Source organism: Saimiri boliviensis, chromosome 11, assembly GCF_048565385.1.
Source record: "Saimiri boliviensis isolate mSaiBol1 chromosome 11, mSaiBol1.pri, whole genome shotgun sequence".
NCBI lineage: Eukaryota > Metazoa > Chordata > Mammalia > Primates > Cebidae > Saimiri > Saimiri boliviensis.
Genome location: NC_133459.1, coordinates 45,318,571 through 45,458,611, shown reverse-complemented (window position 1 = coordinate 45,458,611; position 140,041 = coordinate 45,318,571). Strand labels below are relative to the sequence as shown.

Sequence of the window (140,041 nt, the reverse complement as noted above, 5' to 3'; positions counted from 1 at the left end):
ATATCTATGTATAATTTTAGGCAGTTCACTGACCAGCCCTTACTCCAAGCCAATTCGTGGACCAACTTAATGACACCCTACATACAATCCAAAGCCTTCACCAAGCGTTTTCTAACACAACATATCATTAGGGCAGGGGCACTATGGTGTATGGTGGGAAGATCAGTACCTTTGGTGCCAGGCAACTGATGATACCAGTAGATTCGATGTGAGGCAGATGTAGATTTGGGAACTGCCTCTGCAACTAAGAAAGGTATGGCATATACCTTGGAACCTGTCTCTCCATCCGTAAGAGGAGGATCGTGATAATCCATTTGGCAGTGTTCTTGTGAATTATTAAAAATAATGTACAGAGGCAACCACGTGAGAGCTCCATACATCATAGATAATAAAGAATACAATTCAGCCCATAGTGCAGTGTGGCTCTCAGGGCTCGTGGTGACTCGTTTTGCCTGTGACATAGCCACTATAAATCACCATACTCATGTGCCCTAAGAAGTTACCACTCTTGTGGCAGCTGTGCTTCACATCCCATAGAACAGCAGGGCCTTGGGGGTACGTAGGCCAAGGCACTTTGTTTTAAATACTGAACAGAGGGATATTGAGTCCACTCACAAGTACTGATTGAGTATGTCTCCCGGCAACCAACCTCCAATGCCAATTCATATTGGTGAGACTCAGCGACCAACTTGGTTTGCAAAGTGACCCCTTCACACAGGAAGGACATTGTCCTCCTAACAGCAGATGAGACCAGAGGGAGCCTTGGAGTTTTTGTTTCTGTTTTTTTAATCTTTCATAGCATGACATTCAGATGGGTCCTGACCTCTGTCAATACTGCCTCCCTGAGCTTAGTTCCATTTCATACTCTGCACCTGATATCTGCAGCTCTCACCTTCAGTGAAAGGAGGCTACAATTCTGAAGCAAAAGGCCTGGCATTGAAGCTGAGGTCTTCATGGGCCAGATTAGGGAGGGAAAGGAAGCGAACATTCCTTTCAGAACAGGTGGCCGAAGGATAGGAGACAGAGTAGTTCACCATGGGGGGTAGGTTGCACAGGGGTGGGGCAAAGGGCACCTCCTGAAAGATGGGAAGTGGGAATGGGGAGCTGGCCTGAGGCTGCTGTGGAGCTAGCTGCAGCGCAGGTTGCAGGGGAGTGGGAGCTTCCACTTTGGGGTTGCTGTCTTGGTCAGCATAGCTCCTGCCTTCAGGGATGTCCAATTCCCACAGAGCATCTGGATTCTGGACCTCAGTTTCAGTCTTGGTGACAGCAGGGGGAGGGCCCGTGTTGATGGCTACATTCATGCCATAACGCCGTCGCTTGTTAATCCAGTACAACAATGGGCTATAGGTGAATGTGGCAGCTCTCATCACCTTCACCCACTGCTGGGCATGCTCTTTCCGCCTCAAGTTCTTCCTCCAGTGCAGAAAGATAATGCAGCCTCCAGTTATCACCGAACACAGCCCCAGGAATCCAAAGTACAATGAGACCCACACTAAGACAGCAAGAAAGAAAGAGTCAGGCTGGCTGATAGCTGTAGCTTGGGGTCTGAGCTGTTTCTCCTTCCTCTTTCACTTAACCCTTTCATCAATCACTTCATCCACTTAACTACACTAACCATTCCTTCCCTCCCTCATTGACTTGCCTCATCATTCTCTTATTCAGTCAAAGCTGGATTTCCAGGGAACTTAAGCACCACCTTTAACTCTTTACAGATCAGAAAAGCTAGGTCTTAGAGGAGGCATGAGCTGCCCAGGCTCAGTCAAGCCTCTGGTTCCTAACCCAGCACCCATCCAATCCATCAGACTGAGAAGTTTTACTATGGGCAAGTCCATCAAGAAGTAAAAGTTCACCAGCACTTTGGGAGGCCCAGGTGGGCAGATCACCTGAGATCAGGAGTTCAAGACCAGCCTGGCCAACATGGCGAAACCCTGTCTTTACTCAAAATATAAAAATTAGCCAGGTGTGGTGGTGCATGCCTGTAGTCCCAGCTACTTGGGAGGCTGAGGCAGGAGAATCACTTGAATCCGGGAGGTGGAGGTTGCAATGAGCCTAGATCATGCTACTGTACCACAGCCTGGGCGACAGAGTGAAACTCTGCTTAAAAAAAAGTAAAAGTTCACCAGTTGACAGAGATACCAATGTCCCATTCCATTCCATTAAGTTGTGATGGTCCTGGGCTATTGATAATATCGTCTCTCGTTCATCAGATCTAGAGTAGACTATCTCCTAACTGCTTCTATCCAGGCAAAGGGCCTTCCCTAAGTGTTTATACCCAAGTCCTAGGGCACAAGTGCAGTGACAGGGACTGAAGGAGCACTTACTGCCAGGGAAGTGCAGGTCCTCCTGTTGGGAATCCATACAGTTGAGCTTTGGTACCTGGCTGGTGGCTCTGGGGAGAGGGAGCTCACCCACCCAATCAGAGTCTCCAGAATGCCCAGGCCCTTTATTCTCTAAAGGAAAGGTCACTGGGTTCTGAACATTGGGCATTCTAGGGGCAGTGCTTGTGAAGTGGTCCTGAGTTAATGGAAGGAGGGGACTTCAGTGGAATTTTTTTGGGTGGAGTGTCTCTGTTACTTCTATCAGAGACTGAATTGTCTGACCCTACCCCTTACGGTGAACCCACAGAGGAGACCTCAGGAAAGGGTCATTATCCCTCAGGGACTTACTGATGTTACTGGTCTTTAGGGAACAGTGGATGGGATACCTGTCTCCAGTGAGGAATTTAACAGGGAACACACAGCATTGGGCAGCCCTGCCCTCAAAAAGTCTCTAACCAAGTGGCAGGAGAAAACCTGCAGAAGGGAACCAAGTGGTCAATACCTCCTTCCTGGGCTCCAACAATCTCTCTTTTATTTAGTTACCTTCCTTCAAGTGCTAACAAGTGTGTCCGAAGCACCAGACCCTGTGGGGCTCCCTACCATCTGGCCTGCATCTCCTTACAGCTTTACTTCCCTCCCCATCCTCCACACACCTTTCCCATCTGCCCAGTACAGTGTCCTGAACAGACCCTGCTCATTCACATCTCTGGAGATATGATCATGCTGCTCCTTCACCCAGGAGTGCCCCTGCCCACTTTTCCACCACTGAACACCTGTTCATTTTTCAAGACTCAGCTCAACCCCCCTACTCTGTGACAAACTGCCCAGAATCACATCATCTCCAGTCTGAAGGAACTTGAGAGCTGTCTAGTTCAACTCCCACCATCTGGTCACACCATCAGGATCATGCTAGAGTCCTAGGGGTAGAACTTTCCCTACACAGCAACTAATCCCCCCGGACTGAGTGAGTTCCTGACTCAAGTGAGGGTCTCCTGAGGCAGCTTGCTACATTTATGGGCAGCTCAGTTAGAAAACTCTTTCTTAATTAAGCTTAAGTCAGCCTTTCCAGTAGGTTGTACCACTGCTCATAGCTCAGCTTCTTGGCACCATTTTAATGGCTCCCTTCTTTATCATCCTCCAGTGTGTGACTTAGGGAACTATTTAACACAGAATTCTCTCCAGGGTCCGCTTACCCTTGCTCTCCTTCTGTATCACCAGCCCCTGCTTTTCTGTCTCCTTTGTCGGTTTCTCCCTTTTTCCCTGATCTCTAAATGTAGGCATGTCGTAGGGCTCAGTTCTTAGTGCTCTATCTACGTTCCTTCCCTCGGTTATCTCATCCAGACTCCTAGCTTTAAATATCACTAGACACTGACAGTGTGCAACTGTATCTCTGTAGCCTAGAATGCTCCTCAGAACTTTAGACTCATAACCAAATACCTGGTTGACATCTCTCCTTGCCAGTCTGCTAAATTATCCCCAACTGGCATGTCCAAAACCAGACTCTGATCATCATCCTCCAAAGTCTACTCTACCTACAGCCTTCCTCCTCTTCATAGGGAGCATCTCTGTCCTTTGAGTTGTTCAAGCCAAAAACTTGCAAGTTATCCTTGACTCCTTTCATTCTATCACACCCACACTGACTCCATCAGCAAAATCTTTAGGCTTTTATTTCAAAATAAAACCAAAATCTGGCCACTTTTTTTTTTTTAATCACTATCACTTTAGTCCAAGTACCACCATTTCTCACTTGGATTACTGTTCTCCCTGTAGGGTGACCAACATCCTGGTTTGCCCAGGACTGAGGGGGTTCTTAGGACATGGGGCTTCCAATGCTAGAACCAAGAAAATCCTAGGCAAGCTAGGACAAATTAGTCACCCTTGGAAAAGCTTCCATCCTTGCCTCCACATACCCTAAATTCCACCAGTAGCCAAAAAGTAGATCATGTTACTCCTCTGCTTAAAACATACAGTGACTTCCGATCTCACTTAGCTTCAAAATCATAGTCCTTAACCAAGGCCTGAGCAATCTAACTCACCCTCCCTATACCTTCTTGGTTTCATTTCTACCACTGTGCCCTCACTCATTCAGACTCAATAACCTCCTCCTCAGGGCCTTTGCACCTGCTGTTCCCCCTGCCTGGAAGGCACTTCCCCCCAGCATTCCCTCATTACCTTCAGATCTCTGCTCAAGTGTCCCCCTATCTCTATCTCTCTCACCCTGCTGTTTTTCTGCATCATCTAATGTTATATATTTATTTATTTATGGTCTGTTTCTCTCCATTAGAATGTAAGCTCAATGAATTAATATAAACAAGGATCTAAGAACTTCAGATTATGATTAGAGAATGAAATAGAGCAATGGGATAGACTCTAAAGAGGCAGCGGTGGGGGGGGTGTGATTGGTCATTTAGGTCCCTTTGAGGTGCTGACATGTGAACTGAGCCCTTAGATCATGAGGAGGCAGTCACCTGCAGATCCGCAGAGAAAACAGCAAGTATGAGGCGCGTGGGCTGGCATACTGAAGGACTTGTTAATCTTCCATTACACTGTTCTTCACACAGGGCAGGGCACAGGGCTGATCTCCATGAGCATAGGTTGGATTGAGCAGAGTTGAAGGCTCTGCCCCTGTCCCAGGAGGGGTTTCAATCAGACAAAAAGGACCTGATGATGAGTACTGTCCCAGAGAGCCCACTCCAGGACTGGCCCTGTTCTGTGAGCAGGTGGGACACAGAGATGTTGATGTCACTGTCTCTGACCCCAGGAGCTCACACCTGTTCAGAGGGTAAAGAAGATTGTGGCATTTGGGTTGAGAGAATGGAAGGAGAGAGCATTCTGGGGGGTCAAAAAGGGCCTGAATAAGGACTCTTCAAGTTCAAGGAGTAATCGTGGTGTTTCTTTGGGAGAGAATAGATCAGTTTGGCTGGAGTTCAAGGTGGATGTCAGGAAGCAGAGGGAAAGGAGGCTTGGGAGTCAGCTGCCATCTTGAAAAGAGCTCAGCTCTCGGGTAGAACTTGAACAAGTCACATAATGACTCCCGGCCTCAGTTTCCTCATCTGTTAAATGAGGATAATACCTGCCACACAGTGTGTGAAGCCAATCAGTGTCCTGCACATAGCAACCTCAGTATACTAAGAGGGGCGTGCTGCTGTGATTATAGTTGATGAAAGGACCTTCGATGCCGAAGGACAGACTACTACAGCGACTGCCAGGTACATTTAAAACGGAGCAAGCACCGCGAGGACCTGGAGATCTGCTGGCTTCAGAGAGCGGACTTGGCGCGCAGAGGCTGCTGGTCCCAGAGGGAGGAAGGGCGTAAATTTGGGCAGCCTCCCAGGAGGAGGCGGGCCGTAGCAGACAGGACGGCGAGAGCGCGCGGTGCCTGGGCCAGAGCGGCGCGCCCCCTCCTCTGCGCCGCGCCCGGAACCTTGGGCGCGCGGAACCTCAGTGCCCGAGCGCGGGAGCGGCGCACTCGGAGAGGGATGGAGCGGACGCGCGGGCCGCGGGCAGAGGCCGACGCGCCTGAGGAGGAGGCGGGGGCTGCCATGGCTGCTGTGGTGGTGGCGGCTGCGGGTGGCGCGGGGCCGGCGGTCCTGCAGGTGGCTGGCCTCTACCGGGGCTTGTGCGCGGTGCGCAGCCGCGCCCTGGGCCTGGGGCTCGTGTCACCCGCGCAGCTGCGCGTGTTCTCGGTGCGCCGCGGCTCCGGCCCGCCCGAGGGGGGCGCCGACGGCAGCGGAGTAGGGGCCGAGGCTGAGCTCCAGGCCAACCCCTTCTACGACCGCTACCGCGACAAGATCCAGCAGCTGCGCAGGTGCGGGCCCCAGCTGGCTGGCGGCGGGCAAGGAGGCGGGAGGAGGGGCGGCCCGGGCTGCTGATCCTTAGGACTTGAGGTGGGCACTAATACCGTCCCGGCTCTTCAGATAATGTAGCCAGGCTCCGTGAGGCTAGGTCACTTGGCCAAGATCACACAGTTGGTTGGTGTCAGAGCTGGGAATCTCTACAAAGCCCTGGCTCGTTCCACGTTTGTCTGTGCTCTGGTTCTCCAAACGCTAAAGTGGACTCTTAGGACAGTCGTGAGGCAGGCAGCTCAGAAAGACCTGTCCTCGTTATAGAAATGGGAAAACGACTTCTAGAGAAGCGACTTGACTTGCTCAAGGTTACATATTGAGACAGCTGAGGCCTGGCCCAGAGCTGGAGCTATCGGGCCGGTGGTAGCTCGGGCCCTTGACTGCAAGGAAAGGCGATTGGGGATACGAGGAGGGCATCAAAGGCTAATAGTGTCACAGTCGGATCACCCATTGAATCCTCTCAATAAGATAAGGAGACTGAGGACCAGCGAGAGAAAGAGACGTGCCAAAGGTCACACAGCTGTTTGGGATTTGTCTGACTCTGAGTCCGAGGTTCCTAGCACCACCCCTTAGCTTCCACAGGGAAGGATCTGGAGCTTAGAGGGGCTTCAGGTGCATGTGAGGGACTATAGGAGAGTCAAGAGTTCAAGTGGGAAGAGCTAAGGGAGATAGATCAGAGGTGAAAATTAAAGGGGCTTGGGAGAGAATTTAGCAGGGCAAGAAGGCAGTTGTTGTATTAAAGGAAACCAAAGATTTAGTACTGTAAATTCTTTGAGTTCTGTCTCATCTCTACTTCCGCTGCCTTAATTTACTCCATCATCTTCACCTGGGCTCTTACTGTTATCCTCTAACTAGTGTTCCCTGCTTTCATTCTTGGACCCCTTTATCCCAGTTCATCTCACTGCTACTACAGTGATCTTTCTCACCTTTTGAAATAGTGATGCAGTAAATGAATGAGTATCTTTGCTCTCCTTCCAAAAGCATTGAGATATTCTCAGGTATTTGTCATCTTAAGTTTCCTTGACATGCATTCCCCTCCAGGCTTCTCACATTGATCTGTATTTGATCTCTTTTACACACAAGCATCTCTGAAGAGTTGTCTACTCATACTTTGAATATTTTATCAGCATCTATTCATTCTTACCCACTCATGAACAAATGAATGACTGGTTTTGCTCTCCTTCCCTACTGGATCATTCCCATCAACATTTACACATACTGTTATCCCCCCACTGACCTCTAAATAACATCTAAACTCCTTAATGTTCCACACAAGTTCCTCACACCCTAGCCCCTGCCAGTCTCTCTCTAGCTTTATCTATTACCAAACTTCCTTTGAGCACCATAGCACCAAAAAAAAAAAAAAAAAAAAGAGGGGAGTGGATGTTCCAGGTAAGGGGAGCAGCAGCATAAACAAAAGTACAGAGGCATGAAACCACGTTAATCATTTGGGTACATTTGAGCAAATTTTCATTGTAATACCTGTAGCACTTTCATGTGCTTACTTTTATGACTCTCTCCCACTAGGTAACTCCTAGAGGTCGGGAGTCTGACTTATGTATTTCTATATCCTCAGATCCCAGCAAAAGCTTCACTGCCCAGGCTGCACCTTGCTCTCTCTATCCCTTTACCATGGTAGGCCCAGTTGCAGCTGTGGCCACTAGCAGGGTTGACCCTGGTCATGGTACAGTCCCCAGGGCTGCTTGCAGCTCTCGCCAGGCAGGTGCCATGCCCCACTGAGCAGAAACCCCTGGTATGGCTCTTCACTGAGGAGGAGCTGGCCCACTATGGAGAAAAGGAAAATAGCACATCTACTTGACAGTGAAGGGAATGGTGTTTTATGTCATCTCCAGAAAGGAATTTTATGGAAGAAAAGGCCCCCTATAGTGCCTTGACCAGGAAAGTCCGTGAGAGGGATAGCCAAGATGTCCCTGGGTCCTATAGACCTCACCCATGACACTCTGGGTCTCATGGCCAAGGGGATAGAATCCCTGGACGATATCTTCATCAAGGTGTGCAAAGCCAAGTATCCCATGGTCAGCTAACACAGCCTGAAGAATTCTTAATAGGGACAGCACCCCAACCTGGACATCACACCTGAAAACCAACCCCATTTTGACAGAAAGAATGTGTTCTGATGTTTCATTTCCAAGAGCAGCTGCTTTGGTGGATCAGAGAGACAATCAGATGCTAAATTTTCTACAAAATAGGCTGCCTAAAGCCTCTGAATCATCAGGATCTGAGTAAAACAGATGTTTAACCTGGTTGAGGGGACATATTTTTAAGAACTAGATGTATTCAAGTAAAAGCTTGACACCTAGTAAGGAGGCTGTAGGATTCTTGCCTGAAGAGGTGATCCAGCAAGAAGACCTCAAAATTCTAAGTACCCTGAATGTAAGTACCTGAGGGACTAAGCCCTGTGTAAACCTGAGGAACAGCCTGCAAAAGAAAATGTTACACAGGCCCCTTGAGGATTAACAACAGTTGAATAACTGGATTTCTTTTTCCAGTTTCTTTATTTCTAGGCCTGTGCCCAGTTCTTACTAACTGAATGCAAATTCTTCAGCCTCTCTGAACACCAGTATCTTTTCTCTGTGGAGGTAGAAAGTGATGCTTTAGAATCCAAAAAGGCCCAGGTGGTTTACCCATTGGTTTACCTTTGATCAGGTCTGACCCAGCTGCTTTTGAGTCCCGCCTGGAGAAACGCAGTGAATTTCTGAAGCAGCCAGTGGGGCATTCCAGGCAAGGTGATTTTATCAAATGTGTGGAACAGAAGGTAAGACCTGCCCCTGTTTCTGGTGTTTGCTTACTAGCACTCCTTCAACTTCCTTATCTTTACCCTTATCCTTAATGTGGGTTTATTGATGAGTCAGCTGGATGAACTGAACATAATCTCTCCCAACTCCATTTCCATCCATAAATGTTTATCCTGCTCTTTCTGGGCAAGGTACTGTGGTCATGGTGGAGATGTAGAAGTATGAGAGAGGTACTTCCTGCTCCCAAGAGGAGCAGTCTAGTGGCCAAGATAAGGCACGCATGGTAGTGGGCTAGAGATGTCAGAAAATTTCCCACAGGAGATGGAACCGGACCTAGGCTAGGAACATTGCGGGGGATTTAAATTAAGTAGAGAGGAGGGAGTGGGACTTTGATGTAGGGCAGGGGTGACCAAATTTTTTCGATAAAGGACTAGATGGTAAATATTTTAGCCATTGTGGGCCATATGGTCTTCTTTATGACTACTCGTCTCTGCCATTATAGTGCAAAAGCATGCCTAGAGAGTAAGTAAATGAATGGATATGGTTCTGTTCCACCACCCCTGCCAACCCACCCCCATCCATTCCCATGTTGAGGAATTAACTTAAAAAGAGGAAGAGCTTTGAAAGTAAATGGGGTTTCAGGAGACAGTGAGGTACTGTGCCCAGTTAAAATGGAAAGGGAAGTGTTAAGGGTAAAGAATAGGTTTGGCATTAAACTCTTTGGGCTTAAGGAGTAGAGGCAGGATATCTTAGCTGCTAAAAGAATGGGCTCTGGGGCCAGATGCCGAGGACTGAATCCTAGCTCTTCCACTTACTAACTGGGTGACTCTGAGCAAGTTGTTACTTCTCCATGACTCATTTTGCTTATCTGTAAAACAGGAATAATAACAGTACTTACTTCACAGAGTTGTTCTGAAGAAATAATACCATTTAAAACTCTTTAGCCCAGTCCCTAGCATAATAAGTACTTAATATATATTAGCCATTATTATCCTTAAATAGGAATCAAAGCTGAGGAAAAGCATGTTGAAAACTATCTGGGAAAAGTATTCTAGTGCCGTGTTTTTAAATTAATAAGAATGGACTGCATGTTTTAAAAGTAAGCATTATTTTATAAAAAAAAATTTCAGTTAATTATATACATACATGTGTACTGAATTGCAATGTAAAATATATTTCTTACTGTGAGTCATGGTGAAAACATTTGAAAAACACTGCATTAGAATAATCGTTTTCTCATTTTAACATCACTAAAATTGCTTATAATTGATGTGACAGGAAAATACTGTGCTATTTAATTGGCATCATTTTCTGATGCATGAAATAATGGTGCGTCTTAAGATATGATGTCTTAGGTTTGATAAAATGCAATAAGCTTATACTTAGAGCTTAAATTTTTTATTCTATAAGTGAAAATGGATACAAAGAATAGATTGGAGCAACACTGTGTAAAAACCAATACATGAGGCTTCAAGATTGAAAGGTGAAAGCAGCTGTGCAAGTGGAGATTTTGTTTTTGTTGTTGTTCTCATGGTACACCTGAGAGTGAGTGTTCTGAAAATGAAATTCCTGTCGGGCATGGTGTCTCATGCCTGTAATTCCAGCATGTCAGGAGGCCGAAGCAGGCAGGTCACTTGATACCAGAAGTTCAAGACTTGGCTGGCCAATATAGCAAAACACCATCTCTACTAAAAATATAAAAAATTAGCCAGGCGTGGTGGTGCATGCCTGTAGACCCAGCTGCTTGGGAGGCTGAGGTGAGAGAACCCCTTGAACCTGGGAGGCTGAGGTGAGAGAATCCCTTGAACCTGGGAGGCAGAGGTTGGCAGTGAGCCAACATTGTGCCACTACACTCCAGCCTGGACAACAGAGCAGGATCCTGTCTCAAAAAAAGAAAGAAAGAAAATGTAATTATCTCTTTTTAGATGGTTTACATATGAAGGAACAGCTACGCTACAATGCTGTCAATGTATAGGAGCATGACCAAAAAGACTAAAATATGTTCAACAGGCTTTTTTCTAATTTGTGGGTACAATTTCTAAGAGCATTATTTATGACAAGTGTGGATTAATTAAAGCACAGAGTGACTAAAGGCAAAGTTTTATGCAGAAAATGTTTTTCTGCTCCAGAATCCCAGGTGTAGAATGTACTTCTGAGAAGTATAGCCTTGAACTTAAAGATTGAGTGGAAGACTCAGAACAACCCATCTCTCTGATCAGAAACAACTCCAAACAGGATTTACTGGCTATGACCTTTATCAGAGATCATGGCTAAGAGACAAAATAATCACTTTCAGTTGTTGTGGGCCTTTTTTGAAGGGAGTCTAATTTGGTGGAGGAAACATTAAGATTGGACACTCAAAAAGACTCTAGTCTGCTGAAGATGCCTGCCATCAAAGTGTTGTCAGAGATAAGCAGTATCCTTGGATAACACATCTTTCCATTTCTTATCTCTTCTATGGCTTAGTGTGGAATAGGCAGGACAGAGCACAGTAATCCAAAACAGGCCTAACTTTGGAAAGAAATCCCTCATATCCATAGTGGCAGGTGGAGAGTGGACTCTTGTACTAGTACATGATAGTTTACTGATAGAGAAATTTTCTCTCTGCATCTCAGAATCTTAGAGGAAAGTCGTTGTCTTATAAAGAAAAATTTTTATTTTTATTTATTTATTTTAAGATGGAGTCTCACTCTGTCACTCAGGCTGGAGTGCAGTTCAAGCAATTAATTCTCCTGCCTCAGCCTCCTGAGTAAAAAAGTTTGAAAAACACTGCATTAGATTATAGGTACCCACCACTACGCCCAGCTAATTTTTTGTATTTTTAGTAGAAATGGGGTTTCATTATGTTAGCCAGGCTGCTTTCGAACTCCTGACCTTGTGATTCACCTGCCTTGGTCTCCCAAAGTGCTGGGATTACAAGCATGAGCCACCATACCTGGCCAACAATAACTTTTAGAACAGTGTTAAATTTTTAGAACAATTATTATAAAAAGTGGTGAGAAGTGAGGTCTCACATGCAAAATTATTTAATGAGATTGAGTACCTCACCTACCTTGGTGACCTTTTTTCCTATGAGTAAAGTGTAGATTAATATCTTGTCTCATCACGTATTTCAGACAGATGCCTTGGGGAAACAGTCTGTGAGCAGAGGATTCACTAAGGACAAGGTAGGTTTTTAATTAAATATAGGAAAAAAGTTTGAAGTCATATGGGACATCTATAACAAGAGGCTGCAAATTTGAACATAAGTACTGTGGTTCAGTAATTTTGTGTAAGGTGGTTTTCCAGCTGTAGAAGTGAGAAATATTTCTATGAACTTTGTGTCCTTGACCATGACCCCTATAGCATTAGCAGTTTAATTAAAAATAACAACCAAACTTTCTCTTACTAGCTGCAAAGTGTTGCAGGACTCTTCGGTAAGGGTGAAGTATTTGGAAAGTACATGGCGACCTAATAGATACTCCTCGGGAAAAGAACTATGAAAACCTATCTGGGCTTGGGGGCTCACTTTCTCTGAGGATGTGGGTTTTCTTATACTTGTTTTCTACTTATTGGAAATCTGTTTTACTGTCCTGGCATGTTTGCCACAGGCTTAGAGATAGAGTTAAGCTGTTTTGATTTTTAATTGTAAGTGTTCATTGCTTTTTATTTTCTCTTTCAAGACTCTCAGTTCAATCTTTAACATTGAGATGGTAAAAGAGAAAACTGCAGAAGAAATAAAACAGGTAATGAATGAAAAATGGGTTGGCATGCTCTATGAAAATGTGAATTCTGTGAACCAAATCTGAGAGTACATTTTCTGACACCTCTTTCTAGCCATAATGAAAGGTAATAATAACAGGCAAAAGTGATGAGTTACTTGAAGAACAATGTCATAAGAAAATTTGTCATCTTTGTCACTCTCATATGTCCAATCAACTGGTATTTCTCCTTTCTTTTTCATTCCTGTAATCCACACCTCCTGTAACCCTCATCAGTATCTATACCTGGATTACTGCATTCCCTTTCCAAATAGGTTTCCCTGCTCCTATTTTTTTTTTCACTCCACCCATAATATTCTCATCAACTGAGTCCTCTGAAACTTTTCCTTTCATTATGGAGAAGTATAGTGTGTGGGTTTAAAAATACAGACTCTAGAATCAAGCTGCCAGTTTTAAGTCCTAGCTCTGCCACTTACTAGCTATAGGACTTGGACAAGTTAATCAACTCATCTGGGCCTTAGTTTCCCTATTTAAAGTAGACCAAATAGTAATACTTACCTCATAGAGTTATTTGGATAATTAAATGAGTTAACATTTATAAAGCACTTAGAACAGTCCCTGTCACAGTTCGAAAGTGTTATATTTATGTTTTTAAATAAATGAAAAATACTGTGTTAGGAACCTGGTCACAAGCGTTCAGTGACTTCCTATATTCATTTTCTTGGCATTCATAATTCTCCATTATCACAGGACCTTCTGCAGGAAGTTTCCTGAACATGTTCCTTCAAAGCATTTATGAGCTATCCTGCCTGTTTGGTCATTTATATTTTTATACCTGTGATTCTTTTCTCTCTAATTCTCTAATAGTTAGAGAAGAATTCTCTTCTAATAAGCTTTTTTATTTTTTATTTTTTGGCATTCTTTATAGTTCCATGAATTATATATTAGGTAGACTGAAAGGATCAAAATAATAATAAAAGCAGCATACTCTATATCAGGTACAATGCCTAATACTTCATATGCATTATTTCATTAAATTCTCTTTTAACTATCCCATGAAGTGGGTGCCATTATTCCCAGTTTACAGTTGAGGAAACTGACTTAAAGAGATTATGTAATTTAGTCAGTACATAGAGCTGGGACTCAAACCCATGTCTCTTTGATGCTGCATCATATTTCCACAACTGGAAGTTGTGCCAGTTGCCATGGGTGCCAGCATCCAAAGAAAGCTATATTATTTATTTTAGCACACATTTAATACATACTAATTAAATGTCAGACTCTGTGCCAGATACAGAGATAAATGAGAGAATCCTCATCCTCAGGAGTTTTAGCCTCCACAAAACAGATAAGATCAACACAGCGTTATAATTTCTGTTAATAGAGGCATATGCAAAGTCCCAGGGAGAACTCAGCCTGTGCCTTTGGGAAGAAGTACCTAAGGAACATGGAAACCAAACATGTCATTTAGGGGAAAGAGAAGCCAGGCCCAGGAGGCCTGATCATATGATAAATATCATTGAGACCTATAGTTTTAGGTACAAATTTGTTTGTTGAAATGAGTAGCTAAATTCAACTATATTAGGAAATAAATATCAGTCTCATGAATTTCAGTTTTGATTCACAAACTATATGCTAATATCATAAATAAAAATAGTCAGAATATGCTGCCCTTAAAATGAGAAAACAGTGTTTTGACATGCAAAAAAAAAGAAAAGATAAAGACCTTATGCCACATTGAGAGTAGTTTCCATAGGTCCTAGGAGTTAATAGTCCTTTTTTGCTCTGTGTTGGTTAGATGGATCACACTTTGATTAGTATCTTCAGTTGGGGCCTCATATTTTAACAGGAGTGTTGACAAAGCAGACCAACTCTAAAGGAGGGTGACCCATTCTTCAACACTAGCTCACTCAAGTGTCACCTTAGTTATGATACCCTCTCCTACTTCTATGCCTTTGTTAGTGTTGTCATTCTCTGCTTTGAATGTGTCTCTTATCTCCTTCTCCTGCCCTACCTGTTATCTTCCCAGCCTCCTTATTTCCCTACTAACTCGTGATCATTCTTCAGGATACAGTTCAAGTGTCCTTTCCTCTGGCACTCTTCCCTACCCTGGGTGAAGTGCCTCTTTTGTATTACATGTTCCTTATTAGGTCACAATCATCTACCATTCAACCAGTATTTCTGAGTACTTTTTAGGTTGCAAGGCATTGGTTACAATACAGCAGATACCTGCCTACAGGGGCCTTGCAAACTAGTGAGGGAAATAGATCCATATGCAAATGATCTTATTATGAAGTAGCATATCCTAGGCATCTTAAGAGAGATATATAAGTGCAGGTGGGAGAAAATAAATAAAATAGAAAAACAATTCATAGGAAAACTGACTAAAACGATCAAGGGAGACTATATGGAAGAAGCATATAGGTCCAGCTTCAGAGGACAGGAAGAATTTAGGGGTTCAGAATTAGGGAGAGAAAGCCTTTCTAGTTAGAGCCAATAACATGTGAAGAGGCATGGGAAGGCAAAAACAAATAATGGTAGTAAAAAATAGGAACATGGAGCATCCATATGTTATTAATATAATGGTAAATGATAAAAATTGCCTATATGCTACATCTGTATATACTATAAAAGAAAAAATATTCTTAAGACATACTAGAAAGAAATAACTCAAAATAGTAGTGATTTTTGTTAGGGTGGTGAGACTATGGGGATTTTTTTTCTTTTTCCCTATTTTCTAATTTTTTTTTTTTTTTTTTTTTTTTTTTTTTGGGGGGGGGAGGCCGTTTAATGAGCCGGGACAGTACAAAAGAGCAGCCTTCCCTCCACGGGAGAGGCAGGAGCACCTGGGCCGGGATTGCTGGGAAGGGAGCAGCTTCTCAGTTGGTTGGGGGAGGGGGAGGTATGTTCCCTGGGCCTTCGGAGGGGAGTGGGGGCCTCAGCATTGGGGGCATGGGAGTTGGGGGGTGTACCCCAGGATTTGAGGGGTGAACTCCAGGAGGCTGAGGGTGGACCCCAGGAGCTGACGGATGGACTCCGGGAGGTTGGGGGTGGACCCCTGGGGCCTGAGGGTGCATCCCTGGGGCTGGTGGGTGCACCCCTGGGGCCTGAGGGTGAACAGCCGGGGCTGCTGGGTGCACCCCTGGGGCCTGGGGGTGAACTCCTGCTGATTGGGGAGGGTGGACCCCCGGGGCTGGTGGGTGGACTCCAGGGGCTGGTGGGTGAACCCCAGGTGCTGGTGGGTGAACCCCAGGGGCTGGAGGGTGGACTCCAGGGGCTGGGGGGTGGACCCCAGAGGTTGGTGGGTGGACCACAGGGGCTGGGGGATGGACGCCAGGAGCTGGGGGGTGGACCCCAGGAGCTGGAGGATGGACCCCAGATGTGGGGGGGTGCACCACTGGGGCCGGGGGGTGGACCCCTGGAGCTGGCGGGGGTAGCTGGGGTGGTCCTGGGGGCCCTGAGGGCGCAGGCCCCGTGGGGGGCATGGGTGGCAGGGGCAGGCCTCCTGGTGGGGGTGGTGGCAAAGACTCAGGCAGCGGTGGCCGAGGGGGCAGACCATTCATCAGCGGGGGTGGAGGCCGCTTCACCCCAGGGGGTCCAGCAGGGAGGCTGGGTGGAGCCGGGGGCTTCTCCATTTTAAAGTGGAACTGGAGAAAGAACTGCTTGGTCTCCCGGTTCCAGTGGGTCCAGAACTTGCCCTCTGCCTTATCGATCTCTCTGCTTGGCACCTTGAAGGCGATGGTCTCGTAGGGCTCGGCGGCCATCAGCAGGTACTGCCAGCGCCGGTCCGGGGGCTCGATCCGCTGCTCGTAGGCAGACATGAAGCGGTGGCGCGGCATGATGCCCTCAGCGATCTCAGGGTAGTCGATCTGGAAGAGGAGGCTCTGCTGGCCCATCTCCGAGTCCCTCTGCTTGGTCACTTTGTAGCCCGGACGGCCGATCTTCACAAACTTCTTCACCTCCACCTTGACCTTCTCGGGCGCGGGCTGTGCGGGGGCCTCCTTGGCTTCCTTGGCCGCTCGCCGAGCCAGGTTGGTCTGGTGCTTCTTCCCCTGGGTATGTGCCAGGTAGCTCCCCTCGTTGTTGTGAAGTGTCAGGCAGAGCTTGCATTCATAGGAGCCCAAGTGGTTTTTCATGAAATATGGGTCCTTGTTGATGTCGATGGTCTCCAGGGCCAGCTGCCGGAGGCGTTCCCTGCGGTCACGGTTGCTCTCGGAGGAGGAGGCCACGCCCCCGCTCCCGGTCTTGCCCCCAGGGCGATGCTGGAAGTCCATGGTGTTGGCCTCCGGGCTTCAGCAGACTGGGAGACACCAGAGCCCAAGGCCGCGCTATCACCACCACCTTGATCCGCCACCGCCGCGATCCTATTTTCTAATTTTTAAATTTTATTATATAATTTTTTATTCCCTACCTTTTGGTATTGCATCATAAAGGTCAACTATACCTTCCTTGTTCCTTAATGCCAAGCAGAGGTAGGACTTGTGATTGGTATATACCATAGTCAGATCCAACAGACCTTATCTCTTCCACATGTAGAAGACTTTCTGGAAGCAAGATTTTAAGAGCTGCCTATAAGATGCCAATAATAGTTAGTATGGTTTGGCTGTGTCGCCACCCAAATCTCATCTTGAATTGTAGTTGCCATAATCTCCACATGTCATGGGAGGGACCCAGTGGGAGTTAATTGAATCATAGGGCCAGTTACCTCCATGCTATTCTCGTGAGATCTCATGAGTCCTGATAGTTTATAGGGTGCTTTTTTCCCTTTTGTTCATTCTTCTTCCTGCCACCATGTGAGGAAGGATGCATTTGCTTCCCCTTCCACCGTGATTGTAAGTTTCTTGAGGCCTCCCCAGCCCTGTGGGACTGTAAGTCAATTAAACTTCTTTCCTTTATAAGTTACCCAGTCTCAGGTGTATCTTTATTAGCAGTATGAGAATGGCCTAATACAATATCTAACAAAAGCTAACATTATTTGTAGTGTTTATTCTGTGACAAGTGCTGAGCTAAGCACAGACCTACAATATTTCAGCTAGTCATGACAATTCTGTGAGGTTATTATTGCTATTTTATTGATGTTATTTAGGGAGTTTTCAGTAATTTGCCCAAGGTACCATAGCTAGTAAATAATTGGAGCTGAGATTCGCATCCAGGTCTGCCTGACTCTGAACCCTGAACTCTAGTTCTGACTCTCTGGGAAGGCTCACAGTTGGCTGTGGAGGGTGGGTTTGGGGAGGAAAGAAAAATGTGAAAAAAAAAAAAAAAAAAAAGAACTTGTCTATCACACATAAGGCACTTATTGAGAGGAATGATTTTTAAAGTCACAGAATCAGTTTCTCTGTCAGGAATTTGTTACTAGGAGTTATAGTTTCATCATCTAGAAGAGTAGATTGTATTAAATCTTTTTTGTAATCATGTGCTAGTAATGAAAGCATTATGTTGAGTTTTTCCTCTCTGTTATCAAATAGCGTATTACTCTGAGCAATGAAAGCTATCACCATTTCTTGGCACATGTTGAAAAGATTACCCACATGTCACAGACCCCCTCTCTTTTTTGTACAGATTTGGCAGCAGTATTTTGCAGCAAAAGATACAGTCTACGCAGTTATTCCTGTAAGTAGTTTGGAGGGGAAAATGAAAGTGTTACAACTTGAAAGTCAGTTCTCTAACCTTAGCAGGCAGTTGCCTTTACTTTTCCTATGTTTATTGCCTCTTGAGAAGCTGCATTTTACAGCGCTGAGAGTTTTTATTATGCCCCGAGCACCAGAGATTGGAAGCTCCATATGGTATATTTATGGTTCTTGTTTTCCTTCATTCTACTTTAGAAATGTCTCTGAGTCAAGCCTCTGACAAGGGAACGTGGTAGAAGTTCATGTTGCTGAGTAATTTCCAAATGTCTTTTTTTTTTTTTTTTTTTTTGAGACAGAGTTTTATTTTGTCGCCAGGCGCCAGGCTGGAGTGCAGTGGCGCAATCTAGGCTCACTGCAATCTCTGCCTCCTGGGTTCAAGCAATTCTCCTGCCTCAGCCTCCCGAGTAGCTGGGACTACAGGTATGCGCCACCACAGGCAGCTAATTTTTGTATTTTTTAGCAGAGACAGGGGTCTCACCATGTTGGCCAGGATGGTCTCGATCTCTCGACCTCGTGATCCGCCTGCCTCAGCCTCCCAAAGTGCTGGGATTACAGGCTTGAGCCACCGTGCCCAGCCTTTTTTTTTCTTATTGATATTTTCCAGCCAAGCTGTTGAAATTTAAGACAGGGCCTCTAGCATAGCATTTTTCCCTTCTTGTCTGTAAGTGACCTATACCTGAGCTGACTTGGAGCTTCTTCCTACTGTTTCTCTGGCAATTCTCCTTAGTAAGAGGCATTTTCTTGGTCTTTCCGTTCTTGAAATTGCTCATAGAGATGATCAGGCCAGGCACGGTGGCTCACACCTGTAATCCTAGCACTTTGGGAGGCCAATGCGGGTAGATCACGAGGTCAAGAGATCGAGACCAGCCGGGCGCAGTGGCTCAAGCCTGTAATCCCAGCACTTTGGGAGGCCAAGGCAGGTGGATCACGAGGTCGAGAGATCGAGACCATCCTGGTCAACATGGTGAAACCCCGTCTCTACTAAAAGTGCAAAAAATTAGCTGGGCATGATGGCACGTGCCTGTAATCCCAGCTACTCAGGAGGCTGAGGCAGGAGAATTGCCTGACCCCAGGAGGCGGAGGTTGCGGTGAGCCGAGATCGCGCCATTGCACTCCAGCCTGGGTAACAAGGGCGAAACTCCGTCTCAAAAAAAAAAAAAAGAGATCGAGACAATCCTGGTCAACATGGTAAAACTCCATCTGTATTAAAAATACAAAAAAAAGGCCAGGCGCGGTGGCTCAAGCCTGTAATCCCAGCACTTTGGGAGGCCGAGGCGGGTGGATCATGAGGGCGAGAGATCGAGACCATACTGGTCAACATGGTGAAACCCTGTCTCTACTAAAAATACAAAAAAATTAGCTGGGCATGGTGGCACGTGCCTGTAATCCCAGCTACTCAGGAGGCTGAGGCAGGAGAATTGCTTGAACCCAGGAGGCAGAGGTTGCAGTGAGCCGAGAGCGAGCCATTGCACTCCAGCCTCCAGCCTGGGTAACAAGAGCAAAACTCCGTCTCAAAAAAAAAAAAAAAATACAAAAAAAAAATTAGCAGGGCATGGTGGCGCACGCCTGTAGTCCCAGCTACTCGGGAGGCTGAGGCAGGAGAATTGCTTGAATCCAGGAGGTGGAGGTTTCGGTGAGCCGAGATCGCGCCATTGCACTCCAGCCTGAGTAACGAGCAAAACTCCGTCTCAAAAAAAAAAAAGAGATGATCACCATCTACTGCTTGACCATTAAGGTCTGTGACAGAGAAGGGATGCTGCTGGCTTCTCCGGTTTAATGTTGTTTTGCTGGCCTCTGCTATAATAAAACATTTGAAGTACTAGATTATCAGCTAGTTATTTAATTGTTTTTCTCTGAAGTGGGGGTGGGGGCTTAGTTTCTATCAAGCACACAAATATATACTGAGATTACATGAGTAAGTGTAAGCTTAAGGAGGAAAACATATAGACAGAAGGAATTTGTTATAAAGCCAGACCTTTTGGTGGTTATGACGGTATCACTCTTTTTTTTTTTAATCTCTCATACATATATATACCCTTATCCTTCATGAATTCAACAGCCAGAAAAAGAGTCTGCACTTTTCATGATATTTTAGATCTCTGATACTCACTCACTGTTTGAACAGGCCTTCTCAGCTCTCCCTCAAACTGACTTAGTGACTTGATATCTCTGACACTTGTCAGAGTTTCCTGGGGCATTTGGAGCATTGGTGTACCAAGTCTTTACACATAATTCTGAAAATAAACAGCAAAACAGTTGTCTGGTTTTTCCTGTCTTTCTATCATGAATAATTTGTAAATGATGATACTTAAAAGACTGTTTTAGTTGTATTATAATTCTGGAATTCAGTCTTGGTGAATTTAAATGTGATTATGGCCTTTTGTGTTTTACTGTTTGTAGGTTAATTTTATTCTTTTCCAACCTGCAGGAAGAAAAGTTTGATTTGATCTGGAACCGAGCTCAGTCCTGTCCAACAGTAAGTTTCTGGTGACCATGTAAGGGTTGCTTACCAATGCTGCCAAACAAGTATTTTCCAACCAGTCATATCATATTCTATACTGTCTCACATGTTATAGTGCTGTCTTAATAAAGATGCTCACATGTTGATTGTACTACTAAGCGACATTTTCATACCTACAAAATGATGTGGATTTGGCCCAATAAGCCTCCGGCTTTTCATCTCCTACCACGTCAGCTCTTACTAATGCAGATCTTAATCTATTAGTACAAGTACATTTCAGAAGGCACCTGAGACCTTAATCTTTTCAACGTCTTTTTTTGGGGGGAGGCTTTTATTATTTTTAATTGACACATAATAATTATATTTATGGGGTATAGTATGATATTTCAATACATGTGTGCAGTCAGTAATGATCAACAGGATAATTACCACATCTGTCACCTCAAACACTTATCATTTCATTGTATTGGGAACATTCAGAATCCGTTCTTCTAGTTGCTATTTGAAACTACAATAAATCATTGTTGATTATAGTACTTTATAGTACCATAGAAGACTAGAATATATTTCTCTCATCTAACTATACTTTTGTATACCTTAATCAAAAAGTTATTGGCTATTCCCTCCTCTAGTAACCACTATTCTACTCTATACTTCTATGAGATTGGTTTTGTGTGTGTTTTTTTTTTAAGCTTCCAACATACGGGTGAGAACATGTGGTATTTGTCTTTCTGTGCCTGGCTTATTTCACTTAACATAATGTTCTCCAAGCTCATCCATGTTGTCACAAATGACAGAACTTGTTCTTTTTTGTGGCTAAATAGTATTCCATTGTGTTTAGATACCACATTTTCTTTATCCATTTATTTGTTAATGGATGCTTAGGTTGATTCCATATCTTGGCTATTGTGAATAGCTACAGTAAACATGGGAGTGCAGATATCTCTTCAACATACTGATTTCCTTTCCTTTGGATATATATCCAGTAGTGGGACTGCTGAATCATGTGGTAGTTCTCTTTTTTTGTTTGGTTTTTTTTTATTTGTTTGTTTTTTGAGACGGAGTTTCACTCTTGTTGTCCAGGCTGGAGTTCAGTGGCACAGTCTCAGTTCACTGCAACCTCCACCTCCCAGAGTCAAGCAATTCTCCTGCCTCAGTCTCCTGAGTAACTGGGATTACAGGCTTGTGCCACCATGCCCAGCTAATTTTGTATTTTTAGTAGAGATGGGGTTAACCATGTTGGTCAAGCTGGTCTCAAACTCCCCACCTCAGGTGGTCCACCTGCCTCAGCCTCCCGAAGTGCTGGGATTATAGGCATGAGCCACCGTGCCTGGCCTCTTTTTAGTTTTTTGAGGAACCTTCATAATGTTTTCAATAACAGCTGTACTAATTTACATTCTATCAAAGTATATAAAAGTTCATTTACAGATGAGGTCTCACTGTGTTGCCTAGGATGGCCTTGAACTCCTGGCCTCAAATGATCCTCTCACCTCAGACTCCCAAAGTGCTAGAATTGCAGGTTGTCTTTTTTTTAATAATAGCTGCTCAAACTGGGCTGAGATGCCTATTTTATTGGCAGTTTTCTTCACAGTTTTTTTGGCTATGTTATCCTGGTAATATGTGCCTAAAAGGAACTAAGAGATTGTCGCTGACATACTGAGCTGCCAGAAGGCCTAAGGGAAAAGGAGTAAGTGGGGTGGACCAGCTAACTTGGTGTCAGTAATAATTTCTAGGGTTTTCAAAAAATTTTTGGAAACATTACTGAAAAGCAGAGAATACCTACATAAATGGAAATGATATATACCATGTTCATGGATTGGATGGCTCGGTTTGTAACATTTAGTTTTCTTTTGTTTTGTTTTTTGAGACAGGATCTACACTCCAGTTGCCCAGACTGGAGTGCTGTGGTGTGGTCATAACTTACTGCAGCCTCGATCTCCTGTGCTCAAGCAGTCCCCCCACCTCAGCCTTCTAAGTACCTGGGATTACAGACATGTACTCCTATGCTCAGCTAAATTTTTTGATTTTTAGTACAGCCAAGATATCACTTATGTTGCCCAGGCTGATCTCAAATTCCTCCGTTCAAGCAATCCTCCTGCCTCAGCCTCCCAAAGTGCTGGGATTACATGTGTGAGCCACTGTGCCTAGGCTTTGATATTGTTAAGGTGTGAGTTCTCTCCTAATAGGTCTCTAAATTAAATACAATACCAGTCAAAACTCCACTAGGCCTTTAAGAAATTGATGAACAGGCTTTAAAATTTTACTTGGATATCCAAAGGACCTGAGATAGCTAAAACAATTTTGAAAAAGAACAAAGCTTGAGGACTTAAATTTCCTTATTTCAAGAATTATTGCAGTGATACAGTAATGAAAACAGTATAGTATTGACACAAAGATAGACATATAGATTAATGGAAGAGAGTAGAGTCCTGAAATAGATAAACATATGTGGTTAATTGTTTTTCAACAAAAGTGTCAATAAATTAGAGAAAGGATATTCTTTTCAACAAATGCTGCTAAAACAATTGAGTATCATGCACAAAAAATGAACCTCTACTTTTACCTCACATTATATACAAAAATTAACTCAAAGTAGATCATAGAAGTTAACATAACTTCTTTTTTTTTGAGACGGAACTTGCGTTTTCACCCAGGGTGCAGTGTGACATGATTTCAGCTCACTGCAACCTCCACCTCCCAGGTTCAAGCTATTCTCCTGCCTCAGCCTCCCAAGTAGCTGGGATTACAGGAGTCTGCCAGCACACTGAGCTAATTTTTTTATTTTTAGTAGAGAAAAGGTTTTGGGGGAGTTTTTTTGAGACAGAGTCTTGTTCTGTCACCCAGGCTGAAGTGCAGTGGCATGATCTCAGCTCACTGCAACCTCTGCCTCCTGAGTTCAAGCAATTCTTGAGCCTCAACCTCCTGAGTAGCTGGGATTACAGGATCCCACCACCACACTCAGATAATTTTTGTATTTTTAGTTGCAACAGGGTTTCACCATGTTGGCCAGGCTGGTCTCAAATTCCTGACCTCAGGTTATCTGCCTGCCTCAGGCCACCACGCCTGGTGCATAATGTAACTTCTAAAAAAAGAAATCTAAATTACCTTGGGTTTGACAAAGATGTTGTAAGTCCATTACAAAAAGCACAAACTATAAAAGAAAAAAAATCGCCTTGGGCAATATAGTGAGACCTTGTCTCTATTAAAAAAAAAAAAAAAAAAAAAAAAAATTTCGAGCACCTGTTGTCCCAGATGCTCCAGAGGCTGAGGGGGAGTTTCACTTGAGGTGGAAGTTGCAGTGAGCCCAGACTGGACAACAGAGTGAGACCCTGTCTCAAAAAAATAAAAATAAAACAGGTGTAGTGGCTCAAACCTGTAATCCCAGCACTTTGGGAGACTGAGGTAGGTGGATTACTCAAGGTCAGTAGTTCAAAACCAGCCTGGCCAACATGGCAAAAGCTCGTCTCTACTAAAAATACAAAAATTAGCTGAGTGTGGTAGTATGTACCTGTAATCCCAGCTACTCCAGAAACTGAGGCAGGAGAATCACTTTAACCTGGGAGGTGGAGGTTGCAGTAAGCCAAGATCACACCACTGCAGTCCAGACTGGGCAACAGGGTGAGACTCTGTCTCAAAAAAAATAAATAAAAATAAATAATTTAGATTTCATCAAAATTAAAACATTCTATTTGTATACCCAAATAGCTTCTACATTCATAGCAACATTAGTCACAGTAGCCAAGAGGTATAAGCAGCTCAAGTTATGTCAGAAACTCTTGTAACTCAACAATAAGAGGACAAACAGAAATGGACAAAAGATTTGAACATTTTATGAAAGAATAGCAGATTAGCACCTGAAAATATGATGTGTGCCATCACTAGTCATAATGGGAATCTAAATTATAGCCACAGTGAGATACCATTAGAATGACTAAAATTTCAAAAACTAATCATACCAAGTGTCAGTAAGATTGTGGATCACCTGGAAATCTCATATACTGCCAGTCATATTGCAAAATGGTACAAGTACTTCAGAAAATGGTTTGGCAGTTTCTTTAAAAATTAAGCATATACCTGCCATACTAACCATTCCATTTCTAGATATTTTCCCAAGAGAACTCAAAGAATATGTCCATAAAATGACTGTGCACAAATGTTCAAGTAGCTTTATTTGTAATAACCAAATGCTGGAAACAATTCAAATGTCTGTCACTAGTGCACAGAAATTGTGAAGGGAGAGAGCGAGAGTGTGTGTACATATACAATGGAATAACATTTAGCAATAAAAAGGAATAAACTGTTGATACATGCAACAACATAGGGTTCCACAAAAGGGCCACAGGTGCAAAACAACCCCCAAATACTGAAGGATCTGAAGCCAAAGAAGGAGGCAGGCAAATCCAGTTTGTGGGTACAGGATGATTTATTGGGGGAACTTAAATAAAGAAATGTAGTATTGGGTGGCTGCAAGACAGGTATATCGCTACACCACAACTAGACAGACCAAATATATCTTACATCTTGGGGAAAGTATACATGCTCTAGAAGCAATGTATTGGTGGATACAGTCATCCACCTACACCTATGATTTCTGCAACAGCATCAAGGATTGTTTTGGAAGAAACTTACAATAAATAGATATTTCTACATGAAGAGTAATACATCAGCTAAGCATTTGGGAGGCATTCCTGGGCTGGGGGCTAATCAGAAGTCACATTGTGGACTAGCATTTAAAAGTCACTCCTCATGTCCCCATACATTTTTTTTTTTTTTTTTTTTTTTTTTTTTTTTTTTTTTGAGACGGAGTCTCGCTCTATCGCCCAGGCTGGAGTGCAGTGCACTCCAGCAATCTCTGCTCACTGCAACCTCCACCTCGCCTCGGAGTAGCCGGGACTACAGGCGCTCGCAGCCATGCCCGGCTGATTTCTTATATTTTAGTAGAGACGGGGTTTCACCATGTTGCCCAGGCTGTTCTCAAACACCTGAGCTCAGGCAATCCGCCTGCCTCGGCCTCCCAAAGTACTGGGATTACAGGTGTAAGCCATCATGCCCGGCCCTGTGGTTCCATTTTTACAAAATTCTGCAAATGCACACTAACCTATAACCACTATAGAGTGGCAGAAAGCAAATCAGTGGTTGCTTAGGGACAGTGAAGGACAGGGAACTATGAACCTCAAAAGGGCAAAGAAAACCTGGAAGTAGTAACTATGTTCATTATGTTGATTTTGGTTATGGTTTCACAGTACACATATGTCAAACTCATCAAATTGTATACTTTAAATATGTGCAATTTGTTGTATTTCAAGTATGCCTCAATAAAGCGCTAAAAAAAAAAAAATTCCCCAGCAAGGGATCATCTGTCAGGTAGGCACTAAGTTTATCTCATCTAATAATAATAAATTGGAGCATGAGTGGTTGGCAATAAGAAGATAATTTTGTGACTAATATGGATTGGGCTGCTTTATACTTTTGTTATCATTCTCTTCTCCACTACTCATCCCCAATTCTAAGCACCTTGAGCATAAAACATATCATTTTTTGGTGTTTAGTCTGGAGCCATGCTCCAATATCAACCTCATCTAATAGAATATGAACTAATTAAGCAATTGGAACAAGAGCTCATTCAGCAGCATTAGAAAGTTTAGAAATTGAAATGTGGCCGGGCGCAGTGGCTTATGCCTGTAATCTCAGCACTTTGGGAGGCCAAAGTGGGCAGATTACTTGAGGTTGGGAGTTCAAGACCAGCTTGACCAACATGGAGAAACCCCATCTCTACTAAAAATACAAAATTAGCTGGGCATGGTGGCACATGCCTGTAATCCCATCTACTCAGAAGGCTGAGGCAGGAGAATCGCTTGAATCCAGGAGTTGGAGGTTATGGTGAGCCAAGATCACACCATTGCACTCCAGCCTGGGCAACAAGAGAAAAATGCTGTCTCAAAAAAAAAAAAAAAAAAGAAAGAAAAGAAAAGAAAAAAAGGAATTGAAACATTCATCAAGAGAAGGTTAGTGATAAATTTCTACCGTAGAATTCCATACAACAGTGAGAAATTTGTGAATTAAGAGTTACAGTTATCAACATGGATAAATCTCAGAAGCATAATGTGAAGTAAAAATGTTACAAAAGGATACACATACTTTGATAAGATTTAAGTTTTTAAACTTACAAACTATTTTAAAATTTTTTTGTAAAGATAGGGTCTCACTATGTTGCCCAGCCTGGTCTCCTGGGCTTGAGCAGTCCTCCTGCCTAAGCCTCCCAAGTAGCTGGGACAACAGGCACATGCCACCACACCCAAGTATTTGTATTTTTTTTGTAGAGACGGGGTCTCACTCTATTGCCCAGGTTGGCCTCAAACTCCTGAGCTCAAATGATCCTTCCACCTTGGCCTCCCAAAGTTTTGGAATTACAGGTGTGAGCCACCATGCCTGGCCTGTAAAGTACTACTTCTTACTTACAGTCATACACATATACATTAAAAGTATTAAAATATGAAAAAGGACAGACACACCAAATGCAGGATAGATGTTAACTCTGGGATGGGACTGGAAGGGAATGCAGAGGGAACCTCATTGTATTTCTGATGCTTTCTTAGGTGGATTGATAAGTACATGAGTGTTTATTGCCACATATGAATTTCTTGATTTAAAAAAAAAACGTTTTAGGCTGGGAGCAATGTCTCACACCTATAATCCCATCACTTTAGGAGGCTGAGGGAGGTGGATTACTTGAGCCCAGGAGTTGAAGACCAGCCTTGGAAACATGGCAAAACCCTGTCTCTATCAAAAAAAAAAAAAAAGTAGCTTAGTGGTGCACACCTGTAGTTCCAGCTACTTGCTTGGGAGGCTGAGTGGGAGCATCACCTGAGCCCAGCACATCAAGACTACAGTGAGCTATGATCATGCCTGCACTGCAGCCTGGACAACAGAGTGAGAACCTGTCTCAAAAAAATAAAAAAAAAAATTAAAAAAAAAAAAAATGTTTTAAGAGAGAGAGATCCAAGGTGGCTGATCACTAGCAGCTCGGGATTGTAGCTCCCACTGAAAGCGCAAAAAAGGAGAGGACGCCACACCTTCACATGAATTCTTGTTGCTCACGCACCAGGAGATTCCCAGCGGAGGAGCCCCACGGGTCGCCAGCGCGACTCTTGTGACCGGCGAGGCGGTTTTGCCGGCACCTCGGAGCGTCGGTTCTCGGTGCAGAGTCGGAAAAGCACCCTCAATCTTAATGCCGCTGATTTAGTCGGTGCAGTGGGTTGCTCAGATTTCGGCGCTGAGAATCAGTAAGTTGGACGTCCACTCAGAAACCCAATTACAAAGACGGTAATTATAAAGACCACAGATGGATAAATCTACAACGAAGGGAAGAAAACGGTCAAAAAAGGCTGAGAATACCCAAGATCAGAACGCCTCTTCCTCAGCAGGGGATCCCAGTTCCTCATCAGCAACGAAACAAGGCTTGATGGAGAAAGAGTGTGTTCCAATTACAGAAGCAGGCTTCAAAACGTGGATAATAAGAAACTTCTGTGAATTAAAAGAACTTGTTATAACACAATCTAAAGAAACTAAGAACTTTGAAAAAAGGTTTGACGAAATGTCAACAAGAATACAAAATTTAGAGAGGAAAATAAGTGGAGTTGAAAAACACAATACGAGAACTACGTGAAGTATGCACAAGTTTTAACAGCCGAATTGATCAAGCAGAAGAAAGGATATCAGAGGTCGAAGATCAACTCAATGAAATAAAACAAGAAGACAAGACGAGAGAAAAAAGGATAAAAAGGAATGAGCAAAGTCTCCAAGAAATATGGGACTATGTGAAAAGACCTAATCTACGCTTGATAGGTGTACCTGAATGTGACGAAGAGAATGAATCCAAGCTGGAAAATACGCTTCAGGACATTATTCAGGAAAATTTTCCCAGCCTAGTAAGCCAGGATAATATTCAACTCCAGGTAATACAGAGAACACCACAGAGATATTCCTCAAGAAGAGCAACTCCAAGGCACATAATCGTCAGATTCACCAGGGTTGAAATGAAGGAGAAAATACTAAGGGCAGCCAGAGAGAAAGGTCAGGTTACCCACAAAGGGAAGCCTATCAGACTTACAGCAGATCTCTCAGCAGAAACCCTACAAGTCAGAAGAGAGTGGGGGCCAATATTCAACATCCTTAAAGAAAAAAACTTTCAACCCAGAATTTCACATCCAGCCAAGCTAAGCTTCACATGTGAAGGAAAAATAAAGTTTTTTGTGAATAAGCAAGCACTCAGAGATTTCATCACCACCAGGCCTGCTTTGCAAGAGCTTCTGCAAGAACCACTACACATATGAAAGGAACAAACAGTATCAGCCTTTCTAAAAAAATTATCAAAAAGAGCATCAATATAATGAAGAATTTACATCAACTAATGGACAAAATAGCCAGCTAATGACAGTATTAAACTCACATATATTATTATTAATTCTAAATTTAAATTGACTAAATCCCCCAATCCAAAGACAGGCAATTTGAATAAAAAACTAAAACCCATCAGTATGCTGCATCCAGATCCATCTCACATTCAAGGATACACAAAGACTCTAAACAAGGGATGGAGAAAGATTTACCAACCAAACAGAGAGCTAAAATAAAAAAATAAAAAGCAGAAGTTACAATTAAGCAACAAAGATCAAAAGAAGCAAAGAAGGACATTATATAATGATAAAAGGATCAATGCAACAACAAGAAGAGCTAAAGATCCTAAATATATACGCACCCAATACAGGAATACCTAGACATACAGGACTTATAAAGAGACTTAGACTCCCACATAATAATAGTGGGAGACTTCAACATTAATATTAGACAGATCAATGAGACAGAAAATTAACGACATTCAGGTCTTGAACTCAGATCTGGAACAAGTAAATGTAATTAACATTTATGGAACTCTCCACTTTAAATATACAAAATATACACTCTTATCAGTACCACATCATATCAATTTAGAAGTTTAAATGAAATCTTGGTTGGCTCCTTGTTTGTTATTCTCTTCCCTCATTTTCTTTCATGTCTCCATTATTAAGGACAATTATAGGCATACCCATATTTAGACTGCATTCTAGCCTGGGCAATAAAGCAATACCCCCATCCTCTCTCCCTCTTCCTCTTTCTCTTTCTTCCTCTTCTTTATTCTTAAAAAAAAAAAAAAAAGTGTTTTAAAAACCAAATATGGAGGAAACAGAACAAATGTTAAAGGTGGTTTGGATATAGAGCAAATGATTTTATTTATTCATCCATCTCCTTGTGTATCTGTTTTTCACAGTTTCTGTGTGCTCTGCCAAGAAGGGAAGGTTATGAGTTCTTCGTAGGACAATGGACAGGTACTGAACTCCACTTCACTGCACTTATAAATATTCAGGTAGGTGGCTTGTGCCCTTCCTCTAAAGAGGACTACCTCTTGGTGGGACTAGGGACCCTTGCTGAGGCCCAAGAACATAGAATATCTGCTGACTCCCAGCATTTATTGTTGTGGCACTGATGAATTGTCATACTTTTTATGTTGGGCTAGTTTTCTAGGCCCTCCTCAATATCTAGAAATTGGAAAAGACTCTAAAACACCTTCTTTGACTACTTCTGATTCTCTTTTGTCACTTCCCCAAACCTCTAATTGTATATGCTGCATGTGCCTCACTTTAACAAAAATGCCTGAGTTATGATAGTTATTTTTTTAACCCATGCTATAAGCCACTTGAGGAGAGCTCCAGGTCTTAAATGTGTTTTATTAACTGAGTCAACACCTTCCAACATGCTAAATGGTTTGTTTAGTAAATGTTATTTTGTTTGCTTCCTTCCTTTTTGTTCTTTATTTCCCATAAAACAATATTAACTTTTAAATACTAGATTTAACCCTAACTTTTAAATATTATGGGATTGTGTTGGGAACTGTGCTAAGGCTTGGAGATCTACAAGACAAGATCCCTGCCTTCATGGAGCTAATATTCAAGTATAGGAGAAAGATCCAGAAGCATAATTACAATAAAAGTGATTAATATAATATTAGAATAATAACAAAAATGATCAGTATAACATTAGAAGTATGTTAAAGAAAAATGAACTATTACAAGTACCCTAGTGATCGTTGGATATATATAATTAAAAAGACTCTTGCTGAAATTTTAGAGATAAGGTCCAGGAATCTTCTTTTGAATGTCGTCGTTTCCTCCTGTGCTATATAGGGACTTTAGCTTTGAACCCATCCTTTCTACATGGTCTAGACTTGAGGTTTAGTAACCAGTGCCCTGATCATTCTTCATAAAATTATGGTGTTTCCATTTCCTTCTCCCCTTCTCCCCTTCACGCCCCCAGCCCTGACCCAGATTATATTTTATAACTGCGCATTACAAATCTGACTCATGTGCAAACTCTCCAGCTCCTGCTGCAGCTTAAAAGAGCTCAGTCTTCAGAGCCAGCCAAGGGGAGTAGATTTCAGCTGTGAAATGCACTAGTCCATAAAAGTGGCAATTACACAGGCATATTACTTTCTTTAGAACTTGATTTGGTAGCTGCTTGTGCCATTTTGTTTTTAAACATATAGTCACAGTGACGGATTCACTGCCTGTTGTAAATATTTTCTGGGAAAAAAGCCAAACCTTTTCCAGTTGAAGACACAAATAACACTGTGCAAACTGTCAGTTTCACTGTGCCTTTACAGGCCTGACCTTACTACCACATACCAGTCCTCCAACTCACTAGCCACCCAAGGAGCTGTTAAGAGCCAGAGTTTCCTCTAGACTCCCTATTGCTTTGAAATTGCAGTTTGTTGTGATGGTACCTTATTGAGCCTTGATAAGCATTCCACCTTGCAGACCCGAGGGGAAGCTGCAGCCAGCCAGCTGATTTTATATCACTATCCTGAACTTAAGGAAGAAAAAGGCATAGTGCTGATGACTGCAGAAATGGATTCCACATTTCTGGTAAGAATTAACTTGTAAAAGTCTTTGGATTTACCTTGTGGCACTGAAGGTATTACTCTTCTGCCAAAGCTCAGGAAATTTCAGAGAGCTACATATAGCTTGTTTCTTACTTATTTTAAAGTTGACAGTAAAGTTGTCTTGCTCAAGATCTTCCGATCTGAGGTTAGTACAGATCCTTAATCATTTATTCGCAATTCTGAAACCCATGGGCTCTGAGAACAAAATGTTTTTGTTCTCGTTTGGTCACAAAACCTTATGTAAACTTGAACTCATTTGGTAACTAAATCTTTAAATTGATGTGAAACTATTTATATAATTAATCCCACTTGGTATGGTGTATTATGCATTTTACTAGGGAAATATTAATGTGTTTGAGTATGGGGAGTCACATAATATACAGTTACACAGTGTCTGTACCTATTACCTTTCTAAAATTCAATAATTCTGAATCCAAGACACATCAGGCTCTAAGAGTTTCAGATAAGAAATAATAGTCAGCCAGGTGCGGTGGCTCACACCTGTAATCCCAGCACTTTGGGAGGCCGAGGCGGGTGGATCACGAGGTCAAGAGATCGAGACCATCCTGGTCAACATGGTGAAACCCCGTCTCTACTAAAAATACAAAAAATTAGCTGGGCATGGTGGCGCATGCCTGTAATCCCAGCTACTCAGGAGGCTGAGGCGGGAGAATTGCCTGAACCCAGGAGGCGGAGGTTGCGGTGAGCCGAGATTGCGCCATTGCACTCCAGCCTGGGTAACAAGAGCGAAACTCTGTCTCAAAAAAAAAAAAAGAGAGAAATAATAGTCAAGTAAATGGCTTGTTAATTATAGGGAAGAGTTGTAGGGAAGCCTAGGATAGCTGTCAATATTTTATCTTCCTTCATACTGTTCGTGTGTACAACATTCATCATTTATAGTGATTTTCTTTCCTGCTTTTCCCATTCCTAGATGGAAATCACTGAGATAGAGCATTGGCCATATGCTCATAGCTGATGATGCCCACTATGTTCTCTCTGCACATCCAGGTGCCAGGAGCAGTGTTGTGATTACTGTACATTCTGTTTGTCTAGTCCTTGCTCATTGTGATCACATTTAGCTGGCAGAGGTTAAGTTCAGAATGTCCCCGAATAGTGGACACTTCCCCCTAACAGTCTTAATTGCAATACCCACTTATTTTTTCTCTTTATCTTACCAACTGCATAGGGGGAAAGAAGTGATGTCACTCAACTAATATCACAGTAGCGGTAAGCCACAAACCTAGGACACAATGAAGATTCTACTTCCCTATTCTTGAAGCTATTCAGTTCCATCTCTCCCATTCTTCCTTCCACGTAAAGGCTTCCATTCATCACATCAACTGAAAGTTACCCAAAATTCTGTCCAAAAATATAGAGTTGCCATTAACTGAGATAGGAAAGATTGCAGGAGGAATAGGTTTGATAGGGAAATCAGGAGCTCACTTTTGGATGTGTTAAATCTGAGATGCCTATTAGATATTCAAGTAGTAGGCAATTAGATATATGAGCCTGGATTCATGGGAGAGGTCCAGGCTAGATATGTAAAATGGGAATTATCAGCGTACAGATTGTACTTAAAACCATGGGACTGAATGAAATCACCAAGCAAGTAAGTAAAAATAGAGATGAGAAGAGAACTAAGAACTGAGAGAGGGGTCTTCATCCCTTGAGAAATGAAGAAGCATCCTCAAAGATTAAGAAGGAATGGTCGTGAGGTAGAAGGAAAGTTAAGATTGTAGAAAGCTCTAGAGGCTAAAATTGAATGTTTCAAGGAATAGGGACTGCCCAACTCACCAAATCTCCCTTGTTTGTTAGGGCAAATGAGATGAGGGCTGAGAATTTACTGATTTCACAAACATGGAAGTCACTGGGGGCCTTATAAGAGCAGTTTCATAAAAGTGTGATTGGAGTAGATTTAAGAGAGGATGGAAAGAGAACCTATGAAGAATCAGCTTAGAAACTCTTTCAAGGGACATTTCTATAAAGGGAAGGAGAGAATGGGGTATTAGCTGGAGGTGGAGAAGTACAGCCAAGGGTATCTTTTGTTTCAAATATGAGAAAGATAGCATATTTGTATGCTGATGGGAAAGGTTCAGTAAGAGGCTGGGCACAGTGGCTCATGCTTGTAATCCCAGCATTTTGGGAGGCTTGAGGCGGGTAGATCGCTTGAGCTCAGGAGTTTGAGACCAGCCTTGCCAACATGGTGAAACCCTGTGTCTACAAAAAATACAACAGTTAGCCAGGCATGGTGGCATGCACCTTGTAATCTCAGCTTCTCAGAAGGCTGAGATAGGAGGATCACTTAAGCCCCAGCAGCAGAGGTTACAGTGAGCTGAGATTGCGCCATGCATTCCAGCCTGAATGGCAGACCCAGACCCTGTCTCAAAAGAAAGATCCAGTAGAAAGGGAAATAATTGATGATATAGGGGAAGAAGTGATATGTTTGAGTAGGCAAGTCTGGTAATGCAGGTTGATCTTTACCAGGAATATCAGCAGGAGAGAAGCCAGAGTGTAAAGACACTGATATAATTAGATGGATAGAGGTAGTGATATAAGTTTTCTGCAGGTAGCTCAGTGAAAAGAAAGAAAAGTTATCAGCTGAAAGCAAGGTTGGGAAAATGTTGGACTCTTGAGTCAAAAAGAGGAAGTACAAAATTGTTGTCTAGGACAAGTGTCAGCAAACTACAGCCTGTGGGCCAAATCCAGCCCACTGCTTGTTGTTATAAGGCCTGCAAGTTAAGAATGTTTCCTATCTTAGCCGGGTGCGGTGGCTCACACCTGTAATCCCAGCACTTTGGGAGGCTGAGGTGGGTGGATCTCCTGAGGTCAGGAGTTCAAGACCAGCCTGACCAATATGGTGAAACCCCATCTTTATAAAATAATTAAAAATAAATAAATTAAAAAGAATGTTTCCTATCTGTTTAAATGGTTAGGTGGAAAAACTCTTTATTGTTATAGAAATAAAGAAATTATTTATTTAATAATAAAGACTATCATTAAAGAAAAGTAGTATTTCAAGTTTTATTGGAACACAGCCATTTTCATTTATTTACATATTATCTGTGGCCTGAAGGGAAGTAAAGGTGAATGCAAAGCAGTGATTATTGACCACAGAATGGAAGCTGGGTAATGAGGAAAGTGAAAATATAAGGGAGGTTAGAGACAATAAGAATTTTGAGTCCTAGTGGGTTGTGGAAGTTGAAAGTGAGCAGATAGGAAATAATCTGATCATGTGAGTGAGTGACAAATAGAGACTGTACTATATTTTCTGGTCTTTGGCAAAGCGCAGCATCTAATCGTATTAAACGTGGATCCCAGAGGTCAGAGGAGGCCCATTCTGCTTTTTGCCATTTTTACCACCTCACTCTGGGGGTCTCAAACTGCTGCATAGCTCTCATCATTGTTAAAATTTGCTTCCTGGCCTTTTAACATTTGAGAGCAGACAAGATAATATATATTTGTGTTGTATAAATCAGCTTGATTGTGAGGTTCCAATGTAGTCAATATAGAACTAGACATGTTAGAACTTATTGTTCATGACTTAAAGAAGAGAAACTTAGAAGTATAACATAAATATATGATCCCCTGTATACTCATGTATGAACTGTGCACTTTAGGCATAGTGTTTCCAACTGTGGTACAAAGCATTAACCTCAAATGAATAGAAATACATGGAAACTAGAAGTTTCTTCTCAACTAACTTTAATGCTGAAAAACTAACGGAATATTAAAAAACCTAGCTTTATTTGGCTCCACATCTATGTCAATAGATGATTTCAATGAAATGCAGTAAATGCTAGGATAGACATGCAGAAGGCTCTAAGGGTAGAGAGTGGGGTGGTATCCCTGGCCAAAGGGAGTAAGATTTCCTGGAGATGACACCCGGGCTGAACCTTCAAACACCAGCAGGAGTTTAGCCCAATAAAGAAGGGGAGAAATATTTCTGACAGAGGGAATAACATAAGTAAATAATAAGAGATGTAAAATGACTTGGAGTATTATAAAGAGCTTGGTATCGTGTGTGTGTGTGTGTGTGTGTGTGTGTGTGTGTGTGTGTCTGTGTCTGTGTCTGTGTCTGTGTCTGTGTATATAAGGAGGTTTGGTGGGTTGTGTTTAGAGATTTGGCTTTACCGTAAGGGCATGCAAAGAGTCGTTAAAGGATTTGAATAGAGAAGAACCCATAAGGAGTTGGATTTTAAGATCACTAACCTTAATTATTTGCTTCCTAAACATTCTGCAGTTCAAGTCTGGTCAGTATGATAATTTAGAAGTCAGTTGCAATAGTCTGCACAAGAAGTGGTGAAAACTTGAACCAGAGCAGTGGTAGTAGAGATGGAAGAAAGAGAATGACCCCAGAAATATGTAGGAAATAAAATAGGCAGGACTTCGTGCATTGATGATAGATTTAAAGATTGAAAGAGAGGGAGGAATCAAGTTTGTTAAAATACCTCTTTACTGCGCGCACAGGAAGTTAGTGTATTTATCTTATTGGGTCTTGGAAAAGAGGTGACTATTGTTTCATGTTGAGAGCCAAGAGAACAAAAGGCAGGGGGAGAATAAGGGTGGTGGGGGTTGCGTTTCTATAACCCTCCATGAGAGATAGACATCTCTCCCTGTGTCTTACCTTCCTACTCACTGCACTAGTGGTCTTCAAACTTCTCTTTAAAGTAGTAGGAGGATCCCTTTATCCAACCAAAATCTGATTATTTAAAACCCCAGGATATGACAGCTAAAACAGAAGGGACCTGAGTCACCTCCACAAAGCCCCTAGGATTCTGTAGAATAGTTTGAACAGCAGTGTTCTAGGGTGAACACAGCTGAACTTACTCCTACCTTCATCACCCCCAGCTTCAGATAAAAGTTGATGTCAGAGGCCCTGTAGACCAGGGGCTGAGAGAGTGGTAGTATCCTCAGATTACGGCAGTGCACTTGCTTCAGAAATGATTTGCTCTTGAGGCATCGGTGAATTTAAGAAAGGTAAAATGGATGAAGTAGAGTTATTGCCCTTAATCAATCTTAATTATCTTGCCTTACAAGAAACAAAAGCAGGATGAAGTGGGGGGTATACCAGCCAGAGAGTCTAGAGGTCTGATCCTGGCTGTGACCTTGGCTGGCTACTTGACCTTGGGCCCATCCCTGAACCTCATCTACCTTGGTTTCCTAGCCTATTAAATGAGAACTGGGTGATCTCTGAGGTCCTTTCTAGCTTTAAAATTCTATTAATTTGAAATAGCCAGCTTTTTGGGAAAAGGTTTTTGATTGAAGATGCAGTCTCAGAGATTAGTGCCTGCTCATGAGAAATGACCTGAAAGTCCCACAGAGGGAATAGAGGTGGAGCACAGCCTATGTTATTTATAAACCCATCTTCATCATTTTCTAGCTAGACATAGCACACTTTTGGCAGTCAGTTTTTAGTGGGAATTTTCCATTATCTTTTGAGGTTTAATTTTGGCCATATGAACACAGTGATAATAATGGACAAGTACTTCTGACCAACTGGAACTGCAGAAAGTATGGCAAAAGTTAGGGTTGTCTGAGGTGACTCTTCTGCAAGGTTTGAAAGTGTACACTATGTCCTTTTCCCCATCTCATTTTTTAATTTTTATTTTTATATAGTTTTTTTAGAGATAGAGTTTTGCTGTGTTACCCAGGCTGGAGTGTATTAGCATGACTTTAGCTCAGTGCAGCCTCAAACTCCTGGGCTCAAGTGATCCTCCTGCCTCAGCCTCCCAAGTAGCTAAGACTATGGGCTCATGCTACCATATCTAGCTAATTTCTCCGCCTCTGTCATGTAGAGTGGCCTGCTACTGAGCTTTAAAGGTGGCCCCTTCTCTTCCCTGGGCCTTTGCTGACATATTAGTTATAAATGGCTGCATAACAAATTATTACAAAATCTAGTGGCTTAAAACAACAAACATTTATTACCTCAGAGTTTCTGTGGTTCAGGAATTGAGGAGCAGCTTAGCTGAGTGGTTCTGGCTTAGAGTCTTACGAGGTTGCTCTCAAGATGTTGTCTAAGGGTTCAGTCATCCCAAAGGTTGATTGGGCTTGAGCATCCACATCCAGCCCCTCTCACATGACTCTTGGGAGAGGCCTCATGTTGGCTTTTCCATAGGACTGCTAGAGTGTCCTCACAACATGGCAACTAGTCAGATAACAAGAGAGAAGCTACAACCTTTTATGACTTGATAGAAGTCATTTTCCATCATTTTTCATAGTCTTTTTTTTTTTTAAGAGATAGCGTTTCACTGCATTACCCAGACAGTCTCAAGCAGTCCTCCCACCTCAGCTTCCTGAGTAGCTAGGACTACAGGCTCACACCAATGCCCCCAGCCATTTTGTCATAGTCTATTTGTTAGCAGGAAGTCATTGAGTATAGCCCTCACTCAAGGAAAGGAAAATTAGGCTCTGTCAAAGGGAGGAGTATCATAAAATTTGTGGGCAAATTTTGAAACCATTACAGCCGGCTCTGGGAGTACTTTTCTGAGTGGTATTATAATAGGTTTTATTCAAGTGTATGTCATCTGATTAGTCAAGAACTTAGTTCTCACTCACAAACTGGTTCTTAGAGCTGGGTAACCATTGCTCTCTTATTTCCCTCTTGAGACATATTTAACAATTATTAAGGAACTGCATGAAGAGGAATAATGTGAACATGTACATTAATTTATTCAGTAAACATTCACCAGATGTCACTGTGTGCAGAGATATAAAACAAACCACGGTCTATGTCTTTGAGGAATTTGTACTAGGGAAAATAGACCAAAAAAAAGAAAAATATAATACAGTATGATAAATACTATGATAGTGGTAAGCACAGGATGATTTGGTACACAGGGAAGGGGCACCTAACAAAGACTAGGGACATCAGGAAGTTAAGGAAACTTTCTGGAAGTGGTGACTCTTAGGCGTGGGCCCCCACCCAACACAGAACTCAGACAAGAGCTTTGTGGCCCTGTGCAAGAAAGGACCTCATTATTCTTTTTACCTTACCTCACAGAATGTTGCTGAGGCACAGTGCATCGCCAACCAAGTTCAGCTCTTCTATGCTACTGACCGGAAAGAGACCTACGGGTTAGTGGAGACCTTTAACCTCAGACCAAATGAGTTCAAATATATGTCTGTCATCGCTGAATTGGAGCAAAGCGGACTTGGAGCAGAACTGAAATGTGCCCAGAACCAAAATAAGACGTAGAAGTGTACAGGTTGGCCCTTTACCATAGTCCAAAAAAAAGGACTATGAAAAATGATGGAGAATGACTTCTATCAAGCCATAAAAGGTTGTAGTTTTGCACTTGCTAGTTGGCTTAGTCCTTGATAGTCTAGAGCCCACCCACTCCTCAAGAACTTAAGAGCTCAGCATCTATAATGAGCAGTTGGTAATGAGTTGCCCTATGTGCTTATTGCAAGCAGTCATGGAGATGAGCCCTATTACTTGATATTCAGGAATGAAGATACCCGAACATTCTGAAAATTATCTCAGCATACTTGAGGTTTCCTTTTTTAAGTGTTTCAAGTTACAACAAAAGACAACCAAGGACATGCAAAACAGTTGACTTATTTTGCACAGTGTAACAACGCAGTTGCATTCTGGCCATTTTGACCTCATAGCTCCCAAATGATGAGTTTGTCATCTTTATAAACTCGTGACAGGATAATAAGCTTGAAGACCTGCTGTAGTTAGATATGGGCTTTAATGCTTCCCATGCACCAGTCCGCTGGACAAAACCGTAAGCCAAACATCCTGTTCAAACTGTAGAATAACCAGATATACCCATCAAGATAAAGACTTCATCTAGATGATGCCCTCTAGAGATGCCTTTAGTATAGCTGGCTTGGGGTATCAGCCAATTTCAGATATATTTAGATAAAACAGGTACAGGGCCTGCATACTATTAAGCCATAGGTTTTCCACCCACTTCTCTAACTCCACCTGTTAGAAGCTGTGTGTTTGAAGGAGTGAATCAGTGCAGTGTAAATAAAATGCTTTTGTAAGACGAAGATTAATCCAGATTTGCATTATTTTTTTTAAAACAACTCTAAACATGATACAAAAAAGTGGGTGAAAGTAATTGTTCCCAAATTTGGATGTGGGGAAAATACAGCAATAATTTTTTTTTAAGTCTGGCTTACAATCTTTGTTATACAAAATAATGAAATCTAAGTTATGTACTGTCCATAGTATCAGGGCTATGGGCTGATTTTATCAAAAATCATCTTGGGACTCAACAGTTGCTTGGAATGCCAGAAATAAGAAAGTTGCTCTCCAGTGCTGGAAACCCATCTTTTGTTTTTAGTGTCACTGTTGTGGCACCAAGCTCAGTAATAGGAAAGGACCGTGGTTACACACCAGCCTTCTGAACCCAAAGCCCCCAGTATTGTTGTCAGCTGCCTTTACTGTGGCATTTCTTTATCTTTCTTTTTTTCCTGAGATGAAGTCTCACTCTGTCTTGCCTAGGCTGGAGTACAGTGGTGCAATCTCAGCTCGCCGCAACCTCTACCTCCCTGGTTCAAGTGATTCTCCTGCCTCAGCCTCCCAAGTAGCTAGGATTACAGGCACATGCCACCACACGAGGCTAATTTTTGTATTTTTAGTAGAGATGGGGTTTCTCCATGTTGGCCAGGCTGGTCTCGAACTCCCGATCTCAAGTGATCTACCCATCTTGGCCTCCCAAAGTGCTGGAATTACAGGTGTGAGCCACTGCACCTGGCCTGACATTTCTTTATTGATCTAACATGCTCCACTTTGCTGCTCCAGCTTAAGATCTGGTTGGATGATGCTGAATGTGGTGAGTGGGAATTTAAGCAATATTTGCAGTTTGTGTGTGTTTTCTTCCAGAAGACTTTTTGTAGGTTGGGCCTGTCCCTAAGCTCTTTAAATAGAATGGACATTTCATTATTCTCTGAGCTGTGTCTCTTTTGTTGTACCTTTGAGTCTATGTATTAAGAGAGACAGACAGTATTTGTTTAACCTGGGGAAGCTGCTATCTTTTCAGTATTTCTCTAAAGGTTCAGCTGTTTCCTAATGTAAATTCTGGACCTGCTTCTGGTCCTGGCAGTTTATCTTTTGAGAAACTTGAGTCTTATCAGCCCTTCCATTTTCATTAAATGCCTTCTGACCTTCTGAATGTTTTGGGTCCAAAGAATTTTTGACATCACATGGGGTTGTTTTTATGGGTATCCAGTTATGTTTGCTTTTCTCTCCAGATGGACCCATTTATTAGCCTTACATGATACATTGTTACATCTCCTCCAGCAGGTGAGGAAATGATGGAAAAGGGAGTAAGAAAGGGCCAAGCACAGTGGCTCACGTCTGTAATCCCCCAGCACTTTGGGAGGCCGAGGCAGGCAGATCATGAGGTCAGGTATTTGTGACCAGCCTGGCCAACATAGTAAAACCCCATCTCTACTAAAAATACAAAAATTAGCCAGGTGTGGTATCATACACCTATAGTCACAGCTACTTGGGAGGCTGAGGTGGGAGAATCGCTTAAACCTGGGAGGAGGAAGTTACAGTGAGCCGAGACCACACCGTTGCACTCCAGCTTGGGTGACAGTGAGACTCTGTCTCAAAAAAAAAAAAAAAATTAAGAAATGGCCATTCGTTTTAATCACTCCTTCTGGCTTTGCCCTCAGTGCCTACCTGCCAAGAAGGATGTGTCCATGGATAATTATGTTGGGCATGACTAAACTACATGTAGCTGTTCTTTGTATTTATTTACCTAGAAAGATCTGGCAAAGAACTCAAAGAAAATTGTACCATTTGATCAGTCAGTTTGTCCCCTGGTGCTAGCTAGCATGGATGATGTTAGAGAAAGTGGACAGGCTTTAGAATTAAGTGAATATGGGTTCGTATGTTAGTGTTTCTATTCATTAGCTCTATACTGTTGAACAAATTGCTTTACCTATCTAATTCTGGGTTTTTTTCCATCAAAAATAGGGATAATAATATCTACCTCATAGGATTATTGTGAGAGTAAAATTAACTTCACTACATTAGAAAATATCAACTACCATCCTTTACTTCCCTTGCCCCTTATTAAAGACTAATACAAGTTAGCATTTCAGATGTGTAGATCATTCTTTATTCCAGTTAAAAGAACAAACTTTATCTCATCAGTTCTCAAACTTTAAAATGCAGTAGAATCACCTAGAATGCTTTTAAAATGCAGATTCTCAGGCCTCAACCCTACCCCCCTGCACTAAATCAAGATTGTACAGAAGGGACTGGGAATCTACTTGTTAATATGTGCTCCAGATAATTCTAAAGTAGGTAATTAGCCAACCACACTTTGATAACCATTGCCTTATTTCTTCTTTACAAAAATGTACATTGCCAGGTCTTTCTTTCCTGTGGATGCTAACTATAGGATTATTTAGGTTCCTCTGCTCTTTGTCTCCTATAGTGGCCCCTTTGCAAACTCCAAATACTTTATATTTATTTATTCTTGTGTCTTTTTCCCCCAACTAGACTGTGAGCTCCTTGAGAGCCAGGATTTATCTCTGTTCCCAGTGCCAAGGACATGGCCTGGACCATAGAAGATACTTAGTTTTCTGTTGAATAAATAGGTAACATGGATTTCAGCCAAAACATTGTCTTGTGTATGTACCTTTATTTAAATACCTTAGATTTAAAAGAATCTCTTAATACACATGGATTGAGAATTTGTTGAGTGGGAATATTTGCAAACCAAAATACCAAGTTATACACAGTTTCTGTACCTCACCTAATCCACTGGCATTACCTTGGTGGACCATTACACAGTACAACTTAACAGTTGCTCACAGCATCTATTCTGCAGCCACTATGTTAAGTGCTAGACGCAGAAAGATGAGTAGGGTATGATTCCTGCTCTCATGCTGTGTTTCAGCCACTGCCTGTTTCTCTCTTGCTTCTGATTCTGTGCCTCACACCTACACCTGATTATAGATTGCTTTGTCTTGTTCTCAGATGATCATACTGGCACTTCTTTCTTCAACCCGTTTGGAAGCTGGAGCCACATGTTTTATTTTGCATTCTCCTTACTAACCTTTTGTTCAGTCTTGGAGAAGAGATATTAATGCTCACTTCCCAGTCATTTGATTTGGCATTGAGTCAGCATTCACTCACACTTACTGAGCACCTATTTGCCAAGCACTGTTAAAAAAAACTGGATAATATAGCAATGAACATGGCAAATAAGGCTGCTGTTCTCATGTAGTTTATAGCTTGTAAAGAAGACAAGCCAATAAAATTATTTCAAATATGGTAGTGCTATGAAAATTAAAAACTAATATTATAGACTATGGAATGGAGGCAAAACTTAATCAGGAAAGGCATCTCTGCAGCAATGGCAGCTGATTCGTTAGCTGGGGAAAGAGAACCAAGTAAAGAGAACAGCAAGTGTTAACACCTGAAGCAGAGCCAAGCTAAGAATGTACTTGTTTCTGGACAGATATAAAGGTTCAGTATCTACCTTTTAGGAGCCCGCAGTTCAGGGGCATGGCCCTGACATGCATGATTACAGTACAAGATAAACTGATCAGTGCCATCTCAGAAGAGAGGCAAAGAGAGTTAAGGAACTCTACTGCATGCTGTGGAGGATGCAAAGCTTGCCAGACTAGGTACCCACCCACGAAGCACTTATGGCTTAATGGGGAACAACAGGTAGACAGAAAGTCTCAGAGGCTATGTGTTTCTGTCAAGAGACAAGAGGTACTGTGGGTTCAGAGCTGGCCTCCCAAGCTAGTCATGTACTACACAACAATGTTTTGGTCAAGTCGGATTGCATATACAACCGTGGTCCCATAAGATTATAATGGAGCTGAAAAATTCCTATTGCCTAGTGACATCATAGCTGTGCTAATGTTATAGCACAATGTATTATGTGTGGTGATGCTGGTATAAATCTACTGTACTTCAAGTTGTATAAAAGTATAGTGTATGGGGGCCAGATATGGTGGCTCACACCTGTAATCCCAACACTTTGGAAGGCCAAGGCAGGTGGATCCCTTGAGTTTAGAAGTTTGAGACCAGCCTGGACAACATAGTGAGACCTCGTCTCTACAAAAATATTTAAAAATTAACTGAGTGTAGTGGTGCACGCCTGTAGTCCCAGCTACTCAGAAGGCTAAGGTGGGAGGATCCCTTGAACCCGGGAGGTTGAGGCTGCAGTGAGCTGAGATGGCACCACTGCACTCCAGCCTGGGTGACAGAGCAAGACTCTATCTCAAAAAATAAAAAAGTATAGTGCATAAAATTAAGTACAATATATAATGCTTGATAATAGTAAATGACTATTACTGGTGTATGTATTTACTACACTTTTTACCATTTAGAATGTGCTCCTTCTACATATAAAAAATAGCCGGGTGCAGTGGCTCACTCCTGTAATCCCAGCACTTTGCGAAGCTGGGGTGGACGTATCATGAGGTCAGGAATTCTAAACCAGCCTGGCCAACGTGGTGAAACCCCATCTCTACTAAAAATGCAAAAATTAGCCGGGTGTGGTGGCGCACACCTGTAATCCTAGCTGCTCAGGAGGCTGAGGCAGGAGAATTGTTTGAACCCGGAGGCAGAGGTCACAGTGAGCCGAGATCAAATGACTGCGCTCCAACCTAGGAGACAGAGTGAGACTCCATCTCAAAAAAATAAAATAAGTCAATTGTAAAACAACTTCAGTCAGGTCTCTCAGGAGTTATTCCAGAAGAAGGCACTGTTCTCATAGGAGATTACAGCTCCATGTGTGTTACTGTCCCTGAAGACCTTCCAGTGGGACAAGATGTGGAGGTGGAAGTTAGTAATGTTGATGATCCTGATCCCGTGTAGGCCTAGACTAATGTACATGTTTGTGTCTTCACGTTTAACCAAAATGTTTAAAGCAAAAAATAAAATTTTTTAATAGGAAAAAAGCTTATAGAATAAAGACAGAAAATATTTTGTACAGCTATATAGGATGTTTGTTTTAAGCTAAGCATAATTATAAAATAGTCCAAACATTTTAAAAATTAACAAGTTTATAAAGTTAAATAGTTACAGTAAGCTAAGCTTATTGAAGAAAGAAAATAAAATTTTTTTTTTGAGACAGAGTTTTGCTCTTGTTGCCCAGGCTGGAGTGCTATGGCACGATCTTGGCTCACCACAACCTCCGCCTCCTGGGTTCAAGAGATTCTCCTGCCTCAGCCTGCCAAGCAGCTGGGATTACAGGCATGTGCCACCACGCCCGGCTAATTTTGTATTTTTAGTAGAGATGGGGTTTCTCCATGTTGGTCAGGCTAGTCTTGAACTCCCTACTCAGGTGATCCACCCACCTCAGCCTCCCAAAGTGCTGGGATTACAGGTGTGCACCACCGCACCTAGCCAGAAAGATGTTTTTATAAATTTGGTGTACAGTGTTTATAAAGCCTACTGTAGTGTACAGTAATGTCCTCAGCCTTCACATTCACTCAAAACTCACACACTGACTCACACAGAACAACTTCCAGTCCTGCAGGCCCCATTCATTGTAAGTGCCCTATACAGCAGTATCATTTTTTATCTTATACTGTATTTTTACTTTATCTTTTCTATGTTTAGATATGTATTGATAAGTACTTACCATTATATTACAGTTGCCCACAGTATTCAACACAGTAACACGCTGTACACATTTGCAGCCTAGGAGCAATAGGCTATATATCATTTAGATTTGTGTAAATATAGCCTAGACCACCTAAAGATTGTAGTCCCCATTGTTAAGCAACACTTACTTGACTGTATACATATTAATAATAACCACTAACTTTTACTGAGGGCTTACCATATACCAGGCACTGTGCCAAACCCTTACGTGGATTATCTCAATCCTAACAACCCTATGAGGTTGGTGGGAATCTGCTGGTTGGTGACATGTGCTGCCCTCTCCTTGTACCCTCCTGCCCCAACTCCAGCTCAGAAAAGAGAGCAACCAGCCAGGCAAGGTGGCTCACGCCTGTAATCCCAACACTTGGGAGGCCAGGTAGAGGCCAGAACTTAGAGACCAGCCTGATCAACGTAACAAAACCCCGTCTCGACTAAAAATACAAAAATTAGCTGGGCATAGTGGTACACACCTGTAATTCCAGCTACTCAGGCTGAGGTACGAGAATCACTTGAACCTGGTAGATGGAGGTTGCAGTGACCCATATTGTGCCACTGCACTCCAGCCTAGGTGACAGAGTGAAATCTTGTCTCAAAAAGAAAAAGAAGCCATGGTTGGCTGGCTCTGGAACCAGCCCTGAGAAACATGTCTCCCAATTTTCTTGCTGGTAACTAAAAAACGAAGAATGAAATGCATGCATTATATACCTCTGATTCCTCCAGACAATTTTGCAAGACATCACGTTCTAACTAGGGAGAACTTCCTTTGGAGAACTTTGGTCTTGTCAATTCTTCTGATCGGACAGGATGATAACAACATCCTTATCCTTGTTCTGCTAAAAGGGAGAGCAGGAGCACAGAAAGGGAAGAGATGACTTCAAGGTTGCTGTCTGCATCAGGAGCCAACTCAAGAATAGATGACTGTCCATGCTCCACACTTAATAGGATCATTTGTAATGTCCACTGAGCAGGCTTATTCTTCACATTCGCTGGAACAGGGCTACTTCTGAGCTCTTCAGGCCTTAGGAACTGGAATATCTACAAGAAAAATTGGTTCAAACCGCTTATGAATCATTACAGGTTCCCCAGAGCTTTCAGGACAAAGTCCTTTTAGATCATCTCACAGGAGCTTCAGGATCCAGTGCATGGTGTCTTCTCCAGGCTCATTTTGTGCCTTTCCTACCCACTCCTTTAGCTCCAGCCATTCTGGATGACTGGCTGTTCCCTAAACACATTGTGCTCTTCCTTCCTACCTCTGTTTTGCTTTTTTTTTTTTTCTCTGTAGCCCAGGCTGGAGTGCAATGGCATAGTCTCGACTCACTGCAACTTCTGCCTCCTGGGTTCAAGCTATTCTCCCGCCTCAGCCTCCCGAGTAGCTGGGATTACAGGTGTCCGCCACCACACCTGGCTAATTTTTGCATTTTTAGTAGAGACAGAGTTTCACCATGTTGGCCAGGCTGGTTTTGAACTCCTTACCTCATGATCCACCCACCTTGGCCTCCCAAAGTGCTGAGATTACAGGTGTGAGTCACCTCGCCTGGCCTGTTCTGCTCTTTTCAAATACATTTGCCCGCTTCAAATGCCCGTTCCAAGTTAAGTTTCAATTAACCTAAGTTAATTGAAAGCTTCACTATAGTATCTCTACAAGAAGCTTTCCTTGAGACCTATTCCCCTCCACATGGCCTGCCTGCAAGGCTAGCTTCCCCACCAGACTGAATAGCCCTTGGAGACTGGAATTATATCTTACTGGACATTATATTCCAAATGTCCAGCACAAAACCCGACAGACAGGGAAAAGATACCCTGTGGATGCTGAATAAACTCCATTTGAGTGACCAGAGCCCCTGAGCCTACAAACATCCCTGGCACAGTGAGATCCAGCTCTAGCAAAAACATTGTGGTTATGTCCCAGTCCAAGACAGTAACCATTTTGCTTGCTCTTACTGCGGAGGCTACATGTGGAAAACCAAGCCAAGGGGCCAACAGAGAAGGCAGTCAGGTCTAGGGTTTGTAAGCAGAAGGAACTGAGAGATGATGAACAAGCTTTTGGAGCAAGAAAATTATTTTAAAGTACCAGTCTGGCACTTTCAAGTTCTTGTGTTGTCTTGCCAAACCTTAACATTAAAAAAGACCTCACAAGCTGGGCATGGTGGCTCACACCTGTAATCCTAGCACTTTGGGAGGCCAAGGCAGGCAGATCATCTGAGGTCGGGAGTTTGAGATCAGCCTGGCCAACATGGAAAAACCCTCATCTCTACTAAAAATACAAAAATTACCCAGGCATGGTGGCAGAGGCTGTAGTCCCAGCTACTCAGGAGGCTGAGGCAGAAGAATTGCTTGAACCCAGGAGGTGGAGGTTGCAGTGAGCCAAAATCGCACCACTGCACTCTAGCCTAAGCAACAGAGTAAGACTCTCATCTCAAAAAAAAGAAAAAAAAAAAAAAAAGAAAAAAACCTTACAGACTATCCAGTCACCAGTTTTCAAACTGTGCTTCAAGAAATCTTAAAGTCGCCGGGCGTGGTGGCTCAAACCTGTAATCCCAGCACTTTAGGAGGCTGAGGCGGGTAGATCACGAGGTCAAGAGATCAAGACCATCCTGGTCAACATGGTGAAACCCCGTCTCTACTAAAAAATCCAAAAATATTAGCTGGGCATGGTGGCGCATGCCTGTAATCCCAGCTACTCAAGAGGCTGAGGCAGGAGAATTCCCTGAGCCCAGGAGGCGGAGGTTGCGGTGAGCCGAGATCGCGCCATTGCACTCCAGCCTGGGTAACAAGAGCAAAACTCTGTCTCAAAAAACAAACAAACAAACAAACAAACAACAACAACAACAAAAAAAACAGAGTCTGGCCGGGCGCGGTGGCTCAAGCCTGTAATCCCAGCACTTTGGGAGGCCGAGGCGGGTGGATCACGAGGTCAGGAGATCGAGACCATCCTGGTCAACATGGTGAAACCCCGTCTCTACTAAAAATACAAAAAATTAGCTGGGCATGGTGGCGCGTGCCTGTAATCCCAGCTACTCAGGAGGCTGAGGCAGGAGAATTGCCTGAACCCAGAAGGCGGAGGTTGCGGTGAGCCGAGATTGCACCATTGCACTCCAGCCTGGGTAACAAGAGCGAAACTCTGTCTCAAAAAAAAAAAAAAAGAAAGAAATCTTAAAGTCCCCTTAGAGATGGGGACCCTGGGAGTCTGACCCCCAACTCAACCAGAGAATCAGTCTTTTATTTACTGGGCTTCTCTTAAACTGTCATCTGAAGAAACAATTTTCAAGACAGACTGAAAAAAAAAAATCCCTGGTTTAGTCTAATCTCCCACCCACCATTGTAGGCCTCTCTACAGCACCACTCAGACACTGGACAACTGTTTAAAATCTTCCCAGGGACTGGGAACTCTCTACCCACTAACCAACCTGCACCATGCCGAGACAGCTCTAAGCAGGTTTTTCCCAACCCCTAGCCGAAATCTGGCCTCTTCTCACTATCCTCACCTCCTTCTGCCTGCTGTGGATGGAACCTCCCAGAAGAGTCTTCACTTTTCTACCTAACCATCTCTCCTGCTGATAAGCAAAGATAACTCTCAAGTTGCTTTGGCATCTCTTCAGCAGAACTGTCTGTCTTTAGTTATATGACTCCAAACCCTAGCCCCTCCCTTCTGGCTCACCTGCATCTGGACAGACTAGCTAGTGTCACCAGTGTCTGCCTCATAGTTGGGGCCTAGAGTTTAGCCCAACATGGCCTTGTGGGGTAATCAGAGTGGATTCTGGGTCACTGTCCCTTGGGAGTTGGCAGGGTCCACCTGGAAGTCACTTCCCGACATAGCCACTTACTGAGGTCATCTCACTGACTCCACTTCACCTCTTCCTGGCCCTTGTCCTTACTCCCACCTTCTGCTATCTTCCCATAATCTGTTGTCAAACACGGCTTTTCCTACCTGGAACTTTAGTCCTTTGGACCTCCACACATAGCCCCATTTCATCTGGCTGGTTTCAGTCATTTTGATTTGAATTTTCACTCTATTGCCCAGACCCAAAGCCTGGAAGCTAACATCTAGGTCAGGAGCCAGGTAACATCTGGAGTTTGGGGCCAACATACAGGCCTGCCTGATTATTTGTAGATGGCTTATCTGAGACACAGTTATTCCTGGTTACAGATGTCTATGTATTTAGTTCCTTGGCAACTCATTAAACATAACTGTTGACAGTTTAAAGAGACCAAATCCATCCAACCTTGTCATTTTCCTACCTGGCTGAGCATCAGAAACACCTGATGAACTTGTCAAAGCTGTTCATTCTTGAGTTTCACCATTGAGATATAGATTCTGTTGGCCTGGGACGGGGCTGAGAAACTATTAGGTTGGTGCAAAAGTAATTACAGTTTTTGCCGTTTATGTCAAAAACACACTTACTTTCCACCAACTTAATATTTTTCTTTTCTTTTTTAGCTCTCCAGGTAATTCGGAAACTCAGCCTGATTTGAGAACTCCTATAATAAGTTAGTGATTTTACTTTTACTTTGCACCCGAAGAAAAAGGCTCCAAACCAGGTCAAGTGACTTCCCCAGGGTCACACAGGGTTTTGGTAGCAGCAGTCCTTCTATCTCGTTCCAAATCGTCTTTGCACTTCAAGGCAATCCAATTGGAAAATATCTGGAAAAGACAAGGATTTGCCGGGCACTGTGGCTCACACCTGTAACCCCAGCACTTTGGGAAACTGAGGTGGGTGGATCACCTGAGGTTGGAAGTTCAAGACCAGTCTGATCAACATGAAGAAACCCATCTCTACTAAAAATACAAAATTAGCCAGGCATGGTGGCGCATGCCTGTAATCCCAGCTACCTGAGAGGCTGAGGCAGGAGAATCGCTTGAACCCGGGAGGCAGAGGTTGCAGTAAGCCAAGATCGCTCCATTGCACTCCAGCCTGGGCAACAAGAGCAAAATTCTGTCTCAAAAAAAAAAGACAAGGATTTTATTATTGTCTACCTCTAGTAAAGATTTCTTGGATGAGACTAGCTATTCCCAGCATGCCCTTAGGTAAGACCTCTATGGGGCAAGAGATGAAAGCTTTCCCTAATGCTTGGAGTTCAGATGTTTTCCTTATTTGATTTCAAAAGCTGAGAATTTCGCTGGCTCATGACTCCTGGAAACAAATGCTGGATTATCTGTTACACTGGATTATCTGTGCCTGGCCCCTGCAGCTGCACAGAGAATTGTGTGTTGCCTGTGCAGGCTGAAACTCTCCATCCATCCTACGTGCATTTTGTCTCACCTGTGGTGAGTGAGCAGAGGCAGGTGATATATGGAGAGCCAGGCAGGCAGCAGTGGCTGGGGAGGGGTGTTGGAGGGTGAGGGATTGATGGGAACTCAGCTATAGAGCTCAGTTGGGAGATTCACACCCCTTTGGAGCTGGGATTGATTGCTGGAACTTTCTCACTCTTCTCAGTTTGTCTCCGAGCCAGCAGTCTACACTGTGTCCTCTGGGCACCCCTATGGAGAGGGACTTGCTCTCAAGGTTAGGGAAGCACAGGTCTCCTGGTGGTGGTCTACCTTACCTCATGCCCTCTTCCCAGGGGCAGGCAACTCTGCACTCTAGAAGCCAAGTGACCTTCAGACAGCCTTCTGTTTCCTAAACCCCTTTCTTCTCTCTGTACTCAGCCTCCTTCTTATCTCTTTTTAAACTCTCAGCTCACACTAAATGACTTCCTCTCTTGGGTGCTATCTGTAGAATATGTGGAATATGACCTGCCCCAGCAGATTTTGCAAGGGTATCAAAAGAGTGAGTGAGAAGTCTAAGGTGGTGTCAAGGTTGCTGAGGTTGGTTGATGTACTTAATGCTTCCAATTGCATTAACATAGATCCAGGCACAGAGGTCTTCACTATCATCTACTTTCCCAGGAAAGCATTTTCTAGAAAGTGTCTAGCCCCCATTCAAACTGATTTGTTCTTTGTCTAACTTACTAACAGTAACAGTGCTCAGGTAGTGTCAAGCAGAAGGGCAGACTCTGTGACTAGAGCTGGGAGACCTGTTTTTGAGTCTTAGCTCTGCAACGTTTTTTCTTTTCTTTTCTTTTCTTTTTTTTTTTTTTTCAGACAAAGTCTTGCTCTGTTGCCCAAGAGAGCAAGACTAGATTGCCTTGGAGCAATCTCGGCTCACTGCAACCTCCACCTTTCAGGCTTAAACGATCCTCCTGCCTCAGCCTCCTGAATCGGTGGGACCATGGGCACACACCATTGCACCTGGCTAATTTTTGTATTTTCTTAGTAGAGGTGGGGTTTCGCCATGTTGTCCAGGCTGGTCTCTAACTCCTGAGCTCAAGCAATCTGCCCACTTCAGCCTCCCAAAGTGGTAGGATTACAGGTGTGAGCCACCCCGCCTGGCCCAGCTCTGCCATTTCAAGCTGTGCTTCTTAGCCAAGTCATTTCACCTTTTGGAGCCAATACTCACATTCCAAGGTTGTTACAGGACTCAAAAATGACCAAAGTAGGCCAGGTACAATGGCTCACACTTGTAATCCCAACACTTTGGGAGGCCAAAGCAGGCGGATCACCTGAGGTCGGGAGTTCGAGGACACCCTGACCAACATGGTGAAACCCCATCTCTAGAAAAATACAAAAATTAGCCAGGCATGGTGATGTGTGCCTGTAATCCCAGCTATTGGGGAGGCTGAGGTGGGAGAATCACTTGAACCCAGGAGGCAGAGGTTGCAGTGAGCTGAGATTGCACCACTGCACTCCAGCCTGGGCAACGCAGTGAGACTCCATCTCAAAAAAAATAAATGACCAGAGTAGTAAAAGCACTTTGTAAACCAGAAAGTTCCTTACAACTGTCAGTTGTTGCTACAAGGTAACATGGAAGGAGGCAAAATAAATAAAACCCCACTGCTAAGGGCTTACAGTCCAAAGGGGAAGACACTACCTCCATGGGCTTAACCAAGGAGCACATCTGCAAACCACTGAGAACTTGTTGAGTCAAGGGCTCCCCCCTGAGGAGGGTTGGTTCCGGGCAGCTGGTGTAACTTAGGAAAACTTCCTGGAAAAGAAGAGCATACCCTTAGTCCACTTAGCCTTGGGCAAAGCTGAGCTCCTACAGCTGCTTCTTGAAAAGGCCCCGGCCGGGTGCGGTGGCTCAAGCCTGTAAATCCTAGCACTTTGGGAAGCCGAGGCGGGTGGATCACAAGGTCAAGAGATCGAGACTATCCTGGTCAACATGGCGAAACCCCGTCTCTACTGAAAATAAAAAAAAAAAAAAAAAAAAAAAAATTAGCTGGGCATGGTGGCACGTGCCTGTAATCCCAGCTACTCGGGAGGCTAGGCAGGAGAATTGCCTGAACTCAGGAGGCGGAGGTTACAGTGAGCCGAGATCGCGCCATTGCACTCCAGTCTGGGTAACAAGAGCGAAACTCCATCTCAAAAAAAAAAAAAAAGAAAAGGCCCCAAATGCAATTTGATGACAAGCTGGATAACAACTGCAGGAAGTTACAGGCTGTACTTGTGTGGAATCCAGACTCCACAGGGTGCAGCTTGAGTCTCCACCAAGAAGTGGACCCCACCCACTGAACTGCTGCCTCCCACTGCAGCAGACACAGCTTTCCTATCTCCTAGATATGAAGCCAAGATGGGACCCAGAGAGAGCTTCAGTGTAGGGTTTGGGAGATCGTCTAAACAATCCCTTCTCCCTACTTAGTGGTACTTGTTTTCCAGCCCCTCCGTCCCTCTCTGAAGGAAAGAACAACTTAAAAGCTCTAAGAAGATAAACCTCCCTCTCTCCCAGGGTTGCTGAAAAGAAGAAATGAGAATATGTGTCTCAGGGAAAGGCATACATAAAGTTCACTGAATGGTTTTTATTATCATGATTCATCATTGGGCTGATCTCTTTCTCTCTCTATGTCTGTTTTCTACATACTTCAAGGAGATTAGACTAAGTGATATCCAAGAATCTTTCCCTTTTACAAGCCACCCCACTCCCTGACCTGTTGTTCAATATTTCTCTGTAGCCAATGGGACACGTGGACCCAATGGAAGTTCCTTAGAAGACAGAGCCTTTGTCACCACCCACAAAGCAAAGGTAAGGTCTGCAACCGGCCAGCACACAATGCCTGACATCTAATGGGCCCTCAGTAAATACTTTTAGAATATAAGAATGAATGAACAAATAGAAGAAATTGATGTGTTTTCACCCCACCATAATAATTTAAATCATAATTTACTGCCATTATTTTATTTTGAGATGGAGTCTTGCTCTGTCACCCAGGCTGGATCTCAGCTCACTGTAACCTCCGCCTCCTGGGTTCAAGCGATTCTCCTGCCTCAGCCTCCTGAGCAGCTGGGATTACAGGTGCCCGCCACCATGGCTGGCTAATTTTTGTATTTTTAGTAGAGACAGGATGGGGGGGTTTCACCATGTTGGTCAAGCTGGTCTCAAACTCCTGACCTCAAGCGATCCGCCCGCCTTGACCCCCAAAAGTGCTGGGATTACAGGCATGAGTCACTGCGACCGGCCATAATTTACTACCATTATTACTAAAAGATAACACCCAGCCCTCTGGGGACCATAAGAAACCCCCATCCCTGCTGGCAATGCTGAGGCACGGAGGCAGGTGTTACTGAGCACACGCGGAGAAAGGACGCTGTGCTCTGGAGGAAGGAGGAGGGTGCATCCAGACGGGCAATCCAAAGGCTTTCTGCAGAAAAGCTTTGAACTAAGTGGGGGTTGCTCCAGGAAGGTAGCTCCAGAGGCTGAAGTGGGAGCACCCAGCGGCAGAGGAGGGGCCAGGGTTGGACAGAATTTCCTGGGCAGCCTTCATGGTGGGTTCCATGGAAGGCTGAGCCTGGAACACTGGTGAAACGACCCCTCACCCACAACTATCACCTCCACTACTGGGGCTTCCCAGGCTAGGAACCAACCCAAATGGTTAGAGGGGACAATGCCTACTGGGGCCATGTTGAGGGTCAGGTCTGAGAGCTATGAAATTGTCCTCAGGCCTTAATACACACCAGACTTCCACCCCAACCTCCAGAGGTCTCTTTCCCAAGATGGAAGAGGTGAGAGCAACGCTGCCCTTAAGGGGAGAGGGCTGGGAAGGAGGAGGAGCTTGGAGCAGAGAATACTGGAGCCAGAAGTTCCTAGAGGCAAGAGGGCCCTCCCCATTTCCAGGGGGACTGAAACCCTCTGAAGTCCATGTCACCAAGGGCTGATTGCTTCTGCTTACACCACTCCCTCCTGAGAGAAGAGCACAGCTGTCCAAGCTGCATGCCTGGACAGCTCTGATGCACCAGGTGTCCCTTCATATTGTCCTGGGTGTCTGCCCACTGCTCTCTAGGAACCTGGAACAAGCTCAATCATTCTTCCACACAAACGCCTGCTGGGCGTTTGAAGGCAGCCCCCCTGAAACAGCCTGACCACACAGCCTTCTGCTGTTTACAAGGGCTATCGCATTTGATTCTCTCAGCTCCTCTGTGGGGCACATCTTGTTGTTGTCATTACTTTAGAGAAGGGGAAATAGGCTCAGAAACCAAGTACCTTGTCCATGGTCACACAGAATTTTAGTGCATATCCTTGTCAGCCTTGTCTTCCCCTGCCGTCTTCCCTTGAACCTTGTCTTCTTCAAGTGAAAGGAACTCTAACCTCAATTCCTCTGACTCCTGTAAGGGTGCCCCTGGCATTCTCCTCACTGGGCCAGGATGGAAAATCCAGGATGGATGATCCTGCTTCCTGGACAGGGAGGGGCAGAAGCTGAAATGGAAACTTTCTTGGGAGAGAGTGAGGAGAGGGTGGGCCCTATCAGGCTACAGTAGCTGCCAGACACTTGGTAAGGTGAACTGAGGGTGCAGCAGCTCATTCGGGGGGCAGGGAAGGAGGGGAATCTTTCAGAGTGACGCTTTTCATAGAAAGGGCTGGGGAGTCCCCAGGAAGGGGCCACTCTGTATCAGTGCAGTCACTGGATACAGGGCCACAGCGGGAAGGCACAGGAAGCTGGTTCTGATAAGGCACTTGCAGAGGTAGTCAGTATGGCTAGAAGATGCTTTCGTGGTACAGGTGTAGAAGGTGAGGCCCAGAGAGAGGCAAGGGCTTTCCCAAAGGCACACAGCAGAACAGTGGCAGACACCACCCTGCTGCCACTCATAGTTCCCACTGCGAGGGGCCATGTGCCCAGGCTGTGTAGTGGAGAAGGGCACATGCTCTACTAGGTCCTCACTGGCTAACCCCACGCTTCAGAGATGAGTGTTGTTTGAACCGTTCTGGAGCCACTTATCACACTCGGGATACAATGGCAGGGAACAGAGCCCATCTTGTCTAGGTCTGCAGTCCTGGAGGGTTACAGTGTGCCATCTGAGAGGGCAGAACTATCCCAAGGCCACACAACTAAATTATGGTAAAGCCAGAACCTGTTCTCCAAGGTCTGGGTCTTTTCAACCCCAGCAGAGCCTCCTGGAAGAACCAGTCTCTCTAACCAAGACTGAGAAGGGTAGGAAGAGGGTACAAGTAATTGAGAGATCTGGGCTCTCTGGCTTTCCCCATCCCTTCCACCTGCCTCCTGTCCTGCAGATACCCAGGGACTCTGAGGATGAGCTGGGAATTTCTGATGTTTCTTCAAAATGGATCATCTCTATTTCCCACAGTGTAAGGTTCTGTGCTGTTCACTCTTCACCAGAAAAATTCCTGCCTATCCTATAAAACCCAGCTCAGAGGTTCAGAAAATGACCATGCACAAAGCCACAGAGGAAGTCACATCAAATTCCAAAGAATCTTACAGACCATGATCTCTGACCACAATGCAATATAATTAGAACTCAACAAGAAAAACATACATCTCCCATAGGTTGAGAAACTAAAAAACACACTTCTACATCATTCAAGAGTTAAAGAGGAAATTACAATGAAATGTATGAACTATTTAGAACTGAATGATAAGGAAAATACAAGCAGTTTCTAAGTCATTTCCTCTGTGAAGCCAGCCCTGAGCCCACATGGCTCCTCAGATGGCTCTCCACCCCCTACCCATTTCTTTTGTTTTGAGATGGAATCTCACTCTGTCGCCAAGGCTAAAGTGCAGTGGCACAACCTCGGCTCACTGCAACCTCTGCCGCCTGGGTTCAAGCGATTCTCCTGCCTCGATCTCCCGAGTTGCTGGGATTACAGACACTTGCCACCGTGCCCAGCTAATTTTTGTAGTTTTTAGTAGAGACAGGTTTCACCATGTTGGCCAGTAGCCAGTCTGGTCTTGAACTCCTGATCTCAGGATCCACCCACTTTGGCCTCCCACCATGCCCGGCCCTTCACCCATTTCTACACCCTAGGAGGCTGACATCTATGGCTGCAGCAACAGGCTCCCTTGTTCTCAGCTTCTGGGAGGATTCAGCTAGTTGGGGAAATCTGGCCAGAGATCAGAGGGAGGGAGAGAGGGAGGAGAGGGGTCTGTCACAGGGGTCTCTTACTTGCCCCCATCCTTCCCTGTGTGGTGGCTGAGGGCTGGGTATGCCCCTCCACCTTAGGCCACAGCAGCCCCCTCCTCAGAGCTCCCACTTTCACCACTCCTTCCCAGCAGTCCTGCAGCCTAGGGTTAACAGCCTCTACTCTTCTGAGCCCTTTAGTGACACACTGTCTGTGTGGTTTCCCTACACCTTGACCATACCTGTAAATAATGTCTTCATTAAACATATCTATTCTGGATATTACATGTGTTTCCTGCAAATACCCCCACTCTTCCAAAGTCCTTCGGTCCACAACCACATTCTCACTTCTGGGTGACTGAGCTCTGACCTGTGTATCTCTGTGTGTTGTCCCCTCTACTGACCTGTCAGCACCTGAGGTCAACAACCAGCTCAGCTTTATCACCCAATCCCTTGATCAGATAGGAGTGGAGAGTCGCACTCCATAAAAGATATTGATTAGGATATCAAATAAATAAAGAAGCATATTTTAATTTGCTCAATTCCATAAGCAAGTGTTTGTTTATAGAGGATTCAGGGCAGAGAATTAAGAGTCAGACATAAGGCCAGGCATGGTGGCTCACGCCTGTAATCCCAGCACTTTGGGAGGCCGAGACAGGCAGATCACGAAGTCAAGAGATCAAAACCATCCTGGCCAACATGGTGAAACGCCGTCTCTACTAAAAATACAAAAAATTAGCCAAGTGTCATGGCACGTGCCTGTTATCCCAGCTACTTGGGAGGCTGAGGCAGGAGAATTGCTTGAAACTGGAAAATAGAAGTTGCAGTGAGCCGGGATAGCACCACTGCACTCCCACCTGCCAATAGAGAGACTCCATCTCAACCAAAAAAAAAAAAAAAAAGAAGAGTCAGACATAAAAACACAGAGAACTTTAGACTGGGGCAAAAAATGGTGCTTAACAAAAGAACATATCCACAGTTCTGTGAGCTGGGATTCTTTTTTTACTTTTAGGTTCAAGGGTACATGTGTAGGTTTGTTATATAGGTAAACTCTGTCACGAGGATTTGGTGTACAGATAATTTCATCACCCAGGTAAGCAGCATAGTACCTGATGGGCACTTTTTCTCATCCTCTCCCTCCATTCAACCTCCAACGTCAAGCAGGCCCCAGTGTCTGCTGTTCCCCTCCTAGTATCCATGTATTCTCACTGTTTAGTTCCTACTTATAAGTGAGAATGTGCAGCATTTGGTTTTCTATTCCTGTGTTAGTCTGCTTAGATAATAGCCTCCAGCTCCAACCCATGTTGCTACAAAGGATATGATCTGGATTAAGGATCTAGCATGTTCTCATCAGCAAACAGAAGGTCCAAACACAAAGAGTCCAGTGTGCCGTGGTAAAAGCCCACCTCTGGCCTCCAGCTCTCCCCTATCTGCATCTATTCACCTCCCACTCCTCCAGAGTGGCTTCTACAGCTCAGCTGTCTGCTTTGGGCTTCCGACCGTAGAAGGCCTCCAATCTTCCCTCCCATTCCAGACAGAGCAGCCAACTGGTCCCTGGGCCTGGGGGGGCCACAATGTGCATTGAACGCTGGTGGGATATCTATCTGTCCTCGAAGGAACCCAGGTGGAAGGGAGAGCAGATCAGATCTAGTGGTTTGGATTTGATCAGAAGGAAGGAGAGAAAGATGGTATTCTAAAATGGAACAGCTGGGATAAGGGTCTGGAGGTAAGAAATGGGGTGACTCTGTGAGGAGCAAGGAGAATCAGCCCAGCCTGAGCAAGGCCCCCTCCCTGGTTGAGGAGATGAAGTCTGTGATTTGAGCGCTCTTCTGTGCCTGTCCCTCAGGAGTGACGGACTCAAGTCGCTCATGATTCCCAAGGCATTCATTCATTTCTTCACTCACTCACTCATTCATTCATTCAAGTGAGTTCTGAGTTCCTGCTATCCAAGGAGCTGAGGATATGGAAGTGGATAGGACAGTCCCCATCCCTTATTGGGTCCCGAGACAAGTGTGACCCACTTGTAGGAGGGCGAAGGAACCACCCTATCTAGCAGCTCTTGTTTCTGCTGCAGAAGGAGCCTAACTTTTTCCCATTTTACAGTCTGGGAACCTGAGGCTGCCTCCTTGGTGGAGGTCCAAGGAAGCACCGAGAGGGCGGGCAGCTCAGTTAGTCCTCTGTCCGAGGGGAAGCTGGGAGCACAATATGGACTTTACGGGAAGGCGGGGGCGAGTGCGTCTGTGTACTGGGGTGGAGGGGAGTCCCCCTTTCCCCGCCCCGTGGCCACGGCGTGGCGGGGCTGGGGCGGAGCTGGCGTCGCCCAGGGCTGGAGGGCGGCCGCGGCCGGCAGGAGAGGCGGACGGACGGGCAGACGGGCGAGAGAATAGGCACGGCACTGGCAGGAGGAGGGCGACCCTGTGGCCAGGAATGTGACCCCGAGGCCAGAGGAGGACCCGTGAGTCTGCGCTGTGCCCCCGCGGCCCCGCCGCGCACCCCGCCCGCCTGGCTTCCACTTTCATTTCTTCGGCTGTCCAGGCGTGGCACGGTGCGGAGGCGAGTCCCGCTCGAAGGCTGGCTGGGCGCTGTCCTGGGGCTGGGGTCCGAGGCTCAGTGCTTCGAAAGTTGGGGTGGGTTTGGGGTTGGACGGGGCAGAGGGGAGGAGTTGGGGGGCTTGTCTTCGGGAGCGGAAATGTCAGGCGGGCTCCTCTGGGTCCTACGGCCTGCCTAGCCCTGGGAGCTGGTTTGGGGGTGGGCGTGGGTGGCTGCGCGCCGCAGAGAGAGCATGGAGTCTTCGCCTCTACTTTTATCTATGATCTCTGTCCTGCAGAGAGTCCCAGGCTGGATTCTGTGTTCAAACCGGGGCCATCCTCTGTCCCAGATCCTGGGTCAGGCCCAAGGAGAGGTAGATGTAGACTGGCAGAGGGCCAAAGATCAGAAACAGGCAGGGTCACCCTGCTGTCTTCATTTGAGAAGCCCAGATGCCACCCAGGGAATGAACAAGCCACTGCCACTACAGGAGTGAAAGGATAGCCAACATTGGGAAATGGGGTTGGGGGGAACCGCAGTGGTTTAGGGAGGAGACAGGGGTTCGTTCTGTGACGGACAGAAACTCAGTGAAGGCATGGGGATGGGACTGAAGGAAGTTACGCCTGTGGCTAGAAGAGCACCTGCCCTGTACCCACCCCCTGAGCTTACATTTTCCTGGAAAGAGAAAGTTCCACGGGAGCAAGGTGGGACTCTAGCTCATTGGTCAGGACACCCCTGTTGCTGTGCGGAGTCAGCATATTGGGGGGAGGAAGCAGGTTGGGCTGTTTGGTGGAAAAGATGCTTCCACTGTCCTTCCACTCCCCTCCTATCTGTCTCCACCAGACCATTGACCAGCCAGTGCAGGAAAATGGCCTTTTACTCTTGGTCATGAGCCAAGCCCCAACTTATCCCAGTTACCAGTTCTGCTTGAAACTTGCTTTGTGAACACAGGCTCCGCAAGTCCTGTTTTTAGGCCTCAGTTTCCCCATCTGGGCCTCAATTTCCCCATGTGTAGAAGTGATTTGGGCCAGTTGATCTCTCAGGACTATTTTAACTCTAAGATTCTAGAGTCTAAGCTTTCCTTAAAGCCTGAATACTGACTTTGCAGCAGGCCTTGTCCTAAGCTGGGGGTAGGGATGGAGTGGAGACTGCAATGACCGAAAGCAGCCTCTACCCAAGGAGAAGGAGATCCGAGTTCAGGAGGAGGCTGTGGGAGGAGGTAGCAGCTGATCTGAAGGTGTGTGGTCAGGCAGGTGAAGGGATAAGAAAACATGGAGAGGCAAGAGAGTGGGGGTGTGTTCAGGAATCAGGATGAAGCCCAGGGTGATTGGTGTGGGAGGTGAGAAATGGGGCAGGAAAGGCAGGACAAGGTGAATGCCTGAATGGGGGCCTGTTTCTAACTGTCTTAAAGCGGGCCATGCGATGTGGGAAGGAGCCCCACCTAATTGCAGTGTGAGGGATTTTGGAATCACTTGTCCCAAGCAGTGTTTAAAATGGAGATGGCAAGTGAAGTGCAGAAATCTCTTTGCTCTAGAAGCTGGGATCCCACCCTGGAGACTTCTTTGGGTGAGAAGTGGAAGAGTCAGGATGGATGACATGACCTTTCAGATCTGTGAGGTTTTTTCAAAAGAGCAAGTTCCTGCTGAAAGGCCTGTTTCTACTCTCCAAGCTGCCCTCATTTTACTAGCGTGCCCCATCCTGGCCTGCCTTTGTGGGTTCAAGGAAGGACCTTTGCTTCAAACATCTCCCCAGCTACTTTGACTTGTTAGAAGAAGTTATACCCCTCCCTGCAATATGTGTCATGCCTTTGGTTTTACCCAATTGTCACCTGGTTCCCACCCTCCCTTCCCCAGTTCTGTCCCAGGGTTACCAGAGATGTGAGAAAGGACAGTGTTCCAGCGTCAGTCAGAGGTCAAGACCAGGCTTTGTCTGTGGCCATATGCAAGCCTCAGGGTAGAGCTAAAGGGATCACACTCGCCCCAGCTCAGGTGTCAGAGGTCAGCCTGGAACCAGAACGCAATTCTTAGTTTATACTCAGCCTTAGTGCTCATTCTGGGGGCAGGGGCAGTGCTTAGTTTGTGGCTAAATTCTAGTCTTGGTAGGTACATGGGTCTGCATTTCCCGGTAGCTAACACACTCACAGGTAAGATGAGATGACTCAGGCTTAGAAACCTAGCTATAGCAGAGTGACCCAGGACTTGGGTGGACCAAATCCATGGTGATAACAGGGGTCACCCGGTAAGCCAGTGGTAGAGCTGGGACTGGAACCCAGGATTCCTGCCTCTGAGCCTAGGGCCCTGATCACTGTGTCCCAAAGTCTGTTCTGAATCTGGGATCCTTAAATTCTAGGAGGCAAAGCAAATTTGCCTGAGCTCTGGATGGGCCCCGCTGGGTAGATCTGACTATACTCTCCTACCTCCCTGTGCCAGGCACATAGTAGTTGCTCTAGGAATGTCTACTGAGTGTCAGGTGCAAGGGGAGGAGCCAGTGGCTTGTTAGATTTGGGGCTGGAAGAGACTGGCTTGGAGGGGAGGATCTCCAGCCATTGTGAGAGGAAGCAGTGCCCTTGTAGGCCTGCTGCCCTCCCCCTCCTCCAGTGCTTGCAGCCACACTCAGAAGCCGCCCAGCTGGCAGCTGGAGGGCTCTTTCCTCTTTCAGGGTAAAAAAAAAAAAAGGAAAGGACATTTTTGGTAGAAAAGTTCCCTGCTGCTCCCTGGGAATCCCCGGTGACCGGATGGACTACGGGATATCCCAGAGGAAGCCGAAGGCTGTCCACCCCCCTACCCCGCCTCCACCCCCAGCCACAATGCTGTGAGGCTCTCCCACGCTGCACCAGCCGGCCAGGGGGAGGCTCCCAAAGGTCATCTCAATCCAGGCCCCTGTCTGCTGGTGGGCTTGCAGGGAGCCTCTGCGACCTCTCTCATGACCAACAGCAAGTCTGAGGAGCACCTGTTTAGAGTCCCCGCCCAGCCCTTTGTGAGACTTTGCAATGAAAGCAGAAAAGAAACAAACAAGATGGGAGGGCTGTGGGGGATTAGCAAGGGCAACTAAGGTAGCCTGGAAAGAGGGCGGGGCGCTGGACCTTGGGGCTGAAGACTTAGATTCCAGGCAGAGGATGCAGTCGTTGAGCAAAAGGCTGCGAGGTGCCAGAGAAATTATGAATTGGGAAGTCAGAGCCCAGTTGATAAGGCCCTGACTGCCAGCTCCCCCATGCTCTTGTCCTTGGCAGGGTATCCTCAGGTCCAAGCCCCTGGACACCAGCCCCAGGCCCAGCTGGCCATGGCCCTGTGCCTGAAGCAGGTGTTCGCCAAGGACAAGACGTTCCGGCCCCGGAAGCGCTTTGAGCCCGGCACACAGCGCTTTGAGCTGTACAAGAAGGCACAGGCCTCGCTCAAGTCCGGCCTGGACCTGCGAAGTGTGGTGAGGCTGCCGCCCGGGGAGAACATCGATGACTGGATCGCCGTGCACGTGGTGGACTTCTTCAACCGCATCAACCTCATCTACGGCACCATGGCTGAGCGCTGCAGCGAGACCAGCTGCCCGGTCATGGCCGGCGGGCCCCGCTACGAGTACCGCTGGCAGGACGAGCGCCAGTACAGGCGGCCGGCCAAGCTCTCCGCACCGCGCTATATGGCATTGCTCATGGACTGGATCGAAGGTCTCATCAACGACGAGGAGGTCTTTCCCACGCGTGTTGGTGAGCCTCACCTGGTGGGGAGGGAGCCACTGCCAGCCCATTCCACAGATGAGGCATTTAGTTTGATACAGCCACTCTGTGCAGAGTTAGGGGGTAATTTTCTTTCCTTTTTTTTTGAGAGGGAGTTTCCTTCTTGTTGCCCAGGGTGCCGTGCAAAGGTGAGATCTCAGCTGGCTGCAACCTCCACCTCTCGGGTTCAAGCAATCCTCCTGCTTCAGCCTCCCAAGTAGCTGGGATTATAGGCATGCACCATGACACCCAGCTAACTTTGTATTTTTAGTAGAGATGGGGTTTCTCCATGTTGGTCAGGCTGGTCTCGAACTCCCGACCTCAGGTGATCCGCCTGCCTCGGCCTCCCAAGGTGCTGGTATTACAGGCATGAGCCACCACGCCCTGCCTGAGGGGGCGATTTTCATCCCATTTTGTAGAAGAGGAAACGGAGGTCGAAACAGGTTAAGTGTCTTGCTCAAAGTCAAACATTTGACTAGGACTTCCTGACTCCCAATTTGGGGCTTTTTTTTTTTTTTTTTTTTTTTTCTTTTCTGAGATGGAGTTTGGCTTTTTCAACCAGTGGCATGATCTCAGCTCACTGCAACCTCTGCCCACCCCCACCCCTGATCCCCCGCCGTGTTCAAGCGATTTTCCTGCCTCAGCCTTCTGAGTAGCACTGGCCACCACACCTGGCAAATTTTTGTATTTTTAGTAGAGACAGGTTTTCTCCATGTTGGCCAGGCTGGTCTCAAACTCCTGACCTCAGGTGATCCACCTGCCTCAGAGGGCTTTTCTTTTCTAAAACATAAGTGGTCCCACCATAGACCACTCTGGCTCCGGACCACAGATGCTCTGATTCTCAGAACCTTCAGAACAGGAGCCTCAAGGTGTTCATAGCTGATCTGACCTCCAGCCTCCCGAGCTTCCCTCTGACTCCTGGCCTCAGGAAAAGGAGGGAGTTGGGGGTTGGAGAACCCTGATGGTATCATCACTTCAGATTGGGGCTCTGAGGGCAGAATTTTCCCTTGTCAGGCACAGGCTACGGGGCCTTTTCTTATCTCAGCTGGGCAGTCTGGGTGGGTGAGGGTGTGAGAGGAGATGAGTAATGCCATCCAGGCTCTGCTTACCCACCCGAGGGCAGCAGGAGGCGGGTGTTGGTCCAGGAGCTGAGCAGGCATGACACTGTGTTCATCACACCAGCCCTACCTGCTACTGAGCCCAGCCCCTACCAGGCCTGGAGCTCGTCTTTGCCAAGGCTGTGTGGAGGATCAGTGAGTGGGTGGGGCAGGGTGGTCAAGCCCTGAGGGGAGAAGTCTGAATGCTGAAGGAAGCTGGGCACTGAGTCACAGTTCAATGCCCACGGCTCCTCCCCAGCCAGTGGCCTGCTCTTTCCTGCACTATCATGCCCGACAAAGACATTGGAGGTAACTGAGGTTACGTGAGGATCATGAGGTCAGGAGATCAAGACCATGTACTGAATTGGGAGGAGTTCAGAACTGGGCTCAGGTCTGTGGGAGCCCAGGACCCCAAGCCTAGATGGGCAGGATGTGTCTGAGGAATCTGGGCTAGGCTGGAGGGGCTACGAGGGAGGGAAGGCTCGACCCCCGCCTGTGAGCAGTGAGGAAGAGGAGGGGGTCTGTGGAGCCGGGTGGGCCAGCTGTGGACCTGAATGTAGACTCATATTCCCTGGCCATACCTCCCTGTGCCTGTGGGACTCCAGGTATAGATGCTTAAAACCCTGGGTGACTCTGCCACACAGAGAAGAAGGCATAAGCCACAAAGACTGCCACCTCAAGGTGGCAATGGGGGACTATGCAGAAACGGGTCCTTTTTCATGGGTCCCAATACCTGTGAGGGGCACTGCAGTGCAGTGCAAAGACAAAGAGGGTTTGAATCCTGTTTCCAGTCTGCACTGATTAATAGTTATGTGGCCTTGAGCGAGGAGCTTCACCTTGATGCACCTGTTTTATCATATCTAGAATGATAATCAGACACATCAGCCAAATTGTTCTAAGCATTGGAGGCAAAAGGTATGAAGAGCTCAGCACAGGGCCTGGCTCATAGATGAAAGGTTCTTCCTGTTATTTGAAGAAATGAGGGCTGTCAGAACTAATTCTTGCAGAATTCATAATTTCCAGAATTGTGGGTCTGAGGACTTCTGTATGAATGTTGAAAAGAGGAGGGACATGGGGTGGGGCTAGAGAGGGAGGTCAGGATAGGATCATGAAAGGCCTTGAGCAGCATCATGCTGGGAAGTTAGGACCTAATCCTGAAGGCTCAGGCTTTTTAAAACTGGATCCAGATGTTGAACCCTCCTTGGAGTTGGATACAAGAATGTGATGTCAGCATCCCTGCAGTTGCACATATTTCTGGGGACAGTTTAGATCATTACTTTTATCAGAGTTTAAAAAGGGTTGGTCAGTGACCCCCACAAGTTTGCAAAGCCCTGCTTTAGGTGATGGGAAAATGTGGAAGATGATATATATGTCAGCAGGTGAGAGCCAGTGAGATCTGTGCTTCATTAAAGAGAAAAGTATGGCCTGACATGGTGGCTCATGCGTCTAATCCCAGCATTTGGGAGGCTGAGGCAGGTGGATTACCTCAGGTCAGGAGTCCAAGACCAGCCTGACCAACATGGAGAAACCCTGTCTCTAGTAAAAATACAAAATTATCCAGGCATGGTGGCATATGCCTATAATTTCAGTTACTTGGGAGGCTGAGGCAGGAGAATCACTCGAACTTGCAGTGAGCCAAGATTGCACCATTGCACTCCAGCCTGGGCAAGAGTGAAATTCCGTCTCAAAAAAAGAGAAGAGAAGAGAAGAAGGAAAGAAAGAAAAGTATGGGAAGTTAAACCACTCTCTATTTCCTAAAGCGAAGTGTACTAAGAAGTGTGCTGGGAAAACAGCTAAACTGGTTACCTGTTTGTGGGAGGGAAAAGTTGGGCAGAGCTTTGGCACCAGAATGCTAATCCCCTTCTTCTGCCCTCCCCTGCCCTCTAGGAGTTCCCTTCCCCAAGAACTTCCAGCAGGTCTGCACCAAGATCCTGACCCGCCTTTTCCGAGTCTTTGTCCACGTCTACATCCACCACTTTGATAGCATCCTCAGCATGGGGGCAGAGGCGCACGTCAACACCTGCTACAAGCACTTCTACTACTTCATCCGCGAGTTCAGTCTGGTGGACCAGCGGGAGCTGGAGCCCCTGGTGAGGCCAAGCCCTACCACCCGCCCCTACAAGGCTAGCCTAAGTTTTCACATCCAAAAGCTGCCTATTTAAGTAACTCCAATGCCCAAGTAGATAAATTAGGGGAAGGCATTTCATATAACAGTGAATTCTGTACTTCAGTAGAGAATTCATTCAAGTGTTAGTTTACAAACCCAAATCTGTAGCCTAAGAGTTGGGGTTGCTGGGGGAAGGGGCCAGACTCAGACAGAAGAGCAGCTACGCCCTATGGTTTGGGAAGGGATTGCCTAGTAGGCTGAGCTCTGACTGACCCCTCCCTACCTTGTGTCTCTACAGAGGGAGATGACAGAGCGGATCTGCCACTGAGCCCAGGTCTGGATTCGTTGGCCATCAGATGGACGATCTGAACACAGGGTGGCTGGCAGAGGGGACCCCCAGGAGCCTGAAGGAATCTGAAGGCACTGGAACCTCTCCACATACCCAAAGCCTCTGGACTTCTGGTTCTCAGGAGTCTGCCTACCTGTCACCCTGGCTGCTTATGGGAGGAGAAGGGGAGAGCATATAGGCGGGCAGACAGAAGGGAAGTGGAGTTAAACCTCTGGCATGAAGTCTGGGAGTAGGGTAGGCTAGGTGGTTTCTTCTGACACTTGACCCTTCCATGCTGGTTCCCAGGCCTATTGGAAGAATGTGGGTGTGGCTGAGGTGACGACAAGAAAGATGCAAGAGAGAGAGCAGTCTGCGTGTGAGTGAGCACAGATGCCAGGGTGTGCGAGTGCGTGATTTTCACTGTGGGATGTGTCTGCAAGAGCTAGAGCTGCCTTACCCCTCCTTGGCACATAGTAGGCCTTCCATAAATGTTGGCTGGATGGCTAAATAGATTGGGACCATCAGATCATGAGACCATCAGACCATGACCACTGTAGGAGTGATGACAGGTCAGTGTCCCCTCTCAGTGTATCTGACCATGTGTGTAAGTGCACGAAATGTGGTTGTGGATGTTGCTCTACATTCAGACCTTCCAGGCTACACTCTTCCATCAGCATGAGTCCTGGAGAGCTGGGGCAGGTAGGAAGTGGAGCCTTGCCTTGAGTTCTTAAACCCCGACCCACCGCAGACACAGGCTCTGATTTTCTCACCCAGAGATGGCCCACGAGCTGCCATTTTACTCATCCCTCTGCCCCCAAGAAGGCCTGAATTCTAGGTAGCCTCTTGGGGGTTGGAGATGATCCCTTAAGTACACAAAGGTCCCTGGATCCTTCAGCTGGGAATCATGTACTCCAGTCTAGCTCCCAGAATCTACAGACCTGGCTCCTCAGATCTGAAGCCCAGCAGAAATTAATCCTCTAGTCCAAGAAACTTGTGGAACTTGAATTGGGAACTCTGGGGTCTTGTCTTCCATCCCAGGACATTGAAGATGTAGGTGGTGAATGGACTTTTCCAGGCAGGGAGATCCTCCATCCTAAAAGTACCTGCCTCCTTCCCAGCCATCCCTGAGGCATTCCAGCCAGCTGGATCTCAGAGCACAGCTTTGCACAGGGAGACTGGGATGTTCATTCAGCACTCCATTACTCCTTTCATCCATACACAACCCTATGTTCAGACCCACAGGTGGGGAAACTGAGGCAGGAACAGGCTTCTGCCCTCTCAGAGCCTCCGCTCTGGGAGGCCAGAATGGAAAGCCAGAAGGGACCTGGGAATCATCCAGTCTCAGTGTCTCAATGTACACAGGAGAAAACTGAAGCCAGGATAAGAGGAGGGAGAAACTGTCCAAGGCCTTACAGGGAGGCGTTCATGGAGCTGGAGAAACCAGAGATCCTGACCCCAGGGCCCATCAATTGCTACACAGAGATACACCTGGAAAGAGGGTTTATCAGGCCCTCTTCAGGACACAACTGTTCCTGCTTTGAGCAATAATTTCTAACCTGATGCCAACATGCCCCACTGCCCCTTGGGTTGGCTGGGGTTGTTTCCTGAGCCAAGCATCCAATATCATGCCCCTCTCTGTGGCCTAGAAGCTGCCTGCACTTTGGGGAAACAGACAGAGCTCTTGGGGCCAGCCAGCTGGGCCTGGGACTTCTGCCTCTGCCACCTCCAGAGTGGCCTGGCAGCTTCGCCAGAGGCTGTGGAGCGAGGGTAGTAGGAGCTTTCCCCAGAGTGCTGTGGCTTACAAGATGAATTCTAGGCTATGGCAAGGGCTGATTTCTGGGATAGGGGAGGGTGGGAAAATTTATTTTTATGAAACAGAGGGAAAACTTTATTGTTGTTATTTTTCGTAAAATAAAAGACAAACTAAAGCAGCAACTGGTGGGAAGCAGTGGTCTGGGTGCCACATGTCTGTTGGCAGACAGACCATGGAAGGAACTGAGCCAGAATGGAGCTGGGAGGGGTTTTTGTCCTGAGATTCTGGACCATGTGGAGGGCTGGCTGGTGTGGTCATGTCTGGCCTAGCTCTCCAGGGTGGGGACACCAAGATTCTCCTGGGGCTCTGGGAATCCTAGAGCAGGCTAGGCTAGGACGCTTGGGGTGAAGGCTGGCCCTTGCCTTCCGGGAAGTCAGTCTGAGAGGAATCATTTCTTGTTTCATCTCAGGTTGCCTGGCATTGGCTATTCTTACTCCACCCCCTTAATCTGGGTAGTTTTTTTCAGCTAGTGGATAAAAGGACAGAGTGGAAATACAATTCCAATGCTAATTACAGGAGAGGAGGCCATCCTCAACAGGAAGATACTTGTTGCTGGCTGGAGCTACAGTGGGGGTGGCAGGACACGGGCCTGACTCTTGAGCTTACTCCCCAGTAGGCACCTGCATCTATTGACTCAGGTCTTGCTGTCATCCCATTGCCCCTAACCCACAATCTGCCTGGACAGGAATTAAAAAGCAGCTTGGTTCTTAAGAGTCAACAAAGGCCCACTTAAGAGCTCTTCCCTCTTCCTGCAAAGGAGCCAGCCTGGCTTTGTGCAGAGGCTCTCCTGGCAGACAGAGGCATAGGCTGTAGTCCCAGCCCAGCTCCTGAATTCCACTGCAAGCCCATTCCCCCTCTAGACCCCAATTCCCCATCTATTTTGTTATCAGTGATAGAAGTGAAGGACAGATTGATCTCAGCTCCTTCATTATAGTCTATGAGTCATTCACAGTCATCATAATAGCAAATGTTCTTTACGTGTCAGGTACATTTCTAAGTGCTTGATATATAATAGCTTGTTGAATCAAGTGTGTCTTTGGCCAGCTGCCTTGCTTCCCTTCCAGCCCCTAATATCCCTCCCTTCATTCAATCCTCTAGAATCTGGAAGGCCCTCCATTCTGCTGCTCTTTCTAGCTCACCACAGGAGGCCCAAGTCCAGCATTCTAAAAGGGTACTATTTGCACACCTCCTATGACAGGTCACTCACTACCTCCTCAGTCATTGGACAGCTCAGACTGTTATAAGACCCATGCTTTGGGTTCACAGTCATTTTGAAATATGACCATGGCAGTGAAAGGAGATTTATCTTAGAAGTGTGTGACCCAAGACCTGCACCTTACATGGGAATATCTGTAAATACATCACAAAACTGACACAAAATTGCTTTGAGAGATTCACAGAAGGATGCTTAAAGAAGAACAGACAGAAAGGAAGAGAGGGGGAAAAGAAAGAGATGAGGCCTCAACAATGCAGAGAAAAAAGCACACTCCCATGGGGCAAAACCTAGTAACAAAGGGTCCTGGGAGAGGTAACATATTGGGAGGTAGAGTGGCAGCTTGGTTGGGAAGTCAGACGGGGCTTTGTTTTCCTGTTGGCGATAACAAAGCTGAGCATGGTGGCTCATGCCTGTTATCCCAGCACTTTGGGATGCTGAGGTGGGAGAAACATCGAGCTCAGGAGTTTGAGACCAGCTTGGGCAAGATGGCAAAACCCCACCTCTACAAAGAATGTAAAAATTAGCTGGGCATGGTAGTGCATGCCTGTAGTCCCAGCTACTCAGGAGGTTGAGGCAGGAGGATCACTTGAGCCCGAGGCAGAGGTTGCAGTGAGCGAAGATGGTGACACGGTACTCCAGCCTGGGGAACACAGCGAGATCCCCACCCCCAAAAAAATCCGTAACAATATTTGGAGCCGGGACCTAGGTATTAAGTCATCCTCTCCAGCCTGGGGCAGAGCATCCACCTATTGAGTAAAGGATGCTGCATCACCCTCGGCTGCCATAAACAGTGCAGCCTCTGAGGCTTCCTGTTGCCACTCTCCTCCCTACCCCACAGCTAGCTGTGAAATGTATGGTGAAAAATGAGCCACAAGCATGACTAGAGCCCCATCTGCTTTAGGAGAGCCCTCGATGTTAACTGAACTTGGTTGCCATGCGAGGGACATAGCAGCTTTGATTGACAACTTGGAACATAGGTCCTTAGTCTCTTGAGCTATTGGGATAGTCAGGGAACAAGGAAGGGAACAGGCCAGCAGAGCCTCTGAAGACTTGAAGCTTGGGTAGGCCTCCACGGAAGGTGACAAGTGGGAAAAGTCAGGATACATAGGGGCCCTCAGGTTGGACCACAGGATTCCAGGAGGGAATGAACACAGAAGCTTGGTCTCGCCCGCTGTCGGACCTTCACCCAGATTGGGAAATCAAGCAAAGTCCTGAATGTTCACTAATATTCCCAATCTCCTTCCATCATACAGATGAAAAGACCGTCCCCGACAGGACAGGGAACAAATGTTTGTCAAGTGAATGATGGGGAGCAAGTCCCTGAGGCTCTTTAACTAGCTTTGCTTACCAAACCCTCACGATAATCCTGAGACAAGCAGGGAAGGGATGTTTTCTCCATCTCACAAAGAAGGAAACTCAGATAAATTCAGCACCTGAATTAAATCCCAGTCCACGCTCTCATCCTTTCTCATCGCAGCTGCAGCCTTGGGAAGATGTGTGGAGGCTGGTTGTTTCCCAAGAAATTAATTTTTTAAAGTTTTAAAGATTTGAACTACTGGGAGTAATGTACTCAAAGAAAAACTCTTATGGTGAAATTCTAGGCACTCAGACCTTCAAAGAAATTTTACAGAATTAGCCCCCGTTTTAGAAAAGACTAGCAGCATTTCCTGACATATAAAGAGCATCTAAAAATCCCTTCCTGGGCCGGGCACGGGGGCTCATGCCTGTAATCCCAGCACTTCAGGAGGCCGAGGCAGAAGAATCAGGAAGTCAGGAGTTCGAGACCAGCCTGACCAACATGGTGAAAACCCATCTCTACTAAAAAATACAAAAATTAGCTGGGCATGATGGCGGGCACCTGTAATCCCAGCTACTCGGGAGGCTGAGGCAGGAGAATCGCTTGAACCCATGAGGTGGAGGTTGCAGTGAGCTGAGATCGCGCTATTGCACTCCAGCCTGGGCGACAAAACAAACCTCCGTCTCAAAAAAAAAAAAAAAAATCCTTCCGGGCCTGCAGAAGCGCTCGGTACAAGTTAATTACACCTGCCGCGCCCGGCCTCCTCCCTTCCCTGGCTTCTAGACCTCCATTAGGTTAAAAAAAACGCCGGAAGAGCTAAGCCCCACCCCTCTGCCGGCAATCTTCCCTCTTCCCGCCTCTCACCTGTTACGCCTGCGCAGTTTGCTCAGTTTGAACCCCCTGCCAATCCACCCCCCAAGCCCCCGGGTAGCCTTTAGGGCGCAGGCGCAGCTCCGCCCTCTCACGCCCCTGTTTGGTTGGGCACACCCCTTGGGTCTAGCACCGCCTCTTCCGCGTTCTCGGAGGAGCGATCTGCAGGTAGGGGTGCGCGCGACCGCTCCCCGGCTGGGGACGGCGAAGGTGAAAGAGACAGCGAGGTATTCCTCCGAGCTAAATGGGGCTGGGGTCTGTGAGTGAGCCCGTGTGCCCGGAAGGGGGCAGTCAGAGCCTTCACGGCGGCAGAGGTCACAACCTGATTCAGCTGCGGAGGGACAACCGAAGGGGACGCTTTTCAGGACTGTCCCGAGGGCTCCCTCTGTGACCTGTCAGGGCTCCGCCTGTGCCTGGGGGTCAGGGCGCGACCGGTGTCCGAGATGGCGTTGACTCTGGCCCGTTTGAGACTCAGTCTCTCCCAGGAATCCGGACCGAGGCTGTGGCTGGGAGCAGGGCTCAGGCAGTCCAGTGTCATGAATAGTTTTTCACGTGAGGAATTTGTGAAATCTGTGTACTGCTTTATGTTTAAGTTAACTGTTTTCATTTACTTTCAGTGTTGAAAGGCTCCTGCCTGTGTGGGTGGCTGTCCACAGGGAAAGGTATTAATAATGTCTTCCCAGAGAGTTCCAGGCTACCTGTCAGTGACAGATCAAGGCAGGCAGGCTCACAGGAATGAAGTGTTGTTAGAAGTGCTCAACTTTAGGCTCAGGGAGTCCTGTGTTCAGATTTCATCTCTTCCACCTCTTAGCTGTGTGTCCTGGGGCAAGTCCGCTTCCCTTCACAGAGCTTCACTTTCTTCCGTATGAAATGGGCATAACAGGGTCATTGTGAAGATTGAGTAGGATTATGTGGAAGTCACCTAGTATGGTGCCTGTCCTGTAACAGGTGCTGAATATGTGGAAGCTGTGATTTCTAGGAAGTAGGTCATTTTGGATTGGGATACTTTAGAAAGGCTCTGAGAGAAGAGTTGATGTGACCTGAGCCTTGAAGCCTCAGTAGGATTTACAGGTGGAACTGACCTTGCAGAATGGGAAGGGCACCACTGTCCGTGTGCCACCTGGCATGCTGGACAATAGTTGTAGTGTCTCATTGGATCCCCACCCATCAGCCAGGTGCTTTCAGCCCACTCTTCTTAGCTTCAGCCCTTCATTAGAGGGCTGGGCTGGAAGTGGTATGAAGAGGAAATCCAGCGTTGGGTTTTATATGGAAATTAGCCAGCCAAAGACTTTGGTGTCCCCTGTGCCCATCTGCCCCCACCTCAGCTCTTCTCTCTCTGTAATCCAGAGAGTTGGCTAGGAGTCCTGTTACTCTAGTATTTTGCAGATATTGACAGTTGTTGGGGCTGGCAACTGAGATCGCATGAAGCCAAGCCATGGGAGAGGGAAGCTCTGTCAACAGGAGCTGTTGGAGCCCAGTACATGTGGTCTCCTGTGATGTGGTCCCATAGTAATTTAATTACTTTGCTCCTTTTGCATCCTCTTCATGGGTGCCTCTGTGCTCTTCCTGAGACACTGCTCAGAAACCTTGGTGGGCTGCATTGCCTACTATATAGAGCAGGGATGTCCAATCTTTTGGTTTCCCTGAGCCACATTAGAAGAAGAATTGTCTTCAAAATACACTAACACTATAGCTGATGAGCTTGTAAAAAAAATTGCAAGAAGATCTCAATGTTTTAAGAATGTTTGTATTGGACCACATTCAAAGCCATCCAAGGCTGCAAGTTGGACAAGCTTGGTGTAGAGTTTGGACTCCACCCTCAGACAAGTTCGTCCACAATCTGTTCTCAAACCTCTCTCCTGCCCTGTTTCCCTTGATTTTTCCAAACCTACACTCTGTGGTCCAGTCAAAATAAACTAGTTGTCTCTGTTTCTCTCTCTCTCTCTCTCTCTTTTTTTTTTTTTTGAGGTGGAGTCTCACTCTGTCACCCAGGCTGGAGTGTAGTGGTGTGATCTTGGCTCACTGCTGTAACCTCTGCCTCCCAGATTCAAGTGATTCTCCTGCCTCAGCCTCCCGAGTATTTGGGATTACAGGCATGAATCACCACACCATCTAATTTTTGTATTTTTAGTAGAGACGGGGTCTCACCATGTTGACCAGGCTGGTCCTGAACTCCTGACCTCAGGTGATCCACCCACCTCAGCCTCACACAGTGCTGGGATTACAGGTGTGAGCCACCATGCCCCGCCAAGTCTCTGTTTCTCAAACACTCCCTGCTTGTTCCTGTTCAAGCCTTTTCTTATATTCCCCCTTCCTTCTGGATTTCCCTCTTCCTTCTCATCTTTCAATGCCCACGTCTCTGTGGTGAAGCTTTTCTGAGCCTTCTGCTGGATTAGTTGCTCCCCTTTCTGTCTTCCGTAGCAGAGGCTGACCCTCTAATATAGCTCTCATTAGAGTTTGCCTAGGGGTATGTACACCCCATATGTACTCTGAGTACATGAGTGACAAGGAATCATGTCTGTTTCCTTCCTCCTCTGGCCGGCACAGAGCCAGTACACAGTAGGCTTTTGCAGTATTTGTGGTTAAGTGAGTCAGTGACATTTTTTATTTACTAGCTTTGGCCCTTGTTTTATGAGCTGCCAGGTTCACAGTGGGACTTTGTGTTTCTCCTCCTCTTTGTGCCTAAGGAGGGCCCCAGTTTAGACTGATGCCCTAATTACAGGCATCAAAAGCAAGAAAGTACAAGAATTCTGCACAAGCAAGGAATCTTCATTACAGCCACTGTTTTCAGGCTCTTGTCTTGCCTTGACTGTGAGTTTTGTTGGAAGGTAGGCATGCTTCTATACCCAGAGTTAATGCTCTGTTAGAGACCTGCACTGGGTATATTAATAGTATACTTCAAACAGGGGAAAGCTCACAGGTGGTTTACTAATCAGTTACTCTGCCCTTGGCCTTGGGAAATAGTGGTCCCTCCCATCTGGGGACCAGCAGCTACAAATGCACATTTTCCCTTGCCAACAGCCTCAGCATGTGGAACAGAAAGTTATTTCTTGATCATGGAAAAATATACATGGTTGAAGGTAGAATGAGCCTGGGAACCAACCATCTGGTTCAGCCACTTTCGTTTTACAGATGGGGAAAGGACTTAAGATTACATAAGGAGGCTGGATGCAGTGGCTCAATCCCAGTACTTTGGGAGGCTGAGGCGGGCGAATTCATCTGAGATCAGGAGTTTGAGACCAGCCTGACCAACATTGTGAAACTTTGTCTCTACTAAAAATACAAAAATTAGCTGTGCATGGTGGCGGGCACCTGCAGTCCCAGCCACTTGACGCTGAGGCAGGAGAATCACTTGAACCCAGGAGGCAGAGGTTACAGTGAGCTCAGATCACACCATTGCACTGTAGCCTGAGTGACAAAGCAAGACTCTGTCTTACAAAAAAAGAAAAAAGATTACACAAGGAATCAGTCAGTAGTGGAGATAGTTCTAGAAGTGAAATGACATGACTGTTTTTTTCCAGTCTACTACATCATTAATAGAACATCTAACATTATTTGCACACCTGCTGTGTTCCAGACACTATTTTAAATGTTTTTAACTCTATGTTATAGCTTGGAAAATGAGGCAGATCATTCAGATCTATTTTCTGATTCCACAGCTCTGGGTTTTAGTATGGTTTTAATGGTAGTCACCGCCTACCCAGGGGGGTGGAACAGTTCTCCAAAGAGCTTGCTCCCAGATCTCCGTGAGTGAGAAATGTTGTCCCAGCAACGTCTTCTGGTATGCTGGATAGAGCGTCTTCTGGTATGCTGGAGAGAGATTCCAAGAGGAGTCCAGAGTGTGCTGGAAGAATGGATGAAGGACTGATACAAGTCCATATGAGTATTAGTGAATCTTAGTTTATGAATATTCATGGACTTTAAAAATTGCCTATTTATCGAGTTAGGCAGTACATGCATAGTTTTAGAATGAACTCAGGCCAGGATCTTTCTGTAAAGATTCCCAGTTTAGGATGGAAAGATTCAATTCAGTGAGTATATATTGAGCTCTTGCTATGTACAAGACCCTGGTATTGAGAAGTACACACAGAGGAAAACAACACATTTCCTGCCCTCCTATAAATAATTGTCTTCTCAGAACCTTCTCCTTCCAGTGTAGTTGGGAAGATAGATAAGTACATAAATAACTGAAATCAGACTGACTATGGTAAATGTAGTAAGGAATGTAAACAGAGTGGGAGTTTGGGAGAAGGAGAAATCAATCCCAGGATGGCCAGAGGATTCTGAAGGTGGAGAATTTATGCTGGGCCTTGGAGAGAGTTTATTCCTGGGAGAAGGAACAGCTTGAGCAATGGTTGAGAGGCAGAAATGCACAGGTGTAGGAGTGTAGCGGTGTGTGGGGGTGTGTGTTGTGGGAGGGGAGAGGAGTTGGTGAGGAGGAGAAATAAGCCGAAGTGCCAGATTTGGGCTAAAATGTAGAGAGAGGAGAGAAGCAGAACACTAGCATTTACCAAGTGTCTCCTTTGCTTTGTGGCTTGCAGTGTGCTAGATGCTTTACATACTATAATTTGTTTAATCCTGTAATGTAGGCCTATTTATATTCAATCTAAAGATGAAGAAACCAGACCTCAGAAAGATTAAAGTGACTTCCGCAAGGTTGGGTAGTTAGTAAGGGCACAGCTTGCTTCAAAATTAGCAGTGCTGGGTTCCAGTTCCCATGTTCTCTTCCTTATGCTGCAAGGCTCCGAATGCCATGACTGGGGCTTTGTTTTCTCTGGCAGCAGGACGGAGGTTAGACTGGGGCAAAGACGGTCCCAGAATGGGGACATCAGTGAAGAGGCTTAAATGGTGAATCACTGGCCTAGTTTGGAAGCTGCATGAACTAGGTTTGCTTGATAGGTTTAATAGGCGAACATTTTGGCAGCCCCCACAGTGCCGTAAATCAGAGCATTGCCATCCTTGGCTAATAGAATCTTAGAACCAGTTTACAGAGGCTACAGGACCCTTGCATTTCAGGCATGGGTTCTTAGGGGAGATTGACAGTTCATTACAAAAGGATCTGTCTGGGGAAGCAGCCCATTTAGCATATCCTGTCCCTTCATTTTCTCACCCTCAGATTCAACCAGAGTCTGTAAGTAGGAAAGAGCACTACACTACACTTGGGGTCCAGAGGCTGGCATTCAAGTCCTGCGTCTGCTCATTGTCATCCAAGAGTCCTCAATCAGTTTCTTTCCTTTGTATTTGCTGTCAGTTTATTCCTTCCTGTGGCGGTTCACAGAGAGGCTGGGTTGCTTTCCAGAACTGTGGTTGATCTGGGGAAGCCATGTCAGAAGCTGGAATAAGAGTTATTAGTCATTGAGTGCCTACTGTATGCCAGGCACTGGTGCCATGAGCTCCATATACATTAGCTCACTTAATTCCCATGACAACTCTGTGATGTGGGTGTTAGCGCCCCCATTTTATAGATGTTGATTAATTAGGGGAGTATTTTGGTTCAGTTCTGAGGCCTCAACTCTTGATAATGTCCTAGCTTGGTACTGTATGAGGAAGAGCTTAGAATATGAACCAGATTCAGAGAGACTAGAGTTTATATGCCAGTGTCTCATCCTTACAGGGAGACAGTAGTTAGGTATATGGACTCTAGGGTCAGACCACCTGGGTTTGAGTCCTGGCTCTGCCACTTGCTAGCTGTGTGACTTTGGCAAGTTGATTTAAGCTTCCTGAGTTTCTGTTTCTTCATCTGTAAAATGAGAATACAAATATTACTTACCTCATGGGGTCGTTAGGAGAATTGAGATGAAACAGCACAGTGCCCAGCACATAGTAGGTGCTCAATGAATGTGAGTTTGTGAGCTTTAGTTGTAATAATAGCAATTATATTAATGCCCAATTCGGTGCTGTTTTGTATGGAAAGTATATTTATTAGAGCCATTTTCCCTTCCCTGGCATTGTTACCTTCTCTTTTTTCCATTGCCCTATCAGGAAACTTTGAAATACTAGATTGTTCCAGCACGGGGATGCAGTGCATAACGTGGCAGAAAGAGCCTGTAGGAAATGGGTCAATAAAAAGTCAGTGGCTCCTTAGAAAATCTTACCTGACTTGTGTGTTCACCCACCTCTCTCCACAGTGAACAGGAACAGAGCAGAATATGTATTCCTGTGTGCACAGCCTTCAACAAGAGTGTCAAGCAAGACCCTCCAACTCAGTATCTCTGGAAAAGTGGTGCCTAGTTTGGTTCTTCTTTCTGTCCAGCTTAAACCCCTCAGGCCTTAACTTAAGCCATTTCTTCTTATTCCATTTTCCATGAATATGGAAAAGTTTTTTCTGATTATAAAGGGAGGATGAGATCAAGATTTTCTCATGAGAACCTTTTCTGTACTTAAAGCCAGAATCCAGTTAGGCCTCATCTTCTCTTCTCCCAGCTAAACAGCCTTGGTCTCTTTTACCTCACCCTTAAAACCTATTTTCCATTGCTTGGATCACATTGGTCATGCCTCTTTTCTTTCTCTTGGTTTTTCTGCTTCCTGGCAGTAACCCAAACTGTACTTGGTCATCTAATAAGAGTGCAGTTAAGGGAAGAATAACTTCAGCTGTTTCATCTATTCATTAACAATTATTAAGTGGTTGCCCCATGCCAGAGCCTCTGCTAGGTGGAGGGGACCCAGAGATGAAGCAGACATAGTCTCTACTCTATCCCTAGCTCACAGTCTAGGGGAAGATGTGTAATGAAATGTTACAGGTGATTTAATTGTGCACAAGTGTGGGAAGCTGAGAATGGTTAGAGCAATCAGGTAGAAATACAGTCCCTTTTGACTAGATTGCAGGTTAAGCCTCCCCTGGAGGGTTGGCAAGACACAGGGCAAGAGTGGTGGTCTGGGGCAGGATGATGGAGGCCCTGAGTGACAGCACAGAAGCGTGGTTACTACAGAGGAAGTGGACATCCAGGAGAGATTTTGGAGCAAGGAAGTGACAGAGTGAGATCTGGCTTTTTGGACCAAGGGTAGATACCATAAACCCTAGTCTTACCTGTGCCCCACTGATGTGTTCTGTCTTGAAAGTAATGTGAGGGATCTTTTGTTTGTATACATGGTGATTTTTTTTTTTTTTTTTTTTTTTTTTTTGCTTTAAAACTTCTATAGAAAGTCTAGTTCGTAAGCACTAGAGAAATTTCATTCCCAGTACAGCAAGAAATTCATGAAGAATTGAGAGAGAATTGGGTGCCTCACCAGGCCCGGCCTTATTAAGACCCAGCTGCAGGCCGATCTGTGTAGGTTTGGTCTGGCCATGGTCACCCTTCCCCACCCCAGCCCTCTACCAGCAGGAGGTACAGGAGTGAGGAGAGGGCTCCAGGGTCCATCTGGGTAGTTGGTAAAGAATGCTAAGGATCTTTAAGCACTGTGAGAGTCAGAAGTTTATTTTTGAGGAGGAAAAAGGAACCAAAGGAATTTTAAATGGTGCCGGAAGGAATCAGGGCTAACCAGGCACTTAGAATCCTGTGGCATATATCTGAAAACCTCCAAATTCTCTTTCTGCCTTTGTATTTGCTGTCAGTTTATTCCCTCCTGCGGCCCATTGTGGTTCACAGAGCGGTTGGGCTGCTTTCCAGAGCTACAGTTGGTCTGGGTAACTCTTATTCCAGATGCTGGAATAGGAGTTACTAGTTATTGAGTGCCTACTGTATGCCAGACTCTGGCGCCATGAGCTCCATATGCATTAGCTTACTTAATTCCCATGACAACTCTGTGATGTGGGTGTTAGTACCCCCATTTTATAGATGATGGTAATAAAGCTCAGAGAGGTTAAATTTTATGTCCAAATCTACCCGGCTGGTAGATGGTAGGGCCAGAACTGGAATCTAGAACCTAATGCCCAAAAGCCCTGTGCTTTCTACTTCCCCAGCCTAGCATGGCTCCATGTGACAAAATAACAGAAAATCCATAAGAAAGTCTGAGATTTTTTTCTGCCATAGGTGAAGGGTTGGCAAACTATGGCCCACAGGCCATATCTGACTCACCACCTGTTTTTATGTACATGCAAGCAAAGAGTAAACATTTTTACATGGTTGGGGGGAAATCAGGAAAAGATCAATATTTTATGACACATGAAAATCATATGAAATTCAAATTTCAGTGTCTAAAAATAAAGTTTTATTAACATAGCTGCAATCATTCATTTACTTATTGTCTGCAGCTGATTTCTCTCTACAAATGCAAAAGTGAGTCATAACAAAGACCATGTGACATACAAAGCTTAAAATATTTACCATCTTGCACTTTACAGAGAAAAATTGCCACCTCCTACCATAGTTAACAATAAGGGACCAGTTGGGGTATAAACCTATGACAAGAATAAAGCCAGAATGTAAGTTCAAGGCCACGTATGGTGGCTCACGCCTGTAATCCCAACACTTTGGAAGGCTGAGACAGGCAAATCACTTGAGCTCAGGAGTTCGAGACCAACGTGGGCATGACCGTGTGTCTACAAAATATACAAAAATTAGACAGGCATGGTGGCTCATGTCGATAGTCTCAGCTACTTGGGAGGCTGAGATGGGAGGATCACTTGAGCCTGGCGGGTGGAGGCTACAGTGAGCGAAGATCATGCCACTGCACTCCAGCCTGGCTAATAGAGCAAGACCCTGTCATTCAAAGGTGTTCAAGGCTGTCCCTGGAAGTGTGATTGTGGAAGTGAAGAGAGAGAGCATACCCTGAGTTTCCTTGGGCCCTGGAAATAGTTTCACTGGGCTTCAGATTTGTTTGGGAATAAAAAGCATAGTAGGAAGGACTGTCCAATTGCTAACATCTCTATTGGACAGTAAACAGACATTTGTGTATGAAGTAATTCATTCAGATTTACTAGAGCCCTTTTTGTGCCAGAAACTATGTTAAATGCTGGTAATGCAAAGATAAAAAAGATACATGCTTGTCTTTGAGGAGCTGTTGGCCTATTGGGAGTGCCACATGTACATGTGTGTAACCTGCTGGAAGTGTTATCACAGTATGTATACTGTAGGTTCTGTTGAATGCTGCATTAAATAGAAGCAAAGATGATTGCTTCCAGCCAGGTGCGATGGCTCACACCTGTAATCCCAGCACTATGCGAGTCCGAGATGGGAAGACTGCTTTAGAAAAGGAGTTCAAGACCAGCCTGGGCAACATGGCGAGACCCCAAATCTACAAAAAATTTCAAAAATGACTAGGTGTGGTGGTGGTGTGTGCCTGTCGTCCCAGCTACTCAGGAGGCTAAGGTGGGAGGGTCGCTTGAGGTCAAGGCTGCAGTGAGTTGAGATCATGCCACTGCACTCCAGCCTGGGCAACAGAGTGAGATCCTATCCCCCTGTTCCCCACCCCCACCAAAAAAGAAGAAGACTGCTTCCATAACTTGCTGGACTATTCTCAGTAACTTGCAGTGGGTCTTGAAGGATAAATAGGAGTTATTTTTCCAGGAGCTATTTTCCAGGAGTTATTTTTCCACACATCAGACCAAGGGAAAGCCTGCCAGTGTGAGCATTTGACACTGATGAGGATGAAGGAGAGACATTAGAAATAATTTGAAGGTTCTGTGGCTAGGTAGCTGGCAGCATGACGTGATCTGAGAGGGAAGAAGAGAAATTGGAGGAAGGAGGCAGTGGTGAGGGTTGGGAACAAGTCCCATTTGGGACATGTGGTTTGCGACAATGGTGAAAAACACCCAACTTCCAGTTAGAAAGGCTTTTTAGAAATTTTGGCATAAAGGCCCAGAATTCAGATTTAAACTGCATTTTCAGAGCTTTTCCACTAGGAAAAGGGGAAATGCATATTTATTTCATAAAGAAGTTGACAAAGCAATTTTGACTTGTGATATAGCTAGATTTGTGGTATATAACAGCAAACATAGAAAAAATGAAGTCATCAGACTGAAAAATAGCAATAATTATGTATTCAACACAAAACCTTGTTCTCATTCATGCCACCTGTTGTTGCTCTCAGTGTTTACTTTATCTTCTGAGCTTTGTTACCTCTTGCCTGTGAGACTTGGACTTGGCCACTAAATGAGAGAGCCAGAGGTCATTTCTCTAAATATGTGGGTAGTAGAGGAGTGCCTTGCTCTGTCATCCAGGCTGGAGTGCAGTGGCATGATCTTGGCTCATTGCAGCCTCGACCTCCTGGGCTCAAGCAGTCCTCCCACCTCAGCCCCCCAAGCCAGGTGTGATGGCAAGCTACAAGTGCATGCCACCACGCCTGGCTAATTTTAGTATTTTTGTAGGCATGGGTTTCACCATGTTGCCCAGGCTGGTCTTGAATTCCGGAGCTCAGTGAGTCCACCTGCCTCAGCCTCCCAAAGTGCTGGGACTACAGGCATGAGCCACCACGCCTGGCCTGTCAACTTTTCCCTTTGGCCTGAGACTTCTCAGAGCAGAGATGTCCATCTCTATCATCCAGGTCCAGTTATATCTTTTTGGGTCTGGAATTCCGTATGGAAACAGAATCTGAAAATTTTAACTCAGACCTTTGTTAAATCTTCCAATGCTTAATGGCAGTGAGGATAGAGAGGAGTTAGACACTGCCCCTTCCCAAATAATCATTGTTCAGAATTTGGCCAGGCTGGACAACATAACAAGACTCTGTCTCTACAGAAAATTAAATTTAAATGTCTGATTTTAAAGACAGGAAATCTGTTACTGCTGTGTATATATCTACTTAGTGGGGTAACTCATAGGTTCAGGGTACATTCATATTGATCTTTATCTCCTCTGGTCCTTTTAAAAAAAGTCAGCATTTTGATTTCCTTTCTGTTTCTGCTTTTTCAAAGTTTACATGTCAGAGGGCAATGGAGAACTGAAGATTGCTGGCTGCATACAGAGACCATTGAGACACTTCCTGTAGCTGGAAGACACCAACTCCCTGACAGGGGCTTTATTTCATTTGGGATTTCAAGTTTACAGAGGATATCCTCCCAAAAGTTGGAAAAACCTATAGGTAAGATTGGGTGTACATTTGAGTTATCCTTTTAGATTACTTCAAATTGAAATGATCTGATATGTCCAGAGGAAGGGGCGGGTAAGAGACCGTCTAACAGATCATGGTTTTCAGCACTTAGTTGGGCAGCTGGGATGAGCGGAGCTGCCCTGGCATGTCTCAAATAATGCTTAGTAAGAGGAACACATTTCTACAGAATGACACGGCAGAGGATCATAAGGAAAACATACAGTAACTAAGACATATTTACTTTTTTTTTTTTTTTGAGACAGAGTTCCCCTCTGTCACTCAGGCTGGCACTGCACTCCAGCCTGGGTGACAGAGCAAGACCCTGTCTCAAAAAATAATAATAATTTGGGCCGGGCGCGGTGGCTCATGCTTGTAATCCCAGCACTTTGGGAGGCCGAGGTGGGTGGATCACCTGAGGTCGGGAGTTTGAGACCAGCCTGACCAACATGGAGAAACCCCGCCTCTACTAAAAATACAAAATTAGCCTGGCATGGTGGTGTGTGCCTGTAATCCCAGCTACTTGGGAGGCTGAGGCAGGAGAATCACTTGAACCTGGGAGGTGGAGGTTGTGGTGAGCCAAGATCGTGCCACTGTACTCCAGCCTGGGCAACAAGAGTGAAACTCTGTCTCAAAATAATAATAATAATTTGAGATGTATCTTTTCAGGATTTTTTAAACTTTTATATATATATATGATATATATGATGACATTTTGAAGTGTTCTGTGTTACACTGTCACCAGAGGTGTTGTCATACTTGGGAGATTATGAATAATGCCTCATTTGTAGATTTGGGTCAGATGAGGGCTGAGTGAGAGTGGTTTTAGCCCGGCCAGTGAGTTCTCATAGTCCCTGGCTGCTGCGTGTTCCCCTTCTTCATCTGAAGCTCCCTGGTGGTGCCATTGTCTTTCCCTGCTTCCCATCCCCAGCCAGATCCCCTTCCTTAAGTCTCCCCTTCTTTGACGGTTCTACTGTTCTTATGGTTCTTACTAACTTTGGTTAATAAATATATAATCATAGGTATATGAGGCCCGCCTCTGCCTGGCTGCTTACTAGGCAGTAGGGCTAGAAAGGAATCAGAACGTCCCTTCCTTCAAGGAGGGCAGTGATTTTTGCCCCCTTCACCTTCTTCAGTAATTTGGTAGGACTAGGACCAGTGCTACCCCGATGGCTTCATTCCCTCATTCTGTTTCACACCTCACTTCCCCTTCCCTGCTGTCCCTGCTCTCCCTGTCTCAGCTGTAGGCCTTTCTCGCCCTGCCCCGGGCTGTTACAGCAGCCTCTTTCAGCCCTCACTCTCTCTCTAGCCTCCAGTTTGCTCTTTGCATCACAGTCAGTTCCATGGCACCCAGGCACAGCTCCAGGCATACCCAGTCCCTCCCCATCACCTAGGCCAGTGGTTCGCGGTGTGCACTACAGACCATGGGGTTCCCCAGAACTCTCTCAGGAATCTGTGCAGTCAAAATGATTTTTGTGATAGTACTAAGATGCTGTCTGTTGTTGCAAAGCAACAGTGGGGAAGACTATTGGTGCCTTGGTCAAGGTGGTGATGCTGAACTGTGCTAGTAGCCATCGTATTCTCCACTATGTTCTCTCAGGTTTTTATTTTGCTTTCTCTCAGACTCCATCTGAGTGATAGAGTCTCACTTTGTTGCCCAGGCTAGAGTACAGCAGCATGACCTTGGCACAATGCAACCTCCACCTCCCGGGGTCAAGCAATTCTCCTGCCTCAGCCTCCTGAGTAACTGAGATTAGAGACACCTCCCACCACTCCCAGCTACGTTTTGTATTTTTAGCAGAGATGGAGTTTTGCCATGTTGGCTAGACTGGTCTCAAACTCCTGACTTCAGATGATCCACCCGCCTTCTCCTCCCAAAGTGCTGAGATTATAGGTACAAGCCACCATACCCGGCTTTGAATGTCCTTGATGAAGCAGCAAAAATTATCAGTTTTGTTGAATTCCAACCCCGAGTATAGGTTTCTTTAATATTCTGTGTAACAACATAGAAATGCCCCTAAAGCACTTCTGCAGCAAACCAAAGTATAGCACTTTTCTCAAGGAAAAGCATGTGCGGGATCCCTTGAACTGCAATTGTAACTAGCCACTAGTTTCATTTTTCCATGAGACAATGGCTGTGTTAGGTGCCGAGCCTAGAAGGTAGACAGGGTCCGGGGTTCGGGAGCCGTGTGGGCTGTGTTTGTGCTTGGGGGCCCTGAGTGCAGCCCACCTTCGTCAGTCTTCTGCACACGGCTCCCCATTCCCATCCAGTCCTTGCCTCCTACTTGCTCCTTCAGCACACACTTCCTTCTCCCCTTCCATGTCCTTCTTCTTGTGGTTCCTTCCACAGGAGATGTAGTAACAGCTCTGAAGGCTGCTTGTGATCCCAGAATCAGAACAGAGGGAGAAAATGGAATAAAGTCTTGACGTTTTGCCTCTGGGACTCCCAGGCCCCCAGTCCTGTCTGAGGCCTGTGGGGGATCCCTTGCTGGCACCCTAGCAGGCCTCACCTGCCAGTTTCATTGCAGTGGTGCAAGACACTGCCATCTGCATGCTGTGGCCCAGCCTCCCCTGCCATCAGACCCTTGGAGAAAGAATACCTTAGCCCCTTGCAGTCTCACTACAGACTGTCCTTTGATTAAGCTGACTTTACAAATGGCTTCTTTCTTCCGTCATGTGTTAAATCTGACTGGTGTCTGTTTGAGTGTCCCCTTTCCTTGTCCCCTGCATAGTAATGGTGCCACGAAAACTAGCAACCTCTTGGTGAGATTATGACACCTCTCACTTCCCCCTGTGTAACCAGAGAAGTTACGCATGTTTCTTTCACTTCACCCATCTTCCTACATTTTTTCCTTCCTAGTTTCAGAAACAACTCGCCTCCAAGTTCTGTTTCCAAGGAAGGTCTTAACCATTTGTCCCTTCTGGCGTACCCTCTTTCATTGAAATCCATGCAGAATATACCAGGTACTCTATCTTTGTGTGTGTGTGAAGCCATAAAATCTAATATTGAGTGTGCAGCGGTGCTGGGAGGTATGCGTCTCGCACAGGAGGCTCCCTCAGCCCTGCCGTGGTAAAGACCAAGTATAAATTGTGGCCAACAGGGTTTTCTCGTTAGAGTCGTGTGCCTGAGTGTCCCCTGTGAATTATAATGCCGCCAGCCCTCTTGCTGCTCCTCTGCTCTGCCTGCCTTTCGGCTGTTTTGCTTGTCCTCGGGCCCTCCATCAGAGTGTGGACAGGGGAAGGAGAAAGAGCTGAAATCCAAATCTGTTTCCTCTGCACGGGGCTTGCGGTGCTGATGAGAAAATAGATGGGGACACGGGTTGCCACTGGACTGCACTCAAGGTCAGGGCAAGAGAGAGAGACTTCTCCTCAGCCTGCTAACCCGATGGCTGGCACCCCCTCCCTGAGCTCCTGAAGATGAGCAACCCTCTGTTTTATTTCTGTTGAATTTTTTTATTATATTATACATTTGGGAAGCTTTTTTCCTTTAGTTTACCTTGACAAGGGTGGGTATTGAGGTGCTGATTTGTTTTTGTTGTTGTTTGATTTTTTGAGACAGAATCTTGCTCTGTCGCCCAGGCTGGAGTGCAATGGCACAGTCTTGGCTCACTGCAACCTCCACCTCCCAGGTTCAAGCTACTCCTCGGCCTCCCGAGTAGCTGGAACTACAGGTACCCGCCACTACGCACGGCTAATTTTTGTATTTTTAGTAGAGACAGGTTTCACCATGTTGGCCAGGCTGGTCTTGAACTGCTGACCTCAAGTGATCTGCTTGCCTTGGCCTCCTAAAGTACTGGGATTACAGACATGAGCCACCATACCCAGCCAGATATTCTTTGGATTCATAAGGTTTTGCAGTCCCCAGATATATCTTGTGTTTGAAGCTGTCGGCTAGAGTTATATTTTAAGATCCTCTGTGGATTTCTTTTATCCGTGCGTTTATCTGTTCTCCATTCTAAACTATAATTAAAAATGTGCTGTCATCAGATCCCCAAAGTGGATGGAAGAATGCGCCTAAATTGAGCTGTCAGACACTTGGCTGCGTAACCGTGCTTTCTGGATTGTGGTGTTGAAGTGCCATCCTGTGTGCTTTTTCCTGATGGCTGTCATGTACTTGCCTCTGAGAACAGTGTATGGACCTGCATGGGCACTAATCAGTCTTCCTAGCAGACTTGCTGTTTCTCTGATCGTATGCAGCCGGATTCTCTGAGAAGAGAGTGGGCCTTTCCCCTCAATGGGCAAAGAGCCAGCTTCCATTTTAAAAGCTCAGAAAAAAAAAAAAGAAAGAAAAAGAAAAATACCAACAACCCAGAGCCTGTGTTTATTGAAGGTTGGTCTAAAAGTCTCTCACGTCGTATGCCCCATCAGCACTCGAGTGCCTCTATTTTAGAAGGATGTAAAGGTTTAATCACCCTGGTGGGGATTTAGACCCAGAGACTTCAGAGAAATCTTATTATTTCTAACTGCAGGCAAAGAGTATTAAGGCTCCACTCTGGATCAGGGGCATGACATGTTCTATAAGTAATTTATCTTTAGCAGGGAAAGGCCCGTACTAGGGTGTCTTAGGAACAGGACTGCGATTGGGCACTGGTTCACTGCTCTCCTTTTCTCTTTCCCATCTCCGTGTCCTGCTTATTCTTTTCATCCGACCCTTTTCTGCACAGTCTGTGCAGTGTCTGAATGCCCGCCCCACAAATCCTCCCTTTCAGATGGGGAGCCAGGTGCTTGCCAATGGAGATAATAAAGTTTTTGCAATAAGTGACCTCATCCAGCAGCCTGGTGCAGACCTGTCAACTGCAGACTCCCAAATGGGTCCTACCTGCAGCCCTTCTGATGGAGGAGCTGTGGGGGGAGAGGATGCCATAGGCTCCATGGGCACTCAGTTCCATGCTCTTGGACGTAAAGTAATTTGGGGGCATTTTGAACCCCAGCCCCAGCCCTATGGCTGCCTTCACAGAGGCCATTTCCACTCCAGGCCTTTTGTGCCCTGTGCACATCCGTAGTAATGTTGCTGAGCCTACGACTCATCTGGATGGCCCACTCCCAACCCCCTTCTTGCCTAGCTCCCTCGGTTTTCCCTTTCTGGTCCTGAGGCTGGAGGATGTCACAGGTGGGGTTCTGCCTATGGAGTCATTGTTCTGTTTGGGGAATACGGTTTGACCGGTGGCAGATTTTAATCCATGTGCTAATGAGCTTGGTTATAGCAGGTTTCTGCTGCCCTCTTTTAATCTAGCTTGCCTGTCTGAGCTCCTTTCCACAGTTAATGATCTCCCATAATGGTTTTGCCTTTAGTTTTTCCTTCTAGGTCAAAACAAATCAATAGTCTTCACAGATATTTAAAAACCATCAGTGTAAAACTCCTGGGCCCTCCCCCGACTATCTTTTTTTTTTTTTCCTTCTGGGTAAATTTACAGCTTGATGAGTACAGTGATGTTTCCCTTACATCTCCTTTTATCTCCCAGAGATGGGTAGCAGCGAACCCCTTCCCATCGAAGATGGTGACAGGAGGAGGAAGAAGAAGCGGAGGGCCCGGGCCACTGACTCCTTGCCAGGAAAGTTTGAAGGTTGGTCACACAAATCCCCTACATCTGGGCCTGCAGCTTCCCAAGCATAGGAGGAGCATCCCGAGGGCCACAGGTCCAGATCACAGGATGCATCAAGTTAGAGCCAGCGGGTGGTTATCTGTGTGGTACGGAGGTAAGACGGGAATGAAGGAGTTTACACAGGACATTACAGAAAGAGAGTGAGGATGGAAAAAGCTCTCAGATGATGTACTGGCTGCCTGTGAATGGCTCAGGTACCTTGTCAGGGAGCAGGAAGACCCATCTATCAGTGTTATTGCCTGGGGTCTTCCACCCTTTTTTCAGATGTGATTCTTCCCTCAGCTATTCCTGGAGGGGCTGCTGAGAGATAGAACCATGTAAGAGGAGGAGAGACACACCAAAGGCCGTGGCTGCAAATGAAACTTCAGTCTCCTATAAGCAGAGAATTTGTCTCTCAGATTACAGCTACTTATGCTGTATGTGTTTGACTACATTTTTCATTGTTAATTTAAATTTCTTTTTTTATTATTTTTTGAGACAGTCTCACTCTGTTGCTATGCTGGGTTGCACTGGCATGATCTCGGCTCACTGCAACCTCCACCTCCCAGGTTCAAGCAATTCTCCTGCCTCAGCCTCCTGAATAGCCAGGATTACAAGTACATGCCCCCATGCCTGGCTATTTTTTTATATTTTCAGTAGAGTTGGGGTTTCACCATGTTGGCCAGGCTGGTCTCAAACTCCTGACATCAAGTGATCCACTCACCTCAGCCTCCCAAAGTGCCAGGATTACAGGCGTGAGCCATAGCGTCTGGCTTTGTGTTTGACTACATTTTAAAGAGTAATGAGTTTAAAGACTACATTTTAAAGAGTTCAGTAGACACATGTTGGGTCATCAGACATTTTTGGACACTCTCTATGTGCAAGGCACTAGGCTCAGTGCAGGTCCTGTTATCACTGGGCATGTGATAGGGTAAAGCAAATCATTGGACACTTGTGCAAAGCACGAAAAGGATCAGTAGCTACTCCTAGGAGTAACATACCCAACTTCATCTGTTTTGATTTTTTTCATTGTGAGGTCTGAAGTAGCTTCCCTCCTGATCCCTCCTTCCAGCCTTCCAGACACACTAGTGAATTGGCTGCTGTATAGAGTGGCTCCAATAGCAAACACTTTATGTGTCAGGAATAGTGGACCTCCAGCCACCTACCTATCTTGATATGTGTAAAAGGCTAATGCCAATGTGTCCACTGTGAGAAGCGTGTCATTTAAAATACTTACAAATAACAATGTACCATCTGTTCTTACAAACAACCAAAAGACCAAACCGTGATGGAACAAAGAAGGTACTTTCAGCAGGGTTTTTAAAATTTGCCTTTAACTCAAACAGCAGGGTGTGTGTGTGTGTGTGTGTGTGTGTGTGTGTGTGTGTGTATGTGTGTATGGGGATGGGGGACAGACCAAGATCCCAAGTGTTTTAGAATAGTTTCCTAATCAACAGCTCTTTTGCTCTTTCAATTAACACAAGAGAGTACTTCCTGTTTTTTAAGGACAGCTTGGCCAATGACAGGACTTCTCCTGACTGAGAATGATAAAATCTAATTCATGGTTGAAACGTCTTCTGCTGAGGCTGTGGATTTCAGTGGTAGGTGCCTCGAGAGGCTGAAGAATGGAGTGGGGATGAGGTCAGGCAGCTAGTGCTGTGATGGAGATGTGGCTTCCTTTGGAAGGGGCTCAAAGAGCTGTGGTATTTGTGAGCTTGGGCAGGTCACCTAGATGTTCCTTTAACCCAGGTCTATTATTCTGTTAGAACCACTATGACTCAGTACCCTAAAAACCTCAAGGCATCCTTGGCATCCCACTTCTGTCTCTTATTTCCTGTGGGTGACTTCTGGAGACTTCTCAGAAGCCTCCAATGACTTCCACTGTGTGGGGTATAAAATAAAACAGCGTTTTATCTCCTTTGTATCACCAATGCTTACACAGAGCTTGGCACATAATAGGTGATCAGTAAATGAGTAAATGAATATTCATCCAAATCATATCCTTTCTCTGAGGATCCTCCAGATTCTCTGAACAGATTAAACCCTTTCTTCCCCCGACTTTTTTTTTTTTTTTTTTGACTGTACCTTGTCCCTCTGCGATAGTATTTTTACCAATGCCTGGTTTATTCTGGGGTCACCTGTGTATGTGTCTGTCTTCCCCACTGGACTGTGACCCTTAGAGGAGAGGGATCATGCATGTACATTAATATAATAGAGATGTCTTGCTATGTTGGCCAGATTGGCTCTGAACTCCTGGCCTCAAGCAATCCTCCTGCCTTGGCCTCCCAAAGTGCTAGGATTACAGGTATAAGCCCCTGCACCTGGCCTTTGTTTTATTCCTTACTCTGTTTTGTTGTCTGGCACATAGCAGATGTTCAGGAAGTCTGTGCTGAATTGCGACCTTTTTGCTGACCTCACGTCTAAAATGAGGAACAGGATGCCATGTATGTGGTCTCGTTGTTGAGAAACTGGGTCCTAAGGTGGCTGGGAAAGCTACGTGTCTGCCTCATCACTTAGTACTAGAGTCATGGGTACCTGTGTCGTCTGATCAGGGAAGCTGAACCACAGAAGTTCTTCCCATCTGAGCTTGCAGTGGGGTGACTCATCTCGTTATTCCTCTCATCCATTTCACCTCTAGATATGTACAAGCTGACCTCTGAATTGCTTGGAGAGGGAGCCTATGCCAAAGTTCAAGGTGCCGTGAGCCTGCAGAATGGCAAAGAGTATGCCGTCAAAGTGAGTGTCTCAACTGAATGCCAGGCTTTACTCTGCAAATAGTCATGGCCAGCTCACCCTGAACCAGATAAATGTTATATTCCATAAGAATGGGGGCTCTGAAGCTGTATTCACTGGATTCAAATCTTGGTTTCGCTACTTGCTTACTGTGTTACCTTGGGCAGCTTACCTAACCTCTCTGTCCTTCAGTTTTCTCATCTGTAAAATGGGTATAATACTAGAACCTATGTAGAACTGTTGTGAGGATTAAGTAAGTTAATATAGGTAAAGTGCTCAGCACAAGGCCTGGCTCATAGTAAGTTGCTCAATATTCTGACAAATGAAGTCAGCTTCAGAGAGTGAATAACCAGATTTGGAATTAGAAGGCCTACCTGAATTTCTATCTTGACAAACTGTACTTGTTTGACTTTGGGCACATCATCAAATGTCCATAAGTCTCAGTTCCTACATCTCTAGATGATGATAACTGCCCTTCTGTCTCCTGGGGCAGTTATGAAGATGAAAATTAAAATGTCTTGGGAGAGGTAGAAATGCTTTACATGCCACAAAATGCTATGCAAGTGATAGACATTAACATGATAGTGAGGATTAAAAACTAAAGTGACTGCCGGGCACGGTGGCTCAAGCCTGTAATCCCAGCACTTTGGGAGGCTGAGGCGGGTGGATCACGAGGTCAAGAGATCAAGACCATCCTGGTCAACAAGGTGAAACCCCGTCTCTACTAAAAATACAAAAATTAGCTGGGCATGGTGGCGCGTGCCTGTAATCCCAGCTACTCAGGAGGCTGAGGCAGGAGAATTGCCTGAACCCAGGAGGTGGAGGTTGCGGTGAGCCGAGATCACGCCATTGCACTCCAGCCTGGGTAACGAGCGAAACTCTGTCTCAAAAAAAAAAAAAAACAAAACTAAAGTGACTGATTTGGTAACATCTGAATGTTATCCCAGAAAAAAATAAAAGAATAAAAACTAAAATGACTGAGCACTCAACTTTTGGGGCAGGAGAAGTGGCTTCTGGCCTCATTGCTGCCTTTAATTAGCTGCAAAGCCTTGAAGTGGCTGATGTCACCCCTCTGTGCCTCCACTTGCCCTCTCCATATCCAGAAGAGCTGGATCTTTAGCAGTGGTTCTCAAAATATGGGCCCTGGACCAGCAGCCTCAGCATCGCTTGAGAACTTGTTAGAAATAGAAGTTATCTTGCCCTACCTGAGAAGCAGCAACTCAGAAAAGAGGGGCGGGCCCAGCAGTATGAATGTTAACAAACTCTCCAGGTAACTCTGCTACTCACTAATCCTTGAGGACTACTGATATAGGAAGGGCAGTTGTGAACACTACTGTGTATTAGAAGCCCCTGGAGCTTAACAAAGCACACACAGATCCAGGTTTCCAGATGCCAGATAGGGCCTGGGTGTCTGTGGCTTGACCAGGTTCCTCACATGAGTCTCATACCCACCTGAGGACATTTGAGGACTACTGACCTACAGAAAGGGTCTTTTTAAATCCAAGCTGATTTCAAATCACCCACCTGAGCCACCAGGTCAAGTGCCATCTCACACGGGCAAGCCTAGTCCAATGGGCTCCTGAAGGCAATGTTTTCTCTTCTTTGAACCAACATTCCACAGTCCCAGCTGTGGTTTAGATGGGTGAGCTAGTCGGCTAGGCCACTTTCCTTTGAGCTGGAGTGTTGCTTCACATGGTAATAAAAGAGCTATCTCAATTTCTTTTGAGAAACAGATCAATATAAATTACAAGTGATTTTTAAAACATATGCCTAAGTGTAAATATAAAAATTAGGCCAGGCCTGGTGGCTCACACCTTAATCCCAGCACTTTGGAAGGCTGAGGCAGGCTGATCACTTGAGGTCAGGAGTTCAAGACCAGCCTGGCCAACATGGTGAAACCCATCTCTACTAAAAATACAAAAAAATTAGCTGGGTGTGGTGCATACCTATAATCCCAGTTACTTGGGAGGCTGAGGCAGGAGAATCCCTTGAACCTGTGAGATAGAAGTTGCAGTGAGCTGAGATCACACTGCTGCACTCCAGCCTAGGCAACAGAATAAGACTCTGTCTCAAAATAAATAAATTAAAAAAAGGCCAGGCACAGTGGCTCACGCCTGTAATCCCAGCACTTTGGGAGGCCAAGGAGGGTGGATCCCCTGAGGTCAGGAGTTCAGGACCAGCCTGGCCAACATGGCAAAACCCCATCTCTACTAAAAATACAAAAATTAGCTGGGCCTGGTGGTGCATACCTATAATCCCAGCTACTTGGGAGGCTGAGACAGGAGAATCACTTGAACCCAGGAGGTGGAGGTTGCAGTGAGCTGAGATTCTATCATCGCGCTCCAGCATGGGCAACAAGAGAGAAATTCCATCTCAGAAAAAAAAAAAAAAAAAAAAAACAGCTGGGTGTGGTGGTGTGTGCTTCTAATTCCAGCTACCCAGGAGGCTAAGGCGGGAGGATCACTTCAGCCCGAAAGGCAAAGGTTTCAGTGAGCCAGGATCGCGCCATTGTACTCCACTCTTAACCAGAGAGGGAGACTCTGTCTCAAAAAAAAAAATTGATATATATGCCTAAATGTGATAAAAACCACAACCATAAACTAATTTTCAAAGGTTTAGATACATTTATGAGAAATATATTTCTTCAAGGTTGGCTCACAGGAGGAAAACCTGGCCCTTCCTCCATAGGCCCCTGGCATCTTTGGGGCAAACGCTGGACTCTGGCTTGGCAGTTCCTTGGTTTCAACAGTTCTGCCCATGTTTCCTCTCTCCTACGCTCTTTGAAGGCTCCCTAGAGATAGGCTACTTCTCCCAACATGGCTCCACAACACGTAGCTTATTACAGCTTTCCCTAGAGGCACCCAACTGATGCTAGAGTCTCAAGGTTGGTATGGAATTTCAAGATAACCTAACCCTGAATTTCCTCTGTGACTCCCCAGAGAGTTGTCCATGTTCCACTGCCCTGTCTCTAGTAGCAAGAGCCCATTACCCCCTCAGAGAAGACTGTGCTGTAGAAAGCTTGCCTGCTAAAAAGTTCTTCATGACTTTGATCTGAAATGCTTGGGGAATGAAGTTGAATCCCTTATGTTCCCCAGCACTATACCTTTCAACTCAGAAAATGGGCCCACTGTGGTTTACAAACGGACTTATTTAGAAAATTACAGTTGGTCAGCTGGGTGTGATGGCTCACGCCTGTAATCACAGTACTTTGAGAGGCCGAGGCAGGCTGATCACATGAGGTCAGGAGTTTGAGACCAGCCTGACCAACAAGGTGAAATGAAACCCCATCTCTACCAAAAATTTAAAAAATTAGCTGGGCTTGGTGGCAGACGCCTGTAATCCCAGCTACTCCGGAGGCTGAGGCAGGAGAATCACTTGAACACGGGAGGCAGAGACTGCAGTGAGCTGAGATCACGCCACTGCACTCCAGTCTGGGCGACAAGAGTGAAACTCTGTCTCAGAAAAAATAGAAAAAGAAAATTCCAGCTGGTCACGGATGTCTGTGCTACGTCCTATTGGAGAAGTTTGAAGTCTCGATGAAGGAGTAGGATGTCATTGTCTGTGCCGCCCACCATGCACGTTGGAGCCGTAAGGCAGAGCCAGGCTCTGCAGATTTGCTCACAGGCTCGGTTTGCAGTGGTCTGAGGCTCCAGATGGGTCCAGAGAATTTTGCAGAGGCACACTGTCCCTTTGGAAACCACCCTCCCATCTGTTGACTTATCCATTCCTTCAGTCAGCATTTGCCAAGCATCTCAGGTAAATGTGTGCAGGGGGAGCAGCCCACAGTATCACAGGAGAGACAAAGCCTCCAAGTGCAGGAAAAAGCCAGAGCATCTAAGCAGGTGCGGGAGAGCAAGGGCTTCGGAGTCAGCTCTGGACTGTGGGCAAATGTTTCATACCTCCCTATCTTTCGATGTTGTCATAAAGGTCACCTGAGATTATGTAAATAAATTCTTTCACACAGTGCCTGCCAGAGAGTAAGTCCTCAGAAGAGGAAGAGCCTACTTCTGCCAGGGGGATTGTGGAGGCAGCCTCTGAGCTGGGCCTCAGCTTTAGCTCCTCCCCACGGTGTCCTCCACCAGCCTCTCTCACTCCAGCACTAGAAGATCCTTCAGTAGACGCAGTAAATGCTTACCTTTAAGATGGAAAGATGAGGGGCTGAGTAAGATAATTCTTTGTCTTGCAGCTGCCTCAGTCTCCCCTGGGCAGCTGGGGGCAGCAGCCTCATTCACTTCCTTGGTGTTGTGCTTGGCCAGAGTGGAACGGGCTCAGCTGGTCTGGGAGCCCTGGGGCCAGTCTGCTGCTTTGCCAACAGAGCCACAGAGCCTATGTCACCAAGGCCTGTGCCAGACTTCTACTCGACACTGGATTTGGACTGAGTTTGGCCTTGCCTTTTCCCAGAGGGCTCCTGCCAAGGGGCTGTTTTGAAGTCAGGTGGGTGTACATGACAGATTATATTCTTCCCACAGATCATCGAAAAACAAGCAGGGCACAGTCGGAGTAGAGTGTTTCGAGAGGTGGAGACGCTGTATCAGTGTCAGGGAAACAAGTGAGTATCATGTGGCTCTAGCTGCTTCTCGGGGGGAATGCCTGGCCACAGAAGAGGAGGCTATTTTTTTACCATCTCCTGACCCCAGCATTTAGCTCTCACTCCTGTCCCCACAAGGCAGGTACCTCCTTCCATCTCAGTGTTAGGAAGAGAAAGGAAAAGCAGCAATAACAGCAAAGGAGCTATCATCTCTTCTGAATACTGTAAATATCAGCAATTTGGGCAAGTTAGAAGAATGATCTGAATCAGTAGTTGTTGGAGGGAAATGGGGTTTGAGTTCTGTTGGTACCTGTGGAAACTAGGTTGACTGAGTGTTGCCTGGTAGAAACCTTTAAGGACTTGCTTCAATACCAAGGTGAGGAGTACTGTTAAGAATATTTGCTGCTATTTCTGCTCCTAGAATATTTGCATATGCACAGATACCACTAAGGACCTGGAACCTTGTCTAGCACTCCTTTCTAGATAGCTGGATCCAGGTCATCTCTAGCCCAGTTCATTCTGCCCACCACCAGCTCCAAATGAGCGGCTCTCCCACTGTGGCTCTAAATCAGGGTCACCTCTAAGATGCCACTTCCCCCTCTTTTCCTGCATGGCAGGGTCAGCGGGGAGCCAGTGGCCTGGTATTGATGGCTTTGTCATTAAGCTTGGAGGATGGGGGCTGCTGTTGATTTAACTCCAGGCACTGCCCCCACAATCTTCTTTCAAATTAGGCCATTTTGCCCATCTTATTTGGATGCCTTCACACTAGTAAAAGCCTGGTATCTCCCAAAGTAGTCAGCATTTTTTTTATGAGGGACAGATTTTTATTTTCAGCCCTGCAGCTTCTTAGTTCAGCGTTAGAGACTCTATTTGGTTTATTTTGTTCTTCAAAAGAAAAAAAGCCCCCAACACCTCCAATATCCAGGCTGGTGGCTTCCCTACTGAGTTACAAGACGACCTTGTTGGCAGAGCACTGAAATACTCAGGCAGACAGAGAGTGCTCACCGGGGAAGGCCACAAGTGCTACGGTGGCCGGGAACGCGGCCGTTTCATTAAGCAGCGCTTAGCAGTTAGGGTCTAGCGGTGCCCACGTTAGGCCCCAAGTCTATTTGACAGATGTTTCCATTTTCTCCAGGCAATGTAAATACTGCCCCGTGATTTATGGGCAAGAGGGAGGGCAAGTAATTATTTGCTGCTTGCCTCCAGGACACACACCTACTATTCAGTGTTATTAGCTGCAATTGCTTCCAGTCGGCTGCAGATTTTATTCAGTTTAATGTGACCGGGACTTTTTTATAACTCTACCTAGTGGGTTTTAGGGCTGGGGTTTGACAGCACAGACTTGGTGAAAACACCAGAGACTAAACATTATGGAAAGATAAGGTGACCTGAATCTTGCTAACACCATTGGCTGCTTCCACATGCGGGTTTTTAATAAGCATTCTGATTTCAAGTTGATGTCTGCCCCACTACCAGGCGTTTTATATTATTTTCATTGTATAGTTGTAAGTAGACTTTAATATGTAATACCATTTCCCCCCTTTTCCCTCTCCCCCTATTTTCCCTATTTAAGGAACATTTTGGAGCTGATTGAGTTCTTTGAAGATGACACAAGGTTTTACTTGGTCTTTGAGAAATTGCAAGGAGGTACTTACCGTTGAGTATGCGTGTGGACTTCTGATTAAGACCCAGGGTGGTGATCATCCATCATGAATCCCAGAGACTTCCAAAACAAGTCAAGCTAATAAAAAGGATGAAGGACTTAAAAACTGCCCTTGATTTGGGAAAAGGGAGGCCGGAGGGAAGGATGATAATTAGCATTTTGCAGAGCTTAGAATGTCACCTGTGTGGGTATTTTATAAATGCCTTTTCATTATAATAGGAGTCATATATAGATACATTTAGTCATCGATTTATCAATCCCGTTTTGACATGTTCACTATTTAACTACATTAATTATAGGGTGGAGGCTCTCAAATACATTGTGATGTCTAGAAAGGCTAAAACAGAGCAGAGGAGGGCCCTATTGTTTGGGACACAGACCCAGGATAGTGGAGAAGCCTGAAAATGTGCCATCCTTCAGATGGAAAGATGCCATCACTCACACACAGTCACTGGGGTATATACTTAAGTTGCTTTTCTGACATATGAGAGGGTTAGAGAAACCCTTTCCCTTCCTATCAGTCTCCCAATCTTAGGACACATTTGCAAGGTAAAGGTTGCAGTGATGTCTGGAACTGCATGGAAGGCCATACGGAGGAGCCTGGTGGTTGAGGGAGGGTGCTTTAGGAACCAGTGCAGCGAAAGCTTAAGTTTAGCTCCAACACTTACTAGCCATGTGACCTTGAACAAGTCACTTAACCTTTTCCAAACAGTATTCTGTTCTATAAAATAGAGCTATTGATAGCACCTACCTCACTGGGATGCTATGAAGATTAAATGAGATAATTCATGTGAAATGCTTAGCACAGGGTCTGGTAGACACTAAGGGCTCAATAAATGTTGGCCACTAATATTATTAAAACAATTTCATATACCAGAGGCTGTCTTAGAAGTATTTAGAGTAGACCAGGCACAGTGGTTCACGCCTGTAATCCCAGCACTTTGGGAGGCTAAGGCAGGCAGATCACTTGAGGTCAGGAGTTCAAGACCAGCCTGGCCAACATGGTGAAACCCTGTTTCTACTAAAAATGCAAAAATTAGCTGGGTGTGGTGGTGCACACCTGTAATCTCAGCCACTGGGAAGGCTGAGGCAGGAGAATCGCTTAAACCTGGGAAGCAGAGGTTGCAGTGAGCCGAGATCGCACCACTGCACTCCAGCCTAGGTGACAGAGTGAGATTCCCTCTAAAAAAAAAAAAAAAAAAAAAAGTATGTAGAGTATTACTCTCTGCTTTTCCTGTTAACAAATTTGGAAACGAGGCTCACTACAGCAGAGCAAGCTAGAACCTAGTCAGGAGCCAGTTTTCTGGGAATGTTCCCTAGCATATTGGGATCCTTTGATTATTTAATCTGGCAAGTGAACAATCTTTGGCAGTTCTTCCCCTTCTTTAATGCCCTCCCGTCCCCCCCAAAAAAACAGTAGACATTTGCCATTTTTAGGACACAGAGATAATATCTTCAGCCCAGAAATGCTGGCTTCCAGTAGTAAACGTAGACCACTTGAAGCCAAGCCACACGTTCCTGCCTGTGTCTGCCCCTGCAACACCCAACAACACAGAACTATCAGTTACATGTTTGAAATGCTACATGCAGATGGAGTCCTCTGTAGCCATGTCAGTAAACTTAGTGTAGCTTATTGAGGCCAGACCAAGTGTGGTTGGCTCAAGAGAGTCCATCCCTGCAGCAGTCAGACCACAAGTCCTGCTGGGGGATGTCTGCACAGATTCTGAGGCCCAACTGCCCTCGGCCTTAGTCCTGGCTTCATCCCTTACTGGTGTATAATGTTGGGCAAGTTACTCAGTCATTTTTCTTTTTGGCTTCAGGTTCCCCCTCCGTAAAACAAGGAGTGAAAACTACCCATTTTGTCCAATCATGGTGAGAATAAGTTCATTTCAAGAGTATTCCATAGCACATGGCACTAGTAACTACTCAATAAATGTCAGCCATTGCCAACAAAACAAAAATGGAACACTCAGGAGGAAAAGTCATTTTCCCCCCTTTTCCCAGGCCTTTATATGTCTGGCAAGGATGTTGCATTTCCATTTGAAAGCTTATGCTCTTCCAAAGCCTAAAATGCAATAAAATAAAAAAAAAAATATTTAAAAAAAAAGAAAGCTTATGCTCTTGTTTGGATGAGAGATCAGCAGCAGAGGAGAAAATGTTCCTACAGAAAGGCCCCCTCAGCTCAAATGCCTTCACTTTTATTCCTTTTGATTGCAGAAGCCAATCAGCCCCAGCGGCGTTAATATTTTTTGGCCCTATTTAAGTTGTTCTCTCTCCCTTCTGAGCTTCTCATAAACAGGTACAGAAGAGAGCAGTCAGTTTTATTTAACAGACATACAAGCTTGTACTCTTCTGTGCCAGGCCCTACACTTCGTGCTGGACAGGTAGTGATGAATAAGCGATGAATCCCTATGTCCCCACCCCAAGTTTTCCAAACTGGGAAAAACTTTGCCTCTAAGTTACTTACGAGAGCCCAAAAAGGCATTCTTCTGTGTCCCCTCTGCTCCCAAGGTTCCATCTTAGCCCACATCCAGAAGCAGAAGCACTTCAACGAGCGAGAAGCCAGCCGAGTGGTGCGGGATGTTGCTGCTGCCCTCGACTTCCTGCATACCAAAGGTGAACCCAGATTTTGCCTTGGTGGGTGGGTTGGGCTGGCTAGCCTCTGGGTACCAAGGGAGGTGGCAGGCCAGGCAGAGGGCTGGTGCAGGAGATGGTGAGGCTGGCAAGCAACTTGAGGTTTGAACATGCTCACCCATGGGGGTTAGGGAGAAACAGTCCAGGATGGCTCCTAGGCTTTGCTGCAGATGGTGGGTGGGTGGTGGAGCTGCTGAGCAGCATAGGGATACAGGAGAAAGAGCAAGGAGGAGAAAGAATCAATTTCACATTAAACAGGATATGTGTGACTGTGTGTGTATGATGTTTCTCTTCTTAGATTCTTATTGTGTGAGGAATATAAAGCTTATACACAATATGACCTTTGCAATTCACACCAAGTGTGAATATCTTGGTGTTATTCCTCCTAGTCTTTTTTTTTTTTTTTTTAAGATGTAGTTTTGCTCTTGTCACCCAGTCTAGAGTGCAATGGCACAATCTCAGCTCACTGCAACCTCTGCCTCCTGGGTTCAAGCAGTTCTCCCAGCTTAGCCTCCTGAATAGCTGAGCTTACAGATGCTCGCTACCATGCCCAGCTAATTTTTGTATTTTTAGTAGAGGTGGGGTTTCACCACATAGCCAGGCTGGTTTTGAACTCCTGACCTCAAGTGATCTGCCTGCTTTGGCCTCCTGAAGTTCTGGGATTACAGGCAGAGCCACTGCACCCAGGCCCTGTGACTGATTATTTAGGAACTTTTGTAGTGAATTAAATCTTTGCACAAATTGTTTTTATATTTCCATAAATCCTTTGACTATTGCATTTTTTTTTTAATTTGCCTAATAGCAGTACCCTGGAAAAAATGAATTCTGGTTTCACCTTTCTTCCAGCTCTGTGTTCTCTCAGTAATAATGCCTGCCTTTTGGTGAGAATTTGAAATAATAACATTGTCAACCGTAATTAACACTGTGTAGCACTATGTGCTAGGCACCATTCTAAGCCTTTTAAAGATGAAAAATGTGTATTCATGTATGTATTGTATATGTGCAACATAGATGCAGCATAGTTCCTGGTATGCCGTAGTTCTTCAATAAATATGATTTCCTCCATCCTCACCCCCCACCAGGAAGAAAGTATTTTTATTCCTAATATTAATTCCCTTAAAGTAAAGCATTCTGGCTAGGTGGGGTGGGAGTGAAATGAATAACTTGTGACTTAGGTCTGCCCCCTCTGCTGTTGTGGATGCTGGCCAGCCACATTGGTTGTGGGTGCCCAGGACCAGCGGTGGGCATGCCACTCATACATCCCACCTGGTGCCCACACTCCAGTGCAGAACACTGTGGCGCATGTTTCTGGGGGGTTCAAGTTCATTGACCCCACCTCCCTCCTCCAGTGGCTGAAAGAGATCTGCATACCGACAGTGGGGCCCTGACTTGCACCTAGGCTGAAAACTCCTAGAAGGGGGTGTCTGTACCTTCCACAGCATGATGAATAGCAGCAACTCTGCTTCTGAAAGCTGGGATGCATAGAGGTAACACCTGCCTGACAAAGATTTACAACTGCTCCCCAAGCTGCCTCTGTAGATTGCAAAACTGGGTCACGCTTTTTACAAGATCCATACCTTGGAGGGGGTGGTAAAGGCAGGTTTTTATTTTTTATTTATTTATTTACAAGAACGCACTGAAGGGAACGGAGGCCGGTGGTGTCTTAGGAGTTCTGAAGCGCTTGTTAACATCTAGCTGCCCAACTGCCCATGTGACTAGAAGTTGGAGGGGATGAAAAACGATTTCCAGCTGAACTTGGCTGTTTGCTAAATAACTTCACACGGGGAAGATGAATTGGGCAAGAATGGGTCAGCCCTGAAACAAGTTCCATACTTTTAAATACTGGACACACTGCGGCTCAACCTCTGGGAAATGAACCAGAGCAGCTCGATGGCTGCTGTGCTCACACGGCAGCCCCATTATTACAGCCTGGCTCTCTGAGTTCTCAGGCTGAGGGACGACGGGGCCATGGGCGCCTATTTGGAGAGTAAGGCTCCATGTGCGGCTCGTGATCCTTCTGTGGGAGCACTTGCTGTAATGGAAAATATCTTTCACTTTTAGTGCGGCAAGCTGCAGTGCCACTCAATTTGTACAGCCTGGACTGAGTTGCTGTGGGTTCTCATTCAATTAGGTGACTGATGAAGTTACCGAGCTTGCTGGAGCTCAGGTTTTTCTTCTTTAGCGAAGTGCCTCCCATGGCCTGGGCTGGGCCTTTGCCTTGTAGTCGGGACCTGGAGGACTGCCGAAAAAGTTGATCATCGTGGGAGTTTTAGTGAAGCAGATTTCGCTTTTCCCATCACCCAGAGAATCCGCCGCCACTTTCCAGTACTTCCAAGCCATAGCTCTGACTCTTGCTCAGCCTTCCAGTCCTGTCCTATGCTGCACGTGCTATGGAAGGAAAGAGGAAAGGGAGGTTTCTGTGTCCTCTACCAAAACACCATGGCCCTGAGTTGGTTCTTTGTCCCTTTCTTTGGTTAGAAGAGAGCTCTCCCCAGGTGCCTTCTTAGACAGGTCAGCAGGTTAACCCCTCATGGGCGAAGCTGCTATTTCCAGTCTCCTTTAGGAGGCCTGGTCAAAGTGCAGGTCAAAGTGCAGTCATTTCACTCCCACCCCACCTAGCACTTAAAAACAGCAACCTTCTGTGGGCTGGGCATGGTGGTTCACACCTGTAATCCCCATGCTTAGGAAGGCCAAGGTGGGGGGATTTCTTGAGACCAGGATTTCAAGAACAGCCTGAGCTATAGTGAAACCCCATCTCTATTTTTAAAAATAAATAAGTAACAAAAATAACAGCATCCTGGGGCCAAAGCAGTCTTTGCTCTGCTGCTGGCAGGGCTGCCTTGGACTTGCAAAGCAGGTGAGATGGGGATCGGTCACTTTGGGACATTTGGTAACTAGCACTTGCTCCTCTGAACATTCAGAGAGTCACACTGAAGGAATTTTTTTTTAATCGGCCACATAAGAAGAAATGAGGTAGAGCAGTCAAGCCCCCTGAGATCTCTTAAACAAGGCACTAATTATTTCTGCATTCCTGTTCCAAGCATTGCCATTTGCAGAGCTCTCTGCTCTGCTCTGCATTAGGCCTTCTTGGTGTTCACTGTGCTGCTGAGGGGTAGGCTGGCTGGGATTCATTTAGCCCTTCTTATCCCTGCCAGATTTCGAAAGCCTCCGCTTCAAAGGAACTTGCAGAATCAAGTGTGCTTTTGGTTTGTGTCTCTGGTTACTTCTGCCTCCTGCAGCTCGTTGATTTTTTAATGTACCGTAATTGGGAATTAATCTGCGAACAACAGCATTTGGAAAAAATTAATTGTGTGTGGAATGTTTGATAATTATGTGCATATGTTAACCACTTTTTTGCTCTTTGTCATGTCAGGCATTGCTCATCGTGATCTGAAGCCAGAAAATATATTGTGTGAATCTCCAGAAAAGGTACTTCAGACCCGATTTGGAATGTTATAGTTTATATTTACCAAGGAAGCCACCCTTGCTTTCAGGATGGATTGTTAGCAGTTCCCTTGGCCTCAGGCACCAACTTGAACTGGTCATCTGGGACATGTGAGAATGTCACATTTACTCTGTGATGTTTCTGCCCATCCTTGTCCCTTCACTGCTTTTTTTTTTTTTTTAGAATGGAGTCTTGCTCTGTCACCCAGGCTGGAGTGCAGTGGCGTGATCTCGGCTCACTGTAACCTCCACCTCCTGGGTTCAAGCGATTCTCCTGTCTCAGCCTCCTGAGTGGCTAGGATTTCAGGCACGCACCACTACGCCTGGCTAATTTTTGTATGTATCTTTAGGAGAGATGGAGTTTCACCATGTTGGTCAGGCTGGTCTTGAACTCCTGACCTTGGTCCGTCCGCCTTGGCCTCCCGAAGTGCTGGGATTACAGGTGTGAGCCATCGCGCCCAGCCTTTCTTTGCTCTTAATCATGGTATAAGCCTGAGAGTTTGGAAAATATATGAGACCTACACAAAACATTAATATTTTCTAGTCCAGTGCACATCCCTTTACAGCAGTTGATAAAAGTTGTAAATAACTTTTTTTTTTTTGAGACAGGGTCTCACTTTGCCACCCAGGCTGGAGTGCAGTGGCATGATCACAGCTCACTGCAGCCTCGACCTCCCAGGCTCAAGTGGTCCTCCTGCCTAAGCCTCCCAAGTAGCTGAGACAGCAGGCATGTGCCACCATACCCAGCTAATTTTTGTATTTTTAGTAGAGTTGGGGGTTTTACCATGTTGGCCAGGCTGGTCTCCTGAGTTCCAGCAATACATCTGCCTTGGCTTCCCAAAGTGCTGGAATTACAGGTGTGAGCCACCACGCCCAGCCAAACAATTTAATCTTATATGAAGCAGATCTCTTAATCTAGTAATTGGAAGTTATGAATTTGACAAATTCTGTGTTTATTAGGATAGATTTAGGGCCTGGTGGTGTTAGGGCCCATGTTCACAGCTCTGTGTATATGCACATGTGTGTATGCAAGAACGTATATATTGTGGTCTGGATGAAGCCGTGCCTTGTAAATAAAGGGTGGCTGTGAATGAATGAGTCAGTCTGAAGCCGGGCGCGGTGGCTCACGCCTGTAATCCCAGCACTTTGGGAGGCCGAGGCGGGTGGATCACGAGGTCAAGAGATCGAGACCATCCTGGTCAACATAGTGAAACCCCGTCTCTACTAAAAATACAAATATTAGCTGGGCATGGTGGCGCGTGCCTGTAATCCCAGCTACTCAGGAGGGAGGCAGGAGAATCACCTGAACCCAGTAGGCAGAGGTTGCGGTGAGCCAAGATCGCGCCATTGCACTCCAGCCTGGGTAACCAGAGCGACACTCCATTTCAGAAAAAAAAAAAAAAAAAAAAAAAAGAAGAATGAGTCAGTCTGCTATTCACAACTCTTTTATGGGGAATAATGATGGATTTGCTCAAATAAGATCTTGTCACCTCCTGTCACTGGTTCTGGTATAGGCCTTTGTAATTTATTATGATTATTACTAATAATTACAGTGGACATTTCTTGAGTGCTTACATTGTACCAGGCACTTACATTTATTTAGTATTTATAAAATATCATGAGGTAGCTACTATTATTACCTTCATTTTATGGACGAGGAAACTGAAACTCAAGTTAGGAAACATGTATAGCCAATGAGCCATGATCACACCGCTGCACTCCAGCCTGGGCAGCAGGCTGTCTCAGAACAAGAAAGTGGGAAGAGGAAAGGTAAAAGTGGGAAAGAGAAAGGGGAGGAATAACTGGGGCCGGGCAGTGGCTCACACCTGTAATCCCAGTACTTTGGGAGGCTGAGGCAGGAAGATCACTTGAGGCCAGGAGTTTAAGAACAGCCTGGGCAACAAAGCGAGACCCCATCTCCACAAAAAAATTTAAAAATAAGCTGGTCACAGTGGTTGCATGCTGATAGTCCCAGCTACTCAGGAGACTGAGGTGGGAGAATTGTTTGAGCCTGGAGTTTGAGGACATCCTGGGTGATATAGTGAGACCCCTGTCTCTTAAAAAGAGGTTAAGTTTCAAAGGACATTTTCTATCAAGAAAGTGAAAATACAATCTACAGAATGTGAGAAAATATTTGCAGATCATATATCTGATCAAGGTTTACTATCTAAAATATATAAAGAATTTCTAAAACTCTATAACAAAAAAAAAAAAAACAATTTAAAAATGGACACGGGACTTGAACAGACATTTCTCCAAAAAGTTACACAAATGTCCAATAGGTACATGAAAAGATGCTCAACATCCTTAGTCATCAGGGAAATGTAAAGCAAAACCACAGTGAGATACCACTACATAGTGCTGGGAAGGCGGTAATTTAAAAGGTGGAAAATAATAAATTGTTGAGGATATGGAAAATTGTAACCCTCATACATTGCTGGTGAGATTGTATAATGGTGCAGCTTCGGTGGAAAAGTTTGGCAATTCCTCAAAGGCTAAACACAGAATTACCATATGACCCAGCAATTCCACTCCTAGGTATTACCCAAAACAACTGAAAACAGATACTTGTATACCAGTATTCATTACAGCATTATTCACAATAGCCAAAAGGTAGAAACAACTCAAGTGGCCATCAGCAGCTGAACAGATAAACAAAATGTGGTGCATACATTCAATGGAATACTAGTCAGCCATAAAACAGAATGAAGTTCTGATACACGCTGCAACGTGAATGAACCTTGAAAACATTATGCTAAGTGAAATAAGCCAGATGTAAAAGGACAACTACTGTGTAAATCTACTTATATGAAATATCTGGAATGGGCAAATTAAGAAAGACTTTCTGTCTTTATTAATTAATGAAATCAGATTGGAGGTTACCCAGGGCTAGGGGGAAAAAAGAGTGGGAGTTAGTGTTTAATGCATGCAGAGTTTCTGTTTGGAATGATGGAAAAGTTTTAGAAACAGATTGTGGTGATGGCTGCACAATGGTGTGAATGTTTTTAATTAATGCCACTAAACTGTCTACTTAAAAATGGCTAAAATCTCATATTTTATGCTTTATATTTTACCACTGATGAGAAAGAGGCTAAATGAAAAAAAAAAAGAAAAATAGAGAAAAGGGGAGGGAGGAAGGAAGGAAGGAGAGAAAGAAGTTGAAGGGCCTGCCCAGCTTCCAGACGAGGACATGGGTCTCACAGAACCAGCATTTTAATTCATTCACCATGTTGCTTACGCGCCATGTAGGCCATTCTCCTGTGTGCACCCAAACTGCCCTCCTGGTTGGCTCCACAGATGAGGCACCTGCCTGTGGTCTCAGGCACAGCATCCAGTTCTGGTAGACTTGCTGTGTTGATGCCACCGTTGGTGACCAAGCATCCCAGTTTTCCCAGGACTGAGGGGTTTCCTGGAACACAGGACTTCCCGTGTTTCAACTGCTCAAGTCCCAAGCAAGCCACCCAAGACAAGTTGGTCACACTGAGCCACCTGAGGCGGTCAGGAGTTTCACTTCAAGCTCCTTTGCCCTCCACCAAATGGGCAGCAAGGAGTCTGTCTCTCAGGAGTACATAGGAGCTTCCCTAGCTGCTATGCTGCAGCCTTTACCATCATTTGCCAGCAAGAGTTCCATACTCACTTTAGTCCGAGTTCACAATAATCTGACACCAAATAGTCCACCCATTTTTCCCTTAGTTGGGATATAAGAGAGAACAGGGAATAAGACATTTGGGAAGAACCCTCAGGAGACTTCTTGTTAACCTCTGGAGAGCAGACACGACCTGGTAGATAAAACCAGCTGTGTGTGACAGCCACACGGCCATGCACCCGTATAGCCATTGCCTGGCTCCTAGCTTCTTACATCTGTGACCCTGGCTTCTGTTTTCCTTTTCAGGTGTCTCCAGTGAAAATCTGTGACTTTGACTTGGGCAGTGGGGTGAAACTGAACAACTCCTGCACCCCCATAACCACACCAGAGCTGACCACCCCAGTATGTATGCTTCCTCTGGGCTCCTAAGTGTTTGGAAGGTTTCCCTGACCCAAAGCTGAGAGGTCCAGAACAGAGAGCTGAGGATAGAAAACAAAGTGGATCTATAGCACTTCCTGCTGCCTGAGTGGGTCATTTCGCTCGCTGCTCTGTATTGGTGTCTCCCAAGCCTCCCCTGACCCCTTAGTTGCTAAGGAAACTGATATTTGGACTTTTAGTTTGGGGTGGTCCTCTCTTTTTTTTTTTTTTTTTTTTTTTTGAAACACAGTTTCGCTCTCGTTACCCAGGCTGAAGTGCAGTGGCGCGATCTTGGCTCACCGCAACCTCCACCTCCTGGGTTCAGGCAATTCTCCTGCCTCAGCCTCCTGAGTAGCTGGGATTACAGGCACGCGCCACCATGCCCAGCTAATTTTTTGTGTTTTTAGTAGAGACAGGGTTTCACCATGTTGACCAGGATGGTCTCGATCTCTTGACCTTGTGATCCACCCGCCTCAGCCTCTCAAAGTGCTGGAATTACAGGCGTGAGCCACCGCGCCCGGCCAGTCCTCTCTTCTAATGAAGAGACAAATTATATCTGTAAGCACAGGCTGAACTCTGACTCCTGACCCAGGTGAAAACGGACCCTACTCCCAGGCCAGCCCTTTTGAGCATGAGCCTATGGGTAGTTCTGTAAGCCCTATTCCCACTGCTGAAGTCACAGCGCAGCCCCCTTGTGATGGGGGATGGGGAGCTGTCCTCTCCGACTGGACAGGATAGTCTCTCTGTGGTGGGAACTGTCAGGTCTCAGGCTATGCACATGGGATCGCCTAGCCAAGTTACCCTGTTTGCTTCTCTGATTTCACATTTCATGACCAGACGGTGCTGCTGGGAGCTGCTTCTTCCTCAGAAATCTCTTGTACACACCTAATAGATTATAATTATTATGATTCTTTTGAGATTTGTATGCTTCACAAGACAATTTTCCTAATAACCCTTTTGAGACATGCCCTTAAATATGCCTGTGTTGTATCTTATTCTAAACAAATTATCAGGAATGTTTCTTTATTAGCTTTTAACACATTGGACTACCTTGTTTTCAAGTCATTAACTCTAATTGCCAGTAACAAAGAAAATGTCCTTTCTTGAGAACGCTTACCATCTTTCAGTCAAATTAGTTTTGCAGGGTGTGCAGGGATTGTTTCTTGGTGAGCCTGAAATAATGAAGAAGGGAGCAAAAAGAATGTGTTTTATTCCTATCAGCCATTTTCTACACAAGGGTGGGAGAAAGGAATCCGGATTCTGGTCCTAGGTCTGCCATTGATGTGCTCAAACAAATTCCTGCCCCATTCTTGGCCTTGCGTTTGCCAGCTATAAATGGGAGGGGTGGGGAGGCTGGATTCATTCTAAGAGCTTTTCTAGCTTTGATGGTCTCTTAATTCTAAACTCTTACACTTCCTGCTCTGAGCTAGCAGGAGAGCTTGACAAGATTCACTTTAAGAAATCTTGCTGTGTGGAACTGGATCTCCCTCCCAGAGCCATATTCTTAGTGCATTTAAGTATCTGTACATGAAAGCTCTGTTTATAGGGAGCTGAGGGAGGGAGAGATTTCTGGAACTTCTTGGCTAAGGGTCTTGGCCTCCTGGAGGAGGAACTGAAGGGATAAGAAGGTAACCTGGAACTGGTCCCGTGGATGGGGGGATGATGGGGCTCAGTCTACAGGTGCCTTGGTGGCATCAGGCGGCTCATTGGCTGGCCTACCTAATTACTTACTGCTCTGTATCCCATCCTTCCAGTCTCCTGCCCCAGTCCCGTCACAGTCTGCTCTCTGCCATTCCTTCTGCTGTGTCTAAGCCTCTCTGTTCTCTTCCATCTCCCCCTCCCTGACCCCGGGCCCCCACAGTGCGGCTCTGCAGAATACATGGCCCCTGAGGTGGTGGAGGTGTTCACAGACCAGGCCACGTTCTATGACAAGCGCTGTGATCTGTGGAGCCTGGGTGTGGTCCTCTACATCATGCTGAGCGGCTACCCGCCCTTCGTGGGTCACTGCGGGGCCGACTGTGGCTGGGACAGGGGCGAGGTCTGCAGGGTGTGCCAGGTGAGTAGGCGGCCCCAGGGAGCACTACGTAGACCCCACTGGGGGTCAGTGTGGCTGTGGGATGTCAAGCAGGACTGGGCTGGGAGAGCATTCCTGATCTGAATGGGGGCTCATAGTGCCCTCTCCCTCTCCTGTCAGGGCGGCCACAAGGTAAAATAGAGATAATCAGACATTCCACCCAGCTGGGAGTTAAGGGCAGGCTTGTTAGCTGAATGACGCTTGAAGGGTACGTCCTGCCCTGAGGAAGAGGGACAAGAATTACAAGTAGAAGGAACAGCACAGGCAAAGATGTGGTCAGAGCCTTCTAGGAAGGGCCAAGGAATTTGGGCTTCATTTTATAGGCGATCTCCACTCATCACCCATCCAGCCCACCAACAGCATAGCCATCCCAGCCTGCCAAGGGCATTCTGTATAGTTTGATCATCTAGGGGACAGTGTGGGGTGGGTCTGGGAAGAGGCCCCAGTCTGTGGCATCCCCAGGCCATGAGCTGCACCTATACCTGAAGTCAATTGAGGCCAGTTGATCAAAACAATGACAGGCACATCCTGCCCATCTCTGGCAGTGTGGCCTCAGGAGGAATCTTTTGTACCTAGGACAAGCTGTTTGAAAGCATCCAGGAAGGCAAGTATGAGTTTCCTGACAAGGACTGGGCACACATCTCCAGTGAGGCCAAAGACCTCATCTCCAAGCTCCTGGTGCGAGATGCGAAGCAGAGACTCAGCGCCGCCCAAGTTCTGCAGCACCCATGGGTGCAGGGGGTGAGTGACTCCAGGGAGGGGTGCTTTCCACCACTCCAGGCCTGTGGCATGGCCACAAGGAAGCTGTCATGCCAGCGAGTACTGATCACCAGCCTTGTGGCTGATATAGCTGAAGAGGACACCATCCATCCCTGTGTGTGTAGAACAAATTGACTCCGCCTATCACCCCAGACTGAGCCCCTTATAGACCATAGACTTGGCTCTAACCTTGGCCACAGACTAAGCCCCAGCAGAGTCATCTGGGGATTTGGTGCATGCACCCAGCCCTTTAAGCATCCTGCTGTCATCATTTGCAGTCTGTAGTATCATTCCTTTACGTAGAAGCAGCGTTAGCTGAGAGCACCCAGAAGCCAGCAAGGCCTTGCTATGCTGATTGTTGTATGGCCGAGTTGCAACACATAGGTTCTCCTCATGGCCTGGGAGTCTGCGTACAGCTGGACTGAGAGGCAAATGGTGGTATTTTTCCCTAAGCTTAGAATTCACGTCTTCACTAGAAAACATTTTTTAAAATCCTCCTTAGCTACTCAATACCTGACCTCTGCCCTCCAAGGGGTCTGCTAGATGTTCCCGTGACTTACCGGTCTCTTTGGTGTGCCAGGCCCTGTCCGGTCTCAGTGACCCTACGAGTGGAAGGAGGCAAGCATTGCCAGCCTGTGTTACAGACAGGGACCCAGTTCAAGTGTCTAAGTGGCTCATTTCCAGACCCATAAGTGAGCACCTACCACACACCAGAGGGAGAAGTGAGACCCAGTCCCTGTCTCTGCTCTAGTGGAGAGAAGTAGACAAGGGGCTAAGTTACAGCATGACAAAGGCTTCTAAAAAGTGTTAGGGGCAGCCGGGCATGGTGGCCTCCTGTAATCCCAGCACTTTGGGAGTCCAAGGCGGGTAGATCACAAGGTCAGGAGTTCGAGACCAACCTGACCAACACGGTGAAACCCCGTCTCTTTAAAAAAAAAAAAAAAAAAAAAAAGTGTCTGGGCGCTGTGGCTCAAGCCTGTAATCCCAGCACTTTGGGAGGCTGAGGCAGGTGGATCACGAGGTCAAGAGATGGAGACCAACCTGGTCAACATGGTGAAACCCCGTCTCTACTAAAAATACAAAAAAATTAGCTGGGCATGGTGGCGCGTGCCTATAATCCCAGCTACTCAGGAGGCTGAGGCAGGAGAATTGCCTGAACCCAGGAGGCGGAGGTTGCGGTGAGCCAAGATCGCGCCATTGCACTCCAGCCTGGGTAACAAGAGTGAAACTCCGTCTCAAAAAAAAAAAAAAAAAAAAAAGTGCTAGGGGGCACAAAGGGAGCAGGACACCCCACCCACCCCAACCTGGGCCTGAGACTGAGGCAGGAAGGTGGCAGGCAGGGAAGGGGAAATGCGCATTACAGGGGAAGTGACCTTAGAGCTGGGTCCTCGAGGATGATTAGGACTTTGCCAGGCAAAAGAAAAGAGGGGCTTTCCATACAGAAGCAGCTGTGTTGGGGGCTGTGACTGCAGATTATACCTTTCTTGCTCTCTGCTTGGAAGGCCTGACCCTGTGCTGGGCCAGCAGCCTTAGTAACCTACCCACTGCTGGCTTGGGTGGGGCAGCTCTTGGAAGGAGGGAGCAGCGCTTTACCTACACATCTGTCCTTCCCATTCTAGCAAGCTCCAGAAAAGGGACTCCCCACGCCGCAAGTCCTCCAGAGGTAAATGCTCTGACCACCCCCATGCCCCGCTCTCCCTCAAGCTCTCAGCCACCATGGGGGTGGAGGTGGGGCCCAGGGAGTCCATCTCTAGGCTCAAGTAGCCTTCTCCAAAGGGGCTCCCTGCCCATTTCCCCTCCTCACTCTTTTCCTCTACTCTGGATCTGTCTCCCACCCCTTCCTTCACCTAGATTGTCTCCTCTGCCCTCCAGTACTTTAAGGCTTCTCCAGCACTGTTGGCAGGAAAAAAAAAAAGCCTGTTTTACCCATTGAACTATAACTTACAGCCCAAAGACAGACCTTATCTGTGAGTTATTTACATGAGGCTTCCCTCTGCCCCTGCATTTGGTGAAAGGAGCAGGAGTGAAGGACACCAGAAGGCAGTGGGAGTGACATACAGTACTAGATGGACGATGATAATAGTGGTCACCAGATTAAGTCCTTACCAGAGCCAGGCATGGCAGCAGGTGCCTGTAATGCCAGCTACTCAGGAGGTTGAGGCAGGAGAATCGCTTGAACCCAGGAGGCAGAGGTTGCCATGAGTCGAGATGGTGCCACTGCACTCCAGCCTGGTGACAGAGCGAGACTGTCTCAGAAGAAGTAGTAAATCCTTACCACATGTCAATGTGATGCGAAGGGCTGCATATAATTATATCCATACTCTTCACAATGAGTTTTAAGAGAGAGGTTCTAGATGAGAGAGGTGAGAATAGAGATCAAGTTAAGTTGCTAAAGGCCACACAGCAGCCCCCGGCTGTTAAGCCCTTACAGTTAGACTGCCCTGTTCCCAAACAGCCAGGGCTAAGCTGCGTGGGAAACCCTTTTGGCACTAGCCTCATGACCAGCTTTTAGTAGCTACACAAGGAAGTCATACACCTCCATAGTCTCAATTTGTGTGACCCATTTGCTGTTGCCCAATTGGGGTTCCTACCTGACTCTCTAGAGAAGCCTCCAGATGCCTTTATGCACCAAACCTCAGACCCACCTTAGAAGATTATTCTGCAAACCCAAAGTGCCTGTCCATGCTGGTCCTGGGCTGGGTGCTGGGGACATGGCGTAAGCAACACAGGCCTTGCTCTGGGAGCTCCCCACCCGGGCTGGGAGAGGGGAGGGACAGGTGCATTGAATGTGCCCGGTCTCTGCCTGTATGTAGAGTTGTGGGAGCTCAGAGGAGGGCGCTCTGAGGAGAAGGGGGAGCTTGCCCTTGCTGTCAATCCAGGGATGGTACTTGGGACTCAAATTGCAGTCCCTACTCAAGCAAGATTCCAAACCTATGTAACAACTATTTTGGCGAGAGCAGCCCAGCCCAGCTCAGGAAGATCTGTGGGAGTGTAGAGCCACAGCAGCGAGTGGGAGTGTCCCGGAGCTGGCCTGGCTGACCCCAGAGCCCTGTCACCCTCTTTTCTGTGCCTTCCCCAACCCTGCAGGAACAGCAGCACAATGGACCTGACGCTCTTCGCAGCTGAGGCCATTGCCCTTAACCGCCAGCTATCTCAGCATGAAGAGAACGAGAACGAACTAGCAGAGGAGCCAGAGGCACTGGCTGATGGCCTCTGCTCCATGAAGCTTTCCCCTCCCTGCAAGTCACGCCTGGCCCGGAGGCGGGCCCTGGCCCAGGCAGGCCGTGGTGGAGACGGAAGCCCACCCATAGCACTCTGAAATGCTCCGGTCACGCCTTACAGGCCCTAGGCCTGGCCAGGGATTGTCCCCCTCAAAACCTGTGTGGTTTAAGTCTGCAGAGCAGGCGACAGAGTCTGCTCTGTGGCTCCATTCGGGCTTTTTCCATCTATAAAGGCCCTGAAGTTCCCACCAACCCCCATTTCCCCTGGGTCCTGGAGGAGAAAGCTTTTTCCAAAGGGGTTGTCTTTGAAAAGGAAAGCAATCACTTGTCACTTTGCATAATCGCCTGCAGCAGGAACCTCTCTGTGCTGGGCTCCGCCAGCTCACCTGCTTGCAGATCTGGGATCCAGCCTGCTCTCACCACCGTAGCAATGGCTGGGGCTGCAGCCTGCAGGGAGAAGCAGGAAGCATCCGTTGACAGAGGCTGCCGACACGTGCCTCTTCCCTCTGCTCTGTCACCCTCCTCTGGCGGTCCTTCCACCTTCCTCTGTCCTCCGGATGTCCTCTTTGCCCGTCTTCTCCCTTGGCTGAGCAAAGCCATCCCCTCAATTCAGGGAAGGTCCAGGAGCCTTTCTCATTCAGGAAATCAGATCAGTCTTCCAGTCTGCAGCACGGAGAAGCACATAATCTTTCTTTGCCGTGACCAAAATGTGTCCCTCATTTATCATCCCCTTTGTTTGTTGTTGCTGCTAAAGTCAGTATTATTTCTTTAAAAAAAAAAAAAAAAAAAAAAAAAAAAAAAAAAAAAACGTTTGGTTTTTTTAACCAGGCTGTTCCAGCAAAGATGGGACTTTAGACTCCCGCTCCAAGCCCATGGACTTCCCAAGGAGAGTAACAGCTTGCTCTTCTTTCTGGAATGTCCATGCATTTGGGTTTTAATCAGCCGTTCTCTATGGTTTTAACTGATTTTAAAGCTGTTCCTATGATGAACTTAGAGACGGTGTCAGTGTCTGCTGCTGTGTCCCCAGGTCCTTGTGTGGGTGGCACAGATCTGGGCAGTTAGGTGGAGCTCTGTGCCTGAGGTGAAGCCACACGGGGGACAGCCTCACTGCCCTGGTTTGAGTGATGTGGTGCCTGCTGCTGCCAGAGCGTGTGAAGGTACAGCCACTCAGATAAGCTGAGCTATTGAGTTACATAGAGAAAATAGATTTGCATGTGTCAGGCAGATGTTTATTCACCACCACGGTGCTTTTATACCTTGTGCTTGTTTTAATAAAACTTAAATTCTAGCTGTGGCTTATTTGGTGGTCCTTTTTTTACCTGCAGACCTGAGAAGGAGCCTGCCCTTCTAAACTGGGGGTAAGTCCAGCCAGGTAGGGAGAAGATATCTCTTATCAAGACCCCTAAATAAAAACCACATTTGACCCAAAAAACAAGGTGAAGGAGACATTGCTTTTTTTTTTTTTTTTTTTTTGTCTAGGTGAGGAAATGAAATTGGTCAAACATTTATCAATTGCTTCTTCTGTGCCAGGACCCAGAAATGAGCAAGAAACAGCCTTTGCTTTTTAGGGGCTCCCCAGGTGGTAGAGGTGGTGTCAGGGACCATGACACAGGAGACTTCAGAATGCGCTTTAATAGATGTTCCCTGCACCCAGCAGCCCACAGCAGTGAACAAATTTCCTCTGTCTAAAGCATTACTAAGCCTTTATCAAGGGCGTATCACATGCCCAGGACTATGCTCATCCTGCCAGAGTTGACAACAAAGAAAAATGGTGCATCCCATCCACAGCCCTCATGTACATCATGCAAAGGATTTTGGTGTCCATTGTACCAGGTGATCCTCAGAGCCAGCCAGGAGAGGACTGGGGTGAAAAGGACCTTTATAAGTTCCCAAGGAGGTGGCAAGAGGGAGGTCTGAGTGTCTGGGCAGTAGGCTGGGTGCTGATGACAGCTGCTTTCCGTCGGGAAGGCAGAGAGGGGAGATGGGATTAGGGGCTCTTCACTTGGGACAAGTAATGGGCCAGGCTCCCAGCAGTCCTATGCCATGATTGCCTCCCTGTTGATGATACATACTCTTTGTTGACAGTCTTCCCTTTACGGTAACCGTGACACCCTCACATTTTTTTTTTTTTTTTGAGATGGAGTATTGCTCTGTTGCCCAGGCTGGAATGCAGTGGCACAATCTTGGCTCTCTGCCACCTCCACCTCCCAGGTTCAAGGGATTCTTCTGCCCCAGCCTCCCGAGTAGCTGGGATTACAGGCAACTGTCACTGTGCCTGGCTAATTGTATTTTTAGTAGAGATGAGGTTTCACCATCTTGGCCAGGCTGGTCTTGAACTCCTGACCTGGTCATCCACCCACCTCCGCCTCCCAAAGTGCTGGGATTACGGGTGTGAGCCACCGCGCCCAGCCCACTTTTTCATCTACCTGAAGTGTTCTTGGTGAGGAAAACAGACCTGCAAAATCTGATCCTTTTGGCCCACAGACTCCCAGCCCCTGGGGACCCAGAACCAGGATGTGAGTTCTGTCCCTGAACTTAACCCAGCCTAGTGGAAGACCCAACAGGAATATGACTCCAAGGGGGCTTCCTGGGTCAAGCACTCTCCACACCCTGTCCTGCTGCACCTCTCGCAGACTCTCAGGCTCTGTGCCTTGGCTCAAGCTGTGCCCTCTCCCAGCCCACCTCCCCAGCCTGGCCCACCTGGCAAGGCCCCTCTCATCCTGCATGGCTCTGCTTAAACACCACGGTTGGCCTAGGTTTTGCCAGCATTGTCATGCGCTTACTAAGTAACAAGTACTTTTATTTTTTTATTTTTTATTTTTAGTGACAGTTACTTTCTAAGAAGTTTAGAGGCATTAGCATCTCATTCTCAGCAGTCCTATGAGGTAGGTACTATTATTTTATCCCACTTGACATGCAAAATCAAGGAGAGAAAGGAAAAATAGCTTGCCTAGGGCTATACAGCCAGGAATGGTGGAACTGGATTCCCTCCAGGAAGGCTTGGGACCCAGCGCTATGCTGCCTGCATTCAAATCCCAGCTCTGCCACTTACTAGCTCTGGGGCTTGGGCCAGTTACTTAATCTCTGAGAGTCAATTTCATCAACTGTAAATGGGGATGATAGTGCTTACTTCATAGTACTGTTGTGAAAGTTACAAATTAATAATTGCAAAGTATTGAGAGCAGTTCCAGGCCCACATAGGAAGTGCTCCAAAAATGTTAGCTATTATAGTTTTAGTTAATCCAGTAGTCCCCATTGATCCAGTTTCACTTAATACCATAATTTCAGTTACCTGTGCTCAAAATAGGTGAGTACAACACAATAGGATATTTGAGAGACCACATCCATGGAACTTTTATTACAACATATTGTTACAATTGTTCTATTTTGTTCTAATCTGTTACTATATCTTATTCATTTATTCATTTTGAGACGTTTCACTCTTGTTGCCCAGGCTGGAGTGCAATGGCACAATCTTGCCTCAATGCAACCTCCACCTCCCGGGTTCAAGCGATCCTCCTATCTCAGCCTCCCAAGTAGCTGGGATTACAGGCATGGGCCACCACACCTGGCTAATTTTTGTATTTTTAGTAGAGATGGGGTTTCTTCATATTGGTCAGGCTGGTCTTGAACCCCTGACCTCAGGTGATCTGCCCGCCTTTGGCCTCCCAAAGTGCTGAGATTACAGCTAGGAGCCACCACGCCTGGCCTACTATACCTAATTTATAAATTAAACTTTATCATCACAGGTAAGTGTGTATAGGAAAAATCGTAGTATATGTAGAGTTTGGTACTGTCCACAGTTTGAGACATCCACCGGGGGATCTTAGAACGTGTCCCCTAGGGATGATCAGGGATTCCTGTATTTACTATTGTCTACCAGGGCAGAATCACACAACTCACAGTCCAAGTGCTCAAGACGAGCCCTCCCTGGTCCTTGGCTCTGGGAGCGCTCTGCAGAAGCACTGTGTGCTGTGGAGATAGGTCCAGGCATCTTAAGATGAGCCACGCCTCTGTCCCTTGGTGGGATCCTCCTGTGGACAGGCTGCTCTGCCCCTCCAGAATGCAGTCCCTGGCCCAGAGGGGCAGCTGTGGCACAAGGGGAAGAGCCTGAAGTTGGGAGCGGGACCCAGGGTTCCAGTCCTGCCTCTGCCACTGTTCACTGGTGACTTTGGAAGTCCTGGCTCTGCTGGGCAGAGGCAGATCCAGCAGATTAACTGAGGAGGCTCTGAGACCATGGAGCCCCTTCCAGGCATGGGATCTGCAATGGTGGAAGCCAGCTCCCCAGCTCCAAAGCTCACGCGTGGGCAGGGCCCTAGAAGGAGACAGCTGGTCCCAGCCAGTTGGAGCGTCTCAAACCTCAGGCCCCTCTCCTCAAACCCAGGGAGCAAGCCTCAGCCCCAGATCTGGTTCAGTTGGACCCTAAGGACTCCTGTCTGAGGGCCTCTGGACACAGGGACCATCCAGTCTTTGTCCCTCTGTGTTACAACTGCCTGGGCTCTGGGGGACCCTCCTCGTCCTGGCCAACTGCCCCTCCCAGACCCAGCTCCATGAGCAGAGGTGCCTTGGTCCCATGCCAGCTGCTCCAGCTGCTTCAGGTCTGGTGGGGGCCAAGGAGCAAGGTCCCCCCAAGGCTGGCACTCTTGTTGCCATGGTAGCAGTTGCCTTGGAAGCTGCTTCCCTGACTTCAGCTTCCAAACGGTCCAAGAAAGCTACCCGTCCCCCGGGGGACTGGTGAATTAATCACACTCTTTTCCAGGGTTCTCACCCCTCCAGGAAAATAAACAGAACCAAACCAAGCTGGGGCCTTTTCGCCCACTCTTCCTCCCCACCCCCACGCCACACTTGGACTTAGTGCTCTGAGAAGGAAGGAGCATGGGCAGACGCTCTCTAGCCCTTGCCTCGGCAGGAGACAAAGAGAAGAGACATGGGATGGAGTTCAGCAATGTGCTCGTGGCCTTACCACGCCTGAAACTGTGGCCTCCAAGAGGACCCAGGTTCAGCGGGGAGACTCTGATGCTTGGGAGGCGTCGGGGGTTGGTGGGGCGATGGGGCCCTGGTGCCTTGGGCCTCCTTCTCAGCATGGCTCACAGAGAGGTTCCTGAACTCATTTGCCTATTGCTGTGAGCACATCACTCAAGGACACGCATACATTTTCTTTTTCAGAGATGATATAGCCCAAATTGAGAAAAGAATTGGCAGGCCTCCCTCTCTACATCACAACTGTTTCCTTTAATGGCGCACTCCTGGCCCTGAGGGAAAGAGGCAGGCCTGGACTGATTTCCTTTCCTTTTTTTTTTTTTTTCTTGAGACAGGGTTTTACTCCCATTGTCCAGGGTGGATTGCAATGGTGTGATCTCAGCTCACTGTAACCTCCGCCTCAAGTGATCTTTCCACCTCAGCCTCCCAAGTAGCTGGGACTACAAGCACACTCCACTGTGCTCAGCTGATTTTTGTTTTTGTAGAGACAGAGTTTCACCATGTTTCCCAGGCTGGTCTTGAACTCCTGACCTCAAGCAATTCTCCTGCCTCAGCCTCTCAAAGTGCTGGGATTGTAATCCCACCATACCTGGCCCCTTGACTGATCTTTGAACACAATGTCTCCCGCTGAAGGTGGGGCTGCCAATTCCTCTCACCTCAACTAAGACAGTGTTGAAATGCAGGGGCAGAGGCTGGGCACGGTGGCTCATGCCTGTAATCCCAGCACTTTGGGAGGCCAAGGCAGGCAGATCACGAGGTCAAGAGTTCAAGACCAGACTAACAAACATGGTGAAAGCCCATCTCTACTAAAAATACAAAATTAGCTGGGTGTGGTGGTGCATGCCTGTAATCCCAGCTATTCAGAAGGCTGAGGCAGGAGAATCGCTTGAACCCAGAAGACAGAGGTTGCAGTGAGCTGAGTTCACGCCATTGCCCTCAAGCCCGGGCAGCAAGAGCAAAACTTCGTCTAAAAAAAAAAGAAAGAAAGAAAGAAATTCAGGGGCAGAGACAGCCCAGAGTACTTCCCAGTGGGGCAGAATCCTGGGCCCGTAGGTTCCACGAGGACTCCAGGGCAATTCCTCTGTTCCTTGATGTCTCGGTTTCCCCACCTGTTTTATGAAGAGCTGGGGCAGCCCTGGTCCTGTGATCTCGGAACTGATGAAGGCTTAACGTGCCTCTCCTTTGAGGCCAGAGTGTTTTCTGGGATCCGAAACAGTGCACAGGCGCCTCTACCACCCCCATCCCCGTCACCAGACGAGGACTTGGGCTCAGAGAGATGGAACGGCTGGCCGGAGCCCCATAGTGCAAGGTGGAAAACGGCCCCAGGAGCTTCTGCCTTGGTGAGGGTGTGAGAGAGTCGCCCTCAGTCTTAGACTTTGAGAGGAGCCAGGAACACATTTCATGGACAATTATTTTGGTGGCTCCTTCTAAAACTAAGTCAGTGGGGGATCAATTATGTGTGACAGAGACATGGGCTATGATTTGATGCCTAATTAGAGGAATAATCAGATCTCATCCGGGCAGGAGGCACAGCGGATGCTGGCAGCAGCGCTGTGGCTGGGGAATGCCCGGTTCCAGGGGCTTCCCCTGTGTGGGGGCCAGGAACACAGTCCAGGGCCCATCTGTGCGCCGCAGTCACCCCTCTCTACAGACTCATCGTGAGCTGCAGCTCCACTCAGGGGGCCCTGGGCCTTCTCAGGCCCTCTTCTCCACACACAAGGAAGGCCTCTGGTTAGAGACGGCAGCTCCCTTGTGTCCACAGCCCTGCTCTTTGATGACCGGAGGTGTCATGCAGGTCCAAGTCCTCTCCCCAAACTCTGTCCTCATGTGCAGAAGCCTAGCTCAGGTCCCTCCCAGCCACAGCATTCTGGGGAGCTCACTCCCAGAAGCTGCCCTCCAGGGGTCTTCAGTGTACAGAGGAGGTAGAACAAGAACAGGGCAGTCATGGAGACAGGTGGAGGAACAAGAACTTGAGCTGGCGAAGTGAGACTGCAGATGTGGTACAGAGAGGGGGCATCCAAGAGAGGCCAGGGAGGCCAGTGACTGGCAGGGAAGGTGACGGGACTCTGAGCAAGATTATGGGACCCTAGGAACTGTGCCCACGTGCAAGGCCAGGCCGAGGCCATATTCTGGGACTGGGGAGGCCCCAGTACATAAAGGGTCATATAACGCAATGAATGATGAAAGCTGGAACTAGGGCCCGGGGCAGGGCTCAGGGCTGGGTTGATGACCACTGCCCAGCCTTGGGTTAGGGTATCCTGCAAGTAGCTCGGACAGGCTAGGCGCAGGTGCTCAGTTCAGCGGGTGGGAAGGCATCAACCATGACCCAGCCTCCCACTCACGGCCTCACCTCCCGGCCTCCCAGCACCCAGCCCCTACCAAGCCCTCTTCCCTACCCTACCCCTTAGGTATTTTCCTCCTGCCCCTACCAGCGCCACAACTGCTCTTCCCCGTCACTCCCAATCAGGGATTCCCAAGATGGCTAGAAGGGTTAACTCTCCATCCCACTGGCCACTAATAGGGGGGTGGGTACCATGTCCACCCGAGGACAAGGGAGTTCCCTGAGGTCAAGCATCAAACTAGGCTGTCAGCCCTGCCTGGAGCCCAGAGGTGGGCAGGATGGGGATGGGATGGGCAGGAACAGACAGCGGTCTTGGAGGGATGCCTCTCCCTGCCCACTTCCTATCCCAGGCACAGTTCCTGTCTCAGAGGCCCCAGGTGTGCCTCCAGGACAAAGGGCAGAGCACAGCAGAGTGGGCCCTGAGCACGTGACCAGGAGTCTCCTCACATCCCTTGCTTCTGAACGACATGGAAAGCCACCAGCTCATTCTTCTCCTCAGGAACTGGCAGTGGAACCTGGGCCAACTGCGCACTGGGCCCCAGGGACCCAGACAGCCACTCACATTGCAACCTCATGAATAACTCAGCACCTCCCTGCTGCCTCCACCTCTGAGGATCCCATGTCCCCTGGACCAACTCCCCCTTCACCCCGCCTCTCATTGCTTTAAATTTTCATAGGCTGAGGCTCAGTGACAATGAGTGGCTCTAGGAAGCTGGGGCCAGATGTCCTGGGCAGGGGAGCTGGAACTCTTCTGGGTGGAGGCCGGCCGAGAAGGATCCCATGGAACAGGCCCAGCTCCCTAGAACTCTGGTGGCCAAAGCAGAAATGTAGTCAGGCAGGAATCCCAAGGGTGGGCTTCTGTTTCAGAGGGATTTAAGAGAAGAAGAGTAAACTGGGTGACCTGGTAAAGATCCCAGGTCAAGGTGGGACTGGAGGTCACCTAGTGGAACAGTGGGATAGGACTGCAGATAAATCCCAGGGTTCCCTGCCCAGAATCTTACAGCCTAGAAACTCCCACCCTGAAGTTGGAGCACCAACACGGGACATCCAAGAGCCCAGAAACTTCCAGGACTTTTCTGGAGCCAGACTGCACCGGCTGGAGGCAGTGCCCCGGTGGGCCTGCATGGACATCCCTATCAGCAGCAGAGACTTCCGCTGCCTGCAGCTGGCCTGTGTGGCTCTCGGCCTAGTGGCCGGCAGCATCATCATCGGCATCTCCGTATCCAGAGCTGCAGCTGCCATGGGTGGTGTCTTTATTGGTGCTGCTAGTCTGGGTGAGCAGGGGCTGGGCTGGGATAGGGAGAGGAGATTCTGGAAGGGGTGCAGGAGCATGGTCAGATGAACAAGGAACAGGGAAGGGCTGGGGCAGCAGGAATTGGTTGGGGAGAATGGAAGCTAGAGGTGTGAGCAAGGCAGCCATCAGGGGCACAGGACGGAGAGGAGGAATGCGCTGGGGCTCCATCCAGCCATGGGGAGGAGACAGGAGGGGGAGCTGGCTGTCCCACTCCTTTCTGGCTACTCAGCACCTCCCTCCTGCCTGCATCTCTGAGAAGCCCATGGCCCCTGGACCTCCAGCCCCAAGTTCTAGGCTCTTGGATTTGTGGTGGGATTCATCAGCCTATCTGGGCAGAACAAGGGATTGATGGCAGCAGGTAAAAGGACAGAGTTCCTGAGGACTATCTGAGCCAAGACAAGCTCTAGCTCAGAAAAAGTGTTTCCTCTTCCTTCCATTTGCCTCCACAGCAGCGGTGTCCATCTGTGTGGGCCAGGCCCACTGATAGCCCTGCAGTGAGGCTGAGTGTCATCCCTCGCCCCACCCCACCCCACTCGCAGGCCAAAAGCAGGAGCAGAAGCACCAGGATAGGGGGCTTTGGGCATCTACACCTTTGGGTTCTGGCACAGATGCTTGTCGGGGGATGGAGTTGGGGTGGGCAGGGCAGGACTGGCTCTGCTGCTCCTGCTCCCCAGGTCTGGGTGGGGAGGATCATGCCAAGGATGAGTGCCCAGTCTGACCCTAGGGGCCCTGGGGGAGGGTGGGGACAGCAGAGAGGCAGTGGTGGTATCAGCCAGGCTCATTCCAGCAACCTGCTCTTCACCTCGGCATGGCGGAGCCAGGCGGCTGAGGCCTTCCCAGTCTATAGCCCCTTCCCTAGACAGGCACTGCCCCCAACCCAGATGCACACACCTACGGGCTCATATTTACACTCACAGTCCCAAGCCCGCACACTTGTGCTCCTCCCATGCACCCATATCCACCCTCAGGCTCCCAGCCCACCCACTCACCAGGCCTCCCCATCACAGAACCCCTGTGTCTCTTCTCAGGGTTCCTCCTCTTGGCCTACCCCTTCCTGAAGGCTCGGTTCAACCTGGAACACATCCTGCCTACCACGGGTGAGGCCTCTCCCTAACCCCAGACCCCTCTGCCAGGGACTGTTCCAGACCCTTTGTGTGTTCGTCTGTGACCCACTGTGCGGCTGGGCTGAGCCCATGTGTGAGAACGCTCTAGCTGTCTGTGTTACAGCTGCTGTGTGTGTGTTGTGCAGGTGTTGCCATGACTACCGCGCAGCAGAATCCAGCCTGCTGCCCGCAGCAAAGGTGGCTGAACCAGCTGGGAAGTCCATCTCCCCTGAGAGATTTTACATGTCCCCAAAGCCTCCAACATCTCTAAATAACTCCCTCTTCATCTCTGAACCCCCATAAAATACCCTCTATTTCCCCTAAGACCCCACAGCCTCTGCATAGCTCATCTCGGCTTCCCACATACAGGCTGCCATCTCCACCAAGCCTGTGGGGCTTTTCGTTTCCCCAGTTCTCCCCAGGGCCTCACCTCCCTAAAAGATCTGCCATTTTCTCCTTCAAGGGCCCAGTTCTTCTGCCCCTGCCCAAATCAGCCCAGATCATGTGAGACCTAAAGGAATGCAATGGAGCAAAGACAACATCAGGGATGGAGACTAGACAGCAAGAAGGACTTCCCTTCCCAACCTATCCTTGGTTTGGGGAATGGCTCAGTAACCAGGGGGCTTGGGGCGGTCTCATCCTGCAGGCAGCCTAAGAATCCATCCCCATCCAGGGCCAGACCATGGGGAAGGAAGATCCAGCACCAATGGCAACAAGGAAGGTAAGTTCCAGAAATTCCCGAGTCCATGTTTCATCTTCCCTCCCGGACTGAGCAGCTCCATGAGGCCCGGGAGCCTTGGGTGGCATGGCAAAGGGGCTTCCCCAGCACAGGGAGCCGGTACTGCTGGGCAGCTCCCCCACGTGTGCAGCCAGACCCTTGCTGCTCCGAGCTGAACTCGTCTCCTCTTGCTTGTCCTGAGGGCTGCTGTCTGCCCCAGCATGGACACTGAGATGAAGGCACCTCCCTGCCCCTTACCCTCCCTCCCCTTTTTCCCATGCCTCAGTTTATTTTCCCATGCCCCTCTCTCATCTATCTCCCCCAGGCTCAGAGGAACTCAAAGGGACCCAAGGTTGGGGTGCTCAGTGACCCTAGGGCAGAGCTGGGATAGCTAGGGAGAGGGGGGCATGCCAGGGGATAGTTTCAGCCCAGTTTAAAGAGGCATCCATGGGTACTGGCTTTGGGTACTAGCTTTAACCAGCCTAGTTTAAAGCTCAAACCCCAAACTGGGAATCTCCTTGTTCCTCTGCCCAACACCTGGAAAATTCCAGGGCAGGAGTTTCTCAATGATGGATCCAGCAGAGTCTCTGCCACCAGTGGTAGGACACCTGATGCTTAGCAAAAGGCCCATTCCAGACACCGTTCCAGGCGCTGTGCATATATTAGTTAACTCTTTTAAGTCTCACAACAGCCACATGAGGGCAGCACTACTATTAGTTTCATTTTACATATGGGGCGACTGAGGCACAAGGAGATTAAGTGACACACAGCCAGGAAGTGCTGCAGCCACAGCTCAAGCTGAGCAGTGGGTTCAGGGTCATGCCTCTACCCCCAGCCCATGCTGCTATCCTCCTGAAAGCCATCCTGACCCCAGTGTCACTTTAAACTGGCCTGAAACTGTCCCCTGGGATGCTCCCCTCTTCCCATTCTCTCCCAGCTCTGCCCTGGAGTCACTGAGCACCCTGGCCTTGGGTCCCTTTGAGCTCCTCTGACCCTGAAAACTCCGTGGGGACTGGTCCACTGAGGCCGTCCTCGTCCCTGCTCTCTCCCCCAGGAGCCCGCAGCAGCCTGTCCACCGTGAGCAGGACCCTGGAGAGGCTGAAACCAGGGGCTCGAGGGGCTGAGGAATGCTGAAGCAAAGGCTGAGAAGCTGCCCCTGCCCGGCCTTCCCGTCCCACCTGCTGACCCCATCTCAGTGCCCTCTGGGGGTAGAAGACCCAAACCGTGCATAAACCAGGCCCCGCATACCCCAGAGCAGCTGGGAACAGTGTGGAATGGGACCTTTTGCACTCTCCTAGCCAAGGCTCTCAGAAATGGATTCCACTGGCATGGGCTGGGGCCCAGAGCAAAGTGTCACCAGATGCCCCCACAGGGTTCCTTGTTTCAGGCTCCTGCCCGGCCTTTCTTTCTGGACTGCAGCTCAGCTTTGTTCCCTGTTCAATCTACTGACTGGTCTCTGGAATTCGGCGTCCAAGACCCTGACTATGACCAAGACGCCCCAGTCCCTTGCTCTAACCCGGCTACAGAAGTGAACCACTGGCTCACAAGAACCACGGACAGGGACTCTCCCTCCCATGGCCTGGCCCTGGGGCTCTAGAGCTCAGAAGCCCGATAGAGGAGCTAGACAAGATTCTTTTCCAAATAACAAAACTCCTGGCAGTTCCTCAGGGACAGGCTCTGAGCAGCAGTGAATCAGATGGGGGAGCCTGAGGGGGCTCCTGATCGCTGGAGAAGAGAGGCTCAAAAGGGACAGGCACAAACAACCTGCCCCCTGGGGGTCAGAGGAGGCGACGTCTCAGCTGAGCCCAGCCCTGAGACCCCTGGTGTCTAACTCCACCACTCAAGGCTTTTCATGATCTGACTTCTCTCTTCCCCCCATTTTCTCACTGCTCCCTGAACAAGCGAAACACATTCCTGTCTTCAAGCCTTGCCCTGTGTTCCCGAGAGCCCTCCCTGCTTCTCTCTGCCTATCAAACTCCCCACCATTAAAGGCCCAGTTCAAAAAATCTCCTACCCACATGCGCTCCTCATTCTCTTCCGCCGGCCTCTCTCTTGCCACCCTTCAGGCAGGGTTGAAGTCTTCCTTTTCACAAAACAATTATTAAGCCATCTTAAGTCTTGTGAATGTGGCCCCTGCTCTAGTGCCTAGCACCAGACCCGTAGGTGCTTAATAAATGTTAATGGCTTCAATTTAATGTAAAAGCAATTCCCTAGGCTTTCCCTAGGAAGCCACATCAAAGTCCCATCTCCCGTGGATAGAGCAAGGTTTGGAGCAAGGAGACCCAGGTGTGGCCACATAGAAAACATCGCTCTTCCCTCCACACCCACACCCTCCAGGTAGAGTTGTTTGACCTCTACCGAGATACCCTCTCCACATGGCCTGTCGCCTGGTTTAGTGAGCAAAAGACAAGCTAGAAATAGTGTCCCTTCTAGGATCAGTGGAGATGGCACTTCCTCTTGGAAGCCCCCCTGACTTCACTGTGCTTCCCAGGCCCAGGGTTTCCCTCCGTCACAGCCCAATCACTCTGAGTGACCCTGGTCTATTTCCCCTCTTGAGAGTGGGAGCAGAGGGCCAGGCACCCAGAAGGCACCCCAGTGGATGTTGGGAAACCAAAGTCTTCCAAAGCAGCCGAGTCCATCTCAGCTGGGAAAGCTGAGGCCCCACTGGAAAAAGAACTCATCGAGTCCCATGGTAAAAAGTCACAGGGCCAGGCATGCAGCCCGGTCTCCTGTCTCTCCCTATCCCTATCCAAGGCTCTATCTTTGCTGTGCTCTGCACAGGCAACAGGGATCAGCTCCCCAACCACAGCATGACAGACCTCCATGAAGGGACTACCTTCCATAAATGCTGGCCAGGTGTAGTGACTTCAGTGCCTTCAGCTGGGAGAAGCAACTTCCTCTTCTTGAATTTCCCTCCTCTCCACCGGCTCCTGAATATTCTCTGCCCCTTCTCCTTTCCTTCATCATCATCATCAACAATAACTCAAGCTGCTGGTCTCTCCTCAGTCAATGAGGAGACCCTTTCTCCCATCTGCCTTTGATCCTCACCTCAGTGCCCCAGAGATGCCCAGGGTGGAGGGGGTGGGAGTGGGGGCTGTGGAGCCTGAGCTGCGAGAAGGTGGTTCCCTACACCCTGCCCATCAACCCAACCCCTCTCAACCACACTCTCCCCAGGATGGGGCTGCGGAATCTCTGACGCTTGGACAGGCCAGGCACAGAGAGGTACTGGGGACCAGGTGAAATAAATCAAGGAATAAAAACATACAATGGCAAGAGCTATGTCCACTGGGGAAGAACTGGGTGAGGCGTCAAAGGACCCTTAAACTGGGTGGAAATTCTTGAGCCTGGGCCTCTAGTTCCTCTTTTCCCTGCTGTGAGCTTCCTGAAACGTCTTCCCTCCAGCCCAAGTGAATGTCCCGGTACATCTTCCTCAAGTGCACCCCCCCATCTCCCCACTCCCTCCCCTGTGGTCACAGGAGTGGTCAATGTGAAGGCATGTGGCTTCTCCCCCTCACACTTCGATAAAAGGTGGGGTCAGACCCTGCTGGCATGGGCGGTATGGTAGGGGCATTAGGGAGAGGTAGAACTCGCCAGTATTTCAGCATGGGAGGCGGCGTGGACAGGTAGAGGTCCTTGAACCAAGGTCTTCCAGTGATCTGTTCAAGAAATGACATGGGTTCTTTCCAATAGCCGTTCTCACACCAGGACTGTGACTGTGACTGTGACTGTGACTATGCCCGGCTCTGGGCTGGGTGCTGAGAACACATAAGTGACCCAAAGGTAGGGAGTGCTTGGTCCAAGCAGCTTCCCTGAAGTCACATCCCTGCCGGGCCAACCTGGAGGACGACTGCCCAGGCTGGGACTGGAGTCTGGAGATAAGACTCACATCCTGATTCTGCCGCCCAGGGGCTGGGGCAAGAGGCTGTGGGGCCCTAAGCCTGGCTTTCCTCAGGTGCAAATGAAAGAGAGTGGTAGCCCTCCCCCACAAGGCCGCTGTCGCATGAAGGCTGCCTGCTACACTGTCACATCAGCTAGGGTTTATGAATGGATGACTGAATGACTGAAGGCAGAGGTTGGAGAGATGCTCTTTCAGCTGAACTCCTCCAGGGTCTGAAAAGTCAGCACCTCAGTCCTCCCTCCCGCACAGCCCAGCCTAGAGGTGGGCCTGCTGCCCAGCGCTCCCTCCCCAGCCCCTTTCCAAAAAGCTCCTACACACCCCACCAGGAGATAGAGTCACACCCTGGACAGGCTAGTGGCCACACCCCTTTCTAGGGTGCACGATTGGTGGCTGATGGAGGAAGAGGTGCTGAAAACAAGTCCATCCCTGGAAAAATCCCCCCACCCCACAGCTCCAGCCCCCCTCCAGAAAAGGCGGAGAATCATTTTGAAGCTGAAGGCAGAGCCAGTTCGACTGGTACCCCCCGCCCTAAAGTGAGTTGCAATATATCCAAGTCTGGCTCTCGGAAAGTGCGGACGAGACGGTGTGGGTGGGCTAGGAGTTATTTGCAAGGGTGCTTGCGGACCGCGAAGCTTAGAGGAGAAGGAGAAGGACCGAGCGGAGGGGAGCGGAGAGGGGAGGTGGATGGTGAGAACGCCGCTCGCACCGGGTCGAAGGGGAGCTGAGGGTTGGCAGCCAACCCTTGGAGGAGAGGGGCTCCGGGTGGAGGGAGGCGGCTGGGGACCAGCGCGCCGGCCCTTTCCCACCCACCGCAGCCGCAGCGGGGGCTGCTCCAGGGGAGCGGAGCCGAGTGCGAGCGGGTCTGCGCGTCTCTGCCCTGCGCACAGGGGCGGGGGGCCCAGGGCCGGGCGCTCTCTCCCAACCACCTGCTGATCTAGGATCTCCAAGCGGCTCGTCCCAGGACCCCGCCTGGAAACCTGGCCACGTGGGAGAGGGCGACCCCACCTCCAACACCCGCGCCGCGCGCCGGCCCAGCCCTTCGAAGTCAGCAGACGGCGGAGGGGGTGACCCGGCCTCTTTCCTGGCTGCCCTGCGCTCCCGGGTTCCTTTCTTTCTGTTAACCCGGGGTGCTCAGAGGTCAGCCAGGTCGGACCCACAGAATGTCCACGGACCGGTTCAGGCAAGTGAAGGAGTTGGGGGAGACTGGCGGGAGGGGGCTGGGAAGGGGGAGAGACCCCATCCAGCCTGCGCTCCAGGGGGCAGGAGTAGTGCCCAGAGAGACGGTCGGTCGAGAATCTGTAGCGGTGAGAGGACAGGGGTGAGAAAGACAGAGAGGGACGCAGGAGAAGGGGAGACAGGAGAAGGTGAGGCACTCTGCAGGCATTGGAGGCTGGGGGGCTTTCTCCACTCCTCTCTGACGGCGCCCTGCTCTGAACTGGGTAGGACTCTGCCCCAGAACCTCACCTTTCCCCTTCACATCCTCCCCAAGGCCCAAAGTGAGGAGGGGATCTGAGAGAAGAGAGCACTGAAAAACTTCAAATCCAAGAGACAGGGGAAGCCAGGAGGGCAGAAAACAGGCCCCTCTACCCGATGCCTCCCCCTACCATGTATTTAATCAATATTTACTGGGCACCTGGGGAGAAGCAGGCACCCACATTGGGGATATTGCAACAAAGGAGGTGGACATGATCTTGGCCCTCAAGGAAGATGGCTGGGGCCTGCAGACCTGGACACAGAAGTCGTGGCACCACGACTCCTGAGAATCTGCTTTCACCAGGGCCACCAGCTGACTCCTTTTTGCTGAATTCCATGAGCACTATTCAACCCTTAGCTAACTTGACCTCTCCAGCACTTGGGACCTACTGAAGCCTCCCTCCTGGAAACATACTCTTTCCCTGGGATACACTTCCCTCAATTTCACCTTCATCCACAGAGCCCACAGCCCCAGCCAGAAAATCTGGGCATCAGGAGTTTAGGAGCCCTGATTTTCAGAGTTGCAGAAATCTGAAGGAAGGAAGGAAGCAGCATCCCAGCTGCACTCTGAAGGTAGAGTTGGGTCAGCCAGGGCAAGAGAAAGTAGGCTCATGGCTCAGGCCCAGAGAGCAGCACACTCACACACCTGGTGAGGTCAGCCCCGCAAGAGCAAAATCAAGGCAGGGGTGGGGAGGGAGCAGGGCTGGGCCACGGCCATTAGGAACCCAGGAGGAGAGATGGGGCAGTGGTGAGACTAGAGAGGAAGGGATGGATTCCGAGACACCTAGAGGGGAGAGTCTGCAGGGCTTGATGATAGATGGCAAATGTGTGGAGGGAAGCCTGGGGAGAGAGGAGCTCAGGATGAAGCCCAGATTTTCTGGCTGGGGCTCTGTGGGCGAAGGTGAAATTGAGGAACTGTATCCCAGGGGAAGAGTATGTTTCCAGGAGGGAGGCTTCAGTAGGTCCCAAGCTCTGGAAAGGTCAAGTCAGCTAAGGTTTGAACAGTGTTCATGGAATTCAGCAAAAAGGCCTTGGTGAAAGCAGTCTGTAGTGTGATGGGGCAGAAACCAGACTGGAGTCGATTGGCTCTTGACAAGGAGGTGAAATATATACTGTAGACAGTGCTTTCAAGAAAGGGACGGTGTTAGCTGGAGGCAGATGGGGTTGAAGGAGGGTTTTGTTTTGTTTTGTTTTTTGCTATCCATAGTTTATTGTTTTTATCAGAAAAATCCTCATAGAAAATTGTTCGGTTTAGCTCTCAGCAGCCCGCTCCTGAGCTCTGAGGAAGCTTGCCTTCTTTTGAGCTACCCGATCTTTCTTCTGAGCAAGGGACATTTTGGGGCGGTTCCACCTTTTCTTCTTAACTTCTTTCTTGGGCTTCTTTTCATAGAGTGGATTCTCTCGTATAGCAGCATGAGCTTTCTTATACTTCTCCATGTGTGGAGTTACGCTGCTCTTTATGTATTGAGAGAACTGTTTCCTGTAAGCATTTTCATCTTCTTCCATTAAGTAGCGCATGTAATCTGCAACATTTTGGCCCATGATGTGCTTCCGGTGTAATTCTGCATTAAATTCCTTGCTTTCAGAATCATAACCAGGGACTCGCTTGGTACTATGAGGGATAGACAAGCCTCATCCACAGCTCCCTTCAAGGCACCAAAAACTTTATTGCCAGTGGTAGTTCTGGCAAGGCCTGCATCCAAACAGCAGGTTAACGCACCTGGCTGACCATCAATGCTTTCCACATTGTATTCATCACCAGTCACCCCCACTTGGCCTTCGTAGATCTTGTCCATGCCAAACCTACGGAGAAGCCTGCAGGCCAGCAGCAGGCCAGTACAATACGCTGCAGCGTCATTTGTCAGGCCAACCTTCACACCATATTTTGGCAGTTCGTGTGCAGATGCTGTGCAGACTATCATATCCCCCTCCATACGGGCATAAGCAATCTGACAAATGATATCTGTTTGTTACAGGAACTATCATCCTGTATTTGGGTGTGTTGTATTTATTTTTACCCTGTATCACCAAGCGTTTCCAAGCATAGAAATCAGTTTTACTCTCTCATCGTCTTCTAAATTTCACTTGGTATCTCTTAAAGTAGGCCTTATTCTTAAGAACTTTAAGAAACCCCATCCTGTGGGACAGAGACACGCGTCCACGGCTCGACAGAGACCTGCTGAAGGAGGATTTTATTTCAAGAGGGAGAAGGCTTACTTAGGTGCATCCAGTGTGAGGTGCAGGTTGGTGAGCTTAGATTAGGAAGTGGGAGGTTTGCCGGGATCCTTAAGGACCGGAGTGATGCGTTCCGGGATGTGGAGGTACAAAAGGCCCATGCCGCCCAGCTGTGGTTTTTTTCACCTATAAGGCTTAGCAGTTTAGGCATAGACTTGAGGTGGCAGAAAGCCAGACTGTTGCAATTGAGGCTTTGCTGGCAGCTTTGGCAGAACAAAGGGACAGGCTAAGTTGCAAGAGAGTAACGGAACTAAGTCAATGTGGGTTCTTGGATAGATGCAGAGAGAAGTGGAAGCAAGATGACTGTGGAGAAAAATGTGGAGTTCCAGGGATTGCATGACATCAGAGACTAGTTACAGCCAGAGGCAGTGTGGAGTTAAGAAGGGCACAGATTTAGAAGCCACACAGCCTAGGTTTGAATCGCAGCTCTGCCATGTATTACCATGATGTCTGTGACCCTGGGCAATTCTTCTAATGTCTCAGGCCTCTGTTTCCCCATCCATAAATTAGGGATGGCAGTAGTGCTACCTAAGTTGTTGTCATGGCACTTAAATAAGTTAATATACATAAAGGGCTTAGAACAGTGTTTGTGCTATACATGTTTGTATGGAGGCGGCAGTAGGGTTACAGTCAAGAGTAGGGTGTCTGGGTTTCTCAGAGCTGGATGGTACAGGGTGATGACAAGGATGATAACGTCTTGAAGGCGATGGGGTATGGGGAAGTGTAGCTGAGCTGGAATGAAAGAATTGAGGATTGGAGATGAGCAGTCAAGAAACTAAGAGGGCAGAGGGGTTGGGTGGTTGGGCAAAAGATGCTGAAGTCCCTCAGGCTGGAGAGGAAAGTGGAGCTAGTTCCAGAGCTTTGGAGGGAAGGATACAGACAGGAAGGGCAGTTCCACTCCTGCCAGTCTGGAGTCCCCTCTCTCCACTCCTCTGGCTGGCTCCTGGCAGCTGAGTTGCTGAGGGTGGGGGCAGAGGCCCAGATGGAGGTTAGAGATCCCAGTCTGGCCACCTATATAACCCCTGCCGGGGACTGTGGCCTGAGGAGTCTGGTGGGGAAGTCCGAGGGCATCAGGAAGGACCAGAAGGGAGCATCTTTGCCTGGATTGTTAGAAAGGCTTGGTCTAACCAACACAGACCTGTGGTTGCTCAAAGAAGTCTTCAAAGTCTTGGGTCACTGGCTCCTCAGCTGTGCTGGAAGCCAGAGCTTCCAGGGCCTGCAAAGACCATCTAGATCAACCTTGCACTTTACCAATGGCAGAGCTGGGCCCCAATGAGGGGAATGGTGAGTGCTTGCCTGTTGCAAGCATGGAGACCCATAGTGAATGAGGAGGCACCATCACAGCAGCCAGAATGGAACTCCTATCCACCCATCACCCCTCCCAGGGGCTCCTGCTCCCAAGCACCTTCCCTCCACCACCACACTTCCAGGCAAGGAGAAGTCTCCAGAGCACCTCATTCCGGGCAGCAGCTCATCTCCACAAGATAGTCAGGCAACTGGCCGGGCGCGGTGGCTCAAGCCTATAATCCCAGCACTTTGGGAGGCCGAGGCGGGTGGATCACGAGGTCCAGAGATCGAGACCATCCTGGTCAACATGGTGAAACCCCGTCTCTACTAAAAATACAAAAAACTAGCTGGGTGTGGTGGCGCGTGCCTGTAATCCCAGCTACTCAGGAGGCTGAGGCAGGAGAATTGCCTGAACCCAGGAGGCGGAGGTTGCGGTGAGCCGAGATTGCGCCATTGCACTCCAGCCTGGGTAACAAGAGTGAAACTCCGTCTCAAAAAAAAAAAAAAAAAAAAAAAAGATAGGCAACTGACCATGTGTCATATGTTGGTCTGTGTCTGCAACTCTCTGTGTGTAACACATCTCTCCATTTCTGGATATGTCCAGTCACTGAGTATGTGTCTGTAATGTGTGTGTGTGTGTGAGTGTGTGTTTGTGTATGCATATGGGCTTAGAGAGGAAGACGATGGATCCCAGGAATCAGACACAGGAGCTGGAAAGCCATGCCACCTCAAATCTTGTTTCCAGCTTGGAGACTCTTGTGTGTGTGTGTGTGTGTGTGTGTGTGTACACACATGTGTGAGTATGCATGTACATGGATGTGTCTGTGGGTCTATGATGGGGACAGGCCCGTGGATTGACTAGGGTGAGGGTGATAGTAGCTCTTTGGGCTCTAGGTAGAATTCAGTTGGCAGAAGCTGAGAGCTCCCAAGGAAGTGAATAAGCCCAGCCAGCAATGAGTAACAGTGATGTGGGAGGTTCCTGAGGATGGGGGATGCTGGGGAGAGAGCTGGCCCAGATTTCCAGGGACTGAGGGGGAACAGAAGGGCTAAGACTAAAAGGAATAGAGGAGTCCATAGTGAGCGGTAAAGAGTTCAAACTGAGCAAGTGAGGGGCCCAGCCTCCCTTGGAGAACATGGGACTGGGGCCAGTGGCTGATGTCTGGACTGAAGCCCCCATGCCCAGAGGCTGTTGGGCCTTCGGGCCAGGAATGTGGAGCCAGGAGGCCTGGCAGCTACCTCTCGTCAAGCAACTGCTCTTGTACAACACGAACTTCCCACAACTACGGGCTGGGGGTAGAGGGGGGCTCAGGCTGACCTGCTGTCCTGAAGGGACCTCGAGCAGAGACTCCCTCTCCAGGAACTCTTGCCTCCACCTACTGAGGACCACCCACCTTGAGCCCAGATTTTTTAAAATAAGCAAACATCTCCATACCTTTTTGCAGACAGCAATTCTAATAAGGCAGAAACATAAGCTTTTCAATCTGACAGAATGGGGTTTGCATCCCAGCTTTCCCTATTGCCGCTGAGTAAGCTGGAGTAAGTCCCCTTCACCTCTTTGAGCCTTAGCGGCCTCCCTGTGAACTGGGGGCAAGACTGCAACCGCTCACAGGTTGCAGTGAAGATTAAATGTGCTAACGGAAGGAAAGTGCTTAGCACAGAGTTGCTGCTCAATATGAGAGCCCCTCCCCCTCAACCAGAAACCCTGTCTTCCCAGGGAAATAACAGAATCCCAGCCTAAAGCAAAGAATCTGATACAGTGAGCAGGTACAGCCATATACAGATCAATGTGCCATTTTATGAGAACTTTTATACACTGACAGTAATTTCTAAGCTGGTTCTCATTTCCACCTTTACAAACCTCAAGTCATTGAGGGTGGGGCAACAGATTGATTGCTGAGGGACCTCAGTTTGGGGACAATAACCTCATTATACCCCTCCCTTCACATTCAGACAACTAAGGCTCTGAGAAGGACCCCAGCTCTCCCAGACTGCCTAACCAGTGTCTGCCCCTGTCCCAAAGTGCCTGTGGACTAGACTCCCATGTAGAGACCATGAGGCCTCCCCAGCCAGAGGCAGGGCAGCTGGGAGGGTGAATTGCTTGGCCAGAGTCATGGGCAGCTGAATGACAGTGTTCAGAGCCCTGGCTGGGTGGGAAAAGGGCCTGGTCTGGCTTTTGGCCACAGACCTCTTCTACCCCAAGCCTCAGTTTCGCACTTCTGTAGATTTAGGGGTAGAACTAGATGATCTCCATGGGCTCAGCAGCTTGGAGTACTCATTAAAGTCAAGGTCTTCCAGTCTTAGCAACTCAGGAGTCAGAGCAATGCCCTTCCCTCCTGCTCAGGCACTGGGGTTGAAGGCTGGGCTTGGAATGAAATAGAAGGGGTCTGGAGGGCCGGGGAGAGCAATAGCATCAACTCAGAGAGTCCTCCTTCCATAACCCAATAGGCCAGCCTGGAATTGGCATGTGTCCAGAATGTCACACAGTGCCACCTAATCACAAATCAGCCAGAAAGTGCAATCTTAACATGTGCTCCATAGAGTGAAAACCAGAAAGATTTAGTGAACAGTGCCAAGGACACCCCACAACAGAGCCAGCCAGAACACCCACAAGGAAGCAGGACCAACACTGCAACAGCAGCTGGAGGCTGCAGTCCACCAGATGAAATGGTGGCCCAAACGGAATGACAACGGCTGAGCAGCCTCAACACCTCACCCCCGCACACCCGGAGATCCCAATTAGCCAGGGTGGAGGCCACCTCAGGAACAAGCCCAACACCCACTTGTTCTTAGTCCTTTTTGTGCTTAGGGTGGAGACCTTTTTGTCTTACAGTGGCTCTGCCTCCCAGGAGCAGATAAGAAACATTTAGAAGCTCAGCCCCTGGGCTGGAATTATTTTCTGTTGAACCTAGTTTGCTAAACCAAGGCAGAAGCAAAGTGAGTTTTATCTTCTTTGAACCAGAGAAAACCTGTCTTCCTCTGCTGTTGACATTTGAGTGTGTAAGTTCTAATTACAGGAGCTTATCTACATGGCCTCAGAAGAGCCTGTGCTTCAGTCATTCAACAAACATTTAACAAATGTAGCCCTGTGCTGGGTTGACAGCTCAGGCTTTGGCATCAGTGCACCAGATTTCAAATCCTGGCACTACCACTGCAATTGAGTGGTGTGGGGTGAGTTTACTTAACCTTTCTGTGTCTCAATTTCCTCATTTGTAAAATGGAGATGTAATAGTAATACTTAATCTTATGTTGTAAAAATTAAATTAGATATTATTACAAGTGCTTAGCATAGCATAACTTAGTTATTAGATCTAAAAATGCTAACTTCAGATTATCATCTAGACTTCTGTTTCTGGCTGGAGTAGACTAGCTTCTATCAGACCAATTTACCTGCTGAAGATAACTTTAAAAGCTAGTAAGCATTTAAGAAATCTGTTTAAAGTCATGGGAGAGCTACCAAGGCAGTGAGGACTTGACAGGGCCAAGATTGTGGAGAGAAGTCATATTGGTTTCAATTGTTCCCTAAAGACATTTTCCAGTTTGTAGGAGGCATGGTTATGAGACTGGGGAGTCAAAACTGGAATTTGGGGGCCTAAAAAGGGGAAGGGTCCTGTTAAACACCTCCAACTTTTTTTTTTTTTTTTTTTTTTTGAGATGGAGTTTCGCTCTTGTTACCCAGGCTGGAGCGCAATGGCGCGATCTCGGCTCACCGCAACCTCCGCCTCCTGGGTTCAGGCAATTCTCCTGCCTCAGCCTCCTGAGTAGCTGGGATTACAGGCACGCGCCACCATGCCCAGCTAATTTTTTGTATTTTTAGTAGAGACGGGGTTTCACCATGTTGACCAGGATGGTCTCAATCTCTTGACCTCGTGATCCACCCGCCTCGGCCTCCCAAAGTGCTGGGATTACAGGCTTGAGCCACAGTGCCCAGCCAAACACCTCCAACTTTTATTGGGAAGACCAAAGGGCAACACTGTAGGAAAAAAGGCTAACCAGATATAGACTAGACTCAGAAAGACTGAAACAAAGTTTCCAATCAGTGGTCTGTCCTTCTTTAGGTGCCTGTCAGAAGCAAAAGCAAATCCCCTCTGGAGAAAGATAATATTACTCAGAGCCTCATGCTAACTCTATAATTTTTTTATACACAGTGTTGGACATCCAAGAAAAAATTATCTGGCATTTCAGGAGCTAATGAACAAAAGCAATAAAATGGACAAGAGCAATAAAACAGACAATAGAAACAAGCCCACTGGAGATCCAGATGTTGGAGTTTTCAGACATGGACTCCAGAAGGTTGAATATGTTCAAGAAAATAGATGATGAGAGGGAATCTTTCAATAGAAAACTGGAATCTATGAAAAAGGATCTAGTGGAAATTCCAGAACTGAAAAGTTATAACAAATGAAATCAGTAACTCCATTGATGGATTTAGCAGCAGAGAAGATACATGTGAAAACAGGATTAGTAAACCTGGGTAGTAGGAAAATATTTCAGTAGAAAAATATCCAGACTGAAACAGAGAGGAGGGAAGGAAAGGGCTAGAAAATGCAGAATAAAGTGTAAAAGAGACATGTGGGGCAATAACAAATGGCTGAACATAAGTGCAATGAAGGTCCCAGAAGGAGAGGAGAAAGAGAATGGGGAAAATATTGAAGAGGGAGACTCAGGCATCTCAGATCAACTTCCCTTTTCCTAAGACAGTAAACTTCCCCTTTTCATTTCTAAGACTGTAAACCGAAGCCCTTTTCATATGTAATTCCTAAGACTGTAAACTGAAACCTTTTTCATATGTAATTCCTAAGACTGTAAACAGAGACCCCTTCCATATGTTAAGCTATGAACCTAAGATTCTTCCACGTGTAACATCTAAAGTATAAGCCTATATAAAGAAGGAACCTTCTTTTGTTTAGGCGAGCTTGGATATTAGGCAAATATGCCACCTGGTTCCCGGAATAAACTCCTTCCAGAGAGATCTTTCCCAAGGCCGCTCCTGCAACAATATAAGAGCTGAAGTTTTTCCTGGCCTGGGGGGGGGGGGAGATAAGATGCAGCCACAGATTGTAGAAGCACCAGGAAGGATACATACAAAGAAATTATCTACAAAGAAGGATAAATACAAAGAAAAACTCACTTAGGCACATCACAGCAAAACTGCCAAAAACCCAAAGGCAAAGGAGAGTCTTTCCCATATGGTAAAAGAAGCAAGACCCCTGGACTTCCCAGCCCCCAGGGCCTCCCTGACCCTAGGCCAATGTCAGCTTCCAAGAGACTGATGTGAAGTGAGGTAAGCCAGACTCCCTCCCCTCCATCAGGGCACACTCAGACTGAGCCCTCCCCACAGGCAGGGAACCCTTGCCTTGTCAGATAATGTCAGATGTTGATGACTGAGGTGGGGAAGAGGTTTGAAAGGGGAAGATCTGGGAATCTCACAGCCACTCCTGAGGATCAAATCCTTCACTTTAAAATTAAGCAGGATTGTGTGGGGTGTGAGCAAGCTCATCTGTTCTCTGACTCTGGTCTCAGCATGTCTGTCTTTCTTTTAGTCCAGCCACCAGAACCCCAATCCATTTCCCTCTCTGAGCCTCAGTCTCCTCAGCCGTAACATGTGGCTATTAAAAACAAAACAAAACAAAAAATTAGTTCTTTTCATACTTAAAAAAAATAGACACAGGGTTTTGGCTTGTTGCCCAGGCTGGTCTCAAACTCCCAGGCTCAAGCGATCTGCCCACCTCAGCCTCCCAAACTGCTGGGATTACAGGGGTAAGCCACTGCACCTGGTCAAAGTGTGGCCATTAATAGGCAACAAGCAGTCGCAGAGATTGTGATATCATGGATGTAAAAGTGCTCTGCAAACTGTAAAGTGCTGTACCCTTTAGTGGTTGCATCCCTGCCTGACAGAACCATCAACAGCAGGTTAGAGAGCAGATGTTCATGAAGGCATAGGAATTTCTGACTTCCTGCCAGCTTGGAATAGCAACAAGGTGATTCTGGCTGGAGTCTCAGTAGAGCTGCCATCTCTCAGCATGGTGCCAAGAGAGGGAGCCCTGGAGTCATCAGCTCTAGACAGGCCTGGAGGTGGCTTTTCAGGCCCTCTGACCTGCTTGGGCCAGGCTGACACCATCCTGTGTGGAGGGTGAAGGATCTGACACTACCCCTCATTTTCACTCAATGATCAAGCTTTCTCCAACCCCACTGGGTATAGAGTTTGGACACTCAGAAAGGTACCTCCACTTGAGAGACAACCCAACTTTTCTGTTTCCAAACCCAACATGACCAACCTCCCAGATTTGAGACTTCATGGCTCCCTTTTCTGTCAGCCACCACCACAAGGGCATGGTTAACATTTGTTAAATACTCACTGTTCTAAGCGCTTGATTTAGCTTAAGTATTTAGTTATCACTGCACCCTGTGAGGTGGGTTCTATTGGTAGCCCCGTGTTACAGGAGATAAGATGGAAGCAGGAGAGTCAGGCACCCAGTGTGGGTGGCACTCCCTGTTCCTCACCCTGCATGCTTCCTTCCCACCGCAGTACCATCTGCTTACTTCCTTTTCATCCCCATCCAGGACCCTTTTGTGGCATTTTTTCCCCCACAATTCTAACATAGCTCACTAGCTAAGATCTCATCCTTTGAGGGCCTTTGTACCAACCATGATTTTATGCGTTATAGAACAGAATTCTCAAATCAAAGTCATAAATCCCTAGACTCTAATTTTATTACTCTTGTTTCTCTGCATTTCCAGAATTCTAGAATCCAGTGATAGATCCCAGAACCAGAGACATCCAGAGAATCCTAGAAAGGAATTCTAGCATCCAGCGATTAGGCCTTTGAATCCAGGTTCAACAGTAGAACAGTGGGGAGTGGAATGGAGGTAGGACTGGAATTTCATAGAGTGCCCAGTCTAGAAAGGACCCTGGTGCCATAGATCTGCTGCAGCCCAACCCAGCCCATGGGGGGACTATACCCCGTCACTGATCGGCTGAACCATCGGGAGCTCCTCACTCCCACTCACTCCAGGCCTTCATCTGATGTTCAGGAGAGTTAATGTCATTGCTATGCCTACCTGAGCCTGGGTACGGATGCTGAGGCCAAGGGGCAAGGTCATTCAGGTCCTGGTTCTGGATCTTGGATAAACTGCTAGACCTCTGGGAGCTTCCATCTGAATAAGGGGGTGGGGGTGGGGGGCAAGGTGGGATGGTTTCCAAGGCCTTTTCCACTTGAAAGGGTGAGTTGTCTAAATTCCAAGAGCTGCCATTTGCCTTCTAGTTAGTATTACTGAAGACGATGATTATCATGTGATGAGCACCTAAGCTGAACCGGACACTGTGCTGAGCACTTTCCAGCCATTCTCCCACTCAGTGAGTCCAGGTAGGCTTCCTGGAGTAGAGGGGTTGGGGGGCAGCGTCTGTTTGGAGGACAAAGAAAGTGAGAGAAGAGGGAAGATGGCAAGACTGGCCACGAGGGACCCCTGGAACTAGATG

At 47.1% G+C, this 140,041-nt stretch overlaps 6 protein-coding genes and 1 pseudogene across 23 annotated transcripts; 4 read left to right on the top strand and 3 right to left on the bottom strand.

Moving 5' to 3' along the window:
• Window positions 1-783: 783 nt before the first annotated feature.
• TEX38 (testis expressed 38) lies at window positions 784-2,415 on the bottom strand. Of its 3 annotated transcripts, none has more exons than XM_003936877.3 (2): window positions 2,322-2,415; window positions 784-1,492 (listed from the first exon to the last, which is right to left on the bottom strand). In XM_003936877.3, the coding sequence occupies exons 1-2, from the start codon at window positions 2,356-2,358 to the stop codon at window positions 909-911; spliced, it is 621 nt and encodes a 206-aa protein (XP_003936926.1). In that variant the 5' UTR covers window positions 2,359-2,415; the 3' UTR covers window positions 784-908. The 3 variants fall into 3 exon arrangements, with proteins under 3 accessions (XP_003936926.1, XP_010345680.1, XP_010345681.1); XM_010347378.1 differs by having other exon boundaries at window positions 784-1,413; XM_010347379.1 differs by having other exon boundaries at window positions 784-1,341.
• Window positions 2,416-5,688: 3,273 nt separating this feature from the next.
• ATPAF1 (ATP synthase mitochondrial F1 complex assembly factor 1) lies at window positions 5,689-42,279 on the top strand. Its single transcript, XM_074380762.1, has 9 exons — window positions 5,689-6,126; window positions 8,831-8,939; window positions 12,036-12,086; window positions 12,582-12,644; window positions 18,183-18,233; window positions 20,679-20,726; window positions 30,019-30,114; window positions 31,562-31,669; window positions 38,687-42,279. Exons 1-9 carry the CDS (start codon window positions 5,798-5,800, stop codon window positions 38,879-38,881), a joined length of 1,050 nt encoding a protein of 349 aa, XP_074236863.1. The 5' UTR covers window positions 5,689-5,797; the 3' UTR covers window positions 38,882-42,279.
• Window positions 15,396-16,982, bottom strand: LOC101043899 (splicing factor 3A subunit 2). The gene has a single exon (XM_003936876.4). The coding sequence runs from the start codon at window positions 16,892-16,894 to the stop codon at window positions 15,500-15,502; it is 1,395 nt and encodes a 464-aa protein (XP_003936925.3). The 5' UTR covers window positions 16,895-16,982; the 3' UTR covers window positions 15,396-15,499.
• Window positions 42,280-53,260: 10,981 nt separating the features above from the next.
• MOB3C (MOB kinase activator 3C) lies at window positions 53,261-68,364 on the top strand. 6 transcript variants are annotated; one of them, XM_074380765.1, is made up of 4 exons: window positions 53,261-53,343; window positions 62,425-62,892; window positions 65,886-66,088; window positions 66,404-68,364. In XM_074380765.1, the coding sequence occupies exons 2-4, from the start codon at window positions 62,475-62,477 to the stop codon at window positions 66,431-66,433; spliced, it is 651 nt and encodes a 216-aa protein (XP_074236866.1). In that variant the 5' UTR covers window positions 53,261-53,343; window positions 62,425-62,474; the 3' UTR covers window positions 66,434-68,364. The 6 variants fall into 6 exon arrangements, with proteins under 6 accessions (XP_074236866.1, XP_074236865.1, XP_074236867.1 ...); XM_074380764.1 differs by lacking the exon at window positions 53,261-53,343 and adding an exon at window positions 58,949-59,124; XM_074380766.1 differs by lacking the exon at window positions 53,261-53,343 and adding an exon at window positions 59,145-59,214.
• A 3,406-nt stretch (window positions 68,365-71,770) lies between these two features.
• MKNK1 (MAPK interacting serine/threonine kinase 1) lies at window positions 71,771-114,534 on the top strand. 10 transcript variants are annotated; one of them, XM_074380757.1, is made up of 13 exons: window positions 71,772-71,856; window positions 82,422-82,588; window positions 88,057-88,158; window positions 90,815-90,912; window positions 95,379-95,458; window positions 97,011-97,084; window positions 99,612-99,716; window positions 103,108-103,163; window positions 107,071-107,166; window positions 109,043-109,237; window positions 109,832-109,996; window positions 111,634-111,677; window positions 113,102-114,534. In XM_074380757.1, exons 3-13 carry the CDS (start codon window positions 88,059-88,061, stop codon window positions 113,331-113,333), a joined length of 1,245 nt encoding a protein of 414 aa, XP_074236858.1. In that variant the 5' UTR covers window positions 71,772-71,856; window positions 82,422-82,588; window positions 88,057-88,058; the 3' UTR covers window positions 113,334-114,534. The 10 variants fall into 10 exon arrangements, with proteins under 10 accessions (XP_074236862.1, XP_074236858.1, XP_010345683.1 ...); XM_010347381.3 differs by lacking the exon at window positions 71,772-71,856 and adding an exon at window positions 85,455-85,558 and having other exon boundaries at window positions 82,499-82,588; XM_074380761.1 differs by lacking the exon at window positions 111,634-111,677 and having other exon boundaries at window positions 71,771-71,856; window positions 113,102-113,236.
• Window positions 114,535-114,624: 90 nt separating this feature from the next.
• Window positions 114,625-126,935, top strand: KNCN (kinocilin). 2 transcript variants are annotated; one of them, XM_039474225.2, is made up of 4 exons: window positions 114,625-121,830; window positions 122,879-122,947; window positions 123,600-123,674; window positions 124,726-126,935. In XM_039474225.2, exons 1-4 carry the CDS (start codon window positions 121,680-121,682, stop codon window positions 124,803-124,805), a joined length of 375 nt encoding a protein of 124 aa, XP_039330159.1. In that variant the 5' UTR covers window positions 114,625-121,679; the 3' UTR covers window positions 124,806-126,935. The 2 variants fall into 2 exon arrangements, with proteins under 2 accessions (XP_039330159.1, XP_003936929.1); XM_003936880.2 differs by lacking the exon at window positions 122,879-122,947 and having other exon boundaries at window positions 124,726-126,930.
• Window positions 126,936-130,293: 3,358 nt separating this feature from the next.
• LOC101045618 (large ribosomal subunit protein uL18 pseudogene) lies at window positions 130,294-131,178 on the bottom strand (annotated as a pseudogene).
• Between the last annotated feature and the right edge of the window lie 8,863 nt (window positions 131,179-140,041).

Excerpts from the sequence above, each read along its gene's own strand:
- ATPAF1 (XM_074380762.1), top strand. The coding sequence starts at position 5,798 with ATGGAGCGGACGCGCGGGCCGCGGGCAGAGGCCGACGCGCCTGAGGAG. Across the intron at positions 6,127-8,830 it reads AAGATCCAGCAGCTGCGCAG|GTCTGACCCAGCTGCTTTTG; the intron begins GTGCGGGCCCCA and ends ACCTTTGATCAG. Across the intron at positions 12,087-12,581 it reads GAGGATTCACTAAGGACAAG|ACTCTCAGTTCAATCTTTAA; the intron begins GTAGGTTTTTAA and ends TTCTCTTTCAAG.
- LOC101043899 (XM_003936876.4), bottom strand. The coding sequence starts at position 16,894 with ATGGACTTCCAGCATCGCCCTGGGGGCAAGACCGGGAGCGGGGGCGTG.
- TEX38 (XM_003936877.3), bottom strand. The coding sequence starts at position 2,358 with ATGGATTCCCAACAGGAGGACCTGCACTTCCCTGGCA. Across the intron at positions 1,493-2,321 it reads GGACCTGCACTTCCCTGGCA|TGTGGGTCTCATTGTACTTT; the intron begins GTAAGTGCTCCT and ends TTGCTGTCTTAG.
- MKNK1 (XM_010347381.3), top strand. Across the intron at positions 95,459-97,010 it reads TATCAGTGTCAGGGAAACAA|GAACATTTTGGAGCTGATTG; the intron begins GTGAGTATCATG and ends TCCCTATTTAAG. Across the intron at positions 109,238-109,831 it reads AGGTCTGCAGGGTGTGCCAG|GACAAGCTGTTTGAAAGCAT; the intron begins GTGAGTAGGCGG and ends TTTTGTACCTAG.
- MOB3C (XM_074380768.1), top strand. The coding sequence starts at position 60,570 with ATGCCTGAATGGGGGCCTGTTTCTAACTGTCTTAAAGCGGGCCATGCG. Across the intron at positions 60,808-62,424 it reads TGACATGACCTTTCAGATCT|GGTATCCTCAGGTCCAAGCC; the intron begins GTGAGGTTTTTT and ends TGTCCTTGGCAG. Across the intron at positions 62,893-65,885 it reads GGTCTTTCCCACGCGTGTTG|GAGTTCCCTTCCCCAAGAAC; the intron begins GTGAGCCTCACC and ends CCTGCCCTCTAG.
- KNCN (XM_039474225.2), top strand. The coding sequence starts at position 121,680 with ATGGACATCCCTATCAGCAGCAGAGACTTCCGCTGCCTGCAGCTGGCC. Across the intron at positions 122,948-123,599 it reads ACACATCCTGCCTACCACGG|GCAGCCTAAGAATCCATCCC; the intron begins GTGAGGCCTCTC and ends CTCATCCTGCAG. Across the intron at positions 123,675-124,725 it reads CACCAATGGCAACAAGGAAG|GAGCCCGCAGCAGCCTGTCC; the intron begins GTAAGTTCCAGA and ends TCTCTCCCCCAG.